Source organism: Antechinus flavipes, chromosome 3, assembly GCF_016432865.1.
Source record: "Antechinus flavipes isolate AdamAnt ecotype Samford, QLD, Australia chromosome 3, AdamAnt_v2, whole genome shotgun sequence".
Classification (NCBI taxonomy): Eukaryota; Metazoa; Chordata; class Mammalia; order Dasyuromorphia; family Dasyuridae; genus Antechinus; species Antechinus flavipes.
Window position 1 is genome coordinate 481,539,784 of NC_067400.1, and position 116,636 is coordinate 481,656,419.

Sequence of the window (116,636 nt, forward strand, 5' to 3'; positions counted from 1 at the left end):
TCTCTTTCCTCTCTTCTCCCTCGCCCAGGACAGAGGCCCTTAGCATTAGAGGAGGGGTTGACTCCGAAAATCCTGTCCACCCCACAGCGCCCCAGGTACCGCCTTAGCCCACAGCCCTCTCCGGGCTCCGGGCTCCCGGCTCCCAGCTCCCAGCTCCCAGCTCCCCATCATCACTCTTCACATCCCTCCCCCGCCCACCGGCCAGGGAAGTCAGTTCTCTAGCCAGGTCGAGCTAGGAGAAGGTGTGTCCGCTCCCCGCCCCCAGCCCCAGTCCCTGCAGTAGGCGCGCGAGCGAAACCATCCAACCCGCCCGCCCGTGAGCTCCAAAGAGAACAGCGGGTAGCTCTCGAAATCGCGGAGACCGGATGTGGGGGCGCGTCACTTCCGGGCGGTGCAGCAGCGGCCGCTCGGAAGATGGCTGCGCCCTGTGGCTCGGAGCTGCCCACTGACTCGCCGCTGAAGATCCCGAAGATGGAGGTGATGTCCCCGGCCTCTCCGGGCGGAATGAGCGATGGGAACCCATCTCTATCCGACCCTTCCACTCCCAGCGGTGCCTCTCCGCTCGGACCCGGCAGCGCGGTTGGCTCGGGAGCAGCGACGGCGGGGGCTGGGGGACTGGGGCTGGGGGCCCGCAGCGCCGCCTCATCCTCCGTCTCCTTTTCCCCCGGCGGCGGTGGCGGGGCCGCCGCCGCTGCCGCCGCTGCCTGCCGGGGCATGTCGTGGACCCCGGCCGAGACCAACGCGCTGATAGCTGTGTGGGGCAACGAGCGGCTGGTGGAGGCGCGGTACCAGCAGCTGGAGGGAGCCGGCACGGTGTTCGGCAGCAAGGCCCCTGGGCCAGCCATGTACGAGCGCGTGTCCCGGGCCCTGGCCGAGCTGGGCTACGAGCGGACCCCGTCCCAGTGCCGGGAGCGCATCAAGGTAACCGGCCGCCCGGCCCGGGGCAGCGAACCTGATACACTGAGAGAAGGCGGGGAAGCCGGCCTCGGGGGGGCGGGGGCTGGGGCTGGGCTGTCCGCGGAGCTTCCCTCCGGGGCCGGGGGGCGGTTCGTATCCCCTCCGCCTTTTTCTTCTCCCTTTGGGGAGGGGACTTTTTTCCAGGGGGGCCGCCAGGCCTCTAGTCTTCTGGGTGTGAACTTAAATGTCCTTACCGCCGCCGCCCCCTTTCTCTTGCTAATTTGGATGCTCCAGCTCTTCGAAGTTGGTGTTTTTTTCATTGTGTGCTGAGCGGCGGTCCTCCGCGCTGCAGGCGCCTCTTTCCCTCCAGCTTCGGGGCCCCTCGCTTTGTTCCTTACAGTGGGGCTCCCAGGGTCGGAGGCGGGGTTGGGGAAAGGGAAAGGAGGGGGAAAATGATCTCCCACTCTGGGTTTCCCAGAGTGGCTGAGCCACATTCACAAAAAGAGCTCTCTAGGACTACTGGCCTTTGTGTCAGTTGCAGTACCTCCAACTTGAGCTGCCAGCGGGGCTAGTAGGATTCCAGATGCCTTGGAAAGAGCTGCTGGCAGCCCAATCTTGTATTGTTACCGTGGCAAGTTAGTGGGCACAATGACACCCAGACTTGGAATTTGGAAGGAATGTGGAGTGAGACTGTTGTTTCCCTTGGCTTGAGACTTAATAACATTTCAGATTAGGCCCCTTATGAAAGCTCTCCTTTTCCTCCAGTAGGTAGATACTGAGCTCTATTTGTAGTAATAGGCAAAAAGCTTCATAAGTTTTGAATTTCTACTTACATAGGCATTTTAACGTTTAAGTACTTTTAATCAGGATCAGAAATTTCATATTTTGTGAAGGTTGTTGGGGGTTTTAAATTTAATTTTATTTTTTACTAATTTGTAGTTTTTAAACCTGCGAGCTCCAAGTTTTCTTGATATTGAATTGTATTTTAGTTGAATAAGTTTGTGATTACAAATCTCTAGTGTCCACCAGAGTTAAGATTCAGATGAGGATCCATCTTCCCAGTCTTTCCCCAATGAAAGACTTTCTGTTAATTTCTAAGGATGGTATCTACTTTAACTCCAGGTTCAATAAAACACAACATTTGTGACTGAGACTGTTTCTCCCTAGTATATGGTTTTAAAATAGTAAAAGTCCTTTTTGGATTAGGGTCTTTTTGAAGGCTGCTCTTTGGATTTAGGAAAAATAATTTGGAAAATTTTGGCATGACCAAAAGCAAAGATATTTCAAATCTATCTAATACTGTTCTGAGACCCTGCCAATTACTTCTCTTATTCTAAAGTGATTTCATTCGTAGTGCCTTAGACTTTTTTTTTTTTTAATCTTTTACTTTAGTTCAGTAAAGCATTTGCTACCTCCTGGGCGCTGTGCTGGCTGCTGGGAATACAAAGATTAAAAGCAACACAATCCCTTCTCAACCCTCTAAGAATTTACTTTTTACTTTATCTGCCCCAGCTGAGCCCAAATAAATTGAGGGGGTGTGAAGTGGGGGAGGGGAAACCTGGGAATGAATTCGTAGGAAAATGTGAGGAAGTCACGTTATTTCTACTGTTTTGTAAGAAACTTGAGTTACTGTTTTTAAATTTAATGAAGAATAAGAAGTCTTTATCAGTATTTGATCCAGTCAGTTAATGGTCAAGGTCTTTGAAGTTAGAAATTTGAGGAGCTCCCTATTCTTGTTACATTTAACAGAAATAATCACTGATAATGATGTGCAATATACCATTTTTCTATTTAGGTTCTACTTGGGGATACACCCAGACCTTATAAAATATGATCTATCGGAATTCTTTTGTAACGGAATTCCAAGACTGAAAATTGTTAAGCATTCTGTACCATTAGAGAATCTACTGAACACGGGCAGCTCTATTCTAGATATATCCATAAAATAATCAAATATCATTTAGTCAATTTGCTTCACTGTTCCAGTCTGAAAGAGGAATTAATAAAAGAAATTACACAGTCTCATTAATGTGTTTTAAGAAGATAAGTTTATCCATGCAAATGAAAATGGCTCAGTTGTCCTCAAACTTCTCATGTCTAGGAGGTTATTTTAAAAAATACAAAACTTTTATATCTGTTTTAACACAATACTACATTCCTTTGCAGTTCTATTTTGAAGTCTTCAGTGTTTTGGAAGTGGTTCTAGGCAGGGGTCCTCAAACTTTTTAAATAGGGGGCCAGTTCACTGTCCCTCAGACTATTGGAGGACCGGACTATAGTAAAAACAAAAACTTTGTTTTGTGGGCCTTTAAATAAAGAAACTTCATAGCCCTGGGTAAGGGGGATAAACGTCCTTAGCTGCTGCATCTGGCCCGCGGGCTGTAGTTTGAGGATCCCTGGTAGAGACCTAGGTTAGTATAACACAAGTTCTTGTAGCTTCTGCCAATTGGAGCTGACTTTGGAATATGGGAGTGCTATGTGTGTATTGTCCTGGAAGTAGCCCAGCCAGATTCATCATTTTTTTAGTTACAGGATGATTAATTTTTTCAATCATAGAAATTCTTGAAGACCATCTACAAAACAGAAGGTTTGAGTTCTCTGTGGAGGAAGTTATACCTAAGGAAAACATTAATCCTTGTATTGAAAGTAATACAACTTCACTTGTAACTATTCTAAGTTGAAAAAGTATAGATAAACTGCCTCAATTAACTTGGTTTAAAAGAAAGGAAGGGAAAAGAGCTTAACTTTTGTATTTCAGTCAAAACAACCCAGACTTTATTGACTAAAGACTAGAAAGAGAACTTTCATAAGCTTGTGCTATAATTCTTAGAAGAACAGTAGTCATTTGTAAATTAGAAATAAAACATGTTGAATTGTACTACCTGAAAATTATTCAGAAATAAATTCATTAACTTTTAAAAAAAAATTCATTGATTTTTAAGGGGAGTGATATATTCTGCTTTTAAAAGGGTATTACAAGCAAATGACTTGCCACCAAATATGAAAAAAATAAAAGACTCCTTGCATTGATTAGAATTGTTGATTTAATTGATAACTTAATATCTGCTCAAAATTCTGAAGAAAAAGAAATTTGTGTAGGACAGGAAAAATTGGCCTAGTATAGTATCCATTCATAGCATGTCAAATTACTGTGCCTTGGAGAGGTTATTTTTCCAACCAACGTAACATCTATACCTTAGTTACGCAGAGTGAATTTGTTTGATAATATTTATCTCATCATACGAAATAAAGACATATGGAGTTGATCCCAGTTGGATGTGGCTAGTAGTAATTTTTGGTTTTTTTCTAACTAGCCCAGTATTAAACTTTAAGGACAGACACAGTTTTGATCTTGATGAAAATAGCTGGCTATTGCTGCATGATTTATTATATCTTATAATTATTATAATGATCTTTTAAAAATTATTATAAATTTAATTGTCACCAATACAAATGATTGAATAAATACAAGCATCTTATATGAAACTCATAGAATATTATTAAGTAGAGCCAAATGTATTAATACAATAAACCCACAAAAACAAGTCTTGCTTATGACCTTTTCCACTTCCATCTGAAGTTCCACTAGCTTTGTCTTCATCTTTTTATGACATTATAGTCATTTGTCGTTCTGGTAATCTTACTTTCCGTCATTTCAAGTAAATTTTTCCATATTTCCTTACATTCTTCAAATTTATCATTTACATAACATTTCACAACTTAACAAGATTTGACTTAATTATTTACTTCTGAAAAATATTTATTTGTCAAAAAGGTGAAAATGACTGTTTGGGGTGATCTACTCTTGAATTCTTTCTTGTGCTTGGCAAGAACATTTATTCACATCCATTTATTGAGTACTATGTATATATTTAAAACACTAGGTTCTCTGAGTGATACAAAGAAATATACTTGGATACTTAAGTGATTCCATGGGTTTCATTGATATGTATGCTTTCTTAAACTGTGAAGGTTGCAATGTATCCATCCTGTGCAGTTCTTGTCTATGATCTCATAGGACAGATCACAACAGATAAGCTTTCCAATCTTTCTCTAGATATGTAAATATTCTTTGTATAATACTGTATACATTATTATTGTATATAGTGTATAGTAGTAGACTATGCATTTGCAATCTAATGATTACAAGTAAATACTTGTAATTTGTAGCATGATTACAACCTATTTGGGAAGATAAGATATACATGAAAAAGATGAGTGACAGTACAAGTCAATGAATGCACAAGGTGTCTTAATACAGTGCATGATTTAAGTTCCAACAGAGGGAGTCTCACTAAAGGCTATTTTCAGAAAAGAAGGGAATGTCGCAGTTCATACTGTTAGCAGTTCTTGGTTTTGACACTTTACCCAAGCTTTGAATTTATAAAATCATTCACTATTGAGCCAGATGCTGTGTTCACACTTTCAGTCAGTTAATCTGATGCACTGCAAAACTCATTCTCAAGTCCCATGTTATTGGGCACTCTCCAAAAATTTGCCTCTTGGGAGTTGGCTTCAGGTCCATGAAACAGATGTGTACTTCTAGCTTGCCACAAAATGAATGCAAGGTGAATGTGTGACCTAAAAAACTTGTCTTTAATGGATCAATATTGTTTGCTTATTTAAGAATATGTTTAAAGATAATGGGTGGGGTTTCTCCTTACCACTAAAAATAATTCTTAATGATTATTTTTTGGATTAATTAAAATAATTATCATATCTAGAATAATTTTTATGATTCAGTAGATAAATTATTTTTTGCCTTAATTCTAGTTATAATTTCTTAACCATCCTTTTGAAAGAATAGTGGGAGTTTTTTGTTTGTTTTGTTTTAAATCAAAGAGCTGCTTAGGGCCAAAAGTTGTCTTGTCATTGAGCATCTTAATAGTATAATTTTCTTCATAGGTTCTACAAAAACTTTCTGCATTATGATGAAAAGTTTTCTACAAGCTGAATAGTGCTATCAAAGTATCTAGGATTTAATTAAATTGGTTATCTCTACTAAAATTTTTATCTATTCTATTTTATTATATCTGCAGATAATACCTGAAAGGATATTCACTCTCAGGTTTGCTGATGAGACTGAGAGCAGTGTAGGAAGTGCCCAGAACAGCTCATTTAAAATATTATCTTACACCTTTTAAAACATATCCTTGTGGAACCTTTTGAAACATATCAAGAGTTTTCCCTAGTTAGAAATAAATCGACTTGCAAACATATTTGTAAATAAATAGGATTCTGGGTTTGCTTTAAAAAATTTTTTTTAATGTGGTAGTACTAGTATGGTATAGAATTAAAATAGGGTTGTGTTCTATTTTCAGAAAGCCTAGTATACAAAAAATAAATTTGGGAAGGACATGGATTAGGGAAATATTTAAATTATAGAAATAGTTTTCCTTTTACAAAATGATTACTATAACTCCTTGTTTTGTATGGCAAATGCCTTTGAATCCTACAGAACCTTCTCACAATGTTTTTAAATACACAAAATAAAATACAAAGAATTATGAAGAAAATCAATTATCTTATAATACACTTATCTTAAAAACATCATGTATCTCAGGTTAAAATTGCTTGCTTTAAATAATGTACTTATCTAATTAAATTTAAAATCAGTTTATAAAAATTCATGTAATAATAATAATAGTCCTTCATTTTTTATAGCCTTTTATAATTTACAATGTTCTTTCATATATATATATATGAAATATTGGTTGGTCTTTACAATAATCTTTTTAGACTGAGTATTATTTCAATTTTTACACAAAGAAACTAAAACTAGGCTTTAGTGGTCACTGTTTGTCCAAGATCAGTTTTCAAGAAAATCTGTGGTATAAAATGAGTCTTACTTGAGCATAGAGATCTATCATAGTTTGAATGTCCTAATCTGTTGTATTTAGCAAAGTGGCGTTAGTTTGGGGCTTGAAGAAAATTTTCATTTTGGATCTGATTTTTAGACATTAATAAGAATGTGCAGTCCACCATGTTATATATAGAGATCACCATTTAGCAAGGAACTAGTATACAGTTTCCAACGTTAGGCTTAACTTTAAAAGTTCTGTAAAAATTGATCTGAAGATATCACTTGGAAACCAATCAACTCAATTTTGGAAGAGTAAATTATACAGGCTTCTTATTTCTCTTGTCAACCATATCCATTTCCTTAACACTTTCACAAGACAGTAATAATTGAAATTTATATCCAGTTAGATGTTGGCCAATATGTCATCACAATGATCTGTACTCAAACTTCATAGATTTCTTAGAGCAACATGAAAATTTTTTGAGTATAAGAAATGACTTTTCTCAATTAAAGATGCAAATGAAAACAAATACAAAAAAGAAAAATGTAAAATTCTTAAAAGCAAGAGTTTTGTATAACAGCTTTTAATTGGTTATCATATTTGCAGAGATGGTTTAATATCATCCACATAAGTTTCTACAATATAATTGCTGCAGGGATTTTTCTATCCTGTGGTAGAAATTTCTTTTAACTTTTCAATAACATCTTATTTTTCCAATTACATGTAAAGATAGTTTTCAACATTCATTTCTGCAAGATTTTGAGTTCCAAATTTTTTTCTCCCTCCTCCAAGCAATTTGATATAGATTATGCATATACAGTAATTTTAAGCATATTTCCATGTTTGTCATGTTGTGAAAGAAAAATCAGAACAAAAGGAAAAAAAAAAAGCCATGGGAAAGAAAAAGCAAACTAAAATAAAGATGAAAATAGTAAGCTTTGATTCTCATTCAATCTCTATAATTCTCTCTGGATGGGGATGGCATTTTCTATCCCAAGTCTATTGGAATTGTCTTGGATCATTGTATTGCTGAGAAGAACTGAGTCTGTTATAGTCGTTCAATACACAGTCTTGCCAATACTGTTTACAGTGTTCTCCTAGTTCTGCTCTCTTCACTCAGCATCACTTCATGTAAGTCTTATCCAGGCTTTTCTGAAATCAGTCTACTCATCATTTCTTATAAAACAATAGTATTCCAGTACTTTCGTATACCACAATTAATTCAGCCATTCCCTAAGTTATGTGCATTCACTTAATTTCCAGTTCCTTGTGTGATAAAAATTGTTTGCCAAAATGTTGACCTCTCCGGGTAAAGTTAAGGAGTTCCAGATTTGAAGTCAGAGGTTCCTGGGTTCAAAGTTCTACTCTACCTCTTACTATTAGAGTGATCTCTGGCTAATCACTTTCACTTTCTGAGCTTCAGTTTTTTTCTATAAAATGAGGAGAGGGATTGGATTGGATACTTAGTTGGTACTTTCCATCTCTAATCTCTAATATTTAATGCATTGATTCTAACTTGCTTGTTTTTTAGTTTAGATTGGTTTAGTTTTATCTCTGTTTCTTAAATTTGTTTTGTATTATCTGAATGACTGAAAAATGACTATTTCTTTACATTAGTAAAGTATTAGTGTAGTTTCCCCATTTGCAAATAAGAGTCCAATTCCCAATCTTGCAAAAACTTAGAGTAGTGCTATGCCGTATTTTTGCTTTCTAGAATTGGTTGTTATTGATTAGCTGACATTCCACTATTAAACATTTTAATGTTTATTTTTATCATTACATATTTTTATATATATATTTATAGCCCTTTGTGTAACAGTAGTGTATTTGAAACTGTGGAATGACACTGTTTGTTGGAACTGATCCTATAAAAAAAAGTTTTAAAAGTTATATTTTAAAAATTCATTGTAGTATTTATATTTATTTAACTCTTCTTCCCATTTCTCTGACTAAACCAAGTATTCTTTTAATTGATCTTAGTGTGATCAGGAAAAATTCATTTTGGTTAAAATTTAGTTTATTTCTAACATCTGCAGATTCTTTCCCTTCAAGAGAGGACTTGAATTGTGGTTCAAGAAGAATTGAAAAATGTTTTGTTCTGGATTTTGACCTTTCAGCTACCTACTTTGGTAATTGGTGGTGAAGTAAATAAGAGTATTGGGCCAGGAGTCAGGAAGACCTGAGTTCAACTCTGTGACCTTGGGCAAGTCATTTAATTTGGCAGATAGTAAGTGTTTAATAAATGTTTGCTGATTAATTGATTGACTTAACTCTTTTACCTCCTTTCCTTAAATTCGGTTCTTACTTGGAAGAATTGTTGAAGGCCAAATGTGCAAAAGTGCTTAGCACAATGCCTGGCACATGGTAGGAGCTATATAAATGCTTATTTTCCTTCTTTCCCTTCTTTTCTTCCTATTTTAAAATGTTAGTAATTCATATACATAATTTAGAACAGCTAACAGAATTTGAACTTTTTTTAAGAGAAGAGATTGGTTTTATATCAATATTTAGAAAATTCTTTGGACTAATCGTTATTTTTCTTAAAGCCAGAAGTTGATCTTTTATGGTTTTCGGGTACATCATGAAAAATCCCAGTTTTCTATGTTGAATTAAGATGATGTGTATTATTTATCTAGGGGCTATTTCTTTCTACTATGTAGTAAATTGCCACTGGGTTGTAGGCTAACTAGCAGCACCATCCTAGCTTCTTCCTATAAGTAAGCTTTGATCCTAACTTTATCTCTTACAATCTAGCAAGAGTAAGATGTGTATTTCTCTTTAGAATGCAAGTGACAAATGCAAAAGAAGGAGCACAAAGTGTTGTGGGATCAGATGAAGAGATCATGTGTAATAAGGGAGATGAGAATTGCCCTAGGTCTGCTACTTGTTACTTGTATTATCAAGTCATTTAACCTTTCTGAACTTTGCATCCTCATCTGTTAAAAAAAAAAATTTGGCAGTTGTGCTACATGTTCTCTAAGGTCTCTTTATCCTATGATCCTAAGACAAAGTGTTTGTATACTCTTCTTTTTGATCTATTTACCCAAGTCTTTAAAGTCTCCACATTCAATGTCAAGATCTTTGCATGAATTATGAAAAATAATTTCATTACAAATTATTTTTAATTCATGAATGGCAAATAGTGTTAGGGTCCCATGTGGCTACTATAAAAACCATAGACAAAATAAACTTGAAAATGAATAATTATGTAATTTAAATGAAAGAAGAAAAGTGACATTTATATTTTGGGTTAAAATTTCACTCTGACCAGTATTTGTTGTAAACCTTGTCTTTATAAGTTAAAAATTTCCATTTAGTTAATAACCAAGAAGTATTAAATACTACTGTAATGGTAGATCAGTGGTATTACATTTTTAGTTGCAGCTGACTATACTTAGCAGAAAATAAGAAGCACTTAAAATTTAATGCTCTCCTTTTCTATAATTGGAGTGTTTTAGATAGTGTCAGGTATGTTTTTAATTAGATATTAAGTTTAGAATAGGAGCATTAACATTTCTTTGGTTGAGTATTACTGACTTTTAGGGTGTATCAGCATACTTTTTAATATTTATATGAAGATTTAGCAACAGTGCTGAAAGTAGAGTGATATGGAAAATGATATAGGAATTTAAGGAAAAGTGGCAAAAGGCAAGTTTTAATTATTGACATAGCTACCTGTTAGTGATAACTTGTAAAATAGCTGAAATGTCCAACATATTTCAGATAGTTGACTACATCTGTTCTCAATGTATATGTATGTGATTGTTCAAGGATTTCATCTTCCAAAATAACTCTTTCTTTCCAAAGAATTCCTTAAATATTAACTCAAAATTGCAAATCAGATTGGGCTATGTACTTCACTGATGGTACTAAGTAGCTAAGAAATCAACTATTAACATATGTATGTTTGAAACATTAAGTTTATGGAATGTATATTTGCTTATTAATTACTGCATCATATATGTTTTGCTGGGTTCAATTAGAATGACAGTGCTGATATACATAAAGATATAAGGAATCATTGTGATAACTTTATAGCATCTCTAGCCTGCCCAGTTGTGATCTACTGCTGTATTCTTTCAATTTGATTATTTTTCTCCATCTTTTTCTACTGGAATCTCTGTTTTATTTGAAAATGTTGCATTAAGAAGGGCATACCCTAGTCCTACTCTTTTCTTTGTCCAATAATTTTCTTCTTTTTGTTGAAATTATATTTCATGATGCTTGAGTTTATGTATTTTTTTTCCCTAGCAAGTATTAAGGTAAACTACCTTTTCTTTCCCTTATTTTGTGCTTTGAAAGTATTGATGACATTCTCAAAAATATATATCATGACAGTATTTTCTTCCTTATAAAGCATCTAATAAGTCCATATTATAAGATCTTTGCAGGCATAATACAGTTGAAAGGCACAGAATTTAGAGTCAGAAGACCTAGATTTGAATCCCAGGTTTTCTATTTATTCCTTGTGTATGTGAGAGAGACCTTGGGCAAATTGCTTCATATTTCTGGGATTCTGTTTTCTTATCTAGAAAATGAAATTGGGATTAAATTAGGGGTTCGTAACCTGGGAACTCTCGCTGTGTGTGTGTGTGTGTGTGTGTGTGTGTGTGTGTGTGTGTGTGTGTAAGAAAATAAATTCCTTTCAAATTTTTTGTATTTCATTTTATGTCTTTTAAAAAACATTCTAAGAAAGGTTCTATAGGCTTCACCAGATCCCAAAAGGGATCTATGACAAAAAAAGGTTTAAGAATCACTTGATTAGATGAACTTTCAGTTCTATTGCTGTAGTCCTGTGACCATTGTTTCATTGAGGGACATCAGAAGTTGCAGTACAGTTCTGATAATCTGTTTCTTATCGCCTTAAAAATAATGACCACTTGTGATTAGCTCTTGAGACAACAGAGTTTATTATATTCTGTAGTAGTTAACATTTTCTTTTCCTCAAGGATTCTTTGAACAATCAGAACATAGACCTAATGAGTCCAGAAAACTGTACTAGTACCCAAATTAAAACAGCTAGCTCAGGAGGAGGATCAGGTTTTTTCTGGTTATCAAAACTAACTTTGGAGTCAGATGAACCAGATTCAAATCCTATTTCTGTTGCCTACTATTTATTACCTTGGAACATGTCATGTAATCTCCCTGAACCTCAGATTTCTCATCTGTAAAATAAGAGGAAAGGATTAGATGGCCTGGGAAGCCTCTTCAAACTGTAGATCTATGAGCTTGTCAAATCTTTCTCTTATGATGATTTTATGACACTTAAAGGAGTAAATGGATATCCAGGAGTAATGGGTATTACATCTCATTGAAGATTGTGGTGACAATTGAAAGAAAAATGTAGAAATAGATGCTGTAAGTGAACTTGCAGAGAGGCAGATTTAATCTTAGTATAAAAAAAAATTCTAAGTTAAAAACTTAGAATAAAAAACTGGGGATGCTTCTTCTTAGGTTTCTTAAAGATTTTAAGCAAAGACTTGTAGGAATTCTTGTAAAGGAGATTTTCAGTCATTTGTGAATTGGACTAGATGACTGAGGTCCTTTCCAACTCAGTGAATAAGACAGTAATTATGGTATGTATATTGCTTAACAATTTCACTTCTGAACAGTCCCTTAGAATTACTAAAGCTATAAATAAAGGAAACCTTTTGACAATGGTTATCTTTTTTCTATGTGACCTTATAAAACTCGAGTAGAAATCAGCTGATTTCCTTCATCTTTATAGTAAAGATAGCTATTTTATATTTTTTAATTCCTTAAGCCATATTTCAAATATAAGAAACAACTTAATTTGAATGACTGGGTTATTATGATTGTAGAAATCTTTCTTGCTTCAAGTAGAGATCAGATTACATGATCTCTTAAGTCTCTTCCAACTTTTAAATTCCATTATCCTATAGCCACATAACCATTCCTTACAGATTAACAACCTTGTTGAAATTAAAATGTAGTATTTCATTGATAAGGAAACCATTATCAGAGATTAGAGGTACTGTTTAAACAATCTTCCTTGTCACCATTTGCACTGAGTAAAAGAATGTTACTTTTTACATTTGTACCGACTTTTTATTACCTTTTCTGCTTCTGTTTTTCTTAGGAGATATTAGGAAACTCTTACCATCTCAGATTTTGTGTTGTAGTATGGCAGCAATAGTGTATATAGAAGAATAACAGTGAAAGATGCCCAATTTGAGTCTAGCCAGATAACAAACCAAGTTGACTGTAGTTAGTCCAAAAAAATTTTCTGCCAATGACTTTCAGTTCTTTTTTCTAGAAAAATTCTATTTCTTCCCTCTGTTAATCTTCCCTTTATTTAAAATTAACTTCTAAGGAATTTTTAAAAAATTCTCAAATATTTAAAGAGCTTTTGTTTTAATTCTAAGAATTTTTTTTAATCCAGTCATGATTTAACTATTAAACATTGTGTCATCTTTTAATACAAACCAAAGTCTTTTTGGGGAAGTGTCTACTTGATGTAATTGGAGCCTGTGTTGCAATCAGAAATTCTCTTATCCCTCTTCCTCCCCTGGAAAGGATTAAAAAAAATTATATTGTGAATTTGCATAGTAAAAGAGAAATTTGGCAACTCTTACAGCCTTTGCAGCTGCAAAATCCACCAGTTCCCAGACATCAACAGCCCACAAGAATTTATCTGGGAGACAACCCTGGCTCTCCCTCAGAGTGTGGAGGCCTGGGCAGCATGGCGATGGCGACCTTTGTGAAAGATATCAAGCCCAGGACTTAAGAACCTGAATCTCATCTTCATTGTGCTAGAGACAGGCCGAGTGACCAAGACAAAAGACATGAGGTGAGGATCTGCAAAGTAGCAGACAAAACAGGTAGCATCAATATATCTTTTTGGGATGATATTGACAACCTGATCCATCCAGGGGACATTATCCGACTCACCAAGGGGTATGCTTCAGTTTTAAAGGCTTTCTGACCCTCTACACTGGCCATGGGGGTGATGTTCAGAAGATTGGAGAATTCTGTATGGTTTATTCTGAGGGCCCCAACTTCAACAAGCCAGACCCTGAGTAGAGTGCCCAGCAGCTCAGCTCCCCAGCAAGATGATACAGAACGACAGCACTTCTGCCACTTCCCAGCCTCCAGCTGGCCTTCCTGCAGCCTCTCCAGCCTCTTAAGAGTCAGAATGGGAATGGCCTAACATCCCCCCTCCCCACTCTGGCTCAGGCAGTGATCCCCATCTACCCCATGTACCCCTTCACAGCACCTGAATCATTGCAAGTAAACCTAGCCACAGTCTGCTTTTGCTGGCACTCCAACCCCCTTCTCCAATCTTGTTAGCAACGGCAAAGAAATCCGGATGAGCAGCAAGAGATAGAGAGACCTTTCCTTCTCCCTCACCGAGGACAAACCTCTTATATGTCTCCCCACTAAGAACAAAGACTGACTTTTTGGGAGCTAGCTGTGTATATGGTGGTATACTTTAGCCCTGAACATTCTGGGATAATATATGAGGGGATGGTATTCTTCCCTCTTATTTCTTAAACTGAGCTCCCTTGCTCAAGTGAGAATAATATGTCTCTCTTTCCTTCACTCTGAGCATTCTAAACCTCATCTACCATTTCTAAAAATCAAATTTGGAAAGAACTTCAGTATGTGTGATAAAGGGAACTGACTTCTGCCCTCCCCTAATAAATATTTCCACCTTCAGAGTGAACATGGAATTTAGGTGGCTTTGATTAAATTTACTTATATACTCCTCACCTATTCTTCTGACCATATCCAATCTTTGCTTATCACTCCTTAAATTACTTGTCTAAATGGACAGATATAATTTTCTACAGCGATTCCATATCACTAAGATTAATATCCTATTTGTCATACTGAAATTGGAAGACAGATTAAGGTTTTATCATTGTAACTGCTTAGAAAGGTAGACAAAATATATTTAAATTTGCTTATCACTGGAAATGAAAATGTGAGATTACTATGCATTATATGAATATTCTTATAGGTAATTTATCCAAAATAAGAATTGAATATTGAAGTCAGATAATTGATGACAATCACAAAGCTATATAATGAATCAATTTGGCAATAACATTTAATTGGTGCAACAGGAAAAAAATTCTTGTCCAGTAGATCTATACCTCTAAATTATGAAAATGTTTTGCATTAAATCCTAGTATGCACTTCTGCTTGTTAAATTTCTTTTTGGTTCTGCCAGAGAACAAGAGAATTTTGGCTGTTTGTCCCTATATGCCATTCATTCTGAGCAGTTAGTTGATGGGGTTCAGTATGAAAATAGAACCCAAAATAACTCAAAATTTAGAATCCCCCATGAGAACTGTGATATTTGTTACAAAGGAGGTTACTATGTAGACCTATTGTGTCTCTTACTCACATAGCTAAACTGTTTTCTATTACAAAGTAGTAATTAAGGTGATTTAGAAAGGGAAAAGGAAGAGCCAATAATAGTCTGTTGCTTTAGTCACACACACACACACACACACACACACTCTTACATTTTAGTCAATAACTTGACATGTTATATTAGGTGGTCAAAGACTCCAGAATTATAATTATTTTTCTTTGTAATGCAGTTTTATGATCAAATAAATGACAAAATGGTATAAAGGTGATTGTCAGCATCACAATATTATAGAAATAAATACATTGAAAACAAAGGGGAGCAGAGCAAAACTTGGGATCTTAGTAACTCTTTTGCAAGAATGGATAGAATTTGATGTTGTGTTGCTGATAGGTAGACCTCAAAAAAATGTATGAAGTAAATTGCCAGAAGTTGTGCTCTGTATTTTTATCATCTTTCTTGCCCATTTTGAAATAAGTTTGTTTTCCCTTAACAGTTGTTAATTGAAACTTTCTTCTGATAACTTTGCTGATCACACTGAGAAAATGTGATGAAGAACATTTTAGTATGACCTAAAATAATAAAGATTTTTTAAAAAATAATTCTTGAAAACAACTGGCAGCAGTTAATTTTTACCTCCTTTTGGAAGGATTCTCACTTGTAGTTTTTATGAATGAGGATATGGGATAGTTTTATCCGCTGGTGTTATTAGAAAGCAGTGACCTTGGTCCAAAGATAGAGAAATAATCTAAAAAAGGACATGTGATTTGGTGCGTTTAAGAGTTACAGCTATTTTAGCCATAGGTTTTTCTTTGGTTCTTAGAAAACGAATTTCTGGATACTTTCCCCACAGTTGATTTTGTTCCCCCTATTCTAATCATTTGGCCAAAAAAAGGAAATCACATGGATAATTTTCAATTGGCAAAGGATTTAAGATAAAGTATATCTAATCCCCATCTAGTATGAATAGTTCTGTAGCTACCATTGAAAGTTTATTTTGCTACTTGGTTTTTTAATTTTAATTTTTTAATTGTGTTTCCTACTATTACAATTCAGCTTTCTTTCCTGCAATATGACTTTATTTTTCATCTGATTTCTGACACGTGATCATGCCAAGTGTCTTTCAAACAACACATTTACCTATGTGGACTATTGTGGCCCATTTTTTCTACTTCTTATTGGATATTCTGTTTCACCTATAACCATTTCTCATAGATCAGTGGTTCTGTCATAATTCTTTTCTGATTATATGTAAAATGGGGCAAACTTTGAGGAGATGATTGTGCTGATAGAAATTGGTGACATTCTACCCTGCTTTATGAATTTGCTTAATTCCTTTTATGCTGTGGCAGTTTTGGGAAGAATTTATTTCTTTTCACTTCCTGAAAATCTAGGATTTTAGGAGATATGAGGGAAAGAGACCCACTCCTACCCCAAAAGTATCTTGTATAATGTCAGGGAGGGCTGTGATGAAACCACTGCCCTACTTGTAGATCTTATTTTTCCAAGCTTTTCATTATTTTATTTGCCCTTTTCTGAACTCTACAATTTCCCTCTCTTGTAGCTGGTGCGATGCCCAGAACTGAATGCTGTGCTCCAGCTGTTGCCTCACCGGTGCTGAATAGAGAGGAAGAGCCACCTTCATAGCTTACATGTGATTCCTCTGCTTATACAACCCAATACTGGATTTACTTATTTTGGCAAGAGAGTTGCATTGTGCACTGTATTTAATGTTTCGTGTACTGTAACCCTGGGTCTTTCTCTGCATTGCTACTGTTAAACCCAAATCCTGCCAATCTCAGTTCCTGCCTCTGTTTACTCCTCAGATAGACTGCTTTGCATTCATCCCCAATGAATGTCATCTTCTTATTCTTTCATTTTCTTTTCTTTTAATCTTAAAATTGGCCAAAAAAATTAACTGTGTTCTATAAGTTGTCAGTCATCTTTTTCTCCCTACTTTGGTAGTGGGGCATTTTTCAAATCTTTTCTTTGATTCTCGCCTTTTTTTTAATCCTCAAATAATTGGCATGGTGGACTTCAATAAGAGTTCACTTGCCATTTCTTCTAAACTCAATACTGAAGCACTCACACCTGTATGATTTGGTCATCTGATCAAATTGGTATTTTAGTGCTCATATAGCTGTAATTTAAAAAAAAAAAAAAAAAAAAAACCTTGTTCAAGATATAAGATAATATGTGACTTAATTTTTCTTATGAGAACAATCATATGTATATATATCTATATGTAGATATAGATATATATTTAGTTTTCTATGAAAATATCTGGTAATAAGTAACTCCACTGACTACTCCACTTTGAATATTTTCTGTAGCCTAGAAAAGTAAATCCTCCAATAAGTTTAAGTAAATTTTCTTCCCCTAAATTTTAATTTACTTAAAAATTTTTTTCTGAATCTAAGTTCCTTTGACTTTGAGGTGGGATAAAAAAGAGAAGGGAAAAAAGAAATATCTCTTCTTAATAGCTGAAATTATTTTCCTAAGAAAGGCCAGAATGAGTTTCTTGCCAGATATGGCTTGTCAGCAAATGAGAGATGAAACTTCTGATAATCATCAGGGTTCCCTTTCCTAGATTCTGGAGTGTTGTAATTTGGTGTCAGGACTTAGACTAGGGGATTTCCCCATATTCTTTTGTACATATGGTACATAGTTTTTATATTATTTCCCTTAAGTAATCTTTCTTAGTTAGAAAGGTCTGCTTTTTTTCTGGTCAGGTATATTGAGACATGTAGGAATCTGCCTCCTATTTATCTACCACAAATCCCCTAAGTTAGTTGTATCATAATGTTTCTCAGAGAGTTAGACAAACATTTCTCAGTTATGTTTCCTTCAAGTCTGGAGACATGATCTATCTTGATGAACATGCCTTACATATGTTATATGAAAAATATGAAATCTTCTTGGTTCTTGGGTCCATGCTGGAGATCAGCAAGGCACTTCTGCTTTAAATGTTTCTTGAAATATGTACTTTTCTTGAGAGAACTGAAGCCAAATTTACCTGAAAGCAGTCTGGTTCAATGGACAGAATACCAGCCATAGAATCAGAAGACCTTGGTTCAAATCCTGTCTCTGATGCTTGCTACTTATATGCCCTTTGGTCACTTAATCTCCCTGGGCCTTAGTTTCTTCATTTGTAAATGAGGGGGTTGGAATAAATGGCCTCTGAGTTCTAGTTCTAGATCTATATTTCTAACTAGTTTTAACATTATTCTTTTATATATCAAATTCCTAATGTGATATTTGCTTACTCAGATCTTCAACAATGGAATCGAATATTTCTTTCCTACATTAGCTATTACAAGTAGGTTTATAGCAATAATTATTAGTCCCTCTTGAGTAAAAGAAACCAAGTCATCAGGCTAATATTCCTAAAACAGATCTGGGACTTCTCAACCATTGTGTAACTACTAGACTTTACTACTTTCTTCATGCACATTACATAGGCCTCATGAAATTTCAAGTTTAGCTGACTATAATTTAGTGGTTACACAGATGGTAAAAGAGCCTGTTTTGTGGTTTCCCACCATGCTTGGTATCAGAGATTGGTGGTTTTTCTTTGGTCTGTATTATTTCCTAGTGGGTTTGATGTGGCTAAGTTACCTTTCTTTAGAGAGATGATTTTAGCCTTATTCCTTGATTTCCCAAATTGTTATCAGTTATAATTCAGGCTGGGATATTTTATGTAGTGAATTTTTTCTCTGGGTAACTTGAAAGAATTGAGCAGCGACATCATTTCTATCTCCATTTATGGCCTCGGAGGGTGAAAGGAGCATGGTTGGGAATCTCCATTTATGGCCCTAGTTGGGCTGGATGGGGTGTGGGCGGGTGGGAGATGTTAAGGGTTTTTTGGAGGCAAGAACAAAATATTGTAAGATTTAAAAAAAAAAAAAACTTGGCTGGGGTCGCTTGCAATTCAAATTCTAATCTTTATAAGGAGGGCAGAGTTCATTGGGGTACGGGAATATTTTGAGGTTTGAATGAGAGAAACTTTGAAGGTACTTGTCTTCTTTGATTAAAAAGCTTGCTTATTGATCATTTTCCAAATCCAGATTTCTAACACTAATTCTGGGCAGATTTGGAGCCTAAAATGCTCATTAAGAAGGTTGTGTGGAAGGGGATTGTTGTACCCCTGGTTTAAAAAAGAAAAAAAAAGACTTTAAGAAATATTACCAACAATTTTAATTCTTTGAATGGTTCATTTGAGACACCAAAAGAGAATGTGAAGAAGGTTGAATTAATTAGGGAAGTGATTATGCAGAGAATACAATGGGTAGCATTTAGGATGGACTCTGCAGTTCATCATCTTTATCATTCTTTTATACTTACCATTGTTCATTCTGTATGTTTAGCTTCAAGTGACACATTTTGGAATAAAATGTAAAATCATTGTTTTAATAGTACTGGAGGCCTTAAAAAGGTTATCAAGAGTTTTTGATGGAATAGATAATGTATTGACTTATAGGATTTAACGTTATATCTAAAGAAGAAATTTACATTCATACTAATGCCTCCAAATTAATTCTGAAATGAACCAGCTATGCATAGTTGAATGCAAAAGTACTTGGAATTCATCTGGGAATAAGAGGTGGGGGTGGGGGTGAAGAGAGATGGCATTGTCTGTTGGGCAAACTGCTCATGCAGTTAAACATAAGGAAACAGAATGGATGTTGAAAAGTTACACTTGGGGAGGGAGTAGGAATCTAGCTAACTAGATTTGGAATTTGGTATCAGGTCTTTATTTTATCCTTTAAAATAACATATCTTAGGATGTGCTACTCAATAACATATCTTAGAGTATATCACTTGGTTACAGAAAATGGTATTGATAATCAGAAATGAATGAAGACCATACAAATAACAGTTCCTGTGCAACAGTAACTTTAATGTATCTGTGTATTTGTATAACATTTTTAATATATAATAATTTAATAGGAAAGGAAATAAAATATATTCCCTTCCAACCCACTTTCTTAAAAAAAAAAAAAAAGAGGTAATTATGTACCTTTATTTGTTCATTTTAGTTGACAATCTGGGTCTTAAGAGTAGATTTGTAGTATATTAGGTTCTTATTAGATCAAGGTTAGGATATTATTTCTTGATAATTGATATGTTAGATTGAGAATTTGGAGTATTATTGATTTGACCTCTATTTTAAATTTCAGCAGCTTCCCAAGAGACAGAATGAGTTAGTAAGGAATACAGACTATGTAAGTAATATATTTTACTAGCTAATTAGTTTAGGCAATTGTTTTTTTACCTGTATTCCTCCTTAATTTAGAATAAGGAAGGTTGTATTCTTTGCTTTGGGGAATCCTCTTTTCTGTCCTCCCTTCCCTCACCTTTTTCCAAATTCTGGGCACAATAGCAGCTGTACTCTCTCTTCTGTGGCAGGTGTGCATCCTATTGGCTGGCTGGTACTTCTTGGTTGTTTTTTTAATGGGGGAGGAGGGATAAAATGTGTGTATCGGGGACATGCTATGATGTAATGTTTCTTGTTTTATAATGGATAATTAACTGCAAAACTGTTGTTTGAATTGTAATGTGTTTGAGTTATTGCTGAATATAGTATTTTTCTAATATAATGAATGAAAATGAAATTTAGCATTCCTATAACAATGTGTCTGTGTTTGTCTGTTTGTGTCTGTTTAATAGTAATTAATATCTGTGGTCCATACCTGGAAGAGGAAGTACAGATTTAAAGGAATAACAAAAGACTTTGTGTCTTAGACCCTTCGCAGGTGTTACAGTCGGGTGAAAGAACATGGTGTTGGGAAAAGAAAGAGCAGTTACACATTTGAACAGTTGGAACAGGTGTTTGGTCAGGGAGGATGGGATGCTCAGCCCTGCCAGCCTGTACTTATTAACAGTAGTGGCTTGTACCAGGAGCTGGAGTCAGATGGCAGCACTATGGAGGATTATTCACAGGAGGACTGGGGAAACCACAGTCAGGATCTACATGGCTATCCAACAGATCAGGAATTGGGTAAGAGAGCCATTATCTACCCTTATGTGCATACTGCTATAGATAATCCAGGACTATATCCTGGTACCATTCCCACTTGGCACTAGGCGGTAATTACCTTTTGTAGGCAGATTTCTTATAGCATGGTTTTTCTATTGATATTTAAGATATCAGCAAGATTATTGATATGAAAGTCTTTTGAATTCAGAGCAATTTACTTTTTAATGTAATATATGGTGTCTGTATCCTATAATTCCCGAGTTTATTGGCTATTTCCATATTGTTTGGTTTTATTATTTTTTTCATCATTTGGACAAAATACTGACATTTTGATTGCCCTTTTTGGTTTTTAAACTTAAATATGGATGAAGGTCCCTGTCAGGCTTCAACCTGGTTGAACAAAAAAGATAGAGTTCTTCAATTTATCTTGAAAAAGTCCTAAAAAGAATGATTTCCTCAAAAATCTAGATCCATTGAGCCTGATCAAGAGATTTTTTTTAAACATTTAACTCTGTGATCATTATTTTATGAAAAAGTCCCTTTGCAGTCACTATATCAACTAAGTTTTATGAAAGTAACTCATACTTTGGCCAAAATCCTGTTACCTCATGTAGAGATAATTAAGAAATCCCTATGAAATGTATCTAGAGCTATTCATACTTTTGTAATAAACTTAGCATGAACTCCTTAGCAGATAAAATCTAAATACAATATATAAAATCCTAATGGCAGAAAAGAACTGGATGACAAAAGCAAGAGTTGGATGCTGATCTAAAATTAGTATTTCAAAATGATACTGTATTTTAAGATAAAAAAATGTTCAAATGTTGAATGAGGAAGAAAAAAATAATGCTAAATGCAGGAAAGGGTCTTCATATAGTAGGAAAGGGAAAAAAATAATATACTTAAATAGCAGAAAGTATTTAACCATGTTTTATTTTTGAAGTGCATTAATAAAGGCTAAATTATTTTAGTGTCCTGCGACTTGTTTTATTCTGATAGGTTAATTCACTAAAACCTTTGAAAAAATTATACATTTAAGGAAGTTTTTTTAATATTGGAGAAATAATTGCTTTGAAAAATTTACATGGAAAATCTAAGTTGAACAGAATTGTTTTCATTCTTGTGGTTTTAAAATCATGTTCATAGTGAAATGAAACTTTAATCTCCTAGCTAGAAATCCATTGGTGACCTTGAAGAATCATGTACATGTAGAGCTGGTTTCTGATCGTGCATATAAATGTGTGCATCTCATTATTTGGGAGATATATTTATAAATCTGGCATTGAACTACAACAGTATTTGACACTAGAATTAAGGCCTAGCAATTGAAAATATGGAATCAACAGTAAAGATAGTTACAAATCTGCATAAATGTATGTCGTGGCTTAGCAATATGTAATTCATTTTCAAAATTTTGCCTTTCAGATGAAATGCCTGTCACAAAGAGAACATTAAAAATAAAACAAGAGTCTTCTGAAGAAGCACAGTAAGTAGCTGTTTCACCTTGCCACAAAGTGCATTTCCCTAGGGATGGGAACATTGGGAGAAATTTAGGAACTTGTAATTATACATGTGTGCAAAATCATAGCCATACCACTAAAAAAGCACATTTATTCATCTCTTGACTTGCTCCATAATGTTATCCCTAGAAGTCATCTTCAAATGCTGAGAATTTTACATCTGAGAAGGAGAAATTCATTATTAAATAAAAAGGTGTGTGTATGTGTCTGTTAGAGTGTGTGGGTGTGAAATACTTTGCTGTTTAAACAGATTCAGAAATAAAGCAGAAGGGTCTTAAGGCTAGATGGAAAAGTTGTGGGACAAAAAGTACTCAATTCTTCTTTTACATCTTAAGTTGCATTTTGTGTAGCCAGATGTCCTACTTCCTTAGTTAGGAAGCAAAGAAAGCAATTAATAGAAAGGAGAATGAAAAATGTTAGGAGCCAGGGCCTTTTGATTATGGCCCAACGACCTAATTTTTTCCCCAAGAGCCTGGTATTTTCTGTTATGTTAAATATTTAAACTCTCTGGGATCTCAGTAACATGTAAGTGATTTATTCTTTTTAATGCTTTTAAATGCTGTGTTAAGCCTAATTATTGTTGAGAAAAAGTGAAGAGACGAAATTATGGGCAAATACAAGTTCCCAACCTGTAATCTTGACATCATCTGAGAAGACGGTGGGAAGAAGTGGAGAGAAAGTGGCAAGAAGAAATTGCTGCGGTAGTGATCAGTGTAGTGAAGAGAGACTAGGTGCTTTCTTTGGAATCTCCCTTTTCCCCTCCCTTTGACAGCTGCCCTATTTTGACTTAAAACAATCCCTCTGGGACCAGAACATTAATCACTAGGTCTGATGCTATAGCTGGGGGTGGGTAGTAGAAATTTGAGCTAAGAATCTTGAGCAGCCTTAAGAATCCTGTCACTAGATATCTTCAGGTAGATGCTAGATGACCATTTGGCAGGTATATTATAGAGGGCTTTTATTTTTCCTTAAGAATTATTAGACTTTTTAGATATTTTTACTAGATAGGTCTTTTGAATCACTTCCAAGTCTAAGATCCTATTATTTTGACCAGTTATGATTAACATTTTAAAGAACTGTTCAAAAAATTCCAATAGAGTGAGGACAAATAATTTCAAACTCAAACTAAGTTTGGAACTATCCCTTGACTAAATTTAGATCTCATCTTTTATGACTATGGAACTAAAGTGTCCCAAAAGAAGGGAAACACTTTAATTTTACAATTTTTAAAGTTAAGTTTAACAAGTTCTTAGTCCATCCTTCCCCATACCCCACCCCACTCCCAAAAAAGCCATTGGCTCTTTCACTAAAATGTCCCACCTCTCCCTTTAGCCACCAGAGATCTACAGGGGAGGCCCTGCAGTTGGTGTAACTGGGGCTGAATTCAAACTGCACAGAATCGGTGCCACCAACCTCAAACCACCTGAACTTTTCCCGTTGTTGGAACTCCGGAGTCCAGGAAAAACGACAAACAGATCGCAGGGACTCTTTGAATAACTCTGGGTCTAGCTCCCCGTTTGTGCTCCATAGCTCCGAAGAGCTGATGTGAGCCATAGGAGCTCCAAGCTGAGATCAGATCAGCAGGGCAGGAAACTGACCGGCTCTGCAGAGATCTCCAAGCTGTGCCGCCTCCTCTCTCCAGTTCACACCCCACACGGTGAGAGATTTGAAGAGGTTCCTCTCAGGGTACTCACTCTGCAGTGCAGGGGTCTCTCCAGAACTGTTCCCTGCAGTGTCTTAACTGTAGCATTACTGATGGTGTAGGGCTGTGACAATGCTGAACAAATTATCTTCATTTGTGTAGCTGTACTAAACATAGGAGGGCTTAACCAGGTTAGCTATCATGAATCAGAGAAAATATGCCATCCAAAGATGATGCTACCCTGCCCACCATAAAATATATAAATATATATATATATATATATATATATATTCTTTTAAGTTATTTTTCACTGAGAGGAAGGGCTTTATGTTAAGCCATTCATACTGTGTTGCTTGGTCCTCCTTGTGACTGGATAAAATTTCATTTGGAAGATAACTGGCTGAGATCAGGGATTTGCAAAACTGGTCATGGAATGGTTTTTCTCTTTTCAAAGCTAATTTGCCCATTCAGAAATAGAATCCTGGACCTTGGCCTTGAGAGCACCAAGAATTATAAAAATAGACATTATTGGATGCTTACTATTTTCCAGCATAAATATAAAAGAATAGATGTTATTTTTTTTAACAAAGCAGCAAATTAATCTAGAAGGGTCATTTCATCTTCTGGGAACTATGTAAGACAAAAGGACCTTCACACTGAACGTCTCTGACACCCAGAGGAAGATGATGCAATTTATGAACTCTTTATCAAACAAAAGAGAAAGGGGTAGGAGAACAGATTTGACATGTGATCATGTGTAGTCTGGGAAAGATACATATGGATGTCCCTCAAAGAGTGTTCAGCCTGATAGGAATGTCTCAGAAGGCCACAATTCTCTCTCCTCTTCCTCCAAAGAGCTGCTACTAAATCAGGAGTGTGCATCTTTACTCTTCGCTTTTGTTTGACTGTGTGTGAGTGTGTTAGTTCAGCATATTGCAGATTTAATCTACAATTAATATATAGTGATTCCTATAGAAGGGTAAATCAGAATAATTCTGATGCATTACATTAAAACAAAGGTCTTAGCTACTGCTATAAATGAGACCAGCCAAGAAAAGAATTCAACTAACTACTTTTCAACCTTGATCAACCCTGCATTTTTGCAACTCCAAGTTGAACAAATGTGAAACGAGAATTTCCAAGTTTTTTCTTTTTTGTTTTGTGTATTAAAGCACTTTCTTCATTGCTGCTTTCTTTTCCCAGGACAATATTAGTTTATATTTTCTGCTGTGTTCCAACACTCTTTAATCTTACTTCTAATGTCTATTTTTGTTAGGATTAATGGCTTCGATTGAATGTAAGTCTTTGCCATATAAATTCATTCTTATGGCTTAATGCTGTGCTAAGTCAACTTAACAGTGGTATTAGTAAGACACTGAGATGGTGATGTATTTTAAATCATTTTTGAAAAAGCAAGAAGACACTGATCTTGTTTTATGTCTGTTTTTGGTCCAATTATTTGAATAGGTCCCATGGCAGGTGTAGGCCTCGTAAGTTTGGTTTAATGTATCAGAAATACCAGGTTTGGACTATGGTGATTTTTTTAAGTGGTATAAGATATGTTTTCAAAACCAGTATTTTTCAGCTTCACTCAGGAATGGAAGCTCATAAAGCTCACTATTGACTTTACATTATTGATAGGTACTTTTTGATATCTTTGTGATTCCTGAAATGTGAATGTCTGATTTTTTCAAAAAATATTTTATTAAATTGTACAATTAATGACTAGAGAGATGATTGAAGTCTGCTTCCTTTAATTCCCCAAAGAGTAAATTTTTCTCAGACCTCTCTTATAGGAAAATTGTGCTACTGTGATCCTCTGTCCACCTGAATTTTTTTTTTTTCTTTTTAGGAAGCGTGACATTATGCAAAATATTGTGCAGATTTTGGAATCAGTACAGTTAAAATGGGAACTGTTTCAGAGCTGGACAGACTTTTCCAGGCTCCATCTTTCTAACAAACTCGCCATTTTTGGCATTGGCTACAACACTCGTTGGAAAGAGGATATCCGTTACCACTATGCTGAAATCAGCTCCCAGGTGCCTCTTGGCAAGCGTCTTCGGGAGTACTTCAATTCAGAGAAACCTGAAGGCCGGATCATTATGACACGAGTACAGAAAATGAACTGGAAAAATGTTTATTATAAATTCTTAGAAATCACAATTAGTGAAGCCAGATGCCTAGAGTTGCACATGGAGATTGACTGGATACCTATTGCCCACTCCAAGCCAACTGGTGGGAACGTTGTTCAATATTTATTGCCAGGGGGCATTCCCAAAAGCCCAGGCCTTTATGCTATTGGCTATGAAGAATGTATTGAAAGGGCACTTTCACCACACTTGGAACGCCGTACCCAGGACATAGGAAAGGAAGCCCGAGGAGACACAGAGACTCTTTCATCACAGGCCTCTTTACAGGTGGACATGGAGTCCACCCGCATTATCTATTGCTACCTTGGGATTGCTGAGGTTCGGACTCTGCAGCAATGTTTGTTTTTACATTTCCAAGCAAACACCAAAACCTTCAGTAAAGATTGGGTTGGTATCAATGGTTTTTTGTCTCAGAACTGCATTGTAGAACCTGGTGTGTCCCCTAAGTCCATCTATATCAAATTTGTGGAAGTAGAAAGGGACTTTCTTTCCGCTGGCTCTTTAGTGGAGTGCCTGGAAAAAGCCATTGGATACCCCTTAAAATTTAACAACTGATTTCCATCCTTCATAAGGATTTGGGTTTTTGTCTCCCTTTCCTCCCCTTATCTGCCTCTCCCATATACCCACTGCCATCGGACTCTTCATGGAAATTGTCTTTCCACAGTTGGGCCAGTACAACTTTAAAGGAATCAAAGTAGACTTCAAGAAAGAAGCAACAAAACCACTCCTGAAAAATGCTTATTCTGAGCAAACGAGACACAATGGACTTGCAGGGTGGGTCAGCTGGTTTTGTTTTTTTGTTTGTTTGTTTTTTTAAAACAAAAATTTTTTAAATATGGATTTTAGAGCCCTGATATAAACAACTGTAGGTACATTCCACATTGGACTGAACTTATACTTTTGAGTTTCATATGAAATTGAAAAACTGTATTTTTTTCACAATGTTTCATTTTTACACATCTCTCTATGTCTCTATATAAGTGTTATTTACAGCCCTGAATAAATAAGCAATAGATAATGGCAAGTTAAATCTTGAGTCATGTTAAATGAGACTTTTTCAATATCATTCTTAGCTACTATTACATATAATTTAGAATTCATTTTTTAACCTGTTTTACTATTTACAGCCAGTGTTGCCTGGAAAAACAAAACAAAACAATTTATTTTGTGATGTATTCACTTAACTAGTTGTGTTGCTATATCAATTTTATTTTTTATTTTTTACATTAAAGTAATTTGTGGTCTTTTGAAATAATAGTTGGGATTTTTGTAGCATAGTGATCTTTTAAAGCAGCTGAAATTCAAAGCTCCTATATTTGCTGCTTAGAGCACATAAAAAAAGGGCAAAAGTAGGATACCTTGCCTTTTTTGTAAAACTTTAATTCTCTGTTCCCCACTGGCTACTACCTTTATATGGCACTATCAGCCTGGATTAGTTTTGCCACAAGAGGGGGTATTTTTCAATTGAACAACATTTAACTAGTTATTATGTGTAGAACTCTATTCTGAATACTATGGGAGGTATAAAAGTTTAATAAATATATGCGCTTTCTTCATGGTGATAACAATTTAAGAGGGAGATAAAACTCTAGAATATAAATTCCTAAAAGGCACACATCGTTGTGTTCAAAAAAAGAAAAATAATTTCCCATTGAGTAGACAAGGGAATACTTCATAGAAGAATTGATTTTTGAAGTGGGCAACATTTCAGTAGTTAGAGATGGTAGAGAGGACATTCCAGTATACAAAACAGCATAAATAAGACATGGAAAAAGGGAAAGCATCTGGCATATATGAAGTTAGTCAACAATCAGTCATTAAGAATTATATACTAGTTATATACCAGTCACTGTGTAAATGACTGGACCTACCAAAAAAAAAAAAAAAAAAAAGCAAACGGGTAGTCCCTGTTTTCAAGGTACTCACAGTCTAATGGGGGAGACAACATGCAATAAATACATACAGACAAGTTATACAAGATACATTGGAAATAGACAGTAGAAGGAAGGTACTAGTTTTAAGGGGATTTGAGAAAGGCTTCTTATGAAAGGTAAGGTTTTAGCTGTGATTTAAAGGAAGTCAGGAGGCAGAGATGAGGCAAAAGATTTTTCCTGGAGTAAATTGATTAGTATCTTATGTGAAGAACAACAAGGAGATCAATTTCACTGAAATCCAGAGTTTATAGGAGAGAGTAAGATATAAGAAAACTCCAGAGGCAGGAGGGGACCAGGTTAAGAATTTGGGATATAAAATAGCAGATTTTTATATTTTATCCTAGAGGTTAAAAAGGAGTCACTAGAGCTCATTAAATAAGGAATGGCGTAGTTGCACTACAGGAAAGTCACTTTGACAGCTGAGTGTACAATGTATTAAGAGTGTAGAGATTTGAGGCAGAACAACCAAAGACTTTATAAATATTTCAGATATGAAGTAATATGGGCTTAGAATTGGATAGCATAGTGTTAAGAGGAGATAAGAGTATGTTTATGAAAAATATAAAGGTAAAATTGATAAGATTTAGTGATTTGATTAGTCATAGAGAGGTGAAAGAGTGAGGAGTCAAGGAGGATTCCTAGATTGTGAAACTTGGTGAGTAGGAAGTTTGGTAGTATCCAGAGTAGTAACAAATATTAGGATGAGAAAGGAAGAATCATTGGTTAGTCTAGATTTGTTGACATGGAAAATATATGGAAAGAAGTAATGATAGAGAAGACTGGAAACATAGGATGGAAAGATAGGATACTTGAATACAAAACAAAGGAATTTCTTCTTTACATAGTAGGGAACAGAACTCCATTGCAGAAATTTGAACACAAGAGAAGCCAGATGATAAGATTTTTGTGTAAGTCAGATTAGTATATTATAGAGTGAAATTCATATTGGAGAAGCAAGATGGTGGAAAGAGCACAAGAGGTTGGCCAGGTACATGGCAAGTAATTTCTTCAATAAAAGAGGTAAAAAAAGGTTTGCAGAGTTTGGCAGTTTATTAGATAGAGTCAATGATAACACAAAAGTTACAGATAACACTAAATAGTCTTTAGTGATTGAATGAATAGTAATACCATTGACAGAAATAAGAAAGTAAAAAGGGAGAATATACTTTTGTGGCAAAAAGAATTAGGGAGAAGAGCCCTGGTGGCACATGAGAAAGAACAGTGAATTTAGAATCAAGACCAAGGTTCAAATCCTGCCTCTGCCACTACCAGTGTGACTTTGCATGTCATTTAACTCCCTTGAGCCTCAGTTTCCTCATCTTTTGAATCAAGGAATTGGAGTAGATGATCTCTAATGCCCTTCTTAGCTCTAATTTATGGTCCTATCTTATTACTCAGGCAGAAGGCAGAGCCTTGAGTAATTCTAATATTTGGGGTTTAAGAAAAGAAAGGAAACAGAAATGATTATTAGAACAGTAGAATAAAATTGGTTGGTTGATTGTTAGGAAAGGATCAAAATAACATCACTCTGTTGGAGTCAAGTTCCAGTGTTTCCAACTGTAACTGATCAGACCAATATGAGCTTTGGAAGGCTTTACCACAAGTTAGGACAAATATTCCATAGGAATATTTGGCGGGCAGACATCTATTAAGTTTTTGCATCTCATATTTTTTTTTGAGCTACTGCAGTGAGCACAGCTCTTTCCTTGATGTGAGCACACAGTGTTGGGTAGTCCTATGTCAGCATCTCCCATGTCATAAAATCAATCCCAGAGTTCTTCAGAGTCCTTGAGTGTCTCCCCTTGTATCACTTCTGACCACCATGTTAATGCCTTCCTTGCATTTGTTCTCTGTAGTCTTATGCAAATGTACCTTTGGCATACCTGCCTATCTGGAGTTGCCCTATCTTCCCTAATAGACTAAGAAACAGGGAGTAAAAAGAAGAAAAAAGTATCAAGAAAAAAGGAGTAACCAAAAGTGTCATGCTATAAAAACATCTAGAAGTATACAGAATGGAAGAGTTTTAGCATTTAGAAACAAGGAAATCATCGATGAACCTTGAACAATTTCTATAGAATAATGGAAATGGAAGAAGTCACATTGCAAGGGATTTTAAAAGAATGGGATAATGAGAGGCAGAAGGATTGAAGGTTATAGTTGAGAATCTAGGTGTTCAGGATCTCAAAGGCAATGCAGTTTTAGGTTATGATGTGGAAGTAGAGGCAGCAGGTATAGGTTATACTTTTTCAAGAATCTTGGTAGTAACAGTAGAGAGATGAGTTGGTAGCTTGGGATGGAAAGGAGAGTTTAAACTGTGTGCATGTGTCTTGCTCGAACATATCTTTGAGGCAGAAAAGAATAATGAAGACAAAATTTTGAAGTGTGAAGGTGGGAATTTAAGGGAGCCTGTTTTCATGGTGGAATATGAGGCATGGCTTTCTAAATTTGAATCCCTCTCTAGGAAGAACTGGATGGGAAATCTATAAAAAAGGTGAGAATGAACAAATTTAAAGGAGAGAAACAAAAAGGATTGATGAGCATCAATGAAGGTTCTATCATCAATGAAGGTTCTGTTGCATAATTTTATAATAGAATCATAATTTTGTGAAAGGCAAAAGGGAGAAGGAAGGGATTATAAGATTATACCAAGTGAATCAATAAGATAGCTGTTCCTGGATAGTATCAGCATTCGGTTAGGAGTAAGAGAACCTGGATTTGGGGAAAGAGTTTCAGAGAATAGGGAAGGGTTGGGGAGCCCAAGATTATGCTGAGGATGAAGAACAAATTTAGAGTAAAGAAATGAAAATGAGTTGTAAGCAGAGAAAATAATTTTGGAATTCAGGATATTTTAGGGGTAGGGTTGGGTGGGTCATCATGAAGTCTGAATAGGGCCATGTAGTTGTCTTATTGACTGAGGTGAAATAGATGGTAATTATTGAGGCTGAGAAACGGACAGCTAGGTGGTGTAATGGATAGAGCACTAGCCCTGAAGTCTGGAGGACCATAGTTCAAATTTGATCTCAGACACTTAATACTAGCTGTGTGACCCTGGGCAAGTCACTTAACTCCAATTGCCTCAGCAAAAAAAAAAAAAAGAGAGAGAGAGAGAGAGAGAGAGAGAGAGAGAGAGAGAGAGAGAGAGAGAGAGAGAGAGAGAGAAACATAAGGAAACATAAGGAAACATAAGTATACATAAGTATACTTCATCATCATGAATGTTGATGCACACAAGGATGATAACATTGTCAGGAGAAAAGAAATTTTGTGAGTCAACTTAAAGTCATTAAAGAAGGTGTAAATATGACCTGGAAGTAATTACTAGCAAGTAATGAGAAGCATGAGAGCAGGTGATTTGAGGAGCAGTCCTTTAGATTCTGTTGGCTATTGTCACCACTTCTCTGTTACCTTGTATATCTGGACTTTTACAAAATATCATGACTATCTTATCCTTAAATACTTGAACTATGAAATTCTTTTTCTGTATTCTCTACTTAGTGAACAGAGACACCTTGCCCAAAATGTAAAATGAGAACATGTTTTTATATTGTTTTGAAGAAACAAAGAAACTGATTAAACAAGTCAATTTTGATATGAGCTAAGTATAAAGATAGTGGTTTGTAAGATCATAGCTGAGTAGAACGCTATCTAGGTCTTCCAGATATTTCTCAAGGCTCAGTGGTTTTCCACTTTAAATTTAGCCAAGTTTAGTGATCTAAGAGAGTTTTGGTTAATATGATGAAAATTCTTGAATCAATTCCTCTCAATGATCCATTAGTATCTTTTATGGAAATGTCACCTAGCTCCATTTCTTTCAACAGGAGGTGCAAATCAGGTAAGATTTATAATACTTCCTGTCATTGAAAATCAAATGACAGACAGTTGTAGACTAGTGATTCTGTTCTTCAGTCTGGTGAATTTTGACTATTGTTTAGACCTTTAAATTTCTTCTTTTAAGTTTAAATGATTTCCCAGTAACTAAAGATAAGTTTGAAATAATATCATTTCCATTTGTGATGAAAGTGACTCTAAGGAAGGGGATATGTGTATGTAGAGTTACCTGTTCTGGTATATGCTGACAAGGCATAGCAGTACACAATGTGAAAATAAGCATCCTGAATCATGTGTAATTATAGTATTTCTTCTTAAGCAATGTTTCTAAGCTATACCAATAATCCAAATGTACAAGAAAATTAAATTACATTATTAGCAGGAAAACCACATAATATCCTTAAGATAACAGTGTTCCTCACCTCTAATCTTCCTTCTTCCCTTAAGCTTAATAGTTGCTCAACTAGAGAAGGGAAGTGTGTGTGTGTGTGTGTGTGTGTGTGTGTGTGTGTGTGTGTGTGTGTATCTGAAAATGTGGGGCCCAAAACAATTAACAGTCATGTTAGCATTCAGCTTTGAATGAATAGAACCAAGAATTAGAGCAAAGGAGGTTGTCTGGAAAAGGCCTTGGGTGTAAAATCTATGCATATATATTTAGAAAAATGTAGGAAGGATGGCACATTGTTATTCTCAGCTTATAAATATTACTAAAAACAGAATGAAATGAAAATATTTGGACCTCATTGAACTCTTAAAGATAGGGTGATGAAGAAAGTTACTCAGCAGAACCAGTCTTTGGAAAGATTTTAGAGATGTGGAACTAATTGTGATTTGTCAAAAAAACTAATGAGACAACATATGAAACTGACATTGGCTTTTGTCAGCTATCTCATTCTAATTCAATAATTCACAGCCCAGTTTTTGCATGTTATGTAAAATAATTTTATAAACAGCAGGATAGTTCACTTTTTATGATATTCAAGGCAAATATTTTCAAAACAAAAATTTAATCCATTTTATGAAAAATAAATGTTTCATATGCCAGACTATAGAGTTTAGAGCAAAGAATAGGTGTCACTGATAGTCAGCTTTCCAGTACTTGGAAATTACCTGGTCAAAAAAAAAATAGAATTCTAGGAGTTGAAAAGTTCTTAGAGATCTACCCCCAGCCCCTCAGTTTACAAAGGAGGAAACTAAGTTAATTTGTTCAAAATTATAGGTAAAATCAATGGCAGATATGGGTCTAGAAAAAAAGGTTTCTTTATTCCTTATCCTTTGCTCTTTCCATTAAAAACTTGCCTCAGATAAGAATGAGAAATGTACTATAGAAAGTCTAAAGAAAGTTGTCATTGTGATTTTAGTAATGTGAGGACTCTTCAGAGTGCATCTTATTAAAGCACTTGACAGCCTGGAATCACCATGGCTAAACAGAAAAGAATCTCTAATGACAGGCATTAACAGGAAGGAGAGGCAGTGGAAAAGATCTCTTTTTTTCCCTTTTGTAGATTTTGCCTTATGTACCAAAGGGTTATTTGAGGTATCTTGGGAGGATGTGCTCCTAGGATGTGGTATCAGATGTATGTGGTGGGAGTGTCAGTTCTTCATGGAATGAAATAAGGAAGGCACAAGCTGTGGGATTGATTTAACTCAAATCTGGAAACTAGACAAGCATGCTCACAAATTTTCAACTGTAGAAAGTGGAGCTTGGAGAATACACAGATCTTAAAAGGATATTGCTTTTATGTTGATGATTAGCATGCATAAAATTTAATTCACCTCCAGTTGTTTTGGTGTTTCCTGGACTTCATATATTGCTCTAATACTTCTCAAGAAGGCTTCTTTATTGCCTCTGCCTCCAAAAGTTTTTCACCTGCACACACTCTACAGCCAAGTACCCACATCACTAAATTCCTGGGGTTTCATGGCTTGTCTGATGTTTTGCATGGTTGTTCTTGGCACTTTGACAACTCACTAGCCATTTAATCTGGCGTTCTGTCAAGCCCAGAAAGACATGCCAGAGAAGGAATTAGGGAGGAAATAGTAGGGAAGAATGAGACTGGTCACCACTAGAAAATGAAACTCAGGAGTCATGGTTCCTCTCGTTACTCCCTTAAACTTTGGTGAGATGCTGTGCACTTAGTAAGCCCTTAACAAGTAGTTGTTGCTTTTGTCTTAACATCTGTGGTTCCCTAAGATCCTGGCACCCAGAAGATTGGAGTGAACAGCGATGAAACGAGTTACTTAAGCTCTCTATCCAACGTGACTTCTGACTTTATTTTCAGCCTAGTTTTGCATCGTTTGAAGCATCCCCCTCCTCCCCCCACCTTAGACTGGAGAAGAGAAACAGATGTTAATGTATTTCATTTGAGCAGTGGTGGCCGAGGTCCTGCGCGCTGCGATCGGAGGGCGCTTAACCATTACCAAAAAGGCTCTTGGTCTGGTAGACCTGGCGTGTTTTGTTCCCTGTGAATTTAATTAAATTCTCAGCAAACCGAGTACGCAATCCTGAGCATTAAAGGATCAGATCAGCCCTTGAGCCATGCACCGTAGGGGAGGATAATTGAGAGCTATGTATTTTCCCGCATTCCACCCGGTATGTCTAGAGCTACGAGCCACTCCCCTTCCAGAAGGAGGGTCCAAGAGGACCCGAACACCTGGTTTTCGTTCTCAGTTTATTGAGCCGCCTTAGGTCAACTAGAGTCAGAGAAGCATTCAGGAGGTATTTCATGCTTTGAGATCCGTGGGCCCTGGGCCCTGTATCTAACTAGCATTTTCATTCTTGATTTCTCCCTTCTCCACTTAGGTAAGAACAAAGCAACCAGAGTGTACGTTATACCTTCCTTTCCTAGCGGGGTGGGGAGTGTTTGCTGCTTGGAGTTTTCCTGACCGTCAAAGATTTCTTGATTTTCGAAGCTCTCGGCCCAGGAAAAGAAGGCTGGGCTGAGTAGCGTCACAGACTTACTCTCCCAGTGGTAGCCCCGCCTCATGTCCCCAGAAAACTATTGGGGGCGGAGAAGGGGGAGGCGCTGAATAACCTGTGCCCAAGGCTGGCTGCATCTTTGGGCTTTTGCGGCTGCTCCGGCCGTGATAAAAAGATCCAGGCTGCTAGTGACGCCCACTGGCCCAACTTAAGAAGGACCTCCTGCCTAGGGAGGTGGGAGGGGCAGGGTTTTTTTCTTCCTTTTTTTAAGTTCAGAATCCTGTTCCACTCCTTATGTATAGAAAACGGTTTGAGCAACAGCTCTGTGTGACACGCACCATCACCTTTATGGGTTGGTGAAGGAATCCTAAGGACCGGGCTGCGCCCAGAGCGGGTTCCGCTCGTTGGTTCTCAACCCTTTTCCCTTCCCTGATCTCTTTCTTTACTCAGTCCGCCGTCTCCTTCCCAAACCCCCATTCCCGAGATTCAAACTCCTGAAAAACTGGCGAAGGAGGACTGATAGTAAACATTTTAGCAACAGGACCCTTTCCCAGGGCGACACTGCTCGGTGTCCAGGATGTTACCTTCCACCTGCCCCCTCTTTACTGGTTTTTACCTCCTAGAGGTTATGGGCTTCATGTTTTTGAAGAAGGAAGGAGCGCCACTTCGCGGCTGATCTAGCCACTCGAACCCTCGAACCGTGACCTCTCCGCCCCTACTAAGGCCCCGCCCCTGAGCACCCTCCCTCCTCTCTCCCCGAAGTCCGAGACACCCGAGTTTGAGCCGCAGCCCACAGAGTCATTTAATGTCTGTGGCGGTGGCTGGTATTCTGACTCCCGCTCTAGCGCAAACGCAACACCTGTTTCAGGATTCGGAGTACCTGAATGTTTGGGGATTGGGAGTGCCATGGTCCCCCTGCCTGGCCCTCCATGGTCCCTCCACCTCCAGCTTTTTCTCCTGGGGATAACTACTCTCGGTGAGTTCGACCTTGGCGGGACCCCCTGGCTTAGAGGGGAAAGTGTGGTTGCAGTGGTCGCTGTTGTGATGGGGAGAGGATGGCTTCTGACACTTTGGATGCTGTTTTGGGAGGAGATGAAACTTTTGAGCATTCTCATATTTTGAGAGAGGGAGAAGGAAAGGTACTTTTACCTCTAAGGTGACATGACAAGGCTACTGACCGTCTTGGGCCGATTGAAAGAACCCGGGTTCTCGGAGTGGGGGAAGCGGAGGAGGAAAGGAAGAGAAAGGTAGTAGATCTGGACACTCTCAAGGGTTAGTAACCCCATTCCTCCACTCCATCCCACTCCATCTTCAGCTAGGATGAGCTGAGCTGATCTGCTCTGAGCTCCCGGTTGAGAAACCAACTATAAAGAGCTTAAGGGCTTAACCGCACCCTCATCCACCCCGTCGGAAAAGGCTGGAGCTGGGGGAGACCTCCCCAAACAACTTGAAAATTAACTGTCTTTTGGGGTTTCACATTAAAGTATTATCACTATACTAGCGTCCCCTTCCTTGGGCCTCCTCCTCCTCTACTCCCCCCATCCTCAGGCTGCTTCCTGCCCGGAGAACTAGGGGATGCACCCTCGGGAGCGTGGCAGTGAGGTTATTTGGGACACAGGAAGTGTGGGGAGGGGGAGAAAAGGAGGGGGGATCCATGGGGGATAGTGGGGTAGTGCAGGCTTGCAACCCTAAAAGGTTTCCCACTCTGATCTTTCATAGGATAAAACCGTCGGGTTTGAGGGGAGGAGGGACAGTGGAAAACATGAGATACTCCTTGAGAATAAGTGCTTGAAGAACTTACAAATGAATCTAGTTCTTGGTTAGGGTGGCGTAACAGAACTCATTTTCGTTGCTACATCTGAAGGAGAATGGAAAGCTTCCAGACCCGTTACTCAGCGTACCTTATCTCCTGACGCTCTTTCCTTTCCCGTCCTGATTATTTTTGGAGGGGTGGAGCAGATGGCAACAACCTCTGTTGTTGGATTGGAGTGTGAGCGGGCCAGAGCAAATTTAGGATCCGAGTCAGTTTGTCCATCATTATTATAGCTCTCATCACACTGGTCTTTTAAGGGAGAATTAAGGGATTACAAAACAAAAACAAAACTAAAACCTGTGGTTGAAGATCCGGACACTAATCTTTTGAGGATAAAAAGTAGTGGGATGAGGGAGCCTCCCCTTCATTATATTTTAGTTTGATCTAGTTCCCCTATATTGGAATATTAGATTTTCACGCTTCCTTGCTGGAGTTCAAAGATTCCTTTACTTATATGCTCATGTCTGCAAAAGACCCTTTCCAGTTTTGGGGAGAGTATGGGCCTTTAGGAAATAGCAGTTGCTACTGATGGGGATCCTCAGACTCTTTCAATTTCTTTTTGTTTATTCCCCAATTTCCCTTTGGGCTACCCAGACAGAAAGGAAAAACTGCCTCAGGCCTAGATAAAGGAGTGAGGAGAGGGTGGCTGTATACAACTGGGTTCATATTCACTCTTCAATTCCACTGCTGCTCCTCCCTAATCTTCAACTTTCTATCCCTGAATTAGAGGTTACCTACTTGATCTTAAGGGGCTTTACCCATCCTGAACTAGCAAGGGGCTGGTTAATAGGCCGTTGGTTGATGATCCTCAGCCCTCTGATTCAGGCGCAGCTCCACTCAGTTCATTTTGTTCTCCATGACTCTGTGTTGCTGCCCTTGGGGCGTGAGAAGCCAGCAAGGGGAGGTTCCCAGAGAAGGAGGGAGACTAAAAATAGCCAGGGGATGGTGGAGGCTAGGGCCTGGGCTGCCTGCTCCCCCATTCTTTCCTCTTTGCAGAAAAGAGCTCCCCTATCCTGGTATGGTCCTTACTTTGGCCTGATCTCTATGTCCTCACTACTCTGATAACAACCTCTCTCCACTCCAATTAAGATCTGGCCAAAGGCCATTGGAATGAAGGAGTCGGGAGGGAGGGGGATGAGAAAATAGGCTATCTGGATAATTTTAATTTTTTTTTTTTGCCCTGGATAGATTTTTAGGGGCCGGAGGTAGAATGGAAAGAATGAATAAGTGATGGGCCATATATTCTTAGAGATCCTTGGAGTGTGCATAGACTCTCGTTCTCTCTGGATCCTTTAGTCCCATCACTTTTGAAAACATTAGAGTTGTGAATCCAAGCTCTGGAGAAAGACTACTTCAGAATTGCTCTTTCAATTGGGTTGTTCTCTTGGAATAGGGTGGGATGGGGGTCGGGGGAATAGGGAGATACATGCACAAAGAAATGAAGTGGTAGTTCTGCTGTCTCAGTTCCAGATTTAAGAGCTTCCTCAGGGAGAGAGAGAAATCAAGGTTTTCCCAAACTACTGAAGTATGGGATCCCAGAATTCCTTGCTTTCGGGTACAGAGAAAGCTTTTGATAAACTTTCCCCCAGCCACTATTATCCTCCCACCCCTTCTCAGCTAGGGATAATCTAAGAAAAGGATGTCTCTTTCCTTTACCTCTTACCTCCTTATAGCAAAGAGAGAATAATAGGGAGAAATATCAAAGGCACGCAAATGTAATAGTCCAGCCCAGTAGAGGAAGAAGAGGCTTAGCTACTTGGCCGGATAATTTTGGGGTGGGGTGTCTCCGGTTTTGTGTCCCCCCCTTCATTGTCTCCCTACTTATCTCTCAGGCCTTTCTTTCCTGTCCAGCCTGTGAAGACATTGCCAGGAAACGGGGGAGGGATGTGTGTATTTTGCTGGTGGGAACACTGAAAATCCAAAGGAAAGAGGTGGGTGAGGAAGGGACCCTTCAAACAAACGGAGCCAGTGGAATAGGTGGGGGAAGGGTATATCCTGCATTAGAGTCACTTCCTCCCTATCTCAAGGGAATATTCAGAACATTTTAGAGGGTGGCTAAGGTTAACCCCAGATTCCTAAACCCTAGTGGCTACGTCCTAAATCCTCTTTGTCTTCCCAAGTTTTGTTAACTCTGACCTTCTTGCTGTCCTTCCAACACAACACTCCATTTCTAAACTTTGTACCTTTTCACTGATTGACCCCATGTTTTTTGACTCTTCCTCTTCACTTCCTTCCTAGCTTCCTTGGCTTCAAGACTGCTAAATCTCACATACTCCCAGTAAGAGACCTTTCTCTGTCCTTGCACTGCTAGGGCTTTCTTTCTGAGATTATCTGCCATTTTACACTATATCCATCTGAAATGTACATAATTGTTTGCATTTTGTTTCATCCATTAGATTTTTTAATTCTGGGAAGACAAGAAATTTAAGAGCTTAATAAATGTGTGTTGATTTACAAAACCCCAAATGGGCTAGGGATTAAGAAATTTAAATTACAAAGCAAGGCCAAGAAGTACGTGAGGGGCTGTAGAAAAATTACTGGACTGGGGAGGGTAGGCCTTGAAGTCTGGACCTCTCTTCTAGCTTTCCATTCACTAACTCTTTGAACCTGTTTCTCTACCTGAAAAGAATGTTTCAAACTTGTAGTCAGGAGACGAGGAGTCTGCATTGGATGATCATAGGCAAGTTACATGACCATTGTAAACTTCAATTTCCTTATCTGAAAAATAGAAAGAAAAACAGTACCTATCTCACTGAGTTGTCAGGATAATTATATGTAAAGTTCTTTTTAAATCACAAAGCCTTCTATGAATGTCAGCTACTATCATTAAGTGAGAGAGATGTGATTTCATCTATGTGAAAATGATTACTATCTAGATAAATGACACTGGATAGTATTGGACTTGGAGTTAGGAAGGTCTGAATTCAAATCCTGTCTTAGTCACTTTTTAGTTTTATGATTCTTGGAAATTCGTTTAACCTTCTACCCCAGTTTCCTCGTCTTTAAGAGGGGAGAATAATAGCACCTACTTTTCAGGACAGTTGTGAGGATTAAAGCACTTTTAAAAACAAAGCATTTTTTAAATCTTGAAGCACTATATTAATACTAGCTTTCATATTTTATATTTTCAGAATTGCCTGAGGCTCAGAGATTTTAAATGACTTTTCTCTACCCAGCAACTTTAGAAGAGAACTTTGGAAGGTTAAGACTTTGGTTCAAGCCCAATACTCTATCCCTTCTGCCTATTAGCTATAGAATGGGAGAAGGAAGTTGGTGAAGACTACTTCTAATAAGACTTCTATCTAAAGTTCATTGATTTGATATTTAGAACCTAAGCAGACAGCCAAGACGGATTCCAAGGATGGAAGACTATGTACTACTTGGAATTTTCAGAGAACTCAAGCAATTTGTTTCCTCTTACCTTCCTCCTATCATTTAAAAACCTGAGTTTTAATCACATATAAAGCCATGTTAGCACAGCCCACTAACTGTGCTAACATGGGGAAGGCAGCTTGGATAGAATTATGCAATTGAATTATGCAATTAGTATCAAGAATCTGAATTTTCCCAATTTCTGGGTTCAAATACTGGGCGAATCAATATCTCAAAGCTTCCTCATCTGTTAAATGCAGTTAATAGCGAATGCTGTATTGCTGAAAAGCTCAAACAGCATAAATTAAATACAATTCTTAGCAAACCTTAACATCTATATAAATATGAACTATTTCTATTGTCTCCTCCACCCCTTCCATTCCTCAGTTTGTTTCCCATGGGATAGTTCCATTTCGAGAAAGGTTTCTTCTGAATTCCCTTCCCAAGTCTTCACTTTTGAAGGGAGAAAAATCCAGTGTCCATGACCGGGAAGGCGAGGACTCAGACCCAACTGGTGCCAGGCCCAGGCATTGAAGTCATTTTTTCTTTCCCCACTCTTAAGAACTTTTGATAAAGCCGCTGAGTTAATGAGTAACTGGAGCGCTCCCACCCACGTGGCCCATCTCTAAGTACCTAGTCGGGAGAGAAGAGAATGGCTTAAAACCGAAGTGATGCAAAACCCGCCGCCCTGCACGCGAGTAACCTGCCTGTTACTTCGGCAGGGGAGTGAGTGGGCTAGCTCTGAACTCTGCAGTAAAGGCAGCACGGGAAGGAGCTGTGCTGATTTTTTTTTTTCTTAAAGCACCAAGGGTAGCTATCCCTTTCCTGTACAACTGACTGGGAAGAGGAAGTAGGATACAGGGATCAAGAGTGCTGAGATAAAAAAAATGAAGCAATGGATTAGGGGCTGGGGTGTAACTACTCCGTTAATTTTTGCTGTGAAAAAGGAGGAAGAAACCAATAAGTTTCTTTCCCACTCTTCTGCAAAGAGCTTTGAAATACCTCTTCCTAGACCTAATTGATACAGGGCAAGTAGAGAGAGGATCACAGATCTTAACCCATTCACTTTTGCAAGCGTGAGCTCGAGCGTCATCCCGTCTCTCTGCAGAGATCTATTCTCAGCGAGGTGTGAGGCAGGGAGGGTGGGCAGAAAGAAGAATGATTTTTTTTCTCCCTTACTCTTTCCCCCTCCCTCTGCCCCGCTCCTCAGTGACGTGGCTCTCTTCCCTCCCACAGTGTCGGTTTCCAGAGGAGCCCAACTGAAGGTGCACATGGGTTCTCCCAAGGTGGAAGCAGTGGAAGGGTCAGAGGTGGTGCTCCCTGCGTGGTACACGCTGAACAGAATGATGCCTTCTCTGAAACCTGAGGCCTCCCCTTTCGTGCTATGGTTCCTGGAACAAAGTGGGAAGGAAATGGTGCAGGTGAAGTAGAGGGGTATGAAGGAGAGGGGTACCCCCAGAGAAGAGGCAGGACATCATTTAGGAAAGGTTTTATGGGGAGCTGAGACAGTGATGAGACCACCGGGTTGGGTTGGTGTTTAGTCCAGGATGTAGATATTGTTAAAACTTATTATAAGGGACTTTAAAAACCATTTAGCCCAACTTATGTATGTCTTAGAGACGACACTAAATTATATTCACTATTATATCCATTGTCTTATTCAAGCTGTGTCCCTATATCTCCAACATCTAGGAGGAGAACAATAAATGAGTCAAATAGGGAAGACCAAGTGGGTTTTTTCAAAACTAATTAAGAGCAGAGACTCATAATTGAGATGGGCAATTAATTGCTTAGCCCAAGACACCAAAATGTAATATGCACACCAGGAGCACATAAACTGGTACAAAAATTAATCACTCCCATAACTGAATTTGTTTTGTTTCTTGCATTATTTTAACATAATTTTAATATAAAATTAAAAGTTTTGCTTTGAAGGCTGCTTGTCTGTTAGGCACCTCTAGTGCCCAGTAATGAGGCCTTTTGATTCCTTTGTCTTTCTAGGTGCTGTCCTACCTTGATGGAGTGTTAATAATTAACAAACCTCGAATATCCCTAGTATACACCCTGCCCTCCAGAAACGTATCCCTGAAGCTAGTCCAGCTCCAAGAGCAGGACTCTGGGCGATACAAATGCTCTGTGAATGTGCAGGACCAAGAAAATAGTATGTCAGATGTTGGCAGCTTGGAACTTGATGTTCTGGGTAAGTGAACAACACTCTCAAACTCTTGAGTCTATCTCCTTTTACCCCTATATGCATAAGAGAGATATTCAACAATGTAAAGTGCGATTTAGATTTTAACTTTTCTTACTATTGACATCCAACCCCCATTTTTCTCCTTTCCTGTTACCCTTACAGTTTGGTGTCTTCCAAAAAGTATATAAGAGAATTGTGGACTTAGGGAAGGTGGGACAGAGCCATTAGTCTTTTCTTTCAAAAGTAATTGATCTTAGTCTTTCACCTGATCCCTTCATCTCCTCAGTGTCTCCAGCTATCCCATCATGTCATCTCCATGGTGTTCCAAGAATGGGAGCCAATGTGACTCTGACTTGCCAGACCCCAAGAAGTAAACCAGTTGCCCAGTACAGTTGGGAACGTCTCCCGCCACGGAACCAGTTCTTCTTCTCACCTGCTGTAGGTGAGAAAATTTGGGAAAATTTGGAAGAACTTGGGAGCTGGGGTGCTAGAATGTTGAGAGGGCAAGAAAGGGAAATGTCTAGTAGTCGTCAGAGTAAGAAAGGTTGGAAGTGAGCCTTTTCTGATTCTTTCTTTTTAAAATTCCTTATACCATTTTCTTTGATGTTATTCTTATTTATATTTCATGTATTTGTGTATATGTCTTACAGATAACACTAGATTATAAATACTTTCAATGTCTAGATATGTCCTCTTTTTTCACTATATATCTCCAACACGTAGCATAGGAACAATAATTGATTGTTGTTTGTTGAAGAGGAACAAGAGGAACTGAAAGGAAGGGAAGGGAAAGGAAGAGCTAAGGAGATAAGGGGGTTGACAGGGATAATTTGGGAATAAATTGATAAAGGTGTAAGGTAAATTGAGAGGGTAGTGAATTTCCTTTAGTCTACCTCCCCTTAACCAACATTGTGGCTATACATGTCCATAGTTATGAGATGACAGAGGGGAAATTAGGAATGAGTCTGAGAGTAAACCTAACAGATAGTTCTTAAAGTATAAAAATTGGAACCTAGAAGGTTCTAAGTGCTATATTCCCTAATATTCTGATTGGAAATGGACAGACTTGACATATTAGAGTTGGATCCAAAGGAAATGGACAGTTCATTGGAAAAAAGTATTTATGGGCTCATTTGGATTATGCTTACAGACAGCACCCGTGGGTCTCTATTCCTCACCAACCTCTCAGCCTCCATGTCTGGAGTCTATGTCTGCAAAGCCAGCAACAAGGTGGGCAGTGCCCAGTGCAATGTGACTCTAGAGGTAACTTCAGGTCAGTAGGGATGATGTGGTGGCTACAAAAAGGGTGGTCAATGATGGGGTGACAGCAAAGAAAGGGAGAAGTATAGAAGGTCAAAACACATGATGCTGGGATGAGTAATTGAAGCCTTTACTCTTATCCAAAATAATGAAATGCCAATCATTGACTGCATACATCCTAATCAACCCCTTCCATTCTCCTTCCTATTCGGGCAAATTATGTATTGGAGTGGTGGTGGAAGAGGAAGAGGATACTTCAGAAAAGACCAGTTTTATGGAGAGTATTAATTGGATGTCCAGTTCTGACTCCTAGATTTTTCTAGGACCAAAGGCAGCAGTGGTAGCTGGAGCTGTGGTGGGCACCCTGGGGGTGTTGGTGCTGTTGGCTGTATTGGTCCTCCTGTACTATCACCGGGAAAAAATGCAAGAGGAGTCAGCCAATGACATCAAGTAAGTGTCTCTGACTCTTGTACAAAACTTTGATCCCTTTGAATTCCTAATGGAGCCTGGGAATCCAGCCAACTCTTGATAAATAGCAGTAGAGTCCATGGCTATGATCTCAATTTCATCTTATAGCCAAAGATGGAAACTCCTTTTAAGAAATGTTTAAAGAGATTGGAGTAGAAGAATCAAGTGATGGGGGAACTAGTGGGAAGTAAAAGCCAATCCCCAGAGTCCCTGACCATTCTGACTTGTCATTATGCCTCCTTTCTAACTCAGGGAGGATGCTGTTGCCCCCCGGACACTGCCCTGGCCTAAGGGTTCAGACACCATCTCCAAGAATGGGACCCTTTCTTCTGTGACTTCCGCCCGTGCTCTCAGATCGTCCCATGGACCTACCCGACCTGGTGCACTGACTCCTACACCCAGCCTATCAAGTCAGGCCCAGCCTTCCCCAGGGCTACCCAGGACAAACAGGACTCATCCTCCCGCAGTATCACCTACCCTTGGAGGGGTACCTTCTTCTGCTCTCAGTCGGATGGGTGCTGTGCCAGTCATGGTGCCTGCTCAGAACCAGGCAGGCTCCCTGGTATAATTGCCAGCCTTATCATGACTGAACGATCTACTGGTTTGCCCTTTCTACTGGCACCTCATGGGTGATTATCCATGTTGGGAATAAGAATGCTTTAAAGACAACCATATTCCAGACATGTAGCCTCCTTCCTCGACCCCTGCCCCTGCCCCCAATTTTTATATCCTCCTTTTGGTCTAGACCCATGATTTCATTGGTATAGAGAACTTCCGCTCGGAAATTCCCTTCTCTGACACAAATAGACAACCCATCAAAAACTTATCATTTTAGAGAATGGACTAGGGTCCTTGAGAGGTTAAATGACTTCCCCAGAATCACACAGTTGATATATTGTCAGAAGCAGTTCTTCGGTCCCTGTTGTCCTGACTCTAAGGCTTGCCTTCCATATATTGCTTTAACATACTTCTCTTAACTCCCTGTTATTGTGGGGAAAAATCCATTTTCAAAAGGTTTCATCAATATTCATTCAGATAACTGGCCTCTAGGTAGCAGAAAGCACTAGGAAGTAAGCCTGAACTCAGGAAGGGTTTAGATCTCACATATTACTCCAGAGTGAAACCTTCTGCCTGGTGACTGGAGCTGAAATGCTGCCAAGATGGGCTTATAAGGAAGACAATGTGGTGGGGTTTATCTGTGATCACCCCACCTTCTCAAGATGCTTCTGTTTATATTCTTCCTGTGATTTTACCTCAGAGTCAACTTCATTAATAACCTTTTTTGGTTGGATTATCATGGGGGAAAAGGGATGATGGATGTAATTTTTAGAAACTACCTTGAACTGACCTTTTTTTTTTGGTAAATGTTAATAAAAAAAAAAACAACTTTTATTTGTATGGAAAGTGAGAATCACATGCAATTTTCAAAGCTCCTTCTTTTAACTGAAGCTTAAGAAAAGAATGTAGGATACTGTTCAGTCATTCCTATGTAGATTTCATTCTTAAAGAATCTATAGATTATGAAAGCTCAAGGGAATCTTGAAAATTTAACCCTTGAAAATAAAATCCCAATTTTACAGATGAGGAAATAGGCCCAGAGAAGGCATATACTTTTCCTAGGATCACATAAGTAGCTAGAGACAGAGATCAGAATAGACCCCAGAGTCTTCTGTATTCAGTCAAATATATTCTTATGGTAGTAATACTATTGCTACTTTCTCTTATTTTTCTCCCACCTTTTCCCTTCCAGTCTTCTTACCATCCTAAAATGGCATCAGCCTTCCCTCTCTCTCCCTCTCCCCCACCCCCCAAAGAAAAATAATGGCATAAGCAAGGCATGTAGATAATCTGTATCGCTTACTAAGGTTCTTCAGCAAGAAGCAGAAATGGATATTCCTCCTTCTGGAGGTCATTAAAGAGAGAGTGGTAATGGGAATACCATTCCAAACTCCTGTTTCAAATGGAATAGGATGAAGAACCTATTTCGAGTTCCCCTCTTTTTGTCCCTCTGTTTTTTCTTAGTCTGTTTGCTCTACTCCATTATTACCCAATGACAACTTAAGCATTTGAGGCATGGGGTAGCCAAGGTGAAGAATTTTCCAGGTCCACATAGCAGTAGAAGTAGACCATGTGGCTCAGGAGACATTGAGTAACCTGACCTTTTCCTCCCCTTTCTCCTTCCCTCTATTTCTGCCTTTGCTTATGGAGAATGACCCTCCTAGCCCTAGAGATTCTGTTTGGCTCTTTTTTTTTTTTTTCCTTTCCACATTCTGGGTCAAATGATCTCTGGTTTCAGTTTCTCATAGTATTAAGATTAAATATCTTGATCTGGAAAGGAAGTCTTCAAAGGCTATCTGTTTTAGCCATGTCATTTCATAGATGAAGAATCTAAGTCCCAAGACCACAAAGATCATAATAAGCTCAGAGGCAAGATTTGAATTCAAACCCTCTGGTTCCAAAGACAATTCTTTTTTAGTTTTCATTTAGATGTTTATCTTAATTGCTATTTTCAAAATGAATTAGGAAGAGAAAGGAACTGTCCTTCTTGGCTGCAGGGTCTCTGTCCAAGAACCAGTAGCTATCTATGTAATAAGCATAGTGCCTCAGTGCCACTATGTCTGTCACACTAATATTATATTCACCAAAATAGCAGTTAAAGAATGCAAAATATTCACTTGTGTATTATTTCGCATATAACAATGCTATTATTTCTCCGAGTCAGATTGAAGAGGAACTTCTTGAATCCTTCCTCTGATTTCAGACTGCCCTCCTGCAATGAATTTCCCTACTCCTAGCCCCTAGTTTTCTTATTGTCCCCAGCCTCCAATCCATCATTCCTCATTGTCCTTCACACTTGTTGTTGTGTAGCATGTTGAGTTGATTACACCTGGAAAAGCTTGAGATTGGGCTTCTTTTTTGTGGACCCAACCTATCCTGGCATTGATTCCAAATATGGACTTCCCAAGGTTTTTCTGCTCTCCCCAGTGCTTTTCTTTCCAGGTAAAGCACCATTTCCTGAAGGTGCCAGGCCTGGCCTCTCCCTCTTGTTTGCTCTTTGTGCTAGTCAGTCCCACTTACCTCTGTGCACAGTCCACCCGGGGTTCTCCTCCCACACAGAGAAGGACAGCCCAAGGCAGCTATGGCTTGGCTCCCTGGATCGCTGGTGTTTTGGACAATGCTGACCCTCATCTACCTGATCGGTGAGGAGCTGGGGGCTGTTTGCTGTTTACGAGTTGGAAGCAGTGATTAGAAGGGAAGAGGGAACACAGATTTTGTTAGCTCAACTTCTACAGTTCAGGATCACCCCTATGACACCTTCCTTCCTTCATCTGTCTCAGAAACTGAATAGCTGGAATGTCCCAGAACTGGAGAAGGATGTTGGCTAGACCAACACAATTTTAAAAGGGAGAATTTATTAGAGCAGAATGGGGAGAGGTCTCCTGAAAACTGAGGTTAAACAATGAACGGATTAGGACCCAAAAGCAGAAGCGACATTTGGGTTGCCGACGAGATTTTTAAAAACTCTGGGATTACAGTGTTTTTTTCATACTCTAAAGGAAACTCATAGAAACTTACAAACACACCCTCATATCTGGCCCTGTCTTGTTCTCTTTTATCCATAGACCCAGCCTAGCCAGTAGAAGCCCCTCCCTTCCTCCTAGATATTTTTACCTTAAGTTTCAAGATGGTGTGTGTACATGGGGGTAAAGGGGTAGGGAATGACTCAAATGGCCTGTGCTGGAGTGGAGTGGGGGGAGTAGGATATTCTGAGAAGTTCTAGACACCAAGTTTACATTGTTTTTGGAAGAGGAGTGGGGAGTTTGGATGGAGTATATAGGGTTGGCTTTTTTTATTTTGTTTTGTTTTTTGCTCTGGTCTTTTCTTCCTGCTTCTGCCCTTCTTGGCTAGGAGCTTAAGTTTCCCCCTATTCCCCTCGGGGTTTCCCCAGCCCCAGGCTGCTTTGTGGAAGTGAAAGTGCCAGTTGAACCCCTGAGCAAACCTGCTGGTGGGACTGCCGAGCTGACCTGTAGTTACTCCACATCTGTGGGTGAAAACTTTGCGCTGAAATGGAGTTTTATCCAGCCTGGCAATCCCCTCTCTTCAGCTGAGACTGTGAGTGTGAACTGGGAGGTCTAAAGTCTCCTAGAATGGGATGGAGGTGGGGGAATAAGAGGAAGGCAACTTTCCAGTGTAGAGATAGACTCATAGTAACCACTCAGGGAAGGATGTGGTGATGTACCTCCTAGCATATCTATAACCTACAAACCTCTCCCAACATCCAAAAGTAGTAGAAAGCTAGGAATCTTGCATGTAGCAGCTTCTGTGAGAGAATGCGATGGCTACAAAGCCTCTGATGTTTGTCCCTATTATAGTTCCCATTGATAGAGAGAGGCCCATTCTATACAAAATTGTTTATAACTATTCACCTTTCCTTCCATAGTCTTTACCCTAATTAGCTCCATTGCCACTTAGCTACCCCTTCTACTGTTGAGCAGTTCCAAACTCGTCCTGTCCCAGAGAAAATTCAACGTAATAATTTAAATCAAGCTGTTAGTGACATAAATTTGTGACTCGATTTTTGTGTTAATCAGGAGCAAGTCCATTTTAAGACTTCATCTAGAAAGAGCAACCCTTAACACATTTAATAGCAAAATTTGAAGCACTATGGGAGGGGGTGCTGGTTCCTGACTTTTGGGATATCACAGAAGTGATAGCCACAAAAACACCATATGTAACTTCCCTTTCTCTGACATTTCTTAAGATCCTATATTTCACCAATAAGGAGCTATATCGGACGGGTCCCCAGGCAAAGAGGGTCACTCTGCTGCAGAATCCCCCTACAGGAGGGGTAGCCACACTTCGACTGTCAGACACTCGATCTTCAGATACTGGAACCTATCTCTGCCAGGTCAACAATCCGCCAGACTTCCACAGCAATGGTCTGGGGATGGTCAATCTCACAGTGCTGGGTAAGAAGGGCTCTATCTGGCAGACCCATGTATACACTCACACACATACAATGTGTGTTTATGTAGGTGTGTATATGTGTATTTTCCACTTCCTGCTTCCTCCACTATTTCCTCTAGGATGTAGCTTTGCAAACCATCTTACAGGAATTGGGCAAACTTCAGGCTCTGAGCAGTCCTAGGGATTGAGACTAGGATCCTGGCAGGGATTTGAGTCTCCTGAGTTCCCAGTTCCCAGTTCCCAGTTCAGCCCTGTTCCATTGCATACATAGGACAAGTCTCTTTCTATACCTCAGTCCCACCCTACCTTCCCCAGCCCCTGGTGAAGAAATGGAGAAAATAGTACTCCTTTGTTGGTTCAAACTCCAACGTGTGCTGAAGAGGACTGTTTGCTGAATGTGAAATATAGTAGTCATTGTATTGAGTGATGTGTGATAACAGGAGCTCACAGGGCAGAAAAAGAAATGGAAGAGGGGACTGGAAAGTCGTGAGGAGGGAGCAGGGGTAGATCCGCCCTTCCTTGGCTAGCTCCCTTTAATCCTTAGGTATCTGTTAGGTGATTCCCTTATAACACTCATGATGCATCCATGTGGGCTGGAAAGGGGTGGGGGAAGAATTGGGCCTCACAAAAATTTTTTTGCATGCTTTCTTAATAAAACAAACAAACAAAAAAAAAAAAAAAAAAAAAAAAAAAAAAAAAAAAAAAGGATGTAGCTTTGCTCTGAACCTCAAAGTCACCTACTTTAAGAAGATCAAGGAAACATTTCTTTTCCTCCTGAGACAACCTCTCTTGTAGACACTCTGAGATTGGCCAAACCCACTATTATCTGGCATATTTATAATCGTCTTTGATTCAGGTATCAAGTTCATTTAGAGAGACTCATTGGGCACACCCAGACTCTCCTACTAAGGAACGCCACTTCTATCTTTGTTCTTTATCCCCTAAAATGAGCATTTAGCTGAGCTCTTCTTCCACAGGCCCAATCCAAGGAAAAAGTTCTCATTTCTGGGTTCAGACACCTTTTTTCCTAAGTACAAAGGCAAGAGACTGGTATTATGAGAATGAGTCTTAAGTGATCACTAGTTGCCTCCTCATTAAGCACCAATATTTAGTTGTAGCTAGTTGTCTATATAGGATGTTATCTAACTTCCCATAGGAGATAAGGCCTGGATCTGTGATTTCATTGAGATGGCAAATTCCTGGAAGAGAAATCACCTTCTTTTCAGTTTACATAGTCTTAGGGAGTTGTCTGAAAAGTTGACTTGCCCATGATCAGTCAATGGGTTTTACAGGTGGAACCTGAATTCAGGGTTTCTGATTTTTACCCTAGCTCTTTGTTCACTATTTCTTTCTTTCTTTTTCTTTTTTATTTTTTGCAAGATAATTGGGGTTAAATGCCTTGACCAGAGTCACCCACTAGTGAGTGTTAGGTGTCTGGGGCCTCATTTGAATTCAGATCCTCCTGTCTTCAGGAGCCAGTGCACCATCTAGCTGCTCCTGTCCAATGTTTCATAGGTGCCACAAACTCAATTCATCCAAAACAAATAATTAATTTCATCATCCCCTACTTTCCTGCTCTCCCCCAACATTCACCCTATTTCCTTTTTTTGTCAAGAGAACTACTTTTGGTGCAGTTACCTAGTTTTGAAACTTTAAAGTCCTACTTGATCTTTACTCTCCCTCTACCTCCCCTTTTCTTAATCACTTGCAAATTCCTTTTAATTTTTACTTCCACACCAATCCTAGAATTAATTTCTTTCCAGTCACACCACAACCACTCTTTCAAGCCCTCATCATCTAACTATTTCAATAGCATCTTTAATTCCTGTCCCTGCCTCCATTTTTTCTTTTCATTAATCCATCTTCCATATAACTGCTAAATCAATATTTCTAAAACAGACCTTCCCTAGACAAAAGCTTCCAAGCACAATTTATTGCTTCTGTGGCAAACTCTTTTTGGCATTTAAACTTTTTTTCACAATCTGGCAGTCATTACCTTTCCAGACTTATTACACATTACACCCCTTCAAGTACTCTACAGTTTAGCTAATGACTCCTATTTTTCTGTTTTTCATACAAAACAGTATTTTTCCTATTTCTGATTGCCTTCTCTTTGAATATATTCTTTTCTTCCTTCCTAATATTCTTCATGTCCTTCACAAGTAAGTTCAGGCACCACTAACTGTATGAAGCTTTTCCCCAATTCCTTTTAGCTCCCATTTGTGCCTCTGCACTTCTGTCCCCCCGTTATCTTGTATTGATTATATGTATGTTATTGTCAACAGAAAATATAAGTTCCCTGAGGGTAGGGACTGACTGGTTTTTGTATCCTTAATGTTTGGCTTATAGCAGGTGCCTAATAAATGCTCAGATGATTAACTCTCACCTAAAACATTTCATCTGCAGTACCCCCGACAAAGCCCACATGTGGACAAAGTGGGCATATTTCTGTAGGAGGGGGTGCTGCTTTGAGCTGCAGTTCTTCAGGGGGTGCCCCCCGACCTGTGTACACCTGGGTTCGGTTGGGTTCCATTCCTACACCAGCTCCCGGCAGCATGGTACAAGGTAAGTGTTGGTTGGGAGGGGGGGGTGCACTGGGGGGAAAGGAGAGTGGAGTTGTGAGAAATCAATATTTATGATAAGGGAAACTAGAATGGCAAGATCTGTCTTTAGGACCACCCAAGAATCTATGTGACTAAGTGATCTGGCCCCTGCTTAAGGTCCTGCAGCTTGAAAATCCTTGATCACCCTTTTATTTGATACTCTATGCTCTTACTGTTAAGAAGCAGCATAACATAATGTCTAGGGCATGGTTTGGACTTTGAGGCAGAAAGTCCTGGGCTCAAATTTTGTTTCAGACACTTATTAGCTGTGTGAGCATAGGCACATAAGCCCTCTGTGCTTCTCAGTTTCTTGATTTTTAAAATGAGAAGGTTGGGGTTGATGGCCACTAAGGGTCCTTGTAAGCCTGGATCTATGCTCTTATGACTGTTAATGCCTAACCACTGTGCTTAGTGGGGAGGAGGAGGGGAAGTGGCTATGATTGGGAAAGGCTGTAGCAGGGCTTGGGACATAATGTGGATAGCACAGGAGAGTCTGACAGAGGCAGCCCCTGTACCTAATACCAACAAACTGCAGTCTGCTCTTGAGTGCCCCACACCACCCGGTTTTTCTGTGTCTTATAGACGTAGCTACTCTATCACGTCTCCTCTTTCCTTTTTGTAGATGAGGTCTCTGGTCGGCTCATCCTCACCAACCTTTCTCTCTCTTCCTCCGGAGTCTATCGCTGTGTGGCTGCCAATCAGTTAGGCAGTGCTTTCTGTGAACTGACCCTTGAAGTGGCTGGTATGGGGATAGACTTTTCTATCTTGAAAGATACAGGACTGGGGAGGCTTGCAGTGGGAAATGTGTTAAAGGTGGGGTTGTACAAGATGGTTAACAGCAAGATTTTTCTTTGAGTGTCCTCTGAGTTTTGTTTCTTCTCAGACCCTTCCAAGGGCCGGGTTGCAGGGGCTGTGATAGGTATCCTCCTGGGTTTGCTGTTCTTGGTGGTAGGTGTATTCTGCCTACTGAAGTTCCAGAAGCAGAGGAGTAAGAAGCCAACAGAGATATATGGGGGCAATGACCTTAGGTGAGGAGGCTGGAGGTGGGAAGAGGAAGGGAAAGGGTGGTGTCAGGTTAGGGTACACCAGAGCACCCCACAGGCAACATCTCTACTACATGTTACCCTCCTATGGGATATTTAAGGACTGGTAAGAGTCAAGAAGGGCATCTGAGCTGAAAATTTTGCCCAGGAAAATTGAGAGATAATAGGTTTGAATCTGGATTGGTGTGGATCCCAAACCTGGGGCATTTTTGAGCGGGGGGGGGGGGGAATTGGTCCTGGGGGCATATATCTATCTATTGAAGAGAGGGGGCTGAAAGGGAGAAGTTTAGAAGAACTCTCTCCTTTAGCCACAAGTAGTAGTTCCAAGGGTTCAAGGGGAAAGCTGGAAAACAGAAAAGATGACCATCTCTGGTTTTATTTGAGAATTTGTTGCTCTTCCATCAGAGAGGATGCCAAGGCCCCAGGGGTTTATGACTCACTACCCCGGAGAGGCATTTCAGATGTTGGGCTACTGGAGAGGTGCCCTTCTGCCAGCACTGTGACCACCACCAAGTCCAAGCTCCCCATGATTGTGTGACAACCTCTCATGCTTTACTGCTTCTTTCCTCAGGGATTTGGATTTATAAATTAAATTCCTTATCTTATCTCTGGCTTTTTTCTTTAAGGAATGGCTGAATCAGGGGATAGAATGGGTCTAACCTCTCAGGAACCTTGGGATAGGAAGTAAAAGACTATCTGGAGTTGTTGCATGTAAAGTGTGCTGAAGATGTCCCTCAATCTATCCAAATCATCTAGATAAATCCCACCCTCACATTTTGGTAGAGGTTTCCAGCCATATTTTGGAATCCAGGCCACGTCACTTACAAACTATTGGGCTCAGTCACTTAAACCTTTCTTTCAGTTTCCTCATCTGTAAAATGGAGATACTTGTACTACCTGTCTTGCAGGGCTGTCAGAAAATTTCTTTGTATTTCTTAAAGTTCTAAGTCAGGTTGGGGCTAGTCCAAGCCAGGGCCTTCCCTCTCCTTAAGCCCATCCCAACCCCTTCTCGAGGGTAGCCCGTAACACTTGGACATTCCTCTTTATTGTTCACATTCCAACCCAGAGCGGTCACATGCACACACGAAAATTTAAAAACCCTTCTGCCACAGCCCCAGGAGCCCGGCTGGGGGCTGGGCGGGCAGGGCAGGGCAGGGGGCGGGGCAGCTTCTGACTCCCCCCACACCGCCTCTCAAACACCTCGGCCTAGGAGTTTGCATAACAAGAAGAGTTGGAGAGGTGGTCCCGGGATGCGCAGCAGTGGGGGCGAGGGCCACAGGGTTGTGGAATGGGCTCAGGAGTGGAAATTTCAGGCAGGCGTGGGACTGGGCGTGCAATCTCCATCACTTCAGGGGACCTCTGGAACGGGAACCCGCTCCTTCTCCCATCAACCAGAACAGGTTCTAGCCCAGAAGGGTTCCGGCAACCCCAAAAGCCTCCCCTCACCCCGAGTGTGTAAACTGGGGACCGCCTGTGGAGGAGCAGAAGGCCCAAAGTCTTGGAGCTTGGGTGGGCTGGGTGGGGATGGTTACAGCAGCATAATGAGAAAGGGTGGGGGGCAGGCATACCCCTCGGCTTCCCGCAGAAACAAACAGGGTTTCCTTAGAGGGAGCACACACACAAAGGGACTACTTGGGGGCGCTCTCAGCAATCCGCAGAGAGAAAGCGAAGAGGAGCTTAGCAAAGTTGATGGTGAGTTCATGCAGGGCGGGTGCGCTGCGGAGGTGGAGCGGGTTAGGCGAAACGAGGAGGTGGAGGAAAGGAGGACAAACGGAGAGGAGAGGGATAAAGAAGATAGGGAAATCAGGTCCCTTTTCAGACTGGCGAACAGGTAGAGTGACTCCGAAAGGAGCCGGCCCGAAGGGGAGGGGTCTCCCGGTGGCATGTGGGCTCCTGAGGCTGGCAGGAGAGGTGGGGGAAGGAGTCACAAACATTGCAAGGAAGTCTTGTCACTGCGAAGGGGACGTGGCATCCATCTCACCTAGGAAACTGCGGAGGGAGAAGCTCTGAATATCATCGCCTCCTGTTCCCCCCACTCATCCTCATCCCTACCCCCAGCTGGGGTCAGAAGCTGTTGCTTCCCCCCTTCTTCTTGCGCCCCCGCAAAGATGCCAAAGAGATTAACCTGGGACTTCCACTTATCCAGAAACTGTTCCCCATCCCCCAGTCATTGAACTGAAATGACCTACCCGAGAGAAAGAAATTGCGTATGTTTGAATCACTGTGTATGCCTGTGGCCCCAAGTGTGTAATTCCGTTTGTACGTTTGTCCAGGTGTGTATGCTGTCTCTGTCTCTGGGTCACCAACTCAGTTTTCACAGGATTCCCTTCCCCCACCATCGCCTCCCCCTCACCCCCCTCCACCTCCCCCAGCTCTGGCAGCAGCAGGTGGTGTCTCCTAGCCTTGGAATTGAAGAAAAGGGAGAGGAAGGATTTGACACCTCCCACAGACAGACACGCCCCCTCCCGACAAAGATACTAATACACCCGGCTGATACTACCGCAACTCCAGCCCCTCCCGAGTAACACAATAATTACCTTAGAAAACAGTCAGTTCACTTTCAGTTGAGGAGCGATCAAGGGTTGAGAGGTAAAGAAAGAAAAACAGGTAAGCTTACTGAATCCACAGGGCCTTTCCCCCCCTCCCCACCATGCAGTCAGTCACCTGGGCTAGGGATTTCGGCCTTCCTCCCCCCGCCCCGATATCCCTCCAGACCCCGGGGTAGCACAATTAGCCGCTCTTCTCTTGGGACATCTGGAGCAGAAGAGTCCCCTAGGAAGCCCGAGTGAGAGGAGGGCTGAAATGAGAGTGGAAGGAATACTCATGCTGGGAAAACTGGGAAAGGGTTGTGGATAGATGGTGACACTTGGCTCTTACCTGCCTTAGTCTCCACTGGGGCCACCTCCGGCGCCTCCCCGGGCGCCTCCAGAGCCGCCCGCCCCTCCGGGGCCTGGGCCCTTCCGTGCTCGCTCCCCACTCTTGATCTTCTTCCGCGCCATGTGGCCTCGGAAACTCGCTTGGATTTTGGCAGCTGCCGCGTTGGCGCCAGGATCGTCCAAAGGGATGTCCAAGATGTCATCGTCCGGCTTGGAACAAGCGCTCTCCTGGGGAATTGGGGAGGAAAAGAGAATTGTGCTTGGATGGGGTGTGGTTGGAGATCAGGGATGAGAAGAAACTCCAGCTGGGATGGGAGACATCGAGAACCAGAGGGTCTTGGGAGACGGAGCTTCCTAGAGACTTGGGAGGGGGACCTTCTTGGAGTGAACTGAGTCAAGGTATTTGGGAATCTGGACTGCAGACAAGAATAGATGGGAAGGAATAGCATAGGAAAGAGGGTACCGGGGGTAGGTACCTGAGCACTGGAAACCTGGATGGAGAAAAATCCCGAAGGGACTGGAGAGGTCCCGGAGTCTCTCTAGCCACACCCTATCAGGAAAGGAAGCCCAAGGCTTGGGGTTGAAAATTCTGCCAACTGGAATTAGGAGATGGGGGAGGAGCTGGATAGCCAGTAGAACTTGGAGAAGCAAAAACAACAGGAAACGAGGCAGGAAGCATAGCTCCCTCTCCCGGTTCTGATCCCCCCAAGACCCACTTGATCAGAGACTCGATCTAGTCAGAGTAATCTATAACCACCCAGAACTCCCAATTTAAAAATCTCTCTGGGCATATGGCTTTGTTAGCTGTGATAAAGAGATTGAGCTATATGATATCTGAGATATCTTTCAGCTACAAGGGATCCAGGTTAGAGAATCCAGAACTGCAGAGAATGAGCAACATTTTCCTTTTTTGGGGACTAGGTGTGATTGGGGTTCTTGTCAAAGGAACCATTTAAAAGAAGCATTTTGTTTTAAATCAAATGCTTTTATAGCAGCCAACAACAATAAATGGTAGTTGGATTCTCTACGTCTTTCAATCAATAATGGCACTATAAAAATGGAATCTGCTGTAGAATCTTTTCTCATAGTTTCATCAACAATGTTTTCCACTCCTCATAACAATTTTGTAGAGATATAAAAGAGGGCATATGGATTAATTTTTATTGCCCTGAATAGGCTTCAAGTCTTACTAATGAATTTTGAAGGAGAAAGTGCTTAGAGAATGTCCATAGAGAGACATATGACCAGGAAAAAAAGGAGGACTGGTTCATTAACAAAATCAAGGAATAATTTCAGGGATAGCCCACATTTCACTGGTATAGATAGAATGTCAAGACATCTAGAGAAAAACCTCCAACATAGTGGAGCTCACCCTTCTCCTCTCCCTTCCTTCTTGTGGAGGATTTGTCACTGACAACATTGGGGAAAGTGAAAAGTAGATGGGCTGCAATCAGCCCTCAGGGAGGGAGTTCACAATTGAAGAGATTTAGGTAACTGAATTAAGGGGATTGTATAGTATCTCACAGATTCAGATACTAGATTTGGCTCAAAGAACCTCAAGTTTGAGTATCTCAGCTACAGTCAAAAGAATTTGGACCTCTAATACTAGAGGTAGAAGAGAGAGAGAGAGAGAGAGAGAGAGAGAGAGAGAGAGAGAGAGAGAGAGAGAGAGAGAGAGAGAGAGAGAGAGAGAGAGATTGAGATTGATTTTAAGTCCAGATGGGAAAAGAAGCAGAGGAAAAAACTCATTTCCACCTACTAAAGAGAAAAAGGAAATATAAACTGGAGCAGAAAGGCCTATGGTGTATGTGTGTGTTTATGGGAGAATGAATCAGGGACAACATGAAATATGAATAAATTGAACCACAATGCTAGATGAAGCAAAATTTTTAAAAGAGATTCTTCATTCGGAGCCTGAGAATAGATTTCAGAAATTCCATGAACTTGGACGGGGAAAAAATTATATCTTTATTTTCACTAACTTTTTGTTCTTTGGCACTTATATTTATTTTATTTATTTAAAAATAATATTTTGAGGAGTCCACAACAGACCGCCTAAGGGATCCAAGATGTAACAAAGGTTAATTACCCCTAGTCTAAGGCTCTTTTGATCTCCAAAGACCACATAGAATCATGGCCTCCCTAAAAATTGCATTTAGGCATAGCTGGGGATGCAGGAGGTGAGAGAATGGTATTAATCACATCACATTAATCCAGAATAGATTAGATTTCAGGTTCAAGGGGCTTATGTAGTTTCTGCTTCTCTTCCTTTTTAGAGTTAGTTTTATTTTGAAGTATGTAAATTGGGTTTTGATTGTCATATCATTTCTAGCAACTTTCCTCCATTTCTTAAAGGGACTTGTTTCTCCTATCATTTATATGTATATGGGAGGTTAGGGTAGGGGAATTTGTATGACCACTGGCACTACTTTCACAACATTTCTTGTTCTGACAGCATTAGTTATTAAATCTTCTATATTATGTCATATTTGTCCCAAATATTTTGGGAGTAGGTAAAAAAGAAACTGCAAGTTAGAATTTAGTCAGTTGGATTTGGAGATTGCTTTCCCACAGTTTCTCTTCTTGGAAGAGGGAATAGGGTGAATGTATTTGAGACTGAAGTGTGGAGGATGATCTCCCTGGAGCAGAAAAGAAACAAGTTAAGACACCGAGTTGAGGGAAAGAAGAAGATAAGATAGATGTAAGCTTCTTCCTTTTCTGGAGTTTCAGTAGACTACTTCCTTTGGGTCTTATGAACATGGTTGCTAGGGATTTGGACAATATCAGTTTAAATTCTGTGCACACCCAGTCTAATTTTACATAAAAGGTCAATACTAACACTTCTGAAATATATTTATCATGCTCCTTATTCCATCTTCAACCCCTTTTCTGGCTCTACCACTATCTTGAGGTTTTTTAAATGGCACTTAAGTTTTAACCTTATATGTTATCTTAATAAAATATTCTATCTTTACTAAAAAAGCTAGAGTGGCAACACTGGTCCCCCTATCTTCTCTGGTTTAGAATATCATCTAGTTTTTAAACGGACCCTTCTCCTTTCTCTTCCTTAGATCCCTGGGACCAAAGGATGGCCTTTTACTCCCCCACTTCCGAAATTCTCAAGTGTGATTTTTCTGCTTCAGAGCTGGACGTACACTGATCACTACTAGTCCTACTCTCCAGAACCCTAGCAACTCTAAAGGAATAAGATTGGGGGTGGAGGGAGAAGTCCCAGAAGGATTGAATCTACCAAAGCCAGAGTCAGAGTGAAAACCTGCGATAACAAGCAAAAGCCTTCCCTCTATCTCACCTCCTCCTGGCATCTCTTTTCAATCCTCAAGGACCAGCTAGCCCAATTGAAGAGAAAGGAAAGACAGAAAGGGGAGAGTCTCAATTCCGAGGTGGTTCAGAGGCTATAATTCTGTGGCTTCATTTAGGCCACCTCAGTTTTACCTAGCAGGAGCTAGGGAAAGACGGAGGTAGTTGGAAGGGAAGAAGGGTAGGAGTGAGGAGGTATACATTTTCATATGAAATGAATAGTAAGCAAGACATAGAAAACTTTGGAAATTAATACCTATAACGCTTGCATCAACAGGAAAGGCACTTCCCCCTCAACCCTCTTTGCCTTGGGAGGTCTAGCTTTTTTCTTTTTAATATCAAGGGGAAGTAAAGAACAAAGCAGGGCTGGGCCTTATCCCAAATTCTATAGTCAGAACTAGTAGGAAATTGTGAAACAGGGAGAGAAGAGGAAGGACAAGGTGGGATAAGACTCAGGGTTGAGACTAAATAGAATCTAGAGATCTTAGAGATTTTTTTTGGCCCAATTTTCTCATTTTACAGATGAGAAACGTGGCCCTAGAGATTTACTGTGATTTACCCGTGGTTAGACACCCTGTCAATGGCAGACCTGAGACTAGAAACCAAATACCCTAATTCCAATTCCATTCATACACTATTTACTCTTAAATACTCAAGAAGTCCTATATGGTTTTTCTTGCCTATTCCAGGTCCTGTATGGAATTCAATAGTATTCTCTAATAGCCATATCTCCTGTGGAGAAGAATGGGGGAATGAAACCTCTATTCCAACTATATACTTGCTCTACAATTCAACCATATTTGAGCCCCTCAGCCCCTGTCTTCTTCCCTGCCCCACCCTTCAATCTGTGTCCATACTTTCTTTTTCCAGAACAGGAGCAAAGCTAACTCACTGCTCACAATCTGGGAACATTTATTTATCCAGTTTGCCTGACAAATGTAGGAGAATAGAGAATGCAGTGAAGATCCCTAAGAAGGGGAATCCCTCTGATGTAGGGGTGTGTGTGTGTGTGTGTGTGTGTGTGTGTGTGTGTGTGTGTGTGTAGTGGTGGTAGTGAAGGTGTGAAGTGGGAGTGGGGGAGGTGACCCAGTTCTGGAACCCTCTTAAATTTTCAAAGCTACTGGGCTATAGGAACGACTGTAGTATTAATGAGTTCCTAATTTCTCTTAGCAAACTCCTTGCCCTCATCAAAATTCTTTTCAGGCATGGCTTTAGCTGGACTGCTCTGTAGTGCACAATTTAGGTAACATCCCCTGGATCCCAAATGATAGGGAGATAAAGCAAATTCTCTAGTTACTCCAGGGGAATAAGGCTAATATGGGAGAGAAATTCACTGAGGCAAAGAGGTTGCTCTGGGAGTTATGACGAGTTGATTTAAAATCCTGCTTCAATTAGTTCTTAGCTGTGCAAATCACTCTAATCTCTCTCCCTCAGTTTCCTCATCTGTAAATGGGGATAACAGTGCCAACATCACAGGGTTGTTGTGAGGATCAATAAAATAATACAGGTAAAGCACTTTGCAAATTTAAAAATACTGTACAAATTCTAAATTCTAAATATCATTACATTCCTCTTCCAGTACTAAAATTCTTCAGTTATGGCATCTGTACTCTTTGTTCTCACCTTTCAGCTCATTTTGTTGTTCAGGAAACCATATTTTTTCTCTCAAACCCTCTCCTCCTCTTCCCCACTCCTTTCAGCAACTACAACTACTGACTGGTGGGCAGTGGGGCTTGCCACTTGTTAGTGGCAGAGTCCTTTTTTACAACATTCAGATGATTAGAAAGCCATTTCTAGACAACTAATATCTATTCATCCACAATATTTGTTCCTTTCTTCTTCCAGATTTTACCATATCTTAAAAAAACAAAAACAAACAAACAAACAAAACGCTTCCCTCTTTTCTTCAATTTTCTTCTCTCCTTTTCATGGTGATCTCACAGAATTGGACCATTCTTCCCATGTTAAATCTTTCCCCACTGCCTGATCTCCGTTTTGAGAGACAGAGGCTCTGAGTTCATAATCTTCCCGATGTGCAATTCTACTGATTTAGACTAATGAAAAGATGTGAATAAAGTAAGATTATTCAGACCGTTCCTGGGGCAGCTAGACAAATTCTTATTTGCTACGTTCTGATTTCTTATGTGGGTGGATGATAAATTACAGATATTTCCTTCCTCGCCTGCAGAGACCTCTGGAGGTCACCTCATCCAATTCCTCCCCCCCCCACCCCTTCCCTGAAGAGAAGAGGGGGAAAGGAAGGGGATAGAACATTTTCATCCAGATTGTTTCTTGTCCATGATCAGCATTAACCAATTAACTGATTACTCCCACCTAGAGCATTGTTGGACTCAGAAGACTGGCAGTAGGTGGAGACTACTCCACCTACAAATTCCCAGGGAGAGATCCACCACAATCTTCTTGATCTTGTGGTTTCCTACCCTTCTTTCTCCGAAAGTATCTCTTGCCAGTCTACCCTCTGTCCTGCCGCAGCTTCACTAAGTAAAGACTATTTTTTAAATAATTATTTTTTACTAAAAAATTATTTTTTACTAAGTAAAGTCTATTCCGGCTGGGGAAGCTCCGACAATGAAAAAGCCAAAAAGATTCGTGTTCTAAATAAACCACAATTGCAGTCTCCGCAGAGTCGTTCTTAAGATTTGGAAGCTTAGCGGGGGCGCCCCCACCCCCTGCCCCAATTTTCCCCCAAGCAGCTACCTTTGCCCTCTAACTGATGTCCCAATTCCCTCCTTGGGGTCGCCCACCCCTCAGTTCCCACATGCCCTATTTTAGGATGCTTCGGGGGACCCCCTGGCTCGGTTGACCCAATAGCACCCTAAGACCCCACCTCTGGTGGTCCTAGTATTTACCGTGCAGCAATCCATCCCGACCGCAGGGCTGGGCTGGGCGGGGCTGGGGGCGGGGGCTGGGGCGGTGTGCGGTCCGACTCGCTTCGGGGACTCGGGTTTCCCGGCTCAGAGTGCAAAATCCGCTCCCGACTCTATTCCTCTCTCTCCCGCGCTCTGGGCTGCTCTGGGATGTAACCTGAACCCCACAGTAGGATAGCCAATCAGGAAGAGTTTTAACTTGAGTGGGCGGAGGAGAGGCGAGGCTACGTCTTGAGGCTCCGCCCCTTTTATACCCTCTCTTTTCCCCCCTCCCCACCACCCCTACCGGTAGCAGCCCCAGCCCCTCCACCTACACACCTTCCTCTATTCCTCCTACACACCTACAGCCTCCCGAACTCCCACGGAATAATCCCCACATTCTTGCTCCCCATTACGGCAGACTGACAGACAAGGAGTACGGGAAACAGGACACCCCCGACCTGTCACAGACATACAGCCTCCCATCTGGACACATATCTCAGTACAGTTACCTGAGGCTCCAGCTCTCCCCGAGAGATGGTCCCCCACTTTTTGTTTTCCATCCCTCAGAGATGTGCCTCCCCCAATCATTTCTTCCATCTTCTCCATTCTCACTCGAATCCCCAAAGTAAACACACACAGACCTCATACCAAAATATCAGATGTCTCCTCTTCATATCCAGTACAGCGTAGATATATTCTTCCTACAAGTTATGAAGACCAGTAATGGACACATAATTATACACAGTCAAAAATTCAGATACCCCACAAGGAGCTGTACACACTCTCACTGCTATACTTTAAATAGATTAGCTCAATTACACTTAGGCTCCCTTCCCCCAAGAGGCATACATCCTGCTCAGAAAGACACATATGCAATTGCAACCTGCAAATTTGTGATACACAGGCTACAGGGTACTGCAAAATACATTTTCCTTTTGCATATGATATATACATATTTGTAGGAAAGAATCTTAAAAGACCAACTCCCCATTATTCCTTACATCTACTAAGAAAGCTGTCTTCCCAGAATTTATTGTGTCCCTACCCCTTGCTGTGGGAGAAGTTCTCTCAAGATCCGAGGAATCCTTAGCTTTTAAATAGACACCTGCCCTTGCCCTTTCCTGTTCATCTAAAGAAGAAAGCCATCATAACCTAAAGTACAGTGAATTATCAGAATTCCTTTTTTTCTCTCTGGGATCATGGAAGTGTTAGGGGGAGGATGCAGTATTTGAAAAGCTGAGGGGAAAGAATTTGTGGGGAAATCTACATAGGAAGGAAAATCTCATGTCTTTGACCTTAGGCTATCACTTTCAGAGATGTAGGGCTGGTAATGGTGCAGAATATAATATGGATAAGGGTAAGATGTGTTTAAGAAAAATGGAAAATTCTAAATCAAGAACCTAAAGGAGGGAGAGAGAGAATTGCTGATAGGACAATTCAGGGAAGAAAGAAGATAGATGATGGAGTTCTGGAGATGTCTTGTAATTAAGCTTAAGTAGAAGGTGGAAAAGCATAGGTTGATTCTGAAAGGATAACATAGAAGTTCTTGGGAACAAAGGAAAGAAAGGATGATCTATATTGTGAGCAAAGGTAGGGATAGAGATTAATTAACTTGGTACCTCAAAACTAAATTGATGCTGTGTTTCCAAAGTTTTAGAGTTACGGAAGACTTCTTCATCCTCTTCTTCCCCTCCTCTTCCCCCCCCCCCAGTTTATTGAAAACCCACCCATGTAGTGAGAATTCAGTCAGTTCTTGGTAGAAAATACCATTTTCTGACTCTAATAAACCATAACTTGCCTAAGGGGCTCACACCTCTTACCTAGTTGATTGGGAGTAGATGTAGCCTTTAGGTTAGATAACTCCCCGATAGACTCTATCTCTAGGGTCCTGTGGGGATGGAAGGGGAAGTGGGAAGGTAGGTATCAGGCCCAGTCTCTGTGCTTCTCTCTTCCTAATTTAGAACTGAGGAGTTTTGGGATTTGGTGAGTTTGCAGTAAAGTCTCCCAAGTTGCTAGGCAACCTTCCTCTGCAGGCTGTGCTGCCTCCTGGTCCCTCTTCCTGCTGGTCAGAGCTGGTGAGGGGGTGTCTTTGCAGTGAATCCCCCAGCCCCCCTATACCTGTAGCACTATCCCTTCTTCCTACATAAACATTGTGGTGTCTGAGTTGGGGAGTGGGGGCAGGAAAGTGGTCTCTCTAGAAAGTCTCAAGCCTACGGGAGAGTGGATATTGTGGTAGCTGTCAGCCCAGTGACACAATCAACACCACAGCAACAGCCCACTCCAAGCACCCACGCTACACTGGCCATGGTTCCTGCCCTGGGGGATGGGATGTCTCCAAGATGGGACTAGACATGGCAGAAGATATACATATGCAGAGAGATAGACATATAGATATCCCTCCCCCCACGCCCACAGACACATGCACAGATACAGAGTCACTGGCAGACATAGACTATTGGATACGTGTGCATAAAGACAGTCATGGACACTGCAATTATCTTAACACGTTTACAGAGACAAAGACACAAAGCTGTGCTCATGTATGCTTGGTATTTCATGGACACTGCTGCTATGGTCAAAACTGCAAAGGGAGGGTCTTCTCTTACTAGATGGGTAGAATCTACAATTAAATAAAATAAGCATTTATTAGGTACCTGATGTGTGACATGCACTGAACTAGGCACTGAGGGTTCGGAGACAAAAATAAAACCATTTGTAACCTGGAGGTTTTCATAGTCTAATGGGAATAAGTGTGTACACAGATAAAATAAAAAAAAAATTACAAAGTGATTTGGGGGAATCGGAAAAAGCCACTGATCTGAGGTCTGAAGGGAGAAAGGATTTCAGGAGAAGCAGAGGAATGATATTCCAGACATGGGAGAAAGGTATGATGGCAGGAGCTGGAATGTTATCTACAAGGAGTAGCAAATTGGCCAGATTGGCTGGAATATAGTTCAGGAGGGGCGAATGGTGTGAAATAATTCTATAGAAATATATTGAAGCTAGATTGGGAAGAGCTTTAAAAAGCCAGACAAGGGCAAGGAACAGGGAAGTGCCAGGTTCTTTACAAATATTATCTAACTTAATTCTCATAACAGTTTTATAAGGTAAGTGACCCCATTTTACAGATGAAGAAATTGAAGTAAAGATTAAATGACTTGTCTAGGTGCATGGTCACCATTGTGCTTTAGGAATACCAATTTGGCAGCTGTGGGAAAGAGATCAGAAGGGGAAGACAATGACCCAAATTAGGAGGCTGTCATAAACAGCTCAGGTGAGCGATGATGAGAACTGGAACCAAGCAAGTTAAAATCTAATTGTTGAGGGGCGGCTAGGTGGCGCAGTGGATAGAACACCAGCCCTGAAGTCAGGAGGACCTGAGTTCAAATGTGACCTCAGACACTTAACACTTTCTAGCTGTGTGATCCTCGGCAAGTCACTTAACCCCAATTGCTTTAAAAAAAAAAAAAAAAAAAAAAAAGATACAATTGTCGAGGAGTTAGATGCTAGAGATTTGGCAGTAGAATTGACAATACTTGGCAACTAATTGGATACGGTGGTTTGGGGGACATTCAAGAGTCAAAGATGATGTTTAAGTTGAAACTGGAGTGGTTGGCAAGATATGGTTCCATTCCAGAAATTGGGAATTAGGAAGGAATGGGTTGTTGTTTTTTTAATATATAAAGTTTTTTATTTTCAAAACATGCATAGATAGTTTTCAACATCCACCCTTACAAAGCTTTGTGTTCCAAATTTTTTTCCCTCTCCCTTCTCCCCACCATCTCCCCTAGACTGCAAGTAATCTACTATGTTAAACATGAGCTGTTCTTCTATACATATTTCCACAATTATCATGCCACACAAGAAAAATCAGATCAAAAAGAAAAAAATGAGAAAAAAACAAAATACAAGCAAACAACAACAACAAAAAAGTAAAAATGCTCTGTTGTGATCCACACTCAGTTCCCATAGTCTTCTCTATGGGTATAGATGGCTGTCTTCATCACAAGATCATTGGAACTGGACTGAATCACCTCACTATTGAAATGAGCCTCATCCATCATTGTTGCCTTGTACAATGTTCTACTGATTCTACTCACTTCATTTTTCATGTAAGTCTCTCCAGACCACTATGAAATCATCCTATTGGTCCTTTTGTACAGAACAATAATATTCCATAATATTTATATACCACAACTCATTCAGCCATTCTTCAACTGATGGGCATCCACTCAGTTTTCAGTAAGGAGTGGGTTTTGAGAGGAAGATGAGTTCTGTTCAGGACATGTTGAGTTTGAAATGCCTACAATACAACTTGGTCTAATAGGTACCTGGTGTGTGGACCAAGAGCTTAGAAGAGAAATGAAGATTAAATATGTAGAACTAGGAATCATCAGTATATGGGTAATAATTAGACTTAAGAAAGTCAATGAAATAATCAAGGGAAAAAATGTAAAGAGAGAATAAAAGAGACTCTTAGAAAGAACCCTGGGCAACTTAGAGGTCACAGGATCATCCAATTACTAAATGTCTAAGATGAGTAAACATTTATTAAGTGCCTACTATGTGCCTGGTACTATACTAAGCACTGGAGTCAAACTCCAGTCCTCCTAATTTCAAATCCATTGTCCATCTGGTACCTCTGCAGTACTAAGAAGGGCCAATAGAAGTATATACATAGGTCACAATGTTGTGGATAGTAAATCAGTAAAAGGATGGATTTGTAGGCTAGCCTTTCTCAGAAGAGAATAATTGAGGTCTTTCTTCTCTTTCTCAAGCTTATAAGAAGAATCAAATCAGTGTCTTCATGACACACATTTTTCCTAATGTCAGCTTAGTGAAACATAATTGCCACGGGGTCCACCTTCCTGCAGTCCTGTGTAGACTTTGCTGCCACACCAAAATTCAAAGGGAGATCTTTCATAGTATACACCCTATATACCACCAGTCCCTGAAACTATTAGTATTTTCTGTGTTTGGACCCAGGCCAGACTTCAGTCCATGTTCAGTCATTTTCATTCACAACTCTTTGTGACCCTTTTTGGGGTTTTCTTGGCAAAGACACTGGAGTACTTTATCATTTCCTTCTCCAATTCATTTCACAGATGAGGAAACTGAGGTAAACAGGGTTAAGTGACTTGGCCAGGACAGCTAGTAAGTGTCTGAGATCAGATTTGAACTCAGGAAGATGAGTCTCATCAGGCCTGGCACTTCATCCACTGCCCCAACTCCTTTCCTGTTAACATATGGTTCTCATATAAGAATGACTGCTCTGTTCCAATTTTCATCCATACTTTATGCCTTGCATAAGGTGCCAGGGATTTCAGGGCAGTAATGAGCAATCTTAACTTTTCCCAAAGCAGATCCCCAGAGGCACCAGCTTCTCCAGGGGATATTGATTGCCAGTTTAAGAATCTTCTCACTTACATTATAGACGATTTTCATGGAGCTACATACAGCAGGTGCCATCAGGTCTACAAGCAATTGAATACATTTTCCAAAGTATTTCAAGAGTTTCTAGGTGCAAGTCTCTAGTCAGGGGCTGCATTTTGTCAATAACCAGAATTTTAAAGAGAATGTAATTGATGAGGTCCCGAATAATTAGAATATTGATAGAATAACTTCTTGAGACAAGCAGGGAAGGGCACTGATGGAGATCAGTTCAACCTTATAGTCCTCTAGGGAAGTCATGGGTCGCCCCACCTTGCTATGCCCAGTCAGAAATCTGAGCTATATCAAACTCCTGAAGTTCAATTTCTCCTATAAATCAGTCCATGGCTCCTGCCATCTTTGCTGACTCCCCTTTGGAGTTTAGCACTCAGTCTTATCCTCCAGCGTGCCTCATGGTGTCATTCCCCCACGTGCCTCATGATGTCTCTCCTCTCATTCCCCCACCATACCTCAAAGGTATCTTTCTCCTTCTTGTGGCTAAATTTTCTTTTAGGGTACTAAATCCTACTCCCACCTCATGGAATAGTTCCTTTATCCTGGTTAGCTATGAATTCCACTAGGGAACTTGTCCTTTCCATTGTTAATTGTTAAAACCCCTTTGCTTGCTAACTATACACTCCCCCAACTCTATTTCAGATTTACCACTTCTAGTGTCTATTATATCTCTTTGTTTTGTCTAACTCTTCTTCTAAATAAACCTGCCTTTTACCGAAGAGAATGGCCATTGTGAATTCTTCATATGATTGAATCCCACCATTTGGTGCCTATAACAATTTCTAAACTCCAAACACATTACTTGGAATTAAGAATTGCCCTCCTAAATCACATCATAGTGAGGTTAAAGCAAGGGTTATAGACTAGAAAGAAAGGGAGAGGTAAAGTGACTAGAGAATAGGATAATGAGAGAAATAATTATTAAATAACCAAATAATTGGGAAGATCCAAGATATTTTTCCTTTTAAAGGCAAGTTCTGACCTTGTCCAAAAATTTGTCTCACCTAAATCTTAGGTTAAATTGTTGTCCCATCAACCAGAAAAGCTTTACAAAGAATTTAATGGGGTGAATTTTTGCCCATGTGTTCTACTCTGGCTTGAGTAAGGGTAGAAGTGGGGGTAGGTCCTTTTTCTAGATTGCCTGAGACTAGGGGTGGTCTGGGTATAAGTGACAGTCAAAATTACATCTTCCGGGTCTCCATAATAATATTCATTCTTCTTATTTTTAACTTATCAGAGTTGATTTCCATAGTCTTCCAAATGATCATAAGTGACAAGAAAGGACTGATTTCTCTTTGCTCATAGAGAGAAAAACACATGAGTCCATTTTATAGACTACTTGCTAGGTGTAGTTAATAAAATTGATTATAATTTACCCTGAAACAGAGTCTTAGAAAGTTTCACTTGCCACAATTAGGACAAAAAATATTTGGGAGAGGTGACGATGGAAGCATAGGTCGAAATAAGATAAAGTAATTTTAGAGTTAGGTAGAATACATGACAATGAGATTAAGGGTAGCTGAGATGGAGGGTATGGTACAGGTCATGGGATTTGAGGAGGCTAGTGAACTATTTTAGGATTCAAATATAAGAACAAGGGATTGGGATGATTTGTGATTTGAAGTACTGAATTCCTTGAGAAAGGAGGGAGGATGATTGGAAGATCAGTAGATAACTTCCACCAAGATTTGGAAGTCATGGTAAATTTAGATGGAGTGATTCTATAAAAAGAGGAGGAAGCTGAATGATGGTGGCAAGGGGATGACCTAGAAGTGACAGGTAAAGAGTACAGGTAAACCTACTTCGTTCTGATCCATTGTATTGGGGAACACAAGGGAAGTTAAATCTGAGAATTAATTCAGTGGCTTTGGGGAAGAGCCAAATTTTTTTGAAGAAGAGAAAATGGATATATTGTGAGAAAAGGGAAAATATGAGAAAGGGCAGTTTGCTACCAATAGAAAAAAGGCACAATGAAAGGGCAGGAAAGCACTAATAAGAGTTAGGAGTAGTGTTGAGGTGAATTGCGATGAGGGAGCAGGGACTGCAGCAGAAGAGAGTGCATCTGCAAGCTGGATTCAGAACCCCAAGCATTTGTAGGAAATGAGAGTTTGCTAGCATAGAACAATAGATGGTTATGAACTTTTGGGTAGCAAATGGATCTATGACCTAGGCTCCAGCTAAGCTGGTGATTTGGTTTTCTTGAGTGTGTGGAGAGGTGTTGAGGCTCTATATCTGGGATGATGTAAGTGGTCCAAGAGACCTGCTTGTGTAGGTTGGTTAGGATGGTCAGAAATTGAGAGGTTTTGGTTTCTAAGCCTTTACTGATGATGAAGTGATTCTTTTATTCATCTTCCATCATTAACAGAGACAACTCTTTTCTACCCTGGTTTTTTTTTTTTTTTTTTTTGGTCTACTGGTTCTCTTCCTGTCTTTACTAGCTCATCATCAATATCATGTTCCCTAACTAACTGTGAGTATTCCTCAAGTCTCTGTCCTGGCCCTTCTTATTTTCCTTTTCTACATATTTTTTCTATATATCTCAAATATCTTATTAATCATAATGTAACAATTGATAATAAATAATATAATAATTGTAATACACATTATAGTTAAATATTATATCATATTATTTATAAATATTATAATAATTATAATATAGAGAGGTATATATATCCATTTCCAGTCTCTCCTTTGAACATCAGTTCTTATGTCAATTACTTATTGGGTATTTCAAAGACGTACCAGAGACATCTTAAAATTCATTTGTCCAAAACTTCCCCACTTATTTCACAGCACCATTAGGTTCCTCCAGCACTCCAAGTTTATAACCTTGGTGTTATCCTCTATTCCTCAACACACACACACACACACACACACACACACACACACACACACACACACATTATACCCATATTAGAATTTAAGCTTCTTGAAAGTAGGGTTATGTATTTATATACTCAATAGCAGGCACCACACATGACATGTTGTAGACTCCTAATAAATGCAACAAGTATTTGTTAACTTATTTATTAATATTAAATTTACCAATAATTTACCAACATTTATTTATTAATTCTCCTTTTCTTATTTGTATTCCCTAGCACTCTGTCGAATCTCTGGCACATAGCAGACACTAAAAATGTTTAATGATTGATTAGTTGATGTCTTGGTTCTTAATTTTTTTCATCTATGAAAAAAAAGCAGTTGAATTTGATCTCTAAGGTTCATTCCAGTTTAAATCTGTTATCCTAGGAGCTAAGACAAGAAAATTGAGGAATTTTAACTTGCAAATGTGAACCAAGGAACAAGAAAGTGAGAGAAGTCCAAGGACTAGTTTATGCCATAGCAATCTTTGGACTGTTCATCCTGACTCAATAAATAATACACAGTGCTTTGTTGTTTATAAATGACCTTTCTCACAATAACTCTTATGTGGTAAATGGTAACAGGGGCTTAGAGATTATTATTCCCAAATTATTAACTTCTATAAAGTCTATTTCCATTACTCACTGTGTAAAAGAGATAATTCTGGGTTCTCCAAGGCTATTCCAGAGGAGGACAAATTCGGGTAATTTCTACCATGCCAAAAAAAAAAAAGGATCATAGGATCATAAATTTAAAACTGAGAGTAGTTTAGAGCTTATTGAATCCAATCTCCTAATTTCCAAGGCTATTCCAAAGGAGGACAAATTCGGGTAATTTCTACCATGCCAAAAAAAAGGATCATAGGATCATAAATTTAAAACTGAGATTAGTTTAGAGCTTATTGAGTCCAATCTCCTAATTTTACAGATCAGGAAAATGAGGCTCTAGATGATCAAATGACTTTCCAAGAATCAAACAACAAGAGATAAGTCTTCCTTCCTTCCTTCTTTCCTTCCTTCTTTCCTTCCTTCCTTCCTTCCTTCCTTCCTTCCTTCCTTCCTTCCTTCCTTCCTTCCTCTCTTCCCTTCCTTCCTTCTTTCCTTTTTTCTTTATTTCCTATGAAAGAATTTTAATTTTTAAAAAATTTATGCTTAATTTCAAAATGAGAAAAGAAAAAACACTATTGCCATGTATGTAGCAGATCACAAGAAAATTCAATATAAAACAATAAAATTCCATTTCGAGAAAATCTAATAAAAACCATACATTATTTTCAAAGCTGTCTAGCTTTTCTTCCTTGTTGGTTTTCTTTTGTTCTCTGCCATGTACTTTTTACTTTATTTTACCCCCTCCTTCCCCTCACCCCATACTCTAAAGAAGACTACAATTAAGTATGTATATATATATATATACATATATGTGTATATATATATCCATACTCTAAAGAAGACTACAATTAAATATGTATATATATATTCATATATATATATGTATAGATATCTATAAACACAAAGTATATACACATATATACTCATACACATAATGTGAGACTATACTATGCTTATTACCTCCTATCATTTGTTGCTCTGAAGGTGGATGGCATCTTTCTTAGTAAGTCCAAGCCTTTCTTTGTTTTTCTAAATCAATCCCTATAATGTCCGGACTAGCTCTCTGAAGGGCCTCAGGATCAGTCAGAGTCAGGATCAGTCAAAGTTCTTGGTCTTTAGGAGGAGAAATGAAGGAGGATGGCAAGCTGCCACATGGCTCAATAAAGATGGATCCTGGACTCTGGAGTCTGGAGCCTGGAGTCTTCTCTCCTCAGTGTGCTGTGGCTGAGAGACTCTGACTCTCCCCTCAGCTCTCCAATCCTTGCCTATGATTACCTCACCACATCACGTTCAGCAAGTGCCAATAGTGAGGGGAGCCATCATATCACCATATCATCTAAGTATATGCTTATGGAACCATTATCTCACATTGAGTAAGTAATTAGCCTTAAGTGCTGCTATCAATTACACTTTTTCAGAGTTCCAGCCCTCTATAAATCCCCTCATCATTTCCTACCTCACAACAATATTCCTTTCTAGATTCAAACAACTATTCATATCCTTTGACCACTTATCAATTAGGCAATGATACCCACTCTTATAGTATTGGAATTCATAGGAGAGCTACTAAAATACACGGGAGCCACCTGACAGTGGCTGCTGGATATCCAACCTAGAATGGATCTCCTCTTGTGAGAGAATGATACAAGGAGACTGAGAGGCAGTTACTTTTCTCTGACCTCTCTGACTGAGAGGCCGTTGCATTGTTTGACCTCTCTCCTCTTCCCTCTGCCTCCAATTTATTTCATTCCCAGTCCATAACACCTGTGTCAGCAAAAGCTGCTCTGCAATTCCTTCAGATGTTATGATCTACAGCTGTGGAGGCTCTAGGAGAATTGACCTGTCCCTTAACATTATAGATTCAATAAAGTTTCTTATATAATTAAGATATGAAACCCTTATCCAAGAAACTGTCTAAAATTTTCCCCCATTTTTCTACTTTTCTTCTAATTTTGGCTACATCTGTTTTATTTTTTCAAAAAAATCCTAATTTAATGTAATCAAAAATAATCCATTTTATACTTCATAACATTCACTATCTCTTGTTTCTTCAGAAATTTTTCACCTACCCATAAATTTTGATAGGTAATATATTCCATCCTTGAAATTTTCTTGTAATATTTCCTTTATATCTACATAATGTATTCTATCTGAATTTATCTTGGTAAATAGTATAAGATATTGGTCTCTGTCTGATTTTTACCAGACTGATTTCTCAACAATTTTTATCAAATAATGCATTATTATTCCAAAATCTCAAGTCTTCATATTTGTCAAACATTGGGTAACTATATTCATTTGCTGCTATATATCTACTCTGTTCCATTGATCTACCTTTCTATTTCTTAGTCAGTACCAGATAGTTTATATCTTATAATTTACTCTAAGATCTGGTCCTCTTAAACTTTCTTCCTTTACAATTATTTTCCTATTAATTTTTCTTGATATTCTTGACATTTTGTTCTTCCAGTGAATTTGGTTATTATTTTTTCTAGTTCCATAAATTTTTTTTGGTAATTTAATTAAAATGGCATTGAATATATATAGATTAATTTTGGTAAATTGTAATTTTAAAAATATTGGCTCTGCCTACCCAGAAACAATTGTTATTTCTCCCTTTATTTAAATCTGAGTTTATTTCTGCACAAAGCTTTTTATGGCTTTGTTCATTTAAATCCTACTTTATTTTGGTAGGCATATTTTCAGTTATTTTATACTTTCTAGTGTTATTTTAAATGGGGTATCTCTAGCTATCTTTTCCTACAGACTTCTTTTAGTAATATACAGGAGCATTAATCATTTATGTGGGTTTACTTTAAATCCTGCTATTTTGCTAAAATTATTAATTATTTCAAGTAGCTTTCAAATCAAGTCTTAAGGATTTTCTGTTTACCATCATATCATCTGCAAAAAGAGATAGATTTTTTTTTTTTTGCCTCATTCTACATTCTCATTCTTTTTCTTCTCTTATTGAGTAATATTGATGAGGTGGACATCCTTGTTTCACATTTGATCTTACTTGAAAGGCTTCTAGCTTATCACCATTACAGATAATTCTTGCTAATAGTTTTAGATAAATGATTCTTATCAATATAAGGAAAGTCCATTTATACCTATACTTTCAAGTGTTATATAGAAATGAGTGTTACATTTTATCAAATATTTTTCTGCATCTATTGATATCATTACTGATATTGTCACTTTTATTGTTGATACAATAAATTATGTTAATAGTTTTCCGTGTGTTAAAACAGCCCTGTATTCCTGTTATGAATCTTGCTTGATCATAATGTATAATCTTTGTAATATGCTGTTGTAATGTTTTAACTAGTATTTTATTTAGGAATTTTGCATCCATATTCATTAATGAAATTAGTCTGTAATTTTCTTTGTCTGTTTTTACTTCTTTTGGTTTAGGTATCAGTATCAATATCATATTTGTTTCATTAAAAAGAAGTTTGGTAGGACCCCTTCTTTGACTATTATTCCAAATAATTTATTTAATATTGGAGTTAGTCTTTAAATGTTTGATAAATTCACTTGTGAATCCATCTGGTCCTGGTACTTTTTTTCTTAGGAATATCATTTCTTCTTGTTCAATTTCCTTTTCTAAAATGGCTCCATTTAGATATTCTCTTTTTTCTTCTGCTAATCTGGACAGTTTGTATTTTTGTAAATATTCTTCCATTTCACTTAAGCTGTTAAATTTATTGGCATAGAATTGGACAAAATAACTCCTTATAATTGCTTTGATTTCATCTTCTTTAGTGGTATATTCACCCTTTTCGTTTTTGATATTAATAATTTGGTTTCTCACTTTTAAAAAATCATATTAACCAATAGTTTATCTGTTTTATTGATTTTTAAAATAATACCACCTCCTAGTTCTATCTATTAATTCATTGGTTTTCTTTTATTCGATTTTATTATTTTCACTTTTAATTTTTAGGATTCCTAATTTAGTGTTTGGTGATTTTTAATTTGTTCTTTTTCTATTTTTTAATTGCATATCCAGTTCACTGGTTTGCTCTTTGTCTTTTTTTTTTATTGATATAAGCACTTACAGATATAAATTTTCCTTTCATTACTACTTTTGTTGTATCTTACAGGTTTTGATATATTGTTTAATTACTGTCATTTTCTTTAATGAAATTACTGATTGCTTCTGTCATTTGTTCTCTAACCCATACATTATTTAAGATTAGGTTGCCTAATAGTGGATAGAGCACCAGCCCTGAAATCAGGAGGACTTGAGTTCAAATCTGATCACAGACACTTAACACTTCCTAGCTGTGTGACCCTGGGGAAGTCACTTAACCCCAATTACTTAAGCCAAAAAAAAAAAATGCCTAGTCTGGGTATTCCTAATTTCAAGTCCAGTGTATTCACTATGTCATTCTATGTAACAGTAGGCCAATCTAGTTTCTTGTGAGCCTGTATAGTTAAGTACAAAAAGACTCATCACTAATAGACTAACCACTTGGGGATGAATGATTTTCCATGGTAATCCAGTATACGAAGAAAAATAAAAAATAATCTTCAGTCTTGTGTGGCCGCTTCCCATACTGACAGCAATACTGGCAGGTACAGAAAAGGAAGCAAAAGATGATAAAGAACATTTGATTTTTACATGTTCTATGAAGATTAATTGAGCTTCTAATATTCTAAATATAAAAGTTTATATTCAATGACCAACAAGTAGGTAAATAATGAAAGGCAACAAACTTTTATCCATTAACCAACAAATCTGTATAAAGCACCTATACTATATGCCAAGTACTATGCTAAATGCTGGAGACACACAAAAAAGGCAAAAGATAGTTCTTGCCCTCACAGAGCTTAAATCTAATTTTTAATATTCTTGTAGATGAAATTAGAAGACAAAAGGAAGTTGTGACTAAATGAAAGGATGAGTCACAGGTTCTCCTTGGAGAGGGCAGATAAAATTGTTGTAATGGTTCATTTAGTTGTGTATTCAAAGACAATAAGAAATGGCATTTCATAGAATATTTCATCATCTCATGTCCTTGGCCCACAATAATGATTTTTTTCTTTAAAAAACCTTTGATATTTTTTGGTTTTGCATCATTCCTAAATATACCTTTTCTCCTTCCCCAACCCAGTGATTGAGCCTGGGTAATAATAAATATAAGAGAAAGAAAAAAAGTAGAACCTGTTATCTGATAGTATATACAATGGTCCATACTTCTACAAGGAAGGGAGGGAGATTCATTTTTGAATCTTTCATCTATTGATTGCCACATATGGTGCTTTGCCAGAGCATCAAAGTGTCGTGAAGGAGAAATAGAAAGGCAGCATGTGCCTTCTCTCATACTGAGTGAATCCAGCCCAGGATTCTGTGTGCAAGAATAGCAGTGGTCCCCAGATCGCTGATAGTACAAAACCATTCTTGGGGTAGTGTGGAGGAAACCCTTTGTGGAGCACAAGCCAAACCGTCCTGATGCTGCTATCACTAAACTGCTGAAGAATTGCCAATGATAGGAAGATGTGTAAGTGCAAGAGCTACAGTAAGAGTAACCTTCCCCAAACCACTGGATAGCTCTTGCTATCACATCCAGGATGACATGGCAACTGTCCCATTCTGCAGCAGCTGGAGATCCAGAAAAGAATGTTTTTACTTTGGAAGATATATAGTATATGCTTAATGCATGCTTGTTGATAACTTACAGCATAGTAATATTCTATTACATTTATGTGACAATTTGTTTAGTCATTATCTAATTGGTTCTTACTTTGTTTCAAGTTTCTTGCTTTCACAAAAGTATGCTTTTTAATATTTTAGCACATATGAGACCTTTATTTGATCTTTTTTGGGCATATGGATAATAGCTATTTCTTATAGCAGCTCTATTTTTTTTCTCTGTCTCTGTCTCTGTCTCTGTCTCTGTCTTTGTTTCTCAGTGTGTGTCTCTCTGTCTCAGTCTCTCTACCTCCCCACCCCGTGTCTCTGTCTCTGTCTTTATCTGTCTCTGTCTGTCTGTCTGTCTCAGATGTGTCTTTCTCTATCTCTGGCTCTCTCCCTGTCTTGCCTCCTTCCCTCCCTTCTTCTTCTTCTCCTTCTTCTCCTCCTCTTCTTCCTTCTCCTCTTCCTTCTCCTCATTCTCTTCCTCCTCCTCCTCTTCCTCGTCCTCCTCCTCCTCCTTTTCTCTCTCTTAAATATGTCCGTCTCTGTCTCTATCTCTCTGTCTCTGCCTCTCTTAGATGTCTCTCTCTGTCTGTCTCCCTTCCTCTCTCCCTACCTTCTTCTCTCCCTCCTTCTCTCTCTCTCTCAGATGTGTCTCTCTCTGTTTCCGTCTCTCCCTCCCTCTCTCCTTCCTTCTCTCCTTCCCTCTCTCTCCCCACCCTCTCTTTCTCTCCCCCTCTTTTTCACTCATTGTCTCTCTCTTTCTCTTTTTCATAATTCCAAATTGTTTTCTAGAATTGTACAGATTAGGTTCACAGATCCTCCAAACAATAGCTTGTTTTTTTTGTTGTTCCTCCAATATTGACCATTTCCATCTTTTATCCTTCCCCCCCTCCCCCAGGCAGCAGCCTGTGAAATTTCAACTGTGAAGTTGAAATTTTAGATTTGTTTTAAGTTTCTCTTATATATGGCAATCTTTTGAAAAAAGACCGCATATAAGATACAACTGTTGACACCAAAAATGGGAAATGGATAAAAGAATAGACATTGACAAAGATTATCATCATTTCCTAATGATATAATCAATGAAAAAAAAACAAAAATAAAAATCAACAAAAACTCAAAATAGAAATGGACAGAAACTACATCAGTCAGCAGATAAATAGAGAGATATGGCAACTAAGGGCAATATCTATTTAGAATACAAAATGGCTCATAAATTTTTATAAGCAAAGATGGTAGGAGATTATGTGTAGCACCATCTTGTTAAAAAAGGGAAAACAAGTAAACAACAAATACAAATATTTGATGAAAGATTTAATAGTCAGATCCTTTCAAACATATTGAACATCGAAGTTGAAATGAAAATAACAAACAAGTAAAAAATGAGAAGGGTTTGTCCTGTTTTTTTTTATTTTTTAAATTTTATACCAAATTATTTTTTCTGTCAGTGATAATAGGTTTATATTACTTGGACTTTAAAATTGTAGCCTTCTTTGTCTTGCATGTAAAAATAGAAATGACATTAAAGAAAAAATAAGTAAAGTGGAGCTTTCAAATATATAGAAGTTAGTTGTTGTCCAGTCATTTTCAATCATGTCTGACTCTTCATGATTCCCTTAGGATTTTCTTGGCAAAAATATTGGAGTGGTTTGTCATTATCTTCTCTAGCTTATTATACTGATGTGGAAACTGAGGCAAACTGAAGTTCACACAGCCAGTGTCTGAGGCTGGATTTGAATTCAGGAACTGACTACAGTTAACTACAGTTGATTCAGGCTTAACTGCAAGCCTAGCATTCTATCCATTGTGCCACATATAGCTGTCCCACTTTGCTAGAGGTGATAACAATTTTGAGAACATTAAGGAATTGATTTTCAAGAAACCTGAGACTAGGGTAGATACCTCTTCCTTCTTTCAGAGGAAAAAAATTCACAGATCTTGTTGAGAAAAAGTGATAAAGAATGACTGATATAGTTAGCTTGCATGTTTCATGGATATTCCATGTGACATGACTGTAATAGCTGTGGCTACCCAAAATATTAATTTATTAAGCACTGCATGATGGCAAGTCATATATAATTATTCCACAAGTGGGTGGTATATTCAAATCTCTACTGATGTTTTCCTTATGTGCATGAGAAAGCTTCCCATTCTTATAAGTCATATAACTATAGTGGTTTGGAGAAGAAAAGGAAAAGAGGGAAGGGAAAATTAAAAACCTATACTGACAACATTTTGAATTTATATTAAGGAGTAATGAATTTTAGGTTATAATTTTTGGGAAACATGGACATTTTTAGGACCCACTTCCCTTCCCATCTCTGGACTTTCCTTGTCAATCAATGATCCTTATACATAGAAAATAGTCATTATGGCTGCATGTTTTATTAGACAAAGCAAAACAAAAACAAAAGCAAAAGCCAACAAACAAATCTATAGCTTGGCTTACCTCTTCTGAGAAGTGGGGAACCAATAAGAATAGGGTGCCTATGTTAGGCAGTAAGAGACAGGAATGAGATTTGAATCCAAGCCCTCTGATTCCAAATCCCAATGGGTTTTTGCCATTCTTCCAGATACCCTTTATAATAATATCTAATGAATCTAGTCTGAAAATCCCTTAGACTTTCAGGGGAAATCTGCCAGAGTACATGCCATGGAAAATGCATGGGAATTGTTCTGTAGGGGCCATCTCATAGAGCATGCACTGAGCTCCCCTGACAATGTATGTGGCTCAATTCTGAAGGTCTTTTGGGATGATGCAACAAATTCTGGGGATCCCTTGGTTCTTCACCTCACACTATGATGGCTGCCAGGATAGAGAGGAGGCCTGCTTCATTTATTAATTTTTTTTCTGGTTATACATGTATAATAACTTCTCTAATACACATTTCTTTATGAATTATGTTGGGAGAGAAAAATCAGAACAAAAGGGAAAAACCATAGGAGAAAAAACATAAAAAAGAAGTGAACTTAGCATGTGTTGATTTACATTTAATCTCTACAATTCTTTTTTCTGGATATAGATGGTATTTTCTATACAAAGTCTATTGGGATTGCCTTGGATCACTGAACCACTCAGAAGAACTTAGTCTCTCATAGTTGATCCATTGCAAATTCTAGCTGCTATCGTGTACAATGTATTTCTGGTTCTGTTTGTTTGGCTCATCATCAGTCCATGTAAATCTTTCCAGGCCTTTGTAAAATCAGCTGGTTCATCATTTTTTATAGAACAATAATATTCTATTTTACCTTCATATACCAAAACTTCTTCAACTATTACCCAATTGATGGGCATCTACTCATTTTCCAATTCTTTGCTACCACAAAAAGAGCTGCTACAAACATTTTTGCACATATGAGATCTTTTCTCTCCTCTGGAGGCCTGCTTCAAAACTGTATGGGAGATAATAATAAAAACAATATATGAAATTTAAAGCTTATAAACTGCTTTTTCACTTAAAAATCTTAAAGGATTAAAACTCTCTCTCTTTCTCCTCATCTCTCTGTCTGTTCCTTCTTTTCTTTCTCTCTTTTCTCCTGCCCATTTCTCAACCCTAGTATTCACTTAATAAGTCAGAACTCTTCAAATCTCTCTCTGGACTTCCAACGAGACAAAAATGGTTAATTTTTCATACTTGGCAGTCAGCACATGTACTAGCCTAAACTTCAAAGCTTTGCTGACATTTTCTGATTTATGTTTCTTTCCTGAGCACGTGATCAAACAGTAACCCTTAGATGGACATTTCCAATCTTGGAAGCAATCTTGTGAGTTTGGAGAGGTTGGGCACTTGGGTTAATCAACTAGTGTAGCTGGATTAAACTTTTATTTTAATCCTTGTGCATGACATGATACCCCTTTTAACATTTCTTAGAGTCTGGCTTGCTAGAAGATTCATGAAATATCTTTGTTGAATATCCTTTCTATATAATATAGTTATATAAAAAACCTCTTTTTGTTAACAGTTGAATAACCTCTATAGTAGCTCATTTTATTCCAACATCAAACTTGAACTAACAAGGTAGACACCTGAGTCAGGTCTCCCCCTAGAATCTCCCTTCTATTCAAGGACCTTAAGACAATACAGAGTCAAGATAAATGAGAAATGGGAGTTAGGCAGTCCTACAGAATGTTTTGTGCTTTGACATTTTTCAACTTTTAGCGAGAGTATAATAATAATAATTCTAAGTTCACACACACACATGTGCACACTTATGACTAATTTATGTTTTTAGTATGTGTGTGTGTATGTGTGTGTAGGAAATAAAAAGATTTCTTATACCTGATTCATATTTGTATATTGAATGCCTTTCTATTTCCCCCTTCTTATAGGTAGTCATGAATCAAATCCAAACTTTATGTGCTTCTCCCTAGGGCTTCTGGATGGGGGTTTAAAAACCAGAGAGCTCGAGAAAAGGAACCTGAACCTTCTTCAGAACACAATTCTCCTATGATTGAATTTAGTCCATGCATATGGATTTTAACCTGAGAGGGAGAAGTCAATTTCCCCAGCCCTCCTAGCCCTCCTAGACCTCAGTAGTGATTTTGTGTGTTATTTATTACATATGGACAAATAATAAACTGGATCCAGCACTGAAGTGGAGGAGAAGGAGGAAGTACTGGGGTAGGCCTGAGGTTATTCAACAGTTAACAAAAGGAGGTTTACTTACATAACATAGTATATAGAAAGGATATTCCAGCACTGAGTTTGGGTAGACACAGTTCCTCTCATCTCCATATGGAAATGTGTCTGTTCAGCATGGCAGGGTATGGTGACTCAATTTTAGGACATTCTCCAAGTCTGAAGGCCTAGACTTCCCATGGGTGAGCCTCTTTATATCTTTAGGTGACTAAGAAGTCACTTAAATATGACCAGAAGTCTACTAGGAAACCGATTTAAGGTTTACCTTGTACCTTGGCCTCAAAGGCTGTTCAAATCCCGGGGATGGCTTTTTCTCCTTTGAGGAAAACAGACAAACAAAAAAATTAGCAAACCCATGTTGTGTGTATAGGTATGGAGGGGGGGAACCCTAGTATATATAGCCCCCTATCACAGGGAATTGGATTGCCTTTGGGGAAAAAGCTCTGTTTTATAAATATCAGTGTTATTTTGGTGATGTTTATTGCCATGCATAATGGAATGTTGTCTCCAAAGAATTCAAGTTGTGTTTAATTCATAAGGGTAATATAGAGGTTAATGGTAGCCATGAGTAGGTGGCAATGTTACCAGTGAAAAATTACATAGGAGAATTGACATAAAGTGTATCATCAGATATATGTAAGAAAAGAGGTGGTTTGGTTATGTAGACAGAACAATGGATAGCCAAAGAAAAATCTATGTACATTGGTAGCTAGAAAATATCAAGAGATATTGGGAAGGTGCTTTGAGTATTTATGAAAAGATACAGAGAAGAGTACACTGGCACAGGCTGAGAAGGAATTCATAAGTTGCTATCTGGATTTTTGTATTGAGTACCCTTGTTAACAAGATCACAAAACTACCAGAGAATATCAACTTCTCTTTGCTAACCATTTTGAGCAGGCTAACTGTCATTTTTCAGCGACTCTAGATATGTATTTTTGTATTTATGTATATTTAAGATTTGTAGTTTAAAACTGTATAAGACTTTTAGAATATCATGTAAATGCATGAATGTATGTGATGAGGTAAAATAGGCTCTAGGAGTGGTAAATAGAAATAGATTCAGGAGAGCAATAGATTGTAAAAAGAATATTACATAAAAATAGCATAATAGAGATTCAGTTGCTGACAAAAAGAAATTATGTCATAGGCATCCATCACAGGGTACAAAGGTTTGCTCGTTTATTTTTTGAATAGCACACAGGAGTTAGCAAGGAAAAAGGTTTTAACAATGAACAATTAATCAGGAAAAAGACAAGTTCCCTAGTAGAATTCATAATTAATCAGAGGGAAGACACAATTAACCAGAAAGAAGACACAATTAATTAACCAGAAGGAAGATGCCATTAAAAGGAATACCTGATACTATTGTGTATTCTCCTCTTAGGGGAAACAAAAAACTTAGCTTATCTATGTTGTGTGTATTAGTATGGAGAAGGAGACCCCTGATAGTCCAGATAGATAGATAGATAGAAAGGGATTACCTTCTTTGGATAAAAATTTTAAAATATTAGTATTATTTTGGTGATGTTATATTGCGATGCATAATGGAATGTTGTCTACAAAGAATTAAAGTTGTACACTAAAAGTCCACTATTGACTGCAGGCTACAGCCATAAAGCTGTTTAGCAGACAAATACAAAAGGGGGTTAGCAAGGGAAGGAAATTACACCATTACACCATTACTGGTAGGCTAACCCTAAAAGGGATTTAGCAAAAATCTACACCAGGAGCCTATGTTTTATTAGGGAAATATAACCTCTGGGGTTTGACATAATTACTCAGCTTTCTGATTGGATACAGTAAAGTGGGGTTTCAGACCTCCAACTGGGGTGGGACTGTAATCAAAAGTCCACTTGAACAAAAGGCTCACTTAAGCCCCAGGAAGCATTATAATCCTGCTTTCTCTACTTAAGCCTAGCTACACAGGACCTCATCATATGTATGTATTATTGTTTGTCCGGTTCTCAAAAAGAACCTAAGACATCAGGAAGGCTCTAGAGAACTGAATTTAAGTGAAGTAGCCACGTGCAAAATCATCATCTCATTCTCCCCTCTAGAGCCATCTGAGTACAGTGGCAAGTTATAGAACAGGATAATTGGAGATGGTCTCAGATACAGTGGGAGACTGGCCTTTCCCAGGTCTCAGTCTGAGCAAAGCTCATTCAGTAATCAAGACTAGGAAAAAATGAGGCAAAAAATGGCCTCTTTTACCTAATTAAAAGAAATCTATCTGGGAGGGGAAGATCTTCAGAGTTTCTGGACGAAAAAGAAACAATTGCTGTTTACACACTCACTCCAAACTGTGGAAACCCAAACAATGACCAAGTAAGGTTGTGATTTATTGTTGGCTAATCAGAGAGAACCAGTGTTATTTCAAGAAATCATAAATGAAACTACATAGAAAAAAATAGTTAATTGTCACCAATTTTTAAAAAATGATAATAAATTAAATATGGAAAAAAGAAGTAGAGAAGAGAAAAAAAAAGAAATCAAGTCTGTAAATCCCAAGATATTTTATGAAGTTTTAGTGATCAAAATTTATATTTCTTTGGGCAGAGTACTCACAGGTAAGGGTGTGTATGTATATATACATATATATAAATGTGTATATTTTTACGCCCATATATACACAAAGTCTTTCTCACCTAATAAGCCATAATTCTGGCATGGATTTTTTCTTTAAATGTTTTATTGCTTATTATTATTATTTAATGAATAATTTAATAATTAAACTTATAATAAGTATTTTGTAAAAACTTTCCAGACATGCTAGTTGGACCAGTTTATATCTACCAACAGTGAATTATTAGTGTCTTTGTCTCCTCAATATTTACCATCTTTTCCTATCTTTGCCAGTCTCATGACTATGGAAAGAAAACGCAGAGTTGTTTTAATTTAATTTATTATTGGTGATTTAAAACATTCTTTCATATTGTTAATAATCTGCATTTCTTATTTTGAAAACATCTAGTTAATGTCATATCCTTTTTATCTGTTGGAGAATCTCTTTTTCTTATATATTTATGTAGATTCTCTAAGTATCTTGGACATTAAATACTTAACAAATATTTACTGTGAAAAAACTTTTCCAATTAAGGAACTTTTCCTTCTTTAGTTCAGTTTATTATTTTTATTTTCAAGTAACAAGTGTTTTAAAAATGAATAAATCCTTCATAGTATCCCCCTCCTCCTACCGAAAAATAATAATTAAAAAAACCCTACTACCCTGAAAACCAAACCCTTTAATATGTGTATACTTAGTCTGACAAAGCAAATATCTATATTTGCAATTTCCAGAAATGGGCATCTTCTGCATGCACCTTTCTGTCAAGTAGTACTTCATCTTTATTCTTTCATGTCTTTTCATTGCATTGATCAGAATCAGAGTGCTCGAGCTTTTCTTTTCTTTTTGGTGAGGCAATTGGGGTTAAGAGACTTGCCCTGGATAACTGTTAAGTATCTGAGGCTGGATTTGAACTTTGGTCCTGCTGACTTTAGGGCCAGTGCTCTATCTGTTGTATTATCTAGCTGCTTCTAGAGTTTTTCAACTTTGTTTTTTTCTATAATATTATTATTGTATGCATTGTGCTCATTCTGCTCACTTTACTCTGCATCCATTCATGAAATTCTTGCTAGTTTCCTCTGAAATCTTCAATTTCATCATTTCTTAAGGCAGAATAAATATTCCATTACATGTGTATATTATAATTTGCTTAGCTATTTCCCGATAGTTTAAAATTTTTAGCTATTGACAAAAAACTGTCAAATTCTTTTCTTCTTTGTGAATTTTTTTTGGGGGGTGGAGGGGTAGAGATATAGTCATGATATAGTTGGATCAAAGTGTATACAAAGTTTTATTAATTTCTGGGCATAATTCAACACTGCTTTCTAGAATGACTGTACCAATTAAAAAAATTGTGTTCTTGTTTTTTCCAGGCCTTCCAATATGTCATCTTCCTCTTTTGCCACCTTTGCTAGTCTGATAGGTATACAGTATATATCAAAGTTGCTTTAATTTGCATTTCTCTATTTGTGATTTAACATATTTTTTCATATGATTATTCCAGTTAATTGTTTTTTCTCTAGTTCTAATTCTATTTGATATTGTTTGTACAAAAGTCTTGCAATTTGATCAAATGAGAATTATAAAATAATTATAGTTATTGAAAGAATTATATATAAATATATTGTCATATAATTATATAAGAATTATAAAATAATAATTTCTATCTCTTGTTCAGTTAAAACTGTTCCCCTAAGCGGAGTCATATAAGGCATCACTTAGTTTTTGTTGTTGTTTTTTCCTATGTGGATTATTATTAGACCCATTTCTTTAGAGCAACCATGGATTTCAGAGAAGAGGATCTCAGCTGTCTTAGGGCTTGTTGCAAATTGAACAATTTGAAAAATCATTATATCTGACTAGAGATGTAATGTGTTGTTTCCTTTCAGAGTAAGTTCTCTGTCACTGGAAAGTCTTTCATTTGGGTTTTAAAAGCATTATAACTAGACAACAATTAACATTAAAAGGGCCCAGGGGCTTTAGTAGACTTCATTGACACAGTCCAAAAAAAAGCTTATACAATTTTAAGAAGATCATGTGGTAGAATCATTATTCCACTGAACTCTATCCTAGTCAGGCTACATCTGAAATTGTGTGTTCCCCTTGGGATATGTAGTCAAATTGTCAAAGAAAAGGTGTGGAAAATTAGGGTCACAGAGACTGAGACTTGCCTTAGTAAGAATCAGAACGAGAAATCAAAACTAGTTCTAAATCCAGTACTTTTTCCTCTCTTTCATGCTTCCTTTAATACAAGTTCTAGGTTCCCAATAGAAAAGCATCAGGAAATGCATTTTGTTAAGAGGGCATCACACAGGTTGAAGAAGGAGCTGCTCTACTTGTCTGTTTGGCCCACTAGTTCCAAGCACTACATGACAATATTTAGGAATTGCCCCAGGAACATTTAGAATTGTGTTTTTTAGCTCTCTCCTAAGGACTTTCCCTATTTAAGTATTCTTCCTCCTTGCCTAGCTGCCGACTGTGTCAGGCTTGCAGGTATACAAATAAAAATTCATGTGGGAATAGATAATGTAGCTGAAAGCAGTAAATTGAGGAAGATAGTGGGGAAGAAGCAGAGGCATTAACTGGCATGGGGATTGGGTTTGTGGGTGGAGAATGGTGGGAAGTTGGGCAGAAACTAGGATAAAAGTAATTATTAACTCATAGAATCTGAGAATTAGAAGAGAATAATAAACAATCTCATCTGGGATTAGCCTGTTACTGGGTCTGCTGAGTACCAATCACCCTAATAAAAAGACTCATTCTTTAGCTGATAGTGTCAGAAGAAGGACATCCTATAGATGGATGAGGATGGGTTGATTGATGGTAGCAGAAGAGGAATGGATTGATGGGAAGGGAGGGTTCTGGGTTCTAGGCCAGATCCTGACTGAGACAGATGGAGAATAATCTGGGTGGAGATGGTCCTGGAAGGCAATAGAAATAATAAGCCATGTGGCATTTTTACTGCCAATGCTTATTTACTCCTCCCTGGGAGTATGGGCATTCTATGGTTATAGTACCTTAACTTGGACCTAGTCAACTCAGAGACTAGCCAATGAGCAGGAAAAGTGGAGATAGTACCTTCTGTGTTCTGGAGGGATAATGTCTGGGGGCTTCTTGGGCCAGGCTTTTGCCATAAGTGGGGAGCAGTAGAGACAGTTCCCTCTGAAAATATTTCAGCTTCTCACTGTGGTGATATTTTTAGCAACCTGCTGGCAGAGGTGGAGCTTTTTGGTACATATTTAAACGGGCTTCTGCCAAGCTGGCATCTTCCCACCTCTTCCCCACTCCATGTCCCACAGAGGAAAAGGGGAGAAATTTCAGTTTAATCAATAGTACTCTGGAGAAAAAGTACATCTTATTTGATTAATGAGTGACCCTAGGCAGAACAGGTCCACTGCATAATTTAGTTTTCCACCTTTCAGCAATATTAGAACCAGTGTTATTGTCTCCAAAAACAATTTTATTGCTCTCTACTTTGTAAGGATAAAGTGCCAGGCCTGGAGTCCAGAAGATCTGAGTTCAAATCTGACCTCAGACATTAGCTGTGGATTCTGGGCAATTCACTTAATACTGTTTGCCTCAGTTTCCTCATCTGCAAAATGAGCTGGAGAAGGAAATGGCAAACTATTCCAGGATATTTGTCAAGAAAACCCCAAATGGGGTCACAAAAAGTCAGACATGATGGAAGTAATTGAACAATAAGGAATATGTACAGGACACTGTTAGGAACTGAGGAAATAAGGTCGAATTGTCCCCGACTTTAAGGAGTTTATATTTTACTGGGGGAAACAAGTCTCTCTTTTTAAGTACCTTTCTTAGACTTTACTTGTAGGTTAAAATACATGGTTTCTGCCCTCAAAAGTCTTATATTTTTCCAGGAGACATGAGATATGCTTACATTTCTATAAAAAACCATCAGGTAGTAAATAACCAAGCAATTATTAAATGCCAGGCATTGTACTAAGTGGTGAGAATACAAATAACAGAATGAAACAATATTTGTCCTCAAGAAGCTTATATTCTAAATTATGTAGGTATGGATAGAATATGTCCTAAAAGTCTTCATGTAGTTAAAACTACAGCTTAAAAGCTTTACTAATTTAAAACGGATTTTTTAGGACTTCCCCATATAATTGTATAAAAATAAACATGAAGAGGATAAATACAAACTAATCAATAAATCAACATTCATTAACTGCCTACTATGTGCCAGGTAGTATATTAAGTGCTGGAGATACAAAAGGAGGCTAAAGGCAGTTCCCACCCTTAAGAAGTTTACAACCAAATACATGTGAAACAAAGTGGTTAAATAAAAGGTACTTTGCTTGGGGGTGGGGGTTAGAGAAAGAACTCATAAAAGATAAAAAATGGTACTTAAATTGTGTCTTCTATGAACTGAAGAAAGGAGTGCATCCCAAGCATGGGGGACAGACAGTACAATAGCCTAGATATTTGAGGAGTGTTGTGTGTAAAGAACAGAGAAATGCTCAGTTTGGCTGTTTTGGTACATATTTAAATGGGTTTCTGCCAAGCTGGCATCTTCCCACTTCTTCCCCACTCCATGTCCCACAGAAGAAAAGGGGAGAAATTTCAGTTTAACCAATAGTACTCTGAAGAAAGAGTATATGAACCTAGGCAGAATAAGCCCTCTATATGATATAATTTCCCACTCTTCAGCAGTATTAGAACCAAGGTCATTGTTTCCAAAACAATTTTATTGATCTCTACTATGTTCTACTGGTTTGGAGAGTGAAGGAAGGGGAGAAACATACATAATGAATCTAGAAAGATGGGCTGGCACCAGATTGTGAAGGGCTTCAAAATTACACAGATGTAAATAGGGAGCTACTGCTTTTTATTGAGTAGGGGAATAGTGTGGTCAGGTCTGTATTTAAGAAAAATGACTTGGACAGGAGGGTGAAGGATAGACTAGCTTGAGCAGGGAGACAATTAGGAGACTAATCCAGATGAGGAGTGAGAAGAGCCTGAACTAAGCTTATAGCTATGAGTAGAGAGAAGGGGGTGGATGTGAGAGATGTGGAGGTAGAAGGGGTAAGATTTGGCAACTGATTATATATGTGGGATGAGGAAGAGTGAAAAGTCAAGGATAATGCCAAGGTTAGGAACCTGGGAAGAACGATAGTGTCTGACAGAAATAAGAAAATTCTGGGAGAAAGATAATGGGACTTTTTTGGGACATGAGTTTAAGATGTCACCATGACATCCAATTTGAAATGTCCAATAAGCAAATGTAAGATAGATATTCAAACTACTAGGGCTAGATATATAGATCTCTGATTCATCTGCATAAAGATAATAATTAAACCTATCAGAGCTAATAGCATTATCAAGATAGAGTGAAGAGATCCCAAAATACAATCTTGGGGAATACTCATAGTTAGGGGCCATAAATGGAGATGATGAGCCAGCAAAGGCAACCCAATTAGAGAGGGGGTAAAAGTGAGGAGAAATAACCACTTATATAGTCACTACTGTGTATTAGTGCAAGGTATTGCTCTAAATGCTTTTTAAAGATATTACCTCATTTGAACCTCACAACAATCTTGCAAAGGAAGTGTTATTGTTATTCCCATTTTATAGGAAATTATCATAGGATATTATTATCTCCATTTTACAGAAGAAATAGCGATAAATGGAGGTTAAATAACTTGTCCAGGGTATCACAACTAGTAAATGTTAAAGGCTGAATGTGGTTTAGGTCTTCTTGATTCTAGGTCCACTACTCTATTTTTATTTCCATTATTGATCTAGTTTCCTCATAGTATATTTGATAGGTAGGAGAACTTAAGAAAGAATATCCATGTGGCTAAGATGGTCAGCAATGCCAAGTATAGCAAACAAGTCAAGAAGAACAAGGATAGAAAAAAGATTGGGCAAGTCAGGCATTTTAGAGAGAGCAATTTCAATCGAGTGGTAAGGTCAGAAGCCAAATTCCAAAGGGTTGCAGGGTGATTAATATAAAGTAGTAAGTGCAGAGATTTAATTGAAAAGGACAAAAGAGTTATAAGATGAAAATTTGATGAAATGATAGGGTCTAGTGACAGTGTTTTGTTTTTATGAATAGAAGAGACTTGGTCATGTTAGTAGATAGGAAGAAGTAGAAGATAGGGGAGAGGATGATTGAGGTTATGATATATTGGAGAAGATGAGAGGAAGAGGATCAAGGATAAAAGTAGAGTGGTTAGCCTTGGCAAGGGAAAAGGCTTTCTTAGTGTCAGAGACTGAGGGAAAGGAAGAGAAAGTAGGGGATTAAGTCAAGGGATTTGAGCATGAAGAGAAGGAAAAATGGTTGGGCTTATGTCACATTATTTCACTTTTCTAAAAGACAAAGTCTTTAGCCGAGAGAGAAGAAGGTAAAGATCAGAGAAGCCTAGAAGAAGAGAAAGTTTGAGATAGCTTCTGTAGAGAGTAGATAGAGAATAAATTAAGGAGGAATAAAAGGATTGCTTTGATTATCCAGTTGATGTTGGAAAACAAGATTTATAATGTGCCCAAACAGCATAGTTGTGTGATTTCTACTAGCTCTATTAAATCTTTTCTCCAACTCTATGAGCAGAAGGATGGAGATAGATGGGAGAAATCAAGGGTTGAGGAAAGCGCAACAATAATAATCTGATCAATCAGGAAATCAATAAACATTTATTATGTACCTATTATGTGCCAAGCACTTTGCTAAGCACAAGGCATACGAAAGAATGGCAAAAGACAATTCTCATTCTCTAAGAACTCAAGACAACTATATATAAAAAAAGATATATAGAAGAGAAATGATATATTCAACACAGAGAAAGCACTGGCATTAAGAGAGACCAGAATAGGCATCCTATAGAACGTGGAATTTTCAGGAACCCAGAAAAGCCAAGAACTAGAAGTTGAAGAAGGAGAGAGTTCTGGGCATGGGTGACAGCTAGTAAAAATTCTGAGTTAGGAGCTGGAGTGTCTTGTGTGAGGAACAGCAGTGGCTAGAGGGCATGGGATTTGAGAGGAAAGAACAGGGTAGAGTTAAATTGGCTAATTATGAGTAGAGAATGGAAATGGAAGAATTTGAAGTCAGAGCAGGAAAAGAAAGAAAGTCTACAGAAAGTATTGTGAAAAAGGAGGGAAGGTATTGAAGAAGGCAAAGAATGGGTATTGGGGGAATGAAGCATAGAGAGAGATGGAATAATAGGTTATATGATGTCATTATGATAGGTCATTTTGACTAAGTGATTAAGTCATTTTGATTAAATTTTTTAGAATTTGTGAGATACAGGTTGTGACCACCCCTATGGGTAACTGAGATAGAATGAAAGAACAGATCATAGATTTTAAGGAGGAATTGGAAGGTTAAGGAAGGATTGAACTGAATTAAGAGTTAGGTAGTGACCATACTATTGATAGTTGGAGGAATTTAGAGTCTCTCATGGTATCTAATACAGTGCCTTATAAATGAAAGTTACTGGGTAAATATTTATTGAATTAAATTATTCTTAGACAGTTTCAGTATCTTGCAACTCCTAGTCATTAATTATATCAGTAACTGCTATATACATGCTTTCAATGTTCATTAAATGAATGGCTGCAATTAAAGTTTTCTAAATTTATGGAAACAGGGTTCATGCCTTTTGGGAACTTTAAATTTTAAAGAAAGGCAAAGTGAATTAATGATAATTTATAGAAGCATCAATGTGCAGAGCAACATGTATGCATATGCTTAATATGTTGTGTTTTATAAAATGATTGTTAGTTTGAATTAAAGAATTACTAAAAGGAAGTTGAATTCTGAGTAACAGAAAAACTAATAAAAGTCTTCAAGAAGAGGTAATGAAAAATATATCCTTCATAGAAGAGATGTGGGAGGCTATTAGAACATAATGTTATGTTTATATATGTTATCAAATCATGTTTCTATATCAAATATTTTTAATTGTTTTTCCTTTGTCACAAGAGAGAGTCTAATTTGGAGGGTTGAATGCAAGGTAAATGAGTATGAGATAAAGAGAAGATCAATAAAATTGTGAAAAATGAAATATAAAAATATATAATAAAATCATATACTCTATGGCCATTCTTCTTCTCCTCTTCCCTTTCTCAACTCCTGACCCCAACTCTCTGGGCTTATGTGACCTCAGATCCATATTAATGGCCCTGATCACAAGGAAGATTAAATTATCTTTGCTGGTTTTGCTCCTACCCCAAAGTAATTTCAGGGAAATCTCCAAAAGCTTAAGTATGATTTATATCTTTGGGTTTTCTTGACACAAACAACAGGGACCCCTTCCATAAAGATGATATGGAAAAACTTTCTTTCACCATTGAAATGGTATAATGTACATAGTGTTTACAGGGGCACAAGGAATACTCAAAAAATCCATATAATGAGTATATTACATTTGCTCTAAATTCAACAAACACTTATTACGCATCTTTGTGAAACTGCCAAATATTTATTTTCCATTTACCTGAATTCTACACTGTTTTAGAAATGAAATCACATTATGGAAGATTGACTAGGTTCAGATCTCTCAATCAGTCAGGGCCATAATTTCTGTAGTTGCTACAGAAAGTAGCTTGTTTTCTTCCGTTCTAAGAAATGTGGAATTATGGTTATCATTTTCTTTTGGTCATCTGGTACCCCAAATCCAAACTCAGGAACTCTTAACCACCAAGACTAGAAATTTGTTCTCCAGAATTGCTAATTGCTGACTTATGCTAAGGGAAAGAATCCAAAAGACACAAGTAGACCCTTAAGTTGCAGTCTCAATTGACTCTAATCTATAAGAAATCAAACCATTCTCCAATTGATAAATGGTCAAAGGATATGAACAGACAATTCTCAGACGAAGAAATTGAAACTATTTATAGACATATGAAAATATGCTCCAAATCATTATCAATCAGAGAAATGCAAATTAAGCCAACTCTGAGATACCACTACACACCTGTCAGATTGGCTAGAATGACAGGGAAAGATAATGGGGAATGTTGGAGGGGATGTGGGAAAACAGGGACACTGATACATTGTTGGTGGAATTGTGAACACATCCAGCCATTCTGGAGAGCAATTTGGAACTATGCTCAAAAAGTTATCAAACTGTGCATACCCTTTGATCCAGCAGTGTTTCTACTGGGCTTATACCCCAAAGAGATACTAAAGAAAGGAAAGGGACCTGTATGTGACAAAATGTTTGTGGCAGCCCTGTTTGTAGTGGCTAGAAGCTGGAAAATGAAAGGATGTCCATCAATTGGAGAATGGTTGAGTAAATTGTGGTATATGAATGTTATGGAATATTATTGTTCTGTAAGGAATGACCAGCAGGATGAATACAGAGAGGACTGGTGAGACTTACATGAACTGATGCTAAGTGAAATGTGCAGAACCAGGAGATCATTATATACCTCAACAACGATACTGTTTGAGAATGTATTCTGATGGAAGTGGATCTCTTCGAAAAAGAGAGCTTTAATTGATCAAAGATGGACAGAAGCAGCTACACCCAGAGAAAGAACACTGGGAAATGAATATAAACTGCTTGCATTTTTGTTTTTCTTCCCGGGTTATTTATACCTTCTGAATTCAATTCTCCCTGTGCAACAAGAAAACTGTTCGGTTCTGCACACATATATTGTATCCAGGATATACTGTAACCCATTCAACATGTAAAGGACTGCTTGCCATCTGGGGGAAGGGGTGGAGGGAGGGAGGGGAAAAATTGGAACAGAAGTGAATGCAAGAAATAATGCTGTAAAAAACTACCCTGGCATGCATTCTATCAATAAAAAGTTATTAAAAAAAACTATGATTCCAAGACTAAAAAAAAAATTGCAGTCTCAGATTTTCCTAAGCATTAATTTTTTCATCTGACATGTTTCTGTTACAAATGTACAGTGTACTAGGTGAGTGAAAATAAACTTTCTCCCTGCCCCTTGCTATAAATCTATAGGAGAAAAAGCATTAGAAAAGAATGCCAAAGCACAAGGATCCAAAGGGTAGCATAGCCTCATTCTGATAGACTCTAAAAACAGGTATTTTCCTATAAGAGTCCATTTTCCCCAATGTTTAATTACTAATTGTTTTGGACAAAAGCCAAGTTATTAAGGCACATCAGAAGTTCTATATCTCATCAAGGTGATAGGGTACATGTCTCTCAAAAAGAATTAATTTGGACAAAGGTCCACATCCTGTAATATCTTCACATAGTTTGAAGAAGATTCATGTTTATCAGAGGTTATCTTGATCAATTCCTCATTACAAAAAAAAGTCTGGTAGTAATTAGAAAACTCCATTTTGAGCAGAGGTAGCAATATTCTGATATCACAAAAATGGAATCCCTGATGTCATCTACTCTAGGTCTCTGTTATTACATATACATTAGCTACTATTATATTGGAGCTCAATTTTGAACATATCACTCCAAGAACTTGGGCTCAGTTCTAGAATGGTCCTACCCACCCAAAATTCTAGAATGGACTAATATAAAATTCACTGTTTCATTGCAGATTTGCAGAATTGCAGATATTATCTACAGAAGGAATCTTGCTTTCTGCTTTATGGAATGTGGACTAAAACACCTCCAGTGCCTGTGGGCTCTGATGACCAGAGAGAAGAAAAGGGAGGGAGGCAAGAAGAAGAAAGCAAACAAGTGATTGTTGGTTCACTTGACCCATAATTCTTCTAGTCTTATTGCATTCAGTACAGATGGTCTTTGGGATAGTTTGAGGCAAGGAGGTAAAGCAGGAGGGACTTAGCACCCCAGTTTACATGAAATATAAGGAATTTGCATCCCATAGGGGATATGTGTACTCTAAGGGATCATTCTTGGGATGTATAACATTTTCATAAGATATTTTGAATATGGAACAGAGTATGCTGAAATATTGTTAAGGATTGGCCAGTGGGTATAAGAAAGTGACAGGTTTCTTGGAAAAGAGAATAATGAATTAAACAGATTGGAGCAAATTAAATGAGTGATTATGAGCAAATAGACTTGCTCATTCGGAACAAAAAAGTTCTGATTTAATGGGAAGTGCATTGGCCTTCAAGATATAATGTTCTGAGTTCAGGGACTGATACCACTTTTTATTTCAGTGACTTAGAGCAAGTTATCACTTCTCTAGGATTTAGTTTCTTTACCTGTAACAGGAGAGGTTTGGTTTGGATGATTTCTATGGTCCCTTCCAGATTTAATTTTCATGAAATTTTTTTGTCATAAATGTGAAAGTAATGCCATTGGAGAGATAAACAAGTATATAACTCTTAAGCTGTGGAAGCCCAGATTATGTGTATGTAGGGCCTAAGAAGATCTAGGTAACTTGATGGCTAATAAAGTAAACATAAGAAAATGTTCTTTGGAATGTGGCACAAATTACATTAAACGAACATTTCCCTGAATACTTTCTGTGTGTCCAGAATAGAGTGCTATACACTTGTGCAGAGAGAAAGGATGAGGGAAGATTATATAAAAGATATTTTTAAAAAGGGGATTCTTGATATTAAGATCCTTTCAATCTTATGAGACATGACACATTAGAGAACAATAGGAAATAGCAAACAATTGGATCTTTCCATTATATTCAGCATTTAGGCAGTCCCTAAATACGGTTTTATATCTAAAAAGAAACATAAGAACAGGACTTGGAAAATTGGATGAGAGAAAAAGAGGTAGTGAAATGAAGGGAAAATAGTATTTAAATAGAAGTGTTAAAAGAACTAAAGTTAGAGAGAAGGTAGAACTTGGCAAAAACAGGAAGACTCTGTAACATTTTCTAGAGATTTTAAAGAAGCGGGGTGGGAGTGGGGGTTAGGTAGGGGAGGACACCTACATTGTGGTGGACTTGGTGAGCACTTGATCTAGGTCAGCCTGTCAAGGCTTTCTGAAGAGGGAGGGTAATCATGCTCCTGCCACAAAGGGTTAATTCTCCATATCCTCGCAGAAGTCAAATCTTTAAATTTCAAAATTGGTGCAGCTGCACCTCCCCCATCTACTAGGCTGCCGGCGCTATCGGGCTGGGTAACAATGCCTGTCATTTCACTCCCGGGGGAGTGGGGCTGCAACCGCCCCTGACAGCCCCGAGGGATTGAAGGGAACTAAATATAGTGCATTAAATATAATCCTGAGAGGGGTACATTTGCATTGCTTTTTCTCTCCTGCCTCCTCACAGCCTCCCTGACGGGGCAAAAGCTGGGCTCTGGTTTGGGGCTCTCGGTTCTGAGTTTTGGGTGGCTACTGTCTGTACGTTGTTGCCCAAACATTCTAGAGCTTCAAAGTCTTCGATGTTGCTATTACACCAAATTTAGTTTAAAGTTTTTAGAGTAAAGCTCTTTTCCAAAGTTCCCCAGCCCTGATGCTCGGTGGGACTCATCAGGGGGCTTGGAGACCCAGGGGAGGTGGAGGGAGAAGCTGGGGAGATGGGAGAATCAGAAGGGAGGCGGGGTGCCAGCCTGGGCTTTGTTCTCCTGTCAGCGACTTCCGTCTGCTACAGTCTCTCTGAGGTTAAATATTAATTAAGAGCAGAATGACAGTGAGAGCTGAGCAGTGTCACTTTCTGTCCCAACATACATGCTAATTTCCTTCCTGGTAAAGTGCCTTTGGAGCCGGATTGGCAGTTACTGGGGGAGGATCGTGGGGTGAGGAGAGGGGAGATGAAGAAAAGATGGTGGGATTGGGACATGGCCTGCTCTGAGACCCCTGAAAAGAAAATGCTAGACAGCAGGGGAGAAAGGAGGAATCTGACTGGTATATAGCCATTATATGACTTACTTAACACTCTATAGGAGAAAAAAAATAAGCATTTAGAGTGTTAGGAATGTGTCAAATGTATTTTTCAATTATCTTTTTTTTTTTTTTGCTGACAGCAAATATAGATTCGGTGCTATTATTGTTCCCTATTTTACACTTGAGAAAACTGAGGCAGTTTTAAGTTAAGTGACTTGTCAAAAGTCACATAGCTAGTAAATGTCTGAGGTCAGATTTATATTTGGATCTTCCTGACTCCTGACTCAACTCTATCCACTGAGATATCAGCTGTCTCTAAGTAATTCTCATCTTCTTCAATGATAGGAAAACAAGAAGAAGGGAACATTAACTTCTCAACACTGCAAAAAAATGATTTTCTGGTCATTATTTTGCCTAGAAGTCCTGTGATCAGATAGGGGTTACTTCAAAATCAGATATCTGGAATTAAAAAAGCTTCTGACCACTCTCACTTCTTGTCCTTGATCCCATTGTTCTAGACACTAAAGAATAGGAAAAGCATTGATAAAATGGAGAGTATTTAGAGGAGGATAACCTGGATGATGAAAGGCCTTAAATCTACACCTGTGACGACAGAGTAAAGAAACTGGAGATATTTAATCAAAAGAAGGGAAGACTAGAACAGAGGAAGAGGGGCATGCTAGTAATCCACAAGTATTTGAAGGATTCCGTGTGTAAAAGGATCAGATTTATTCTATTTGGTCACAAAAGGAAAAAACCAGAAGCATGAAAAAAATTAGTCTTGATGTAAGGAAAAAAATTCTTACAATTAAAGTTGTCAAAAAAAGTTCTGCTTTAGAAGGTAGTGGGTATGTTGTAATGCCTGTGTTGTTATGGATTGGACTAGGTGGCCTCTGAGGGCCCTGTCATCTCTAAAACTGAGTGATATGGTGATTCCTTGTCTGCCAGATACACAATGAGATGTGGGTACAAGGTAGATCCAACAACTGTCCTGATTTGGAAGATCTTTCTTCAGAGGTTAGTCTTTTTTAAGGGCAGTCATGCAGAGGGTATGACAAATTTGAATTTCTTGGAAGGCCGGGGACAAGATTTTGTGGTGCTCTATCTGTCCTCTGCTAATTTCCAATACCATGGATCATGAAGCTGAGGAGTTGGAAAAAGTATGCACTTCTGAGGAAAGATGAGATGGAGAAGGGATAGCTAGAGGGATAGAGAGTAGGGACATATTAGGGGAAGACATAGAAGGCAGCCTAGGGATTATACTTGGTGCAATTGCAGTCACATAAAGAGATATGTGACATACACATAGCATTTTCCCTTAGGGTAGTACTCAAATGAAGGAGGGAAGGAGAAAGAAAACAAAATGAATCGCTACTTAAGGTCAGTTGTGCCATCAGTTGGTTGGCATCCAAGGAGTGAATGTGATACTAAATTCAAGGGGAACTGATTCCTTTTCTGGGATTTGGATGAGACCTCTGTATTCTTATTAGAGAGAAGATAATTTCGTCGAAACTCTTGCTAAGGTTTGAAGATACCTATGATGGTGTCAGGGTGGGGAAGGATAGGGAAGGAATCCAAGGCCAGATGGAGTTTGGGATTAGATGCCACTTTAGTCTTGGTCTGAATCCTTCTGGGATCTGTGGGAAGGAAGCCCTAACCATCCCCCTCTTTTTTTCTTTCTTAAAATACTCTGTGTTCCTGCAGCAGTGCGGCTGCTAATCTAAAATAAAAACAGCAGGAGATGCAAATGGTCAGGGTCTCCTAGCAACAGGAACCAGCCCACGCAGGGCGAGTGGAGCACAACAGAATTGTCCTAAGGCTGAGATGTGAGGTTTGGATGGGAAAGAGACTTAGTGTCCTTTTAGGGATTACTTTTTCTTTATTTCTGAGGGAGTCTATTCCCCAAACAGGATGGTTGTACCTTACCTTATTATTCTCAGCACTAAGAGGTGGAAAACATTCACTCTGATACTTTGTGGGTATGAATAGGTCAGAAAAACTTAAAAACATACAATCTTTCTGAACCAGGCTTTCAAAAAAGATTATTTTTTGGTTTTCACCTGAAAAGATTATACTCAAATGAATCTGTGATTTCACCAGTCTGAGTATTTTGTCTAATGACGTGGATGAAATTCCAGCCATTCTATCCACTCTGGACAACTCTTGTCCATGTCTTCCCATAGGTGCTTTATAAGGGACTCCTTATATTCTCTTGACAGCTTGAAAATACTGTTCAATTGTTTACCTCTTGCTTCCACTTCATGTTCAAATGATGCAGGTTCCTACAAATACCACTTGCAGCTACTCTACAATGTCATCAGGTGATGGCCGATCTCAGTTCTTCAAGACTTAATTTCTGTTGCTCATTAGCCCTCCAGTTTTGCTGCAGTGCATGAAAGTGTGCTTCTATGCTTTTCTAGTGTGCCTTCTGCCCATGCTGCCTGTGATCACTCTATTTTACCTGCTACTTGGAGGTTGGGATTCCTGTTATGTTCTCTAAATAGGTCCAATCCATAGAAGATTCACAATTCTAGAGCCTCCTGAGCTTTAGAGAAATGCTCAGTCATCTGAATCATCTAGAAAGAGGCAAGAGCTAATTAAGGGACAATGGTTTGACCTCTTTGATTATAGGCTACGTAGAAAAGAATCATGAAATAGAATCATGGAACTTGAGAGCTGGAAGGGATCTCTGAGATCACTTAATCAAACTCTATTATTGTTTAATTTAAAAAGATTGTGGCCCAAAGGGATTAAATAACACGCCCAGAGTCACACAATTAGGTAGACATAATTGGCGATGGAACTTAGATCTCCTGACTCCCAGGTCTGAGCTATTTTCATCAAACTATATTTAAGTTTCTTGAGACTATTCAATGCAGGAGAAAGTGACACTAATGGGATTTAGTTTTTGGGAAGAGAGTGGGGGGAATTGGACAAGGGGCAGAACAGAAGATAAAATGGAGATGGAAGAGAGGATGTCACAGAGTTGAAAGTATTTCTCTTATTGTTGAATTCCCTTTTCCTCAGAGAGAGTAGGGGAAGGGAGGAACAGAATCCTGCTCCCCCGGCTTCAGAGGAGATGAAGGGAGGCAAATAGCTCTATGATCTAGAACTAGGCAGTGGCAGAATCAGAAATAGAAGTCTGGAGTCCTGGCTCCCTGTGCGCACTATGTGCCCTAGAGATTGCTGTTTCCTGTTACATAAGAAACTCATTTACTCCTTCATTACTCATAGTCTGGCTACCGAACGACTCTGGCAGCGTCTCCCACAGAAAACAAAGCTGAAGATAAAGGTCTTGAGTAGTGACAAAATTTCTGTTATTCAAGAACTCATCAAAGCTTAAGGCAATTTGGGGGCAGCAGGTGGGGGTGGTCAATGACAACCAAGGCCAGATGGAGAAAATCCTCAAATGTGCAGTCTTCAAATTATGGAAACTCAAGTTACAAATGCCTAGAATGTGTAAACAACTGTCTTACCAGCCCTGATCTCTCCCCATCTCTATTGTCCCTCTTCCTTCTTCACTAAATTCCTTCTACTATAGCCTCAAAAGTCCCCTCCTAGCAAGAATTTATTCTCATCACAGCCCCTTTCTACCCTCTTACAACCACAACTCCATTTCACAGGGGCCGTTACTATTAGAACTGGGAGCAAGAAACAATAATCTAGGTGTCACAGTACAGGGAGGTATTTACCAAAGTACAGCCACAGCAGGTTAAGTTTTGTCCAAAAAAGAATGGATTGGATAAGCAATGTGATGAAGTAGCATGATAGATGTGTGAAAGACAACCTAGATTTGTTCAGACATCCTAGGTTTATGTAGAAGACAACACAGGTTTGTGTAGAAACTCATGAATCTAAAAGTTTATAATTGTAAGAGTATTTCAGAGGCATAAGTTTAGAGAAACAGGTGATATCATTATAGTAGTCTATTGTAGACTGCCTAGGCACTTGAGAAAAATTGATGAATTCCTAATATACATCACTCAAATTAGCATGGAGGCAGGCTATTATTGTAGTGGGCCAATTTCTAACTATTTACACCACTGCTGGAGAATCTCTTTGTAAAAAAAAGGAGCAATTGAAACATTCTTTATTTGCTTTACTTTTAATTTTATCATTCATAAGGGAGAGGAAACTACTATTCTAGACCAGTTTGTAATTAACAAGAAAAAACTGGTCGGTGAACTGATAACAGAAACCTTGGGAGAGAATTAACCATGCCATTTTTTTGTTGTTCATGGAGGATAAGGAGGGGAACATTGAATTTATACCCAGGGTCTACTCTTTTTTTAAATTAATTTTTTATATTATTATAACTTTTTATTGACAGAACATATGCATGGGTAATTTTTTTTTACAATATTATACTTTGCACTCACTTCTGTTCCGATTTTTCCTTTTCCTCCCTTTAACCCCTCCCCTAGATGGCAGGCAGTCTTAAATATGTTATAATATATCCTAGATACAATATATGTGTGCAGAATCGAACAGTTCTCTTGTTGCACAAGAAGAATTGGATTCAGAAGGTAAAAATAACCTGAGAAGAAAAACAAAAATGCAAGTAATCCACATTTCCTATAATTGATCAATTGGAATTGAATTAGATCTTTTCTTTGTCGAAGAGATCCACTTCCATCATAATACATTCTCATACAATTGTTGTTGCCGTGTACAATGATGTCTTCATTCTGCTCATTTCACTTCATTTCACATCAGTTCATGTTAGTCTTTCCAAGCCTCTCTATATTCATCCTGCTGGTCATTGCTTACAGAACATTAATATTCCATAACATTAATATACCACAATTTACCCAACTATTCTTCAATTGATGGGCATCCATTCATTTTCCAGTTTCTGGCCACTACAAAAAGGGATGCCACAAACATTCTTGCACATACAGGTCCCTTTCCCTTCTTTAGTATCTCTTTGGGATATAAGTCCAGTAGTAACACTGCTGGATCAAAGGGTATGTACAGTTTGATAACTTTTGGGGAATAATTCCAGATTACTCTTTAGAATGGTTGGATTTGTTCACAACTCCACCAACAATGCTTCAATGTCCCAGTTACCCGGCATCCCCTCCAACATTCATCATTATTTTTTCCTGTCATCTTAGACAATCTGACAGGTGTGTAGTAGTATCTCAGATTTGTCTTAATTTGCATTTCTCTGATCAATAGTGATTTGGAACACTCTTTCATATGAGTGGTAATAGTTTCAATTTCATCATCCGAGAATTGTCTGTTCATATCCTTTGACCTTTATCAGCTGGAGAATGGCTTGATTTCTTATAAATTAGAGTCAATTCTCTATATATTTTGGAAATGAGGCCTTTATCAGAATTTTTAACTGTAAAAATGTTTTCCCAGTTTGTTGCTTCCCTTCTAATCTTGTCTGCATCAGTTTTATTTGTACAAAAGCTTTTTAACTTGATATAATCAACATTTTCTATTTTGTGATCAATAATGATCTCTAGTTCTTCTTTGGTCACAAATTCCTTACTCCTCCATAGGTCTGAGAGGTAAACTATCTCATGTGCTTCTAATTTATTTATAATCTCATTCTTTATGCCTAAATCATGGACCTATTTTGATCTTATCTTGGTGTTCAGTGTTAAGTGTGGGTCCATGCCTAATTTCTGCCATACTAATTTCCAGTTTTCCCAGCAGTTTTTGTCAAATAATGAATTCTTATCCCAAAAGTTGGGATCTTTGGGTTTGTCAAACACTAGATTGCTATAGTTATTGACTATTTTGTCCTGTGACCTAACCTATTCCACTGATCAATTAGTCTATTTCTTAGCCAATAACAAATGGTTTTGGTGACTGCTGATTTATTATATAATTTTAGATCAGGTACAGCTAGGCCACCTTCATTTGGTTTTTTTTCATTAATTCCCAGGGTCTACTCTTAAAGGAAATGTATTTTTAATAAGTTCAGAGGAAGTCTGAATGAGATTCTGTGAAGGATAGAGCCATAGGTTAGAGACCCTCCTGGTCACCATAGGTACCTGAGGCACCAGCTCTTTCTTGTTTCTTACATAAGGGTTTTTATTAATACTTCGACTCTTTTTATTGTTTTAAAATTTTGCTTAATCTTTAAATCTCAACTTGAGGCACTGAGTTTTTTTGAGTTTCTTCATTCTTAGAGTTAGTTGGACGTAAGGGATGCTGCTGAAAGTTCTCTCTTATTCAAGAGCTTCAAGTAAAATCTAGATGATTACTTGTCAGAGATGCTCAGATTAAGGTTTGGACTTGATGATCTAGATCTTTTCCAGCTTCGAGTGTCAGTGATTCTAATGGTCTCTCTTTCTGGGTACAGTGGCTGAGGATAGGATGGCAGGGAAATGGGAATCACTGTTTTTTGACATCTCACGATAAAATCTGAAGTAAATTTCACTTTGAAACATGGTGAGTAGATTTGATGGGGCTGTTTGCAAGGTTCTTGTGGTCTGTGCCTGTCAGGCACCTTGGATTTCTGACATAGACATGCCTTAGGGAAAAGGAAGAAGACATTGTCAAAAGTATAGCTGTCAATTATCTTCTAACATAGAATTATCATGTTCTAACTCCTATTTTCTGTGTTTAAGACTTTAGTCATTTTACACTTGGTTTAATGTAGGAATCTTTTCTAGAGAATCAATCATACCACACAGGGAAAGCCAACCAACTTCCCCAGGGCCATACTAATTTGCCAAGAAATATTGATCTAGTCTAATCATCAGCCATGAGGTATCAGGTGCTTAGAGGTTTTAAAAATATTTTAATGATACTTTAAAAAAAGTATTATTGCAACTTTCCAGTTATTCACCTTCTGCAACCCCTACCTCCAACCCTTCCTTGCAACAAATACAGAAGTTTAGTAAATCAACACATTGACTAAGCATGAAAATGTATTCCTAATTCCCTACCTACAGTCTACCATCTCTCTCTCTATTACTAGACAGGAGGCATGATTCACAGGTGACCTACTGAAATCACAGTTGATCATTTATTTGTCATTATAGCTATTCAGATTCCAGGGGATTCTAGGGAAGTAAGATTGAAAAACTGGAGTCTTGAATTCAGAGAATTTGTGAACTTCTTCTTTGAGTAGGGTAGGGAGGATAACCTTGGAAGGCAAAGGGTCAGGATCACCCTAATCTTGGCCTAGGTACCTGGTATTCTCCACTTTAAGACCATGGGCAGATTCATAGAGTGAATCTTCTAAGAGAATAAATACAGCATTTCACAAAGCTTTAAAAGTTTCTCAAGTCTTTTAATAATATTCCTTTATATTATTGTGGTTATCATTTCCATTTTTTTCTTGGTTCTTTGAATTTTACCCTAGTAAAATTTATATTGGTTCTCTCGTTTTTCTAATTCTTTATATTCATTACTTCTTAGGTGCAATAATATTCTATCACAATTACAAATTACAATTTATTCAACCTTTCCAAGTACTATTACAAAATGAAGGAGCACTAGTTACTATTACAAAAGTGCTGTAATAAATATTTTGGCATAATTACATCTTATTGCTTTTTCATATTATCTACAGGTAGCCTCAGGAAGGAAGAGAAGCTAGTGCCCTCTTTAATGGCTGCTTCCTTCCTGCTCCACTGATCAACTTTTGAGCCTTCCTAATTTTTCTAATGCCATTCTAATGGCAATTTCATTGAAGTTATGGCTTATATAAGATTTGTGAGCTTAGCTAGGAACATAGCTACCACATATAGGGATTATTCCTGTGGGAAAATGAATTCTGAATTCCAAAAATAATTTTTAGAATATAACCTATTTCTAAAGGTGAGCAATGTTCGAATAGGCAGATCTTGTTGAACTGTGAGATTCTAGGGATATCATTCTTGCCCTCTGATGGTCTCAGCATGGATATCTGATCACCAAACCACCCCCACTGGCCAACCTAGATCACTGACCACAGTATTCTGACTCAGACAAAAAATATAGAGATACTGTACTTATTCTTGAGAGCTGCATATCCAATGTCAAATTCCAGGGGATTCCAGGCAAATGAGATTAGAAAATTAGAACCTTGAGTTCTCAATTTGTGAATCTCCTCATTGGTAGTGTGGAGAAGGTAGTTCTAGAAGTCAAAGGGTCAGAATCATCCTGATCCCCTTGATTCAAGCATTGGCCATTCTTTATTTTAGGCCCATGGATGGATTCATAGAGTGAATCTTCCAAGAGAATAAATACAGCATTTCATAAAGCTTTAAAAGCACCATTTTTAAAAGTTCAATAGTATTTGATTTTTCCAGATACATGTAAAGATAGTTGTCAACATTGATTTTTTTAAGACTTTATGTTCCAAATTTTTCTTCTTCCTTCCTAAGACTACAAGCAATCTGATATAGGTTAATTCTTTTTTTTTTTTAAATGAGGCAATTGGGGTTGAGTGACTGCACAGAATCACATAGCTAGTAAGTTAAATGTCTGAGGTCAGATCTGAACTCAGGTGATGCTGACTTTAAGGCTGATGCTGTATCCACTTCACCATCTAGGTGCTCCTAATATAGGTTAAATATGTGTGTAATTTTTAAAAGATATTTCCACATTTATCATGTTATGCAAGAAAAATCAGACCAAAAGAAAGAAAGGAAGAAACAAACAAAAAGGTAAAAATCTAGCTTTGATCCATATTCAGTCTCTATAGTTCTTTCTCTGGAGAAACCAAGCAAGTCAGTTCCTATCCACTAGAAGTTTACATTCTAATGGGAGAATTTAACATATACAATGGAGGTAGAAAGGGGTGAAGTGTGTACATGAAGGTCAGGACTAGAAAGGTGTGGAAAATACACCATCTCCTTACTCCATATCCAGCTTCTTTCCTGTCCCTAGAGCATGTCCATGCCATAGTGGGGGGTGGGGGAACAGGGACAGTAAACTAAGTGATGAAATGGATAGCACTGTGATGGTATTTTCCATGCTAAGTCTATTAGAATTGCCTTGAATTATTGCATTGTTGAGAACAGCCAAATCCATCACAGTTGATCATCACACAATGTTGCTATTACTGTGTACAATGTGCTCTTGGTTCTTCTTGCTTCACTCAGCATCAGTTTATATAAGTCTTTCCAGGATTTTCTGAAATCATCCTGCTAGTCATTTCTTATAGAACAATAATATTCCATAACATTCATATACCATAACTTATTCAGCCATTCTCCAACTGAAGGGCATCCACTCAGTTTCCAGTTTCTTGCCACTACAAAAAGGGTTGCCACAAACATTTTTGCACAAGTGGGTCCCTTTCCCTCTTTCAAGATCTCTTTGGGATACAAGCCCAGTAGAAATAGTGCTGGGTCAAAGGAAATGCATAGTTTGATAGCCCTTTGGGCATAGTTCCTAAATGCTCTTCAGAATGGTTGGACCAGTTCACAACTCCACCAACAATAAAGCTCCAAACTTTAAGGCTTCTAAAATAATTTTAGATTATTTTAACTTTAAGATTTTGGGGATATCCTATATTTTTTAATCCTAGGGTAGCTAGGTGGCACAGTGAATAGAATGTTAGGCTTGGAGTAAGGAAGACTTAAGGATAAATTTTCCTCAAATGCTTACTAGCAGTGTGACCTTGGGCAAGTCACTTAACTCTACCTTAGTTTCCCCAATTGTAGAATAAGGATAACAATGACATCTACTTTCCAAGGTTGCTCTGAGAATCAAATAAGATGATATTTTTAAAGCACTTAGCACAGTGCGAGGAACATGCTAAATGCTAGATAAATGTTAGCTATTATTATTGAAAATCATCCAGAGCTCCTCCTGACATGTATAGATGTTGAAAAGATTTTCACATACAATTTTAAAAATAAATATATATTGAATAGAATTATTTCAAGAAATTTGGATATCATCATTGCTATCTAGGCCAATAATTATAAGTGTGTAGATAGGATTCTTTTTTTTTTCTTCAAATTATACATATGGTTTTTATGTATATTCACAACAGAAATACAGTTCTCAAGAGTTCCTTTTACCTTTTTCTACTTCTCTTGATTCCTGTTGTTGGAGATCAAATTTTTTGTTTAAGTCTGGTTTTTTTCCTTAGAAACAAATAGAATTCCTCTATTTCATTAAATGTCCATCTTCTTCCGTGGGAAAAAAAATACTCAGCTTAGCTGGGTAATTTATTCTTGGCTGTATTCCAAATTCTTTTGCCTTTCGGAATATCTGATTCCAGGCCCTTCGATCCTTTAATGTTGAGGCAGCCAGATCTTGCATGACCCTTATTGTGGTATCTCGGTATTTGAACTGTTTTTTCCTGGCTGCTTGTAAAATTTTTTCTTTAGTCTGAAAATTCTGAAGTTTGGCCACAATATTCCTTGGAGTCTTTATTTTAGGGTCTTTTTCAGAAGGTGTTCGATAAATTCTTTCAACGCCTATTTTCCCTTCCAGTTCTATTACTTCTGGGTAGTTCTCTTTGATGATTTCCGGTAAAATAGTATCTAGGCTCTTTTTTTCATCATAATTTTCTTGTAGTCCGATGATCCTCAGATTATCTCTCCTAGATCTATTTTCCAGGTCTGTTGTTTTTCCAAGTAAATATTTGACTTTTTTTTCCCCCAATCTTTCATTTTTTTGGTTTTGCTTGACTGATTCTTGATGTCTCAATGAATCAGTCATTTCTATTTGTTCAGTTCTGATTTTTAGTGAGTTATTTTCTTCATTAGCTTTTTAAACTTCTTTTTGTATTTGTCCAATTGAGTTGTTTTGCTCTATGGAATTTTTTCCATTTCACTAATTTTTTTTTTAGTGAGTTATTTTCATTTTCCAATTCACAAATTCTGTTTCTCTGCACTTCTTGGGATTCACATTTCACATTTCAGGAAGTTGTTTTCTTTTTCCACTTTATCAAATTTTTCTTTTAGTGAGTTATGTGCCTTTTCTGTACTCTCTTGCATAGCTTCTCTTTCCTTTCCCCATTTCTCTTCGAGATCTCTTTTAAGATTTTTAATAGTCTCTTCTAGGAGAGCCTTTTGTATTGGAGACCAACAATTGTCTGGAGACTGTCTTCTATTAGTCTCTTCAGGGTTGAAAAGCTGTTCTCTTTCTGTGTAGAAACTATCAATCGTTCTTTTGATTTTTTTTACTCATTTTGTTAAAGCCTGTAAGGTCTGCCTTCAGAGCCAGGAGGTTAGCAGCTTCCTCTGCAGAGAAGTGAAAGGTATATGAACGGGTAGCTGTCCTGCCAGCCGGCTACAAAAAGCACGAGGTCCTGGAGTGCTCTGGGAAAGATTTCCCCACCCTCCAGTAACCCAAGCCTGCAGGGCCGAGCTGGGAAAGTGCCCTTCAAAGAACACCCCCCTCTCCCCCCCCACCCCGCTGTATGAGATAACGACTGCCTTGGGGCTAGACACTTAGCAGTGAGAGTTTCACTTCCCAAGCCAAATCCCACCCTGGGGCTGTGGGTGTTAGCAGCTGAGCAGTGAATGGATTTGCTGGGACCGGAAGTGTCTGCCCGGGAAGCGCAGTCAGCAGGGGAGGTTCTATTGCCCCAGGCTGAGCCCCCCACTGTGCCGATTAGAGGCTGTCCAGGCTGTGCCCCCCTGCCCTGAAGATTAGTAACTGCCCCAGCAAAAGCCCTGAACTGCAGGATGTGGCCACAGGGCTGCAGTAAAGTCTGTCTGAGTCACTTCCGGGTTTGAGGGGTTACAGCCAGATCTCGTTAGGTTCTGACATTTTTTAGAGGACCCTCTGTTTTAAGCTTTAATTTCTCTGCCGGTTTACTGCTTTGTAGTCAAGGCAGAGCAGTTAGCCTGTAGCAGAGTCATCTCTATAACTTCTCTAGCCACAGAGATCACCCCCACCCCTGGTCTGCTCAGGATGCTAGCTTCTTGCTGCCTGTGCTAGTCTGTTCCAGGCACCTCAGGACAAACCTTTGCTAGCGATCTTCCAAATTGACTTCGGCTGGTAAATTGTAGTGCTTCTAATTTTCATGAATTTAAGCAGTGAAGAGTTATTTTTGAGGCTGGATTAAATAGTTGGTTATGAGGGTAATGAGAGCAGCTTAGAGAGTCATGTGTGCCTGCTCCGCCATCTTGGCTCCCGATAGGATTCTTTAGAAGAAATTTTTTAAAAAATCAATCAAAGTGTGTGGCTTTAGGAAAGAAGGAAGAAAGCAAGTGCCTTTTTTTTTTTTTTTTTAAAGAACCTACTATGTGCCAGGCATTGTACCAAGAGCTTTACAAATATTATTTTATTTGATCTGCACAACAATCCTAGAAGGTATGTGCTATTATTATCCTCATTTTGTGGTTGTGAAAATTGAGAACAAAGTTAAAGTGACTTTTCCAAGGTCATACAGCTGGTAAATCTGAAGTCACATCTGAATTCAGGTCTATTCTAAGTGTGCTATCCATTTCATCACTTAGTTTACTGTCCCTGTTCCCCCACTCCCCCACCCCTACTATGGCATGGACATGCTCTAAGGACAGGAAAGAAGCTGGATATGGAGTAAGGAGATGGTGTATTTTCCACACCTTTCTAGTCCTGACTTTCATGTACACACTTCACCCCTTTCTACCTCCATTGTATATGTTAAATTCCCCCATTAGAATGTAAGCTTCTAGTGGATAGGAACTGACTTGCTTGGTTTTTATATCCCATTCATAGTAAAGTGCCTGCTATGTACTAAATGCATACTCCTCCTCTTTCCTCCTACTCGTTCCTTCTTCCTTTTTTCCCTCTCTCCTTTCTCCCTTCCTTCCTTCCTCCCTTCCTTCCTTCCTTTCTTCTCTCCCTCCCTCTCTCCTTCCTTCCTTTCTTCCTTTGTTCCTTTCTTCCCTCCCTCCCTTCTTCCCTTCCTTCCTTCCTTCCTGTTTGCCTGCCTGCCTTCTTTTCTTTTCTTCCTCATTCTTTTCCTTCCTTCCTTCCTTCTGGTTTTCCTGCCTGCCTTCCTTCTTTCCTTTCCTTCCTCCCCCTTTCCCTTCCTTCCTTCCTTCCTTCCTGTTTTCCTGCCTTCCTTCCTTCCTTATTTACTTTCCTTCCTCCCTTTTCCCCTCTGTTCTTTCCCCCTTCCTTCCCTCCCTCCCTCCCTCCTTTCTCTCTTCTTTCTTTCTCTTTCTCTTTCTTTTTTTCTCTCTCTTCTTTCTTTCTTTCTTTCTTTCTTTCTTTCTTTCTTTCTTTCTTTCTTTTCTTTCTTTCTTTCTTTCTTTCTTTCTTTCTTTCTTTCTTTCTTCTCTTTTTCTGCCTCTTCATCTATCTATTTATCTATCCACCTATTCTATCTATCTATCTATCTATCTATCTATCTATCTATCTATCTATCTATCTATCTAGACAGGGAATGAGGTCAATGGTCTGAAAGACACAGAACACTCCCTGAGGCTGTAGTGAGCACTGTGCTGGTTTCTACTCAGAAAAACTGCAGATGAAAAGTGTGGCTGCCTACTACTGAGTATCAGGGGAAAAAGTAGAGATATTTTTAACATACGGAATATCAGCGAACAGAATGCTAAGGAACTCAAAACTTATTCTGATAAATATGAAGCATATGTTGTGCCTAAAGCAAACCCAGCTTTTTCTATATACAAATTTCATAAAGGAAAAAAAAATGTTGGAAACTGCAGAAATATCTGATGGTATGTAAGTGGGCTACAACCACTTGCTATGGCACTCTTGATTGCTGTGCACACAGATTTCAGGGGAGATTGAGCCAAGTTTTGCGGTGGATGATGACTCTTTGTGACCTTCCAATCCAACAATTGCCCAGGTATCTCTAGACTATCTGAAAGGTACCAAGGCAGCTATCGGCTATTTATTTCCCCAGTGCCTACCCGCTGAGTGCAAGTCAAAATCAATGCCTCCAGCTGGTATCCCAAACATGACAACTGCCTCACCTCAAATCCACGGGGTGAGGGAGGGGGAAATCCATATCCAAGTCAAGGACATCTGGGCCTTGAAAGCCTCGCCTGGCTTGAGCGCTTAAGTCCTAGAATGGCTCTTTTGGGTCTGCCTGTGGGGTTTCCCCCCTATTGATGAAGAGCAATTTAAATTCATCTTATCATAGGGGCTCTTAGCAACTGGGGAACCTTAATTTGCTAGTAAGCTTGACAAATATTTTCGTTTCTCCTGTAGTGGGTAATTGCATCCCCAACAGCCTCTCCTTTTGTGCCGACAGATGGAACGGATGTGTGTTTGCCATTTTCATTAATACAATTAGTACCTTAACATCCTGTATGCTTCCTCCTGAGCCACTCCCTGGAATTAGGAGAGGATTGGAGATGGGGGCTGGGTGAAGGAGCGGCAAGTGGATAGAAGAAAGGAGGCTCTGGGGGAGGATACAGGAATGGGTTGTTGGAGGGCAGCTCTGGAAACTCTACGCAGGATGAGAGCCTATGAGTGCTGCGGAGGGAGGGAAGGAGGTAGTGAGAAAAAAAGCGGCTGTCGAAGTGCCAAACCACAACAATAACAACAGAATGACTGCGAGGTTAGGAAGAAACAAGTTATTATGCCGCCTAAGAAACCCCCTGGGTTCTTACCCAGCGACTAAACAGCTCCCAGCACAAAGGGGCAGAGCCACGGTTGTGGGTGGGCGCTAACTGTTCTTTGCTTTGCAGTGGGGCTGCTGACATACTGCAGCCACTCACGCCTACGTGCCACCCCCAGGCTTCTCTTTGGCTCTGCTGGGAGGTACCAGAGACAGACTGAGTGGAGTAGCTGTAGTTTTCCCAACACTCTGTAAAAGGAAGGCTATGGGGTGTTTGACGGCCTGCTCCATTTTCCCCAGGAAAGGGAACTAAAAATAGTTCTGGCTTCCTGGGCTAGCATGAGCATACTGGTTTCTCTCTGAATTGCTTCCTTCTTCAATCCTCATCCTGCTTCTCAAACTTCAGCAAATATTTACTATGCTCTTTGCCCAGTCTCTTAGGTACTGCATGCAACTGACTGACAGACGCCCACTTTCAATACCATCTCTGTCAGAGAGATGGGAGGCTCTGGCAAGAAGCTACTTGGCTGATGAGGCTGGGTTTGTGTCAGAAAATGCCCCTGTGGGTGCTTTACAAACTAGACCCGTGACTCATTGATTACTCGTTGGGATTCCCTGCCTCACCAATTTGAAATGATGAGGTTACACAGATACTCTAGATATCGTTTCCCTAGGGGATGCTTATCTTACAGTTAGTCAAAATTAGAGGTCAGATGAATTTAGGGAAAAGGAGCCATGGCATAGTGCTTACTCTTGGCCCTTTGTCTCAAAGGTCAGTGTTAATGGGGAACTGATTGTGAGCACTATTTCCAGAACAGTCATAATCCAAATTTAAGGAAGGATACTCTTAGTTTAGTTTTGGAGTTCAATTGTTAAATTGTGTAAATGGTACAACTTTAAAACAGATTAAGCGATTAGCTCTATAACACTGGACAAATGGCTTCATTTTTCTGATTTTAGTTTCCTCATCTGTAACGTGTATGTGATGTGAAGTTGATTTTGGTTCTCCTACCTTTGCAAATACATCATTATTTTCTTTTACTTGTATCTAATTCTCTTCCTGATCTTTTAAAATGAGTGTTCTTTGTGACCTGTCCCTCATCCCCAACACTCTCTGTAGACAACTTTGGGACAAAAGAAAAAAGACTTCCTAATAACCAAATCAAAAAAGCTTTTAAAATTAGTTTTTGACTTCTGTCAAGACTTTGTTGAAAAAACATTGTTGACCCCTTTCTCCCAAAGAATACTTCTCTTTCTTAGAGAGTTTTTTTTATTATTATTTTTATTATTTTATTATATTTTTATTATTATTATTATAGCTTTTTATTTACAAGATATATGCATGGGTAATTTTTCAGCATTGACCCTTGCAAAACCTTCTGTTCCAACTTTTCCCCTCCTTCCCCCCACTCCCTCTCTTAGATGGCAGGTAGACCCATACATGTTAATTATGATAAAGTATATGTTAAATACAATATATGTTTACATATCCATACAGTTATTTTGCTGCATAAGAAAAATTGGACTAAGACATAAGGTAAAAATAACTATGTTGTAGTTCATACTCATTTCCCATAGTCCTTTTGCTGCGTATAGCTGGTTCTCTTCGTTATTGGACAAATGGAACTCATTTGGTTCACCTCATTTTTTTTATTATAGCTTTTTATTTACAAGTTATATGCATGGGTAATTTTGCAGCATTGACAATTGTTAAACCTTTTGTTCCAATTTTTCCCCTCCTTCCCTCTCCCCCCTCCGCCAGATGGCAGGTTGACCAATACATGTTAAATATGTTAAAGTATAAATTAAATACAATATAAGTATACATGTCCAAACAGTTATTTTGCTGTACAAAAAGAATTGGGCTTTGAAATAGTGTACAATTAGCCTGTGAAGGAAATTAAAAATGCAGGCGGACAAAAATAGAGGGATTGGGAATTCTATGTAGTGGTTCACAGTCATCTGCCAGAGTTCTTTTGCTGGGTGTAGCTGGTTCAATTCATTACTGTTCTATTGGAACTGATTTGGTTCATCTCATTGGTGGAGATGGCCATGTCCATCAGAATTGATAATCATATAGTACTGTTGTTGATGTATATAATGATCTCCTGGTCCTGCTCATTTCACTCAGCATCAGTTCATGTAAGTCTCTCTAGGCCTTTTTGAAATCTTCATGCTGATCATTTCTTACGGAACAATATATTCCATAACATTCATATACCACAAGTATTCAGTCATTCTCCAATTGATGGGCATCCATTCAATTTCCAATTTCTGACCACTACAAAAAGGGATGCCACAAACATTTTTACATATACAGGTCCCTTTCCCTTCTTTAAGATCTCTTGGGGATATAAGCCCAGTAGTAATAGTGCTGGATCAAAGGGTATGTTCAGTTGATAACTTTTGAGCATAGTTCCAAATTGTGCTCCAGAATGGTTGGATTTGTTCACAATGCCACCAACAATGCATCAGTGTTACAGTTTTCTCACATCCCCTCCTACATTCAGCATTATCTTTTCCTGTCAACCTAGTCAATCTGACAGGTATGTAGTGGTATCTCAGAGTTGTCTTAAATTGCATTTAATTTGCAAGTTAATAATGACTTGGAACATCTTTTCATATGTCTATAAATAGTTTCAATTTCTTCATCTGAAAATTGTCTGTTTATATCTTTTGAGCATTTTTAAATTGGAGAATGACTTGATTTCTTGTAAATTAAATTATCTATATATTTTGGAAATGAGGCCTTTATCAAAATCTTTAACTGTAAAAATGTTTTCCCAGTTTATTGCTTCCTTTCTAATATTTTCTGCATTAGTTTTGTTTGTACAAAAGCTTTTTAATTTGATATAATCAAAATTTTTTATTTTGTAATCAATAATGATCTCTAGTTCTTCTTTGGTCACAAATTCCTTCCTCCTTCACAGGTCTGAGAAGTAAATTATCCCATGTTCTTCTAATTTATTTATAATCTCATTCTTTATGCCTAGATCATGAACCCATTTTGACCTTATCTTGGTGTACAGTGTTAAATGTGGGTTAATGCCTAGTTTCTGCCATACTAATTTCCAATTTTCCCCGCAGTTTTTGTCAAACAGTGAATTCTTATCCCAAAAGTTGGGGTCTTTGGGTTTGTCAAACACTAGATTGCTATAGTTATTGAGTATTTTGTCCTGTGACCTAACCTATTCCACTGATCAATTAGTCTATTTCTTAGCCAATACCAAATGGTTTTGGTGACCATTGTTTTACAATATCATTTTAGATCAGGTATAGCTAGGCCACCTTCATTTGATTTTTTTTTTTCATTACTTCTCTTGAAAGTCTTGATCTTTTGTTCTTCCATATGAATTTTGTTGTTATTTAGTTTAGGTAGTATTGTCATCTTTATTTTATTCGCTCAACCTATCCAAGAACACTTAATATTTTTCCAGTTGGTTAGCTCTGGCTTTATTTTTGTGGAAAGTGTTTTGTAGTTTTGCTCATATAGTTCCTGACTTTCCCTTGGCAGATTAATTCTCAAATATCTGCCTAGGCAGTTATTTTAAATGGAATTTCTCTCTGTATCTCTAACTGTTGGATTTTGTTAGTGATGCTGATGATTTATGTCAGTTTATTTTGTATCCTGCAACTTTACTAAAGGTATGGATCATTTCTAATAGTTTTTTAGTAGAATCTCTGGGGTTCTCTACGCATACCATCATATCATCTGCAAAGAGTGATAATTTGATTTCCTTTTTACCTACTCTAATTTTTTTAATCTCTTTCTCAACTCTTATTGCCAAAGCTAGCATTTTTAATACAATATTGAATAGTAACGGTGATAGTGGGCAAACTTGTTTCACTCCTGATCTTATTGGGAATGGTTCTAGTTTGTCCCCATTACATATGATGCTTACTGATGGTTTTAAATAGATGCTATTGACTATTTTAAGGAAAAGCCCATTTATTCCTGTACTTGGAAGTGTTTTTAATAGGAATGGATGTTGGATTTTATCAAATGCTTTTTCTGCGTCTATTGAGATGATCATATGGTTTTTGTTAATTTGGTTATTAATATAGTCAATTATGCTAATATTTTTCCTAATATTGAACCAGCCCTTCATTCCTGGTATAAATCCTACTTGGTCAGTGTGTATTATCCTGCAGATGATTTTCTGTAATCTTTTTGCTTCTTTCTTAGACTTCTAAGATAGCATTCTCTTGCTTCTTCTCCTGCTTCTTTAATAGCTCTTGTATCCTTGCTGTCTCTTTATTCTCTTCCTGAATGGTCAAATGGCTGTTTCATCAGGATCTCTCTTTTATATTCTTCACTTTTTTCTCTCTACTTTTCCCTTTAGTCTTGTTCCCATTTATATTTAGATTACTTCCAAATCTATATTCCTAATCCTATCCTCTCTTCTGAGCTCTAGTCCTACATCTCCATCTGCTGCTTTCAAGGTATCTTTATCTGGATATCCCACTGGCTTATCAAACTTTTTGACTTTAATAAAGTTTACTGTCTTTCTCCCTAAACTTACTACTCCTGATTTACCTATGTGTTTATCACACTACCATCCCCTTTTTCTTCTTGGAATTACCAATGACTCTTTTCATTACCTTATCTTTCACATCTGAAAAATTTTTTTAACATCTCTTCCTTCTCTTTATTTTCACAGTGATCACCCAACTAAAGACCTTCCCTCAGATAATAACCTGTTTGAACCATTGCAGTTGCCTCCTAATAAAAGCTTCCATTCTCTTTTCTCCTTTAATCTATTTTTCATATAATTTCCAGAATAATATGTAGTACTATGGAGTAGCTCTCCATATCACTACTCTGGTTAAAATTTTCAGGGGCTCTCTCTCTCACCTCCTGAATAGAGTTTAAATTTCTTTGCCTAGTATTCAAAATCCTCGAAAATCTGTTTTAAATTTTTAGCCTCATCTCATTTTACTCCACATTCCACAGCCTCTAAGGTTGAAAATATTTGGGAATCTATCTGCCAAAGGAAAGTCAGGAACTATATGAGCAAAACTACAAAACACTTTCCATACAAATAAAGTCAAATCTAAACATTGGAAAAATATTAAGTGCTCTTAGATAGGCTGAGCGAATATAATAAAGATGACAATACTACCTAATCTATTTATTTAGTACTATACCAATCAGAATCCCATGAAACTATTTTAAAGACCTAGAAAAATAACAACAAAATTCATCTGGAAGAACAAAAAGGTCAAGAATTTCAAGGGAACTCATGAAAAAAAAATATCAAATGAAGGTGGCCTAGCTTTACCTGATCTAAAATTATATTATAAAGCAGTGGTCACCAAAACCATTTGGTATTGACTAAGAAATAGACTAATTGATCAGTGGAATAGGTTAGGTTCACAGGACAAAATAGTCAATAACTATAACAATCTAGTGTTTGACAAACGCAAAGACTCCAACTTTTGGGATAAGAATTCACTATTTTACAAAAACTGCTGGTAAAATTGGAAATTAGTATGGCAGAAACTAGGCATTGACCCACACTTGACATCGTACACCAAGATGAGATCAAAATGGGTTCATGATCTAGGTATAAAGAATGAGATTATAAATAAATTAGAAGAACATAGAATAGTTTACTTCTCAGACCTGTGGAAGAGGAAGGAATTTGTGACCAAAGAAAAACTAGAGATCATTATTGATCACAAAATAGAGAATTTTGATTATATCAAGTTAAAAAGCTTTTGTACAAACAAAACTAATGCAGATAAGATTACAAGGGAAGCAACAAACTGGGAAAACATTTTTATAGTTAAAGATTCTGATAAAGGCCTCATTTCCAAAATATATAGAGAATTGACTCTAATTTATAAGAAATCAAGCCATTCTCCAATTGATAAATGGTCAAAGGATATGAACAGATAATTTTCAGAT

At 38.4% G+C, this 116,636-nt stretch overlaps 4 protein-coding genes across 9 annotated transcripts; 3 read left to right on the forward strand and 1 right to left on the reverse strand.

Moving 5' to 3' along the window:
- Positions 1 to 288: 288 nt before the first annotated feature.
- Positions 289 to 27,367, forward strand: MSANTD2 (Myb/SANT DNA binding domain containing 2). 4 transcript variants are annotated; one of them, XR_007952093.1, is made up of 5 exons: positions 335 to 921; positions 20,788 to 21,043; positions 22,451 to 22,511; positions 23,878 to 24,202; positions 26,040 to 26,135. XR_007952093.1 is itself a non-coding variant. In XM_051986767.1 (4 exons), the coding sequence occupies exons 1-4, from the start codon at positions 415 to 417 to the stop codon at positions 26,890 to 26,892; spliced, it is 1,677 nt and encodes a 558-aa protein (XP_051842727.1). In that variant the 5' UTR covers positions 380 to 414; the 3' UTR covers positions 26,893 to 27,367. The 4 variants fall into 4 exon arrangements, 2 of the variants coding, with proteins under 2 accessions (XP_051842728.1, XP_051842727.1); XM_051986767.1 differs by lacking the exon at positions 23,878 to 24,202 and having other exon boundaries at positions 380 to 921; positions 26,040 to 27,367; XR_007952094.1 differs by lacking the exons at positions 20,788 to 21,043; positions 22,451 to 22,511; positions 23,878 to 24,202; positions 26,040 to 26,135 and adding exons at positions 13,300 to 13,512; positions 16,607 to 16,973 and having other exon boundaries at positions 295 to 921.
- Positions 27,368 to 35,539: 8,172 nt separating this feature from the next.
- On the forward strand, positions 35,540 to 45,542 carry ESAM (endothelial cell adhesion molecule). The gene is made up of 7 exons (XM_051986772.1): positions 35,540 to 35,995; positions 41,441 to 41,625; positions 42,206 to 42,404; positions 42,685 to 42,840; positions 43,549 to 43,671; positions 43,982 to 44,108; positions 44,379 to 45,542. Exons 1-7 carry the CDS (start codon positions 35,926 to 35,928, stop codon positions 44,692 to 44,694), a joined length of 1,176 nt encoding a protein of 391 aa, XP_051842732.1. The 5' UTR covers positions 35,540 to 35,925; the 3' UTR covers positions 44,695 to 45,542.
- Positions 45,543 to 46,682: 1,140 nt separating this feature from the next.
- On the forward strand, positions 46,683 to 53,345 carry VSIG2 (V-set and immunoglobulin domain containing 2). Its single transcript, XM_051986773.1, has 7 exons — positions 46,683 to 47,326; positions 48,076 to 48,239; positions 48,889 to 49,096; positions 51,501 to 51,659; positions 52,320 to 52,439; positions 52,581 to 52,725; positions 53,146 to 53,345. The coding sequence occupies exons 1-7, from the start codon at positions 47,266 to 47,268 to the stop codon at positions 53,276 to 53,278; spliced, it is 990 nt and encodes a 329-aa protein (XP_051842733.1). The 5' UTR covers positions 46,683 to 47,265; the 3' UTR covers positions 53,279 to 53,345.
- Positions 53,346 to 53,766: 421 nt separating this feature from the next.
- Positions 53,767 to 62,529, reverse strand: NRGN (neurogranin). 3 transcript variants are annotated; one of them, XM_051986774.1, is made up of 5 exons: positions 62,453 to 62,518; positions 61,805 to 61,979; positions 55,618 to 55,844; positions 55,278 to 55,297; positions 53,767 to 54,729 (listed from the first exon to the last, which is right to left on the reverse strand). In XM_051986774.1, the coding sequence occupies exons 2-3, from the start codon at positions 61,817 to 61,819 to the stop codon at positions 55,623 to 55,625; spliced, it is 237 nt and encodes a 78-aa protein (XP_051842734.1). In that variant the 5' UTR covers positions 61,820 to 61,979; positions 62,453 to 62,518; the 3' UTR covers positions 53,767 to 54,729; positions 55,278 to 55,297; positions 55,618 to 55,622. The 3 variants fall into 3 exon arrangements, with proteins under 3 accessions (XP_051842734.1, XP_051842736.1, XP_051842735.1); XM_051986776.1 differs by lacking the exon at positions 55,278 to 55,297 and having other exon boundaries at positions 62,453 to 62,529; XM_051986775.1 differs by lacking the exon at positions 62,453 to 62,518 and having other exon boundaries at positions 61,805 to 62,005.
- Positions 62,530 to 116,636: the final 54,107 nt, after the last annotated feature.

Bases quoted from the DNA above. Each gene is read 5' to 3' on its own strand.
- MSANTD2 (XM_051986767.1), top strand. From the start codon at position 415: ATGGCTGCGCCCTGTGGCTCGGAGCTGCCCACTGACTCGCCGCTGAAG. The intron at 21,044-22,450 runs GTAAGAGAGCCA...TTTGCCTTTCAG, and splicing joins TCCAACAGATCAGGAATTGG to ATGAAATGCCTGTCACAAAG. The intron at 22,512-26,039 runs GTAAGTAGCTGT...TTTTCTTTTTAG, and splicing joins GAGTCTTCTGAAGAAGCACA to GAAGCGTGACATTATGCAAA.
- ESAM (XM_051986772.1), top strand. From the start codon at position 35,926: ATGGTCCCCCTGCCTGGCCCTCCATGGTCCCTCCACCTCCAGCTTTTT. The intron at 42,841-43,548 runs GTGAGAAAATTT...TTATGCTTACAG, and splicing joins CTTCTTCTCACCTGCTGTAG to ACAGCACCCGTGGGTCTCTA. The intron at 43,672-43,981 runs GTCAGTAGGGAT...AGATTTTTCTAG, and splicing joins GACTCTAGAGGTAACTTCAG to GACCAAAGGCAGCAGTGGTA.
- VSIG2 (XM_051986773.1), top strand. From the start codon at position 47,266: ATGGCTTGGCTCCCTGGATCGCTGGTGTTTTGGACAATGCTGACCCTC. The intron at 47,327-48,075 runs GTGAGGAGCTGG...GGGTTTCCCCAG, and splicing joins GACCCTCATCTACCTGATCG to CCCCAGGCTGCTTTGTGGAA. The intron at 52,440-52,580 runs GTATGGGGATAG...GTTTCTTCTCAG, and splicing joins ACTGACCCTTGAAGTGGCTG to ACCCTTCCAAGGGCCGGGTT.